The sequence below is a fragment of the Mustela nivalis genome, assembly GCF_964662115.1.
Source record: "Mustela nivalis genome assembly, chromosome: 6".
NCBI classification, from domain to species: Eukaryota; Metazoa; Chordata; class Mammalia; order Carnivora; family Mustelidae; genus Mustela; species Mustela nivalis.
In genome coordinates, this window is record NC_139025.1 from 61,088,455 (window position 1) to 61,230,306 (window position 141,852).

At 37.7% G+C, this 141,852-nt stretch overlaps 2 protein-coding genes and 1 long non-coding RNA gene across 10 annotated transcripts in view; 1 reads left to right on the top strand and 2 right to left on the bottom strand.

Moving 5' to 3' along the window:
- The window catches only part of MBIP (MAP3K12 binding inhibitory protein 1), a 20,193-nt gene extending 17,200 nt beyond the window's left edge, over positions 1–2,993 (top strand). For 4 of the 7 annotated variants that reach the window (XM_082737811.1, XM_082737807.1, XM_082737809.1 and 1 more), the window contains 2 exons: positions 1,026–1,064; positions 2,394–2,993. In XM_082737811.1, the coding sequence (XP_082593937.1) occupies positions 1,026–1,064; positions 2,394–2,501 (147 nt within the window). In that variant the 3' untranslated portion in view covers positions 2,502–2,993. The remainder of the gene's footprint in view (positions 1–1,025; positions 1,065–2,393) is intronic. The other 3 variants (XM_082737808.1, XM_082737810.1, XM_082737812.1) reach the window with 1 other exon arrangement.
- Positions 2,394–7,054, bottom strand: LOC309868238. Its single transcript, XR_014313595.1, has 2 exons — positions 3,817–7,054; positions 2,394–3,049 (listed from the first exon to the last, which is right to left on the bottom strand). It is a non-coding gene; the product is annotated as an uncharacterized lncRNA (long non-coding RNA).
- A 20,475-nt stretch (positions 7,055–27,529) lies between these two features.
- Positions 27,530–77,851, bottom strand: LOC309868234 (uncharacterized protein). 2 transcript variants are annotated; one of them, XR_014313591.1, is made up of 4 exons: positions 72,003–72,112; positions 53,513–53,608; positions 36,986–37,074; positions 27,530–28,564 (listed from the first exon to the last, which is right to left on the bottom strand). XR_014313591.1 is itself a non-coding variant. In XM_082737816.1 (4 exons), exons 1-4 carry the CDS (start codon positions 77,818–77,820, stop codon positions 28,501–28,503), a joined length of 321 nt encoding a protein of 106 aa, XP_082593942.1. In that variant the 5' UTR covers positions 77,821–77,851; the 3' UTR covers positions 27,530–28,500. The 2 variants fall into 2 exon arrangements, 1 of the variants encoding a protein (XP_082593942.1); XM_082737816.1 differs by lacking the exon at positions 72,003–72,112 and adding an exon at positions 77,749–77,851.
- Positions 77,852–141,852: the final 64,001 nt, after the last annotated feature.

The window sequence follows — 141,852 nt, forward strand, 5'->3', positions numbered from 1 at the left end:
GAGATTAGAATTTAGGAAATACCATTTTCCACACTGGGGAGAAATGAAGATGTGAATCAGGGTGGTGGGATGGGACTCACAGGGAGGAACTATTTAAGACACTACACCTAAAATAAGCCCCAGAGACCACGTTTTACTGTTTTCAAGGGACTGAATCATTGATGTCCTTATTCTCCTCATTCTGATACTTCTCAGTTTGGTTTTGTGATATGATAATAATCTGATTGCTCAGTGACATGGAAACTATCAATATCTTATAAACTCTCAGACAAACAAGGGGAAGTATATTTTAATCAGGTGTGTAAAAAGGCACCTCTTGGAAAGGTAGAAGACTGAGAAGCCTTCTGACCAAAATTAAACATTAAGCCCTTAACCTGCCTGTGGGCCCCATCACAGGTAGCCAGATCAGTTTGGCAAAGGAAGGAACCTGTTTATATAAGCACCTTTCCCCCCATATTTAATAATTCCAACACTTAATGATTTCCCACTTACTGTAACTACTGATAAGAGGCATATCTTGAAATTCTTTGAAACACTTTTTGACACAAAAGGAAATGTGAATTTTTACCTTCCCTTCTAAATCCCAGTGGTCAGAAATGTTCATGAGAACATTTTGCCGCCTACATTGGCAGTTTCTTTGTCAAATATACCAATATGCTAATTTGCTATTCTGAATTTTGTGGTTCTGTGAGACAAAGGACAAAATCTAAAAAAATTCACTTGGTCAGGGTTTAAAAGGTTCAGCAGCAGGTCAGCGAGAATGTTGTCCGCTTAAGTTACCAACATTTTTACTCAAAGTGACTTAAACAGTGCTTCAGTGTTAATACTATGTACTTTTAATATCACTGTTTGGAGGGTACCTTCCAAGATACAAGAAGGCAGATGTCAGTGGCAGCTAGCGCTTGCTGAGACTTACAGGCTTTGTTTCTGCCAGAGTTCTCTGTGTTTTGTTCAGTAGTCTGTAAATGAAAATTGTGTAGATTTTCTAAGCATTGATTGCTTACTTTTTTTCACTCTTAATCTAGAGCTTTTCTGGAAAAAGAAGAAAAGTTCAACCACCTCAGGTAAGTTACTGAATTCTCTTTGTGGCTTCTGAAGCAGTTTGATTAGTTTTATACCTCCCTTATTAATAAAAGTTCTTACTCTGGTTGCTTTTAGATCATACCTGGCATTTAGGACTGGGGGAAAGGGGGGCAGCATAAATTTATGAACTTGAATTAAAGAAATAATTTTATTTGAGGGGCATGGAATGATTCAGAGGGGCCAGATATGAAAGTGTCCAGATATAACCTTGGAGCAAAAGGTTATCAGTTACAAAATGCTGAAAAACAGTAAATGCTCACTAGCAATTAGCATCTAAATAAAAAAAGGGTGTTTGGGCGATGTTGACTTCAGCCCACCACTGTCCATAGAACTACTATATTAATTAGTTGAATCTCAAATAGTGAGGTTCTGGTAGCTATAAACGGCAGTAATGTGAAATTAAAGTTGGAGAACACTTTGAAATTTTTATTTATTTATTTATTTTTTCCTTGAAAGATTTTACTTATGTATTTGACAGAGAGTGAGAATACAAGCAGGGGGAGCAGCAGGCCTGGGGAGACGACAAGCGGGCTCCCCGCTGAGCAAGGAGCCCGATGCAGGACTCCATCCCTGAGGTCTTGATCAGAGCCGAAGGCAGATGTTTAACCCACTGAGCCACCCAGATGCCCCTTTGATTATTTTTTTTAAAGATTTTATTTATTTATTTATTTGACAGAGATCACAAGTAGGCAGAGAGGCACGCAGAGGGAGCGGGGAAGACGGCTCCCTGCTGAGCAGAGAGCCTGATGTGGGGCTCGATCTCAGGACCCTGAGATCATGACCCAAGCCGAAGGCAGAGACCTAACCCACTTAGCCACCTAGGTGCCCCGCCTTTGATTTATTTTTTAAGAGTAGCATACTACTTATTTTTTTAATTGTAGAATTTTGAGTATATTTTTGAGAGCATCCATTTTTTCCAGGAGAGTTAGTTGATTTGCAGTTGACCCATCAAAAGAGAATTTCTAGCAGTTAAGCTAATCCTAAAGTTTAATTTTTTTTATTGCTGATTATGAGAATAGTTGGTTAAAGAAAAAGTTTTTACAGTCCTTTCAGAGAGTAGAGAGGTCCAGATCTTTGTCATTAGAAAAGAGAAAGAAATATTAAGTTATTAAAATCAATAACTTAATAACCTTAGTTATTTTATTCCTTTAAGTTTATGATATAGTCAACATATAGTTCAGTTTAAAAATTAGTCTCATGAAGGAAAAAAAAGACATTTACCATATCTTAGATATAGTTCATTTAGCACTTTATCTGCATTAAGATACTTCAGAGTCATATTTAGCAATCTGTATTCTTGTTGTTTACAGCAGAACTATTCACTGGCTGAACTTGATGAAAAAATTAGTGCCCTCAAACAAGCCCTGCTCAGAAAATCAAGAGAAGCAGAATCCCTGGCTACTCACCACCTTCCCTGAAAAACTCTTCTCATTCTTGTCACTTGACTTTTTATATACGTGTAACTTACCCTGCAGTTAATTCAATGGCTATGTGGTCATCAGTGTAGCTTCCCTCGGGAGGCAGTGTTTCTTTTCATGTGAGTCCAGCGTGCAGCACGTCATCTTCAGATATTCCAGTGGATTTTGAAATGGTTAGGCATTAAAAACAGCATTGTCAGTATGTGTTCCCTTCTGTTTTAAAGGAGGTATTCTGGAAATTGAGAAACTTAAAGTGAAAGCACATCTGTGTGTGTGTGTGTGTGTGTACCACAGAAAGCAAGATTTATTTTGAATAATAATATTTAAAAGGACTTTATATTTGTAACATCAGCGTTAACCAGTTAATTAGTTTAAATCCAACTTTGTACATAAGAGGCATTCACAAAAATTTATCAACTGAATATTAAATGAATGCATACACTTTTTTTAAATGTCAGTTTTAATGTAAATAAACAGTAGATCCCACCTTTATTCCCTTCCTGTGTGTCCTTGAGCAAGTTAATCTCTTTCTGCCTTAATTTCCATATCTACAAAACAGGAGTAATAATAAAACCAAGAGTTGTCATGAACAGGTGAGATCATGCATGCACAGCTTTGAAACTGGCCCAAGGGAAGTGCTCAGTAAATGTTAGCTGTTACTACTGTTTAAAACCAAGTCTGTCTTTGAAAGTCTTTAGCTGTCATAAACGTCCCTCTCTCAAGAGCCTTACTTTTTTTAGTGTTTTTAGTTATGTCAGTGTATGTATTTCCATAGTTGCAAATTAAACATTTAATAAGATGCAGCTACAGTCAAGGAGCAGATATTTAGGTCAAGAATTGTTTGGCTGCAAGAGATCAGAAATCTACCTAAAATAGCCTGTAAATAGGAAGTTGTTAAAAAGAATCAGAAATCCAGAATTTAACTGCAAGAAGTATAGCCGGACATTGTGGTGTCTAGGAGGTCATCAATAGTTCATCTCTTTCTCTGTGTCTGCAGTGGCCTCTGGCTGTTTCTATGTCTAGTTCTGTCTCTGTTTCCTACCTTCCTTCTTTTCTGCTCGCCCTCTTCCTGTGTCTCTTTCCCCCTCTCTCTCTCCTTTGTTCTTTTTCTCTTACACCCAAGCATCTATGCATCTGGTTTATTCTATGTGGACTCATTCCTCTGAAGGCCTCTACATCACTGCTTCTCCACACAGGGCAACATGCTAGCCCTATCTCCATAGCCTTGGCATTCATGCCTTTGAGTTGCCATGGTGCAAACTCAGCTCTGTAGAAACAGCTCTGTAGAACCTCACAACTCCACTGACCCACTTACCTCTCGGTATCTCTTAGCTCAGCTCCTGAGACTGAAGCTCACTCAGCGTGATAGGGGTCTCAGGCAGTTGTGGCCAGGATGACGGGGCAGGACCTTCTCACAGAAATAGGCAGTATGCATGCAACCTCACGTAAGCATTTGCAGAAGCCTTGACAGTGGAGTCACCTGGTAGAAAATGGGGGTTTTGGAATCATTCCCAAGAAGTGGATGTGGACTAGGTATATTCCCTGAACATCTTTATTCTCTGCAGAACAACTCATCCTTCAAGACACAGTCTCGCCTGATGTGATCCAGTTTTAGAGGTGAGCTGTTACAAGCGGCTGCTCCTCAAGTCTCCATCTGGTTGTCATAATCACCATCCTGCCTGAATGGCCTCCTCTTGGGGGTATCAGCACATTTTACTACCACCACGCCAAAGATACAATAGGAAAGACGTCATAAAAACGATCAATTAGAGAAAAAGGTTGACAGAGGTGGGAAAAAAATCTAGAAAAAAGGATCAAATAGTGGTCACTAGTCTGCCCTTAAATAAATGTCCCGAGTCTGTTTCTTGACCCTCTTGGCAGTAGAATAAATTACTAAATCATGCCTGATGGTCCCAGGATCTGTCCATTAGAAGGATTTCCTTTTCCCATCATCCTTCAGGCCTTCTGAAAGGCATTAGAGACATGTCTCCACTTCAGTAAGTATTGTCTGGGACCAGCATCCTTTCTACTTGAGTCAGAACCTCCAGAAGAGACTAGGACCAACACCATACTGCTTTGAGTTGGTATAGGTGCCTTGTTCTTCTGATAACTGCCCCAGAATTTTAGTGAGCTTTCAGCCATTGTCTTTCTTGAGTAGTACATCCTTGACTAAAAGGCAATGCCAGGAATTTCTGTGGGGTTAAGCCTGCTTCCTTGATTACCAGGCTACCTTAATGACCATTCCCTCAGGATTTTTGTTATTTTGGCTCTTAGACCCATCGTTCTTAATGGCTTTGTCCTCAAGAGAATAAAGGAGGCAAAGTGGAAAAAGGCTGCAGAACAGGAAGCACTTCTTCCATAGTCTAGCCCTAAAAATCCCTTCCCTCCACAGATTACATTCCAATCTAAGGAAGTGATTTACTAGGGGTCAGGAGTTAGCATGGGTGATAGTAATCAACATGTTTATCCTGCAGAAAAGGGCTAGGTTTCACAGGCTTTTGTAGTTACTGCTAGATATCTTCAATTGCTAGGCTCCTGAGCCCTGAGCTGCTCCAAATTCATGAGGAGTATCTGAACCTCACCTTCAACAGTCTTAGTAGAAAAGACTTCCCTTTATGAAACAGATACATAAGCCCTGTCTTTCTCTATCTGCTTTTAGCCACACAACCTGGTATAGAAGACTTTTCACCACTGCATTTTAATCACACCCACAGGGAATTAACCCACTCCTACATTTCGACATTTGACAACTTTTAAATCTGAAGCTTTGTCTTTACTGACGTGGTTTGGGGTCCCAAGAGTTTTGGGACAATTGCTTAGCTACTGTGCTGTCTGTTACCTCCTTTCTACCAGTTTTCCATGAATAGGGAATCCTTTCTGCCACTCCTGTCTTTGCCCTATCCCTCTGCCTTGACTCCACAGCTAGTTCTTCCTTTTCACTCAGAATCTGTTACTTGCAATCCCATTGCTAGCACTAATTTCTGTTTTAGGAATTTGTTGTTTTCAAGAAACAGAAACCCAACTCTAACTTAAGTAAAGGGGTTTTATAAAGAATATGAGTAATTAAAGTTGTAGGAAGTTCAGCCAGATTTTGTCACCATCTCCCCCTCACTGGGTCATGTTGTCTGGATTCTGAATATCCTTTTCATTTTGCTTGACCTCTCTGAAAATGTCTTCTTTCCCTCTGTTTTGCAATCTAGTTTTGCGTAAGACTTTGAGGTCTGTGGTGCTGCTATCTCTGATCTAGCTCTTTGGCTCTGGTGCCCCATATTTGTTTATTATGATTCAAAATCTGAAAAAAGAGGAATTTATATTCAAAACTGTCTACCCCTGCACCAATTACCTGTGGCCTGAGTGTTAGGATATCTAAGAACAAAAAGAGGCACGTGCACCCAGTCCTTTGAGGAATGAGGGGAACTTTCAGCAAAGAAAGCATGGGCCAAAACTCTGCCCCTGTGATCCAGGCTGATGAAAAGTCCTGTGATCTAAGGCTTTATCAAGTTTTTAGTTCTCTAAGAAATACTCCCCTATCTCCATGACTTTATCTGAGATACTACATGGGTCCACTGAACAAAATTTTAGCTTTGGGTTTCTTTTTTTGAGCAGTTCTAACTTTATAAAGATTGGTATTTCATGACTTTTAGTCTTAATATTCTCCAATGAATAAAGAGAAAATGTGCTTTTAAAAACAGAATAAAATATCCTTTAATTCCCATATAGGTCCACTGGACCCTTTTATAACTCTAAGATACATTATGGGATCTCAGTGATTTAACTCTTCCTACATATTTTCAAATATTTTATTTCATCATCCCAGGAATTATTCAATCATTACTAATCAATTATTTCCAACTACACTTTAAAAAACTAAAGTAGTAAGGAAATGGAAAAATGATGGAATACCCTAGAAGAAGAATGTCATAGTATGTAATAGTAAAATAAATGATCATCCTTCAGTTTTCATATCATTGTCCAAAGTATTGCATTATATTTCAAGAAGATATAAAAATTTGGAGAGACACGATCTTTAGAATTTATTGTTTTGGGTTTTTTTTTTAAGGCTTCTGGTTGATTATAGTTGATACTTTAGAATTCTTTTTTTTGATACAGTGGCAAGTAGAAGGAAATTAACAGAATTTCTACAGTTATTAAAGGAATCAAAAAGTAAATGCAGAGAGACAGAGGGCAGTACTTGACACCCTAATATTGGTGATGAGATTGGCATGCAAGCAAAATCTCAGACTATGAAGTCTAGGTTGTATACTCTAATTTTTTAAAAATTATTTTTATCCTATTTTTAGTATATTCATAGACTGTATATTCTAAATCTGTTTTCTCAAACTTACGAATGGATGAGTGAACCATATATTTCTAAGGACAGTTAGAAAATCTGGTATTCTCATCCACTTACTCAACAGGATGGGCTTCATCATGCAAATTTTACAAGGACCTGGACCATCTAATTTTGCTAAATGGGCAGTGTGGCTATATTCTTTCACTTTTTATGATGTTTATGCAACAAAATTTACTTGATACAATTCTTAAGTTGAAAAATGCTGAAGACAGCTATGTATACAAAGGTGACTGAAAGGAAACAAGTGATGTGGAAATGAAAATATTACTGGACTGGTCAGTGTTATTGCTTATCAATCTAAAAATTAAAATGTTTTTTCAATAATTGCCATCCTTCTTCCAACAAAATCATGTCATCAGTTCTGCATTTTCATGATTCAGGTATAAGAAGAACCAGCAGTATAAATAAGCTTGAACCTAATAAAAATATATTTGAAATCTGGAGTTACTATTTATAAACCGGATATGTTCCAGGTTCACACATGGCAAGTGATGAGTGGTTGGTCACATTCAACTGACATTGCATATATATATATATATATATATATATATATATATATATATATTTCACATATACATACACTTCTAAAATATATGTGTGTGTGTGTGTGTGTGTGTGTGTGTGTGTGTGTATAATCTTCAAAGCCAAAATATATGAAATAAAAATTGTGTTTACAGCTTAAATTCTTATTCAAGTTTCTAACTGAACTACCCCCTTATACTTGGTAAATTATTCATTAAATGAATTAAATATATATATATATTTATTTTTATTTGAAGATTCACTGGACCCAGATGATAAATGCCAATGACTATTTTTCCTGGTATATTGAAAGTTAAGCTGCATTTTTAAAATCTGAAGATCTTTGTAAAATTCATATACGCCTAACAATTTCTTATAATGATACCAAAGTAAAAAAAAAATCATATACATAGGCAAGGGGCTAGCTAAAATTACTTTCAAAGATTTAATTTTAAAAAATGGTTCCAAGAAATTTAAGACCTATGAGATCACTTCCTCACACACTTCTAGGAAACTTTAGTTAAAAGGAATGAATAAAACTGTGAGAAAATCCTTAGACTGCAAGAGGATCGCATGCTTCTGCTTTTTAAAAAAGTAATTTAAGTAGCTAGCACACTGCTTTCCCTGTGTAAAAAGTTGGGATCATTCCAAAAACAACCCATCCTTATAGGACAAAATGCTTCAAATGTTCTTACTTACCTCTTATAACTTGCAGCTCTTGGTAAGCACAGAACTGTCAGAGGAATTTATTACTGTGAGTACTATTTTCGTGTCTTTAAATGGCCTTTCTAGGATGTCCTTTACACTGCTATAAATCACTAGAAAATAATTTTTTTCCAAGTCATTTTTTTTTTTAAGATTTTATTTATTTGACAGAGACCACAAGTAGGCAGAGAGGCAGGCAAGAGAGAGAAAGAGAGAGAGAGAGAGAAAGAGAAGCAGGCTCCCCCCTGAGCAGAGAGCCTGATGCGGGGCTCCATCCCAGGACCTTGGAATCATGACCTGAGCTGAAGGCAGAGGCTTTAATCCACTGAGCCACCCCCCCAAGTTATCTTAAAAGCATGAATATTGATATAAGTTTAGATTATCAAACAGAAGGGCTATTAATAGATTTTGCTACTCTAGAATTGTGGAATTAGCTCTTTTTTTAAAAAAGTATGAACTATTTCAAACATACAGAAGAGTATAGGCAATAATAAATATCAAACCACCACCCAGTTTTAACAGATGTAACACTTGCATTATATATATCAAGTTTATATATATTTATATATATATATATTTTTAAGATTATTTATTTATTTGTCAGAGAGAGAGACAGTGCGCCAGCACACACCAAGCAGAGGGAGAGGCAGGCAGAGGGAGAAGCAGGCTCCCTGTCTAGCAAGGAGCCCAATGTGGGACTCATTCCAGGATCCTGGGATCATGACCTGAGCCGAAGGCAGAGGCTTTAACCCACTGAGCCACCCAGGTGCCCCCTGTTTTTGAGTTTTAACCACATTGATTTTTGTAACTATAGCTTGCCTATTTTAACTACTATTTAACACTGCAAATATATATGTAAACTAGATTGTGTCCTTCATTTGGGAGACCTCATGAGGGACACCAAAATTGTTTCTTCTCTTTTTAGTTCTTGGACAGTACCCCGAACTTTGCAATGCAGCTTCTGGAGTGGTAGCATTTCATGCACATAGCTTCCTACCTTGGAAAACGAGCTACCCTAGAGATTTACTTGAATGTTATTTTTAAAAAGGGATGCAAATTATTTCTAAATAAAAATATTACAGATAGAACTGGACAAACCTAGCAGGTGACAGGAAAGTATAACGAAGCATAAAATGTATGTTCATGTTTAACTGTGACAATTCTGTTTCTTTCCTGTACTGTCTCAGCTGATTTTAACCTTTAGGGCTTAATAGCATGGGAAGTGTGCTTTGAAATTCACTGTTGCTAAAGAACTTTAGCCTTCATGTAGCAGCCTATTAAATAGCTGCTATTCACTGCCTTTTTTCTTCTTCTTGCTGTTGGAATCCTGCTCTCAATACAAAGACAAGCACAGATGAACTCTCATGCCAATGAACAAATCTGGAGAAAAAAAAATATGACTAATGCTTGAAAAGTCCTGGCCTCTGACCTTTATTTGCCTTTATAAGGTAAAGTTGGGAAAAGAGAATTGAAAGGGCATTCTGTTAACCTTAGCCTGTCATCTGAAGCTGTCAGTCCAGTGTACAAAGATGGAAAAATAACAAAAAATGAATTATGGAAAATGTATTCACTGAACATTTATTGAAAAAGAAGCACTACAATGGGGCTGCATATACACAGATACATAAAACTGATGGAATCTCTGCCCTCAAGCTTTAATCAATGTATGCCCTTATCTACTGACAACAGCCCCAGTTGCTCCTTTTCAAGAAAACTAGGGGTATCTGGAAATGTTCAAGAAGAATAACATAATCAAGAGAATCTTTTTATAAAAATTACAGAAAACGTCTACTCAAATGGCTTAAACAATGAGGGTTTATTCTTACACACAAAGAAAAAAATTAAGATTGCTTAATTCACTAGTTCAGTAACTGTTACTGAAGACCTAGATTCTTCCCATCTCCCTGCTGTCACCTCAAGTCTTCATAGTGGCAGCATGGCTGCCACACTTCCAGGTGTCACATCTGCAGCAGGACAGCAGAAGAAGCATTGTGGGACAATGGCAGCAATTCTTTTCAGGTGTCTCTTTTCTTATGAGATGCTCTCTTACATTTCATTGGCCAGAACTGTATCACCCATGCCTTCCTAAACCAATCACTGGCAAGGGGAATTAAAAATATCGAGCACAGGGGCGCCCGGGTGGCTCAGTCGTTAAGCGTCTGCCTTCAGCTCCGGTCATGATCCCAGGCTCCTGGGATTGTGCCCATGTTGGGCTCCCCGCTTGGCCAGAAGTCTGCTTCTCCCTCTCCCACTACCCCCACTTCTGTTACCTCTCTCTGCGTGTGTCTCTCTCTGTGAAATAAATAAATAAAATCGTTAAAAAAAAAAATACTGAGCACACACATGCCAAATGTTCTCTTATTTTTAACTGAAAAGACAAATACGAACAAACCAAAGGCCAAGTATTAGGTAAAGCTCAGGAATATGCATACAGTGATATAGATGCAAAATTTAAATCTCTGTGTTAATAAACTGATCGACTAATTTGTTTTTAGTGTTCCCAGCAGACTACACTAGCTATCTGCTACTGGGAAACAAGATCAACGTTGGGAAGTGTCTATTCCCCAATAAAGTCTTACTGATAATTTCTTGCTCTCAGCAAAATAACTACAAATCTAAAATTCCAAATGGGAAATGTAACAGAAATTAGCCATCACTCAATATTTAAACTCCTACTCATTTCATCAATGAAACACCATTACCAAAAGAACACTTTCTTCTTTCAAGAAATACAAGTACATCCCTGACTGTTTTATATTTTGCAAATAGCCAAATTTTACGTTTTATGTGGATGATTAGAAGGAATTCTTCTTGGATTAAATAATACAGCTGACAATAGGGAAATAATCCCTTGAATTTGTAGAGTACTTTATGCTTTCAAAGTGCTTTCTCATATGTTAATCTGAATTATATCTCATTCTTAGTCTAGGAAGGGGTAAACAGCTGCGAAATTAATTCCTCATTTTTTAAATGTGAGAACTGGGACATGTCAAAAGTTAAAAGATCTGCCCAAAGACTTTACAGCTAAGTAGTTACATAATCAGGATTAAAGTCAAATTACTTCAGTCCTAATTCAATGCTTTTGGAGCTATTTAACAAACTTTCATGTAACTCAAAATTATTTGATACTGTTAAAAACCTAGTTAAAAAACTGTAAAAAAAAAAAAAAAAGTTGGAATCCCTCTTGTGAATAAATAAAAATATAACATCTTTTAGATCTTATCTTTTTCAACTTAGAGGTAGTTGTTAGGTCCCTGAACTCTCAGGGCCTTAGATATATTAGGTTCAAAGTGTTCCTTTTTTTCAAATGGTCCTATCAAAAAAATAAATAAATAAAAAATAAAGTTTAAAAAATGGTCCTATTACCTCTCCTATTAGAAACTGCTTTATATTTCATATAAACTCAGAATCCAGCAGGCCTTGGCCTAGACACTTGTGACTTTAAATTCTATTTATGTCCCGATTCTGAAAGAGCCAAAGTCAAATCTAAAAAAAGAACAGGATTACAAAAAAGAAAGATAGAAAGAAAAAGAAATAAAAAGAAGAAAAGAGGGGAAAAAAAGGATTATATATAATAAGACCCTCAATGACAAATTTGAGAAAAATCTCACTAGACAGGACCTTGTGTAGGGAAAGCTACTCTTCCTACTTTCCTGGATTTCAGGAGGATTTAAAAAATGAAGAAATGGGGGCGCCTGGGTGGCTCAGTGGTTAAGCCGCTGCCTTCGGCTCAGGTCATGATCTCAGGGTCCTGGGATCGAGTCCCACATCGGGCTCTCTGCTCAGCAGGGAGCCTGCTTCCTCCTCTCTCTCTCTGCCTGCCTCTCTGCCTACTTGTGATTTCTCTCTGTCAAATAAATAAATAAAATCTTTAAAAAAAAAATAAATAAAAATAAAAATAAAAAAAAAATAAAAAATGAAGAAATGTTTTAAATCTATCACCCCTTACCTCAAATCTTTGAAAAGTGATGGATAGGTGATAGGAAATTATGTTTTCCTAACAACAGCTAGCCTCCTCAAGGTCCCGGAAACCTTGCTTCCAAAATTCCATAGAGACTTAGCTATCCTGAACGTCCTCCCAACTTGAAAAATATAATCAGTCACCTGTCCCCCCTACCTGTGCAGCTCTTCCTGCCCACAGGTCCTGTTCCTGTGCTTTAACGAAACCACCTTTTGCATAGAAGACACTTCAGGAATTCTTTCTTGACCATGTGCTCTGAACTCCAACATTCCCACATCACTATCACCTCAGTATGAGACACCCCACACCATTCTCTCCTAGATTACATCCAAGTCCTCCAGGGGTCCCCCTGCTTCTGGCCCTTGCCCCTCTGTTCTGTATTTACAGCAGCCAGAGTGATCCTTTAAAATAAAAATTCAGTTCACATCACATCTTTGCTGAAAACCCTACCATGGATTTTTATTTAGTTCATTCAAGAGAGACAGCAAAATCTCTCCAAAGGCCTGTAAGGTCCCCTGATCTGCCCACTCCATTCTTTCTCATCTCCTCAGTATTCCTCAGCACCTTGCTGCCCGGAATGCATCTGCCATACTCCTGCCAATTAGCATGAAACATTCTTCCACTAGACTGTGTCCCAGAGCCCCTTCATATCTGTGCTCAAATCTCACTCTTCATGTGGGGAGGGGGTCAGTTGGGCCAGCAAACCGACAAGGCGCGGGTAACATTTGAATTTCAGAATTTCGGATAAGCAATGAATAGCATCTCAGCTTAAGTGTGTCCCAAATACTGCATAAAAAAAACCCATATATTTAAAAAATTTTTCATTGTTTATCTGAAATTTACATTTAACTAGAAATCCTGTGTTTTGCTTTTTTCTGAATCTAGCAACCCTACAATGGGTTCCACCCCCATCCAAGTATATCATGTCTTCCCTCTCCCCCCAGACTCCAGATTCCTCTCACCTGCTCTATTTTTCTTTTCTCATAACACTCAGTTTCTTCTAACCAACTACATAATTTACTTAAATATCAGATTTACTGTCTGTGGAAAATCATGTTCCAAGACAAAGTAAGATTGAATTTGTGGTCAAAGAATTTTATTTTTTGGCATATTTCTTTTCCACTGTTTTGAAGAGTTGAAACAGTTGGAAGTTTTTCATGAAAACTCTTGGGGAAACTAGGCATGTCTATCTCTTCGCTCTGACTATTCTTCCGTATCTAATGTATATATGTTATATATGTATACATATGTTAATGTGACTGATTCCCATTTAAAGCTAACCCTTTGCTAGAAACTGTAGAAGTCTGTCCTCCAGAAAATGCACCAGACACATAACTGTCAAGATAGAAAATTCCCATGGAGGGAAAACTACCTTAAAAAAAATTCAAACACTGTGGTGTTTCCCAATTAGATCCTTTCTTTGAAAGCAGTCAAACATATATATGCATATATATCTATGTTTAATTTTATTTATTTATTTGACAGAGAGAGCGAGCGAGCACAAGCAGGCAGAGTGGCAGGCAGAGCGAAAGGGAGAAACCAGCTCCCCGCTGAGTAAGGAGCCTGACATGAGGCTCGATCCCAGGACCCCAGGATCATGATCTGAGCAGAAGGCAGTTGCTTAACCAGTTGAGCTACCCAGATGCCCCAAATATATATAATTTTTTTAACAAACTTTTTTCTGCAGCAGTGAAAAGGCCATCTGCTGGATTCTATAGTTCAGTAAGCGCTCTAGAAAAAGTAACCACCCACCTTGTTCTTTGTTGATTCATTCGTTTACTTATTCATTCAACACGCTGTCCTTGTGTAACCACCTTGTGCAGAGCACTGTCAGGCACTTGGGGAGGGTAGGGTAGGAGAGATATCCTTGAAAGGGAAGAAGAGCTCATGTCCAAAGGGCCTGGTAAATCAGTTTAAAGAGCCCGTGGGAGGAGTAGAGGGACGGCCCCATCAGACCTGCAGGTTAGAAAAAAATTACTCTAGCTTCTGGCTACAGTGTGGAGAAGAGATTACTATGCTTAGGTACATTACACTTGATTAAGAAGTTATTGTTATAAACAGGGTCATAACCTTCACCTCTGGGCCTCAAAGTAAAAATTTCAGAAAAGGACCCCTTTGAAGAAACCACAGTAGATCTGTTTAAAATATCTTATCATGGTCTATTTAAATGCACTTTTTAAAGTTACTATCTGTATAACAAACATCTGCATTTTTATTCAATCCTGTGAATTTCTACTAATGAAAGAAGAAAAAGGAAAAGCTGGCATGAACTAACAACTGTGAGTACTTCCTCAAACCTCACAAAGGATAAAGGCTTTCTCATGCCTTATTTCATTTAATTTTTATAATAAGATGAGAGGTTATTGTATTATTATCCCTCTTTGCAGATAAGGGATTTGAGACTCAGAAAAGTGAGTCCTGCCCTCCATATAAGGCAGGGTTGGTTAACCTGAGAGAGGGTTGCTCTCTCAGGCCCATGTTCTTGCCTCTACAAAAAGCTGCAAACATATTAACAGTAGGTCCAAGTTAGACAGCAGCTGGGTAGGGGAAAGGCTGAGGTAACCTTGAATAAAAATAGAATAAAGGGTGAAAATGGCCAGCTAGAGCAAAGGCAAAAAATAAACTGGAAAAGTAAAACTGAGTAATTGTCTTTTTGATAAGAACAAAAAAAGGCTATTTTGCTTCCCAAATGGAGAGATAGAAAGCTATGAAAATATCAACTTTGTAATTTTTGGAATACCACAAGTACAACCACAAACATACTTTCTACTGAACTACAGAATTCAAGAGGTAGCCTTCTTGCTGAGGTGCTCATGTTAAAGATGAAATGCTATAGAAAAGAAATCCACTTATTAACTTATTTAATACAACCCCTCTCATCTAGCCTGGTATTTGCTTTTGGCCAAGAAAGCTTGATCAGCACACAGACCCCTGAAAGCCAGCTACTTGTCATAGATTCGGTTGCCTGGCAAAGTAACACTCCTTGGTACAAGTCCTTTCAAAGACCCAGTGTAATCCGGGGCCAGTTAGGCAGCCAATGGTCACTCACATACTAAGATTTGAGGAACACAGGCAATGACTCCTTCCTGAAATCTCTACTTGGTATAGATCTTGGATTAACATGCATGGTTGCGTCGGTACCCACTTAACTCATTAACTGAGCAGAAGGAGCCAATCACCTACCAAAAACAATGGGAAATGGAAGGAACAGAGATTTGGTGCAATCTGACAGGGAGGGTGCAAGGGAAGAAGGCTGGTGCAGGGCAATATATCTCAAAGAGAAGGTTAGCTAGCCAGAAGGCAGGTGAATCTATTGAGGTAAAGAAGACGGTCTGTGTATTCAACATACCATGGAATACTCTGTCCACAGTCACTGCTCGGTGTTTCTTTTCTTTCCTTTTTTTTAAAGATTTTATTTATTTATTTGACACAGAAAGAGAGATCACAAGAAGGCAGAGAGGCCGACTAGGAGCATGGGGGGTGAGGGGAAGCAGGCTCCCTGCTGAGCAGAGAGCCCCATGTGGGGCTTGATCCCAGGACCTTGAGATCATGACCAGAGCCAAAGGCAGAGGCTTTAACCCACTGAGCCACCCAGGTGTCCCTCCGTGTTTCTTGAATAATTGTTGAAGTGTTATGAGAAGTAGGGATGAGGGGAGAGCCCTCACACTAATACCTTTTCTACTGCCTATATCTAAACAGGCAGAAAACTGCTTAGTCAAACAAAGTGAGGATGCAGTGTAAGTTATATATATATGTGTATATATAAATGCCCCTTTCCATGGGGCATGGTGTGAGCTATGTTGAGCACTTTTTTTTGTTGTTGTTGTTAAAAAGAAACAATGGGTCCAAAATAAAATGGAGTCACTTGTGCTGAGCTCCACATCAGCTCCACAAGACTTAGTAATACCTAACCTAATTACAACATCAGTCCCTCCCAAGAACATAACCTTAACGGGTCAGTCTGGAATTTCCTGGTCAGCACTAGGAGGTATCTGCTTGATAGGCCCTTTTCATCCCCTAAAACAAAATCATATTTCCTGAGACAATCCATTCTTTCCCCCTCTTCTACCTATAAAAGCTATCCATTTTGTACAGCTCCTCAGAGCACCTTTCTCCTTGCCAGATCAGATGCTGCCCGATTCATGAATCATTCAATAAACCCAATTAGATCTTCACATTTATTCATTTAAATTTTTTAATACTTTTCTAAATATGGGTAGATGTTTTTGTGTCCTTCTATTATAATGGACAAAGAAGCAAAGAAAATAAGATGGTAGAGGAGGAGGGGAAGAGAGGCAAGACAAAATTTAGTAATTCTCTAAGCCCCTGTCTGGCCTCTTTGGGCTTGGGGACAGAACCACTTAAGCAGGCAAGTCAAGGGCAAATCAGTACACCTTTGTCCCCGAGGTGGACTTTACTGAGGAATACTTTTTTTTTTTTTTCTGAGAAACTCAGAATCTAACTGGGATTAGCTACCTGGAAAGGGAAGTGGGAAGTCTTTGAAAATTCTGATTCAATAAACCAACAGTCAGTATCCTGGATGAGAACAGGAGGGAAGAGAAACGTTCCCACTGCCAGAGCATTTTGCAGATAATTAAAGCCAAGACTGACTCGCAGCAGGATGATTTGAACACACCTGACACGGGGCTTGACTAGAGCTCTCTCAATGTCTCTTCCAGTGCAGTTATGCTATTAGCTTTCAGAATATCCTATGTGGGGAAAAACACTTTCCCTTGAGCTATTCCATTTTTCAATTACTACAGAGCTTTGAGTTTAAAAGTTCACCAAAAAACCCATCATGTTCCTATTTTGGGCATACCCCTTATCTAATGGGTAGTACGAGATCACCCTTTCAGATGCTACTGTCCGCATTATTTAAACATCAGGCTGCCGTATTTCACATTTGGAACAGGCTATACAATAAATCTATTTGATCTTTTCTTTATTGTCTGTTTCGGGAATGCATGCAGGATTTTCTTCTTTGCTATAGGAACAGATTTCTCCTTGGCTGTGTAGGAAGTGATTCACCTCTAGGAGGCTAATTTCTTAGAGTTGAGTGCAGGATCTTAATAAATAAACCAAAAAGTGAAGTGCTATTTTGAACAGCCCTCACACCAGCAGGAAGAATCAGTGAATGAGGAACCTTGGAAGACTGTTCACTACATACCCATTTACTCCAAAATAGTATTTGGATCAGCACTGGATATTTTTTTAATAAATTATAAGTGATTCTTCTTTCTGTATTAATTAAGAACGTACACTACTCCTCAAGTGTTTTAACTCCCCCAGTGCCAAGTTTAAGTCCTCTGGATTATTCCTGATGCATGAAGAGCTCTGAAAACATAACAATGGTAAGCATAACCCAGGGTGATTAAGAAATCAAGATGTGTGCAGATGCCGATAAAATAAAAATGCAGAAAGATGGCAAATGGAAATGAGAAAGATTGCCCAGACATAATGTCAGAACACACTAAAAGTTTAAGTCTTCGAATATGCTAGATTTATATCACATCTCACTTTAGAAGAAAGTGTGGGAGGCAGGAGAGTATGAAGCATATGAAAGATGCAAAGTTTCTAGAATAAATACTCAAAACAAGTTAGCATGAAACAAATAAAAAATAGTGACAAAAGATGGAGATGGAAACAGAATAATTTTTCCATCGTCATTTTAAGTAGAAGTGCAGGGCAGAAAGGTATTTTTTTTGTTCAAGTCGGTAACATCTGATGAGTATCTCTGAGGTCCAATGATCTGACCTCTGCAAGCTAGAGGCTTAGAAAAGTCTGTGGTGTAGTTCTTCTCCCAACCCAAAAGACTGAGAACCCAAAGTACTGATGTCCAAAGGCAGGAGAAGATGGATTTACCAGCTCAACAGGAAACAAACTTGCCCTTCCTCTATCTTTTAACTCTTCAATAGAATGGATGATGCCACCGAATAATAGTAAAGATGATCTTTACTGTCTACCAATTTAAATGTTCATCTCTTTAAGAAAAAGCCTCACAGATATACCTAAAAACATTTTACCAGCTATCTGGGTATGCCTTGGCCCAGTCAAGTTGACACAGAACTAACCATCACAGTATTACTATCGACTTACACAGCCTATTTCCGTTTAATTAGTCAAGCAATAAAATCATTCTTCCTATGTCAACATAATACTCTCTTTCTGTAATATAGCCCTGTTTTGTTTTTTTTTTTTAATGCACAGGCTTTTCTCAGTTGGGAGAACTTATAGCCAATTGCTTCCTCCAAAGGCATTCTGAGAAGATGGCCTCTGGAATTTTCAGTCCAGATCCCGTAAACTGGAGACTTCCCTGACAGGGGAGGGGACAACCAACATGCAGTGATACTGAAATGTCTCATCTTAAAAGAGAGAACCAGGACTCAGAATCTGTCCCTCAGGGCTCTCTAGTAATGATTTCAACAGTCTCATGGCTAGAAAAGTAATCTCAGTAAATTTTACTTTTATGGAAGAAGATTGGCCTCAGAAAAACTAAATGTTTCAGATTTTGCCTAACTTCATACCATCTTGCAAGTTTTCTTCATTGATAGGTTTTTCATAGCAGTGATAAACACTTTAAGACTTTCTTGACAAAACCCAGTTGAAAGCTTAAACAGTGTTTCCTTTGACTTCTTTCAAGGTAAGCCCCTGCCTGCACGTTCAGTGATTTCTTTTTTCCCTTCCCTCTCTCCCTTCCTTCCTTTTCTCTCTCTTTCTTCTCTCCCACCCTCCCTCCTTCCTTCCTCTTTAATTATTTTTATAGAGAGAAAGGGGTGGAGGTACAGTAAAAGAGAGCAAGAGAATTTAAGCAGGCTCCACACCCAGCAAAACTGAGATCACGACCTGAGCCAAAATCAGGAAGTCAGACGCTTAACCAACTGAGCTACCCAGCCGCCCCAGTGCTGATTTCTTTACACTAAATATGAACTTCACTCTAGATAGCCAATGTCCATTTTCACCTAGGCAACTGAAGTTTTAAGCTTGGGTAGTAACAAGCTAGTTTTATGGAACAGTCTCTCTATGAAGGAACAAACCATATCAGAACAATTCCCTTTGCAGACCTCCTATTAAACTATGTTGTGTCATAGACAAAATACTCATCATAATCGGGAATAGAAGGGTATTGTTTCAAACCTATTATGTACAAATCACCTAATTTTTCAAGGTTAATGAGTGTAATTTACCCATCTTTGGTTACTAAAGGGGTTATATATGATGAACAAAACTTAAGAGTTCATCCATTTTATTTTTGTTGTTGATTCCCCTACAGTTGTTTGGCTTTTATGTCCATGTAATTGATTTGTATAATTCTGTCCAAAGCAGATGGGCAACTGCTTATGACCACTTGCAAACCATTTAGATTAATTTTGTACTGATGTTTATTCAAGGCCAAATGGAGAGAACATAAAAGGTGTGATGTTCAACTTAGCATAACAATATCATGAAAAATCTATTTGGTCTCAGCAGTAAAATAGATTCCCTCTACCAATCAGTTTCATAAGTGCAAGTGAATTACTTCTGTCTGTGCGCCTGGACTAGCTACCAAAATTAATTATGGCACAGCGTTCTAGTTCTACAATAGACTGCAAACTTTGCAAGAGCATAATAAAAGGTCATCTCCAATGCTACATGATATTAAATTTCACACTGAAGACTTACACTTCTCACACTTTCGAACCAGAGGATAAAAAATTATAATCATCTGTTTAAAATAAGTAAAGAGATATACACTTGATAATCCAGAAAGCCATAATCTACTAGAATACTTCACAGATAGCAGTGATTCTAATTTTTTTCAATGAACAGATTTTTACCTACTTTAGTAATGTTGAACCTCACACCTTTAAAGTCTTGCTTTGAGTTACAATTAGTACCACTGAAATACTGCAATGTCTATTTAGAACATTTCACTGTTTTTTTCCTAAACACACACACGCGCGCGTGTGTGTATTCCCCCCACCCTGTGTTTAGACTTGGTATTTGGATAAATCTAAATAAGTTTAAGAGTCAGTGTTTATTACATAAATAGCAGGACATTTTTTTCTTTATGCCACTCCATGCTAATTAAAGGGGTTTCCCTAAAATCCAGAGCAGTTAAAGATGCTTTGGAAAAACTGGGTTTTTAAATTTTTTCTCCTCTAGTGGTAATAATCAACTCAGTCTACGAGACAGATCAGAGATGTCAAGACACTTAAGATGTGTGCACAAAAAGGCCAAGTTTGGAAATGTGAAATGTGTATCCCTAAGTGATGAAGAGGAAAAGCAAATGATCCTGATCTTTTGCTAAAGATCCCCGTGGCTGAGATCTGTCAGAGATTTGCCAATATCATTTTATTTCTCTGGGCATGAGGGAAGACTACATTTTTCAGACTCCACGCAGTTAGACAGGGATCAAGCGAATGAGTTCTGGGTAAGGAAATGGGGGTGGATAGAAGTCATATAAGGCATGGACATGATGTGAGCCATTTTCTGTTCTGGCATAACCCTCTTCTTACCAGATTTTCTCTGAGGTCAATCCAAATAAGCATGGGGAAATACAAGTCTACTTTAAAAACCAGACAGAATCTTAGGCGGACATTCTCAAAACCAGAAAGCTTTGGAATCCTTAAAGAATTACCCAAGTTGTTTAGGTCAGTCTAATAAAAGCTATGGGCATCACAATAAACTCCCATTTTTTAAAGACCGTGTATCGTAAAAACTGAAAGTTCTACTTATCATGCATTATAGAGTGTCAAGGATTAAGATACAATAATGTAAAGAGGTTTTTAAAAACTCTACCAGAGGGTGCCTGGGTGGCTCAGTGGGTTAAGCTGCTGCCTTTGGCTCAGGTCATGATCTCAAGGTCCTGGGATGGAGTCCCGTATCGGGCTCTCTGCTCAGCAGGGAGCCTGCTTCCCTCTCTCTTTCTCTGCCTGCCTCTCCATCTACTTGTGATTTCTCTCTGTCAAATAAATAAAATCTTTAAAAAATAAAAATAAAAATAAATAAAAATAAAAACTCTACCAGATGTAATACAATCTTATTTTGATGACTGTGCAGACAAGTCAGAATTCTAAATGCTGTTCACCATTCTGCACATCAGTGTTCTTTAAATAGTACGTTCTTTAAATAGTACAACTGATGCAGAAGGTAAGGGTGACTTGGCTGAATCCAGAGCAGCCCATGACATTTATGTTGTATTTTTAAACAAAACCCTGAAAAGCAAGAAGATTTTTTTTTTTTATTGCTTCTTTCTTTCCGTGACAGTACCCAGACAAAAACACTTTGGTTATTTTAACTTTCCTACTAGTTACTGCAGATGAATGGAAATTTATTAAATATATATTAATTCAATTTATTCATATCCTAAGATCTATATTTATGTCCTTCTTGTGAACACCTGTAACTAGCCTCTTTCTCTAAGGAGGATTATTTAGCTTTATGGCAATATAAACAATGCCATGTTCTGTACATATTAATATTTAAAACCTCACTTTGAAAGGCTACAGGTTTTACAGGAAAGATAAGATGTTCAACAACTTCCTCTAAGGTGTACTTTAAGTCTAGCATTTAAGTATAAAAATTATTTTCTTTTATTCACTTGAGTATTTATAAATGCAAAATCCTTAGAATGTTTTTCTTCTCGTATTTAATACAGCTTCATCTTTTGCTTATGCTTAGAAAAATAGATCGCAGTATTCATCAATTTTATGTGAAGTTCCAATAACTTTACCTTATAAAATGCTAAAACCACAGCATAATGCTAACTCCACAATGAAATTATGTATTTGTAATCCTTTTCCCTTACATGAATAATGATTAGTTAAAGAATAGTTTCTTCCTAAGAAGGTTTTTGAATGGTATGGTCCATAAAGCCAGCCGATCACCTCAGAGGGTGAATGAGCTTGTCACTAAGGCATATAATCCTCCCGGCAAAGAAGAGGAAAATGTGTTAGGACATAATTAAATACTTACTTCTGGGGAAAATATAGGAAAAGAAACTTTATCTTTTGTCAAACACACTTTTGTTAACCCAGACTTTGCCAGATTTGCAGCATGTCAAAACTGGTCCTTTCCTTAGCCATTTAAGTACCAAGAATGCACACTCATTGTTCACGACTAGTTTCCGCTTGCTTGTGACAAAACAGCTAGTTGGAGAGTCAGCCTCGGTCAGTGTCTATTTAGGGCAAAATGTCAAAAAAGAATGTCCTGCATTTGGGGCTCAACAATAATGAACATGGCTAAATCTGAAAATTAACAAAAGAAAGTGAACAGCTTTTTAAATTCTGAAGAACATTAGATTCTGGTGTCCTTTTTGTTCTGATTGTTGTGGCTTAACATTCTGAAAAGACCACCTGTTGGGCAGCCATTTTGTGATTGTATTAAATGCAGCAATTGCATAAAAGAACACTTTCCAAAATAACCTGGCATTATTATTCACTTATTTTATAGTAAATCTGCATTCAAAACCCGCATTAAAATATGAGGCTTTTCTCCTAAGTGAAATTTAAGCTATAAGTTTGATATAAATGCATACTCAACTGCAAAAGCATGATTTTATGGTCAAATGCATTATACTTAAAAATGAGTTCAAGTAAACCTTTGATATGGCAATTAGAGAGTATGCTGAATGAAGTGAAACAGTCAAAAGTGGTGCACAGTAGACAGGGAATCCCGGAGGAAATGACACAAAACTGATAGCATATAATTATTAGACTGACACAGAGAGACATAATGTAGATGGAGAAAATTACTGTTGCCTATTAAGAGAATATGATATCTTCAGCAATCCTGAAAGCATATTTTCCTGGAACAATACGTCCGAATTCATGAATAAAAGAAAAGCCATGTCCCAAACTCAAGCTTTGCAATTCATTTATGCTAAAAATCCCTCCTGGAACATGGTGGAAATAAAAATATTATTGTTTAGGGCCAATTGATGAAAATGAAAGTTGACGCTGTAACTGACAACTAAGAAAATACAGGAAGAGAATACTAAAATGAAAAATGAAACTGTTTCTAAGACAAAGAGATAATTTGCCATAACTTTCTACTAACTTTTTAAAAATATATATGTTGACGTTAAATATGCCACTTGGATCAAAAAAATCATATGAGATGCAAAAAGATTCTGGATGCATGACTCTATTTTTGGCTTTATAAGTACTTTAAAATTGTGTAGTGGAGATCAGTTTTGAATTCTATGATTTTTAGGGGTACATGAGCCTGTAGAGTATATGCATTTCCTGAATTTGAAAAACATAACTTTCAAAATGTTTTTTAAAATACTACATAAAATCTCTACGATTTCGTAAATATTTCACATTTCAATTCAATTCTGATTATCATCTTTTCCTCAAGATCAATTACTTCATTTCTGTTAAATTTGCTCTACTTAATGACCTAAAGTAAGTTGGGTGGAATTAATGACTGTATTGTTACAAAAATAACATTCCTTTGTCACTGAGATACACCCAGAAAGTTTTTCCCTAAGTTTTTCAAAGTTTCCATTCACTGAAAGCTTTACCTCTATAAATGTTTAAAAAAAATAAAGATTCACTTCTATGTTGTACTAAAAGCAAGTCTTGCCTTGGAAGAGAAAAAAATAAAAGTGCTCACCTTAAGCCTTACTTCTAAGTGGAAAAGACCACCAAAAAGAAATATCCAAGCTAAGTGTGTAAAAAATTTCGTTGTTGATTGATACAAAATATATTGCTCCATTCATCAATGCTTCAACTTCAATAAACTCCTCAACTTGCAGAGATTCTTGTGTTATACAAACTCTGAATATTTAGTCTAAGTATAATTTTTTTTAAAAATCCTCTCTGGGTAGACTTAAAGGAAAACATTTTTTTGATAAACAATCACACTGGGATTTTACATCTTCTCTGACTTTATTTATTTTAAAATTTTTTCTGACTTTTATTATTTTAAAAATTATGACTTTTATATCCACAAGTAAACATACTCCCTAGTTTTTAAGAACACTATTTTTTTCCTTATGTTTCAGAGCGTTGTACAGAAAAACAAACATCAAAATATGAACTCATGGAAGAATACAATAAAAAAGCAAATATCCACAAATAGGGAAGGTACTGTAAATGAGATAACTCTCCTTTATAAATTTGAGATTTTAATGGTGAGAAATTATAAATGCACCCAAATAGCATGGCCATTTATGTGTCTGGAAGAAAATCTTAAGATATGAAAATTATCTGGCAGATTTAAAATTTTAGTTCATCTCTCGTAAGTTTAGCTTCCTAAAGATCTGTTATCCTGATATAAGTGACATTCAATGGTATAGTCATCACCTTCCCATAAGAAAAACCATATGAAAAAAATGACAGAGGACGTCATGTCAATTTCAAATCATACCATAATCCAGTATTATAAGAATTCAGTATTATTGGAAGTCAGTGTCTTAACAAGGTTATACAATATTTTGTGGAGCTGTTCTATGCCCAGGCTACAATATGCTCTATTCTTCTAAGGAAAACAGTATTTTACAAACACCCTCAAAACAAAATACAAAACTATGTAATATATAATAAATTAATAGAATTCCCTGTTTGCTAAAAAGACTTGAGTTCATGAATCTAGTTAATTAGAATCATGGATAGAAATTTGGGTGTATGGAGAAAAACAGGTTAGGCGTGGAGGCCGGGGGGAGGAGGGGAGAGAAGTATATATTTACTAGAGTCACACTATGCCTGGAACTCCAAGAGTTAATAAGAGGTAACGAGGAGGTGAAGAGAAAGGAGAGATGAGGGAAATAAGAAAAACTGAGCAGGTGAAAGAAAAGATTCAATGGAAGGTATTGTTGGTCACAGCTAGGTGTCAGAAACAAAACTAGAAAAATGGGAACTGCCTCAACACTGGAAAGGAGATAAAAAAATAAATGTATACCACATAGTAATAGAAAAAGAAAATAAGAAATAATAAAAAGGCTTTCAGGTGTTCCACAGAGCATGTCTGTGAAAAAAATAAAGCAAGCAAGCAAGAAAAGAAACAGTGAAATTGAAATTTTCTCCAAAGGTATCTCATCTAGAAGGCTTCATTGTGCCTTCCCTTTCACATCAAGAATTTAATTTTGCATTCCCTTTGTCTGTCTAAAGGCGCATTTCTGGTTTATTCCATGGATTTCATCTTCTTTAAAAAAAAAAAAAATCTCCTTATTGGCTAAAAGAAAGGAATAAAAATCAGATCCTTGATTAGTTTCTTTTGACCCAAGTTTTGGAAAGATGGGAATGTCTTAGTCATCAACTTCCAAATTTGCTCATTTTCTCTGCTGCACACAGAACCACCACCATTTTTATTATCTTTAAGACCCTCTCCTTCTGATGCTAATACTAAAAGACTCTTATGAATTTACCATTAATCAAGAAAACTCCTTCTGTATGTTTACGTAATCGAATACAGTAAGTTGAACTGCTCTTTTCAACCCAAGGATTGTGGTTCTAATCGGAGGATATATTTATTTCTGGCCATTGGGGGTCAATCAAGGCTGTGGCAGGAAGACCCAACCATCAGGAGGGGTGATTTATTCAGGCCCCCTAAACCTCTTCTTGAATAAAGTCAAATTCCAGATTTGACTCTGGAACAATCTAAATCTTTCCCTTTTTTGCTGGTTTTGGCCCAGCGTGAGGAAGCTTATGGAATTCTGTCCATATTTATAGCTGGGGGCTAATTCTACCCTGAGCTAACCTGCAATCAGGAAGGACATCTGGCCAGCCACTTCCCTAAGCTACCACATTTGGGAGCAGAACCAAGACCGAGGCAACTGAATCAGATCACCAAGTGATTGTCCCATTACCTGGGCAAGGAACCTCAGTTTCTCTCTTTATAACTTCAAGGGCACCAGTTTTTTCTCACTTCAGAAGCATATTACAAGCATATCGAGCCATTCTCTTCCATTGACCAACAGTACACAGGATTCGTTGAGGCCCCATGGAATGAACAAACCTCTGCTCAGCTGATGAAGCCAGACCCCAGATACTGTGCCTCCTGCTTGTACCCATCCCCCACAAGTAACCTCAGACAGCAGTCCTGATCCTGAGCTTCTCTCTGGTGCCCATGGCAACCCCATCTATTAATGCTGAAATGTTACTGCAGGTTTATTTTGTTTTTTGTTTTTTTTTTGTTTGTTTGTTTGTTTGTTTTCCTAGAACAGTTCTGAAATGAACTGTTGATGCTGCAGTTTTTGAACATCCTTCAACTTATGCAGAATTCACAGCCGGAACTTACCAGCCTGAATCCAATCAAGTTCTCTGAGACACACCATCTAAAAGCTGACTTATACTTTCTTACTGATTAAACCTGCCATTTAACAAAAGCGTTTTTGTATTTCAAAACTCACTTTCCTCCTTTCACTATTTTATTCTTAATTGCCATAGCAGAAAACTACTTTTGGGAGCAAACTCTCTTGCAAACTCTTACCTTCGATTTATGTGAACACACACACACACACACACACACACACACACACACTATGTAAGCACATGCATACATGCAATACTTAGAAGGAATAAGCGTTTTAAAGCTCATATTCTACATCCAGAAAATTCTATGTCGTTTCTTTACAATTTACCATTTCTTTGGGCTATCATATTAACCAATTGATATTGGTTGAGGACAGAACCTTAGAAACCCCCTCTGCACCAAAATATTCTATAAGTCACTTATTTGCAAATTCTTTATCAGCTTCTGAAAAAAATGACACAAACATCAATTTCTGTGAAGAAAATTGCTAGTGCCAAGTAACATTTGATATATTTGATAACATTTTCTGCTTTAACTTTCTTCCCTGTAGTATCCTTCTTCAGAGTACTCTTACTTTCACTGGAAATGGTAATTTACTCATTTTTCCATTCTTGCTTCTCTAATAATTATTTTTTAAGATTTTTTAAACCTTATTTTAGCGGCCCCTGGGTGGCTCAGTCAGTTAAGCATCTGTCTGCCTTCAGCTCAGGTCATGATCCCAGAATCCTGGGATCGAGCCCCGCATCAGGCTCCCTGCTCGGTGGAGAATCTGCTTCTCTCTCTGCCTCACTCCCAACCCGCTTGTGCTCATCCTCTCTCTCTCAAATAAATAAATGAAATCTAAAAAAATAATAATAATAAAACCCTTTTGTTTTTATTTATTTATTTGACACAGAGGGAGAGAGACAGCAAGAAACAGAACACAGGTGGGAGAGAGAAAAGCAGTCTTCCTGCTGAGCAGAGAGCCTGATGTGGGGCTTGATCACAGCACTCTGGGATCATCTGAGCTGAAGGCAGATGCTTAAGGACTGAGCCACCTAGGCATCCCTAAAAAAAGAACAAACAAAAAACAAAAACAAAAAACCCTTTGTTTTAAAACTAACTCATCTAATGTGTCTGTCTTTAAGAGTTTAAAAACCCTAAATCTCTTTTATTTGTATGTCAACTGTTAAGGGAATGTCTTTTATAAACTACAAGAGAATGCCTAGTTAGAAGAGCCAGAACTCTATCCTGGAATCACCCACCTCTGAAATTCAGCCACTCCTTGGATAAACAGCAGCAGCTGTGAGAAAGCGCAGTGCTGCTAACATTGTACACCTGGCCAGGCAAGAAATGGAAATTCTCTACCTGAATTTGCAAGGTAAGAAGGGGAAAAAGGGATGCTTAAAAGCTGGAATGCAATGACCCTACATATGAATCTGAACCAAAAATTCAGTGTTCAAGATTGAATACTTACCATTAAAGATGGATAAGGCCATCATTAGAGAGAGGGTCTGCCTAGCAGCAAGCTAGGGCATGTCCTTCACGGGGAGAAAAGGCTGCCTCCTACAGCATTATTGAGGGTACCGCTGCAAGGTAATTACATTCTCTCTGTGCAGACCCAAGTAGAACCTACAGGAACATTTGTGAGAGCTGGTGGGCTGCCGCAGTTGTAGGGGATTGGTTAGTCATTCCAAAAGAAGAGAAGCTTTCTGGCTACTTTTGGGAAGGACTGGCATAGGCGGGAAGAGGTGAAACCTGACAGATCTGCTAAGCAAGGGCCAGGTAGTTTCAGTAAGAGATGGTCTTTTCCTGTGAAGTGCTCTATTAATTATCCATGTGGGCAGGAACTGTTTCTCTTGAGCAGTTACTGATAGATATTCAAACAGTTAATGAAACTCCATCTGTATAGGAGCTTGCAAGTGAGAGTGCGGGCTGAATTCATTAATTTCAGATGTGAGGCTTTTTTCTTCTTCTTCTTAAAGCAAGGAAAAAACCCACTGTTTCGAACAAACAGTATTTGTAAAGTTCTGAAAAGACACTGCTACTAGAAATGGGGAGAAAAAAAATGCTTTCAAGCAAACCCTTCTGTGTTTAAAATGAAAAACAATGGTAAAGGTTTCCATATGTAATTAAAATCTCATTCTGAAGTTAGCACTGTCACTGGCTTCCAAAGGACTCAATTAACAGGGAACTGCCAAGAATATGATATCTTCTTTGAGACGCTTTAACAAATGCTCCTAAGTAGACAAGAGGTTGGATAGTAGCTTTTCCTTCCAAATGATAAGCAATTGCTGTTCATTCCTGGGTAGAAGAAAAGGATAAGAAAAGAAGGTTTATAATATGACAATTGTGTTTTTAAGTGGGCATATGTATCATTAGACCGATGCTAAAATTCAGACTGAAAATGATATCTAACTTAACGTAGCTATGAAAATTACTTATTTCTTTACAAATAAATACAACCACCACCACCACCCACCCTTCACCTGAGAAGGGAATGGTGCTCAGTCCACACACACTTGACCAATGTCTCCTTTCCAGACGGTCTTTCTTACAATTGAAGACTAAATGCACAGTCCTGGGGTTCATCTAACCCTTCCAAGCACTGGGTTTCCCAACTGCCTGGGACACTATCAGAGTTTCATCTCAAAAGTACTGAGATGAAAAGCACACCTCCATTGGTGTGCGGCAATAGAAGCAAGATGGGACAACTTCGGTCATTCTGCATGGAAATGATGTGGACAACCAAGCCATTCAGCCATGGGCGATTTGATTAAGCACTGTTTCAGGTGTCTTGCCTCTTCTAGTTGCTGAAAATTGGGTCTGAGGAATTCAGCATCTGAAGCAACCCACTGCATACCTGAGCACTGACAGATCTGGGCTCTCACGCCCTGAAGAGCATAGACCTTGTGGACACTTGGGAAAAAGGCAACAACAGTGCCCACTCATAAAGCGAATGTCCCAAAACAGGGGCACCTGGTAATTAAAGTACAAACACCAACAAGCTATCTGTGAGCTTTACCTGTGAGGACTAGGAAAGCTAAACACCTTAATTTCTAGACTTTCCCTTTGATCACAGAAGCAGACCCTGGGAATTTTTCGATTCCTTTTCTTACAGGCCTTTTTTTTTTTTTTTTTTTTTTTTTTGGTCCTTAATGGAGATCTTGAACTGCAGAGCCGCCGTGTCAGAACTCAGATGGTTAACATTCACTTCTTGCTGTTTTATTGCATATTACTGTGCGCGCCTGAGCAGCGGGAGCAGATTCGGGCAATTACAATCAAGTCAGGGCACACGCCGCGGCGGAGCAACACGGGCATGATGAGGATACTGATGAGGCACTTATCGAAAACCCCACATCATCCACACTCATCAGCCACAACATGTCACCCCAAATGAGGCATCAGCTGCCTTCAAAAGGCTCATTGCACAGTGTTTACCGCTTCCCTCGGACCCACTTTTGATTTTACGGTCAGAGCTGGGTTCAAACAGCAGCTGTCTGGCAAAGACAGGTCTGAGGCTTCTAGCAGCTTCCCCCAGAATTCTGAGGCTTTGTCTGGGGGAGGTTTGGGGAGCAGGTCCTGGCAAGGCGAGAGGACGCGGGAAGGCAGAGAAGTGTCCAGTTCCGTTTCTCTTAAAGAGGAATCTCTTTCCCAGAAGGGGCCCTTGATTAATTTCAAGCACTAGTACACAGTGGTGGCATAATGGGGGTGGGGGTAGGGAAGCAGAAGAAGGAGCCTTTCACAGATCTCCTTAAAATAGTAACAGGGTAGGTAGGACCTCTCAGGAAGACAAAAGTCCTAGAAAGGTCAATCCCTTTGGAAAAGAAGGATCCAACCAGGAGAGCCATTCAAGTGGTAATTTTTAATTCTTTCATCATCAACTCATTCTTGGGTGGTTGGGGGTGGCATTTATTAGCAATTTAAAGGAAGACTTTATTTCAAAAACCTTGTTTTCCTGCTACAGAGGAAAGTAGATATATTCCTAGGAACATTCTTTCAAACTACGTTGCTCTGGGTTAGCACAACTTGGCCCTAAACACCTGGGGGGAATCTATTTGTGTACTTTGAGGAAAAAAAAAAAAAAAAAAAAGAATATGAGAAACTAATGCCATCTATTTCTGTCATTCCTGGCAGGGAGAGGGAATTAGACTGATAATTCTTTGCACATTTTTTTCCTACGGTTGGATTGTCAATGTCATTTATTTTAAAGCTAAATGCTCTTAATTTTGTAAAAACATCCTACATTAAAACATTTTCCAGTTAGATCTGGACTACTTGATCCAATACCAATAAAAAGCCACACAGGTTTTAAATTTTTCCCTTTTTCAGCTGCAACACCCCCTCCAACCAAGCCCTAGTGAGTGCCATCTCAACACAAAGCTGCCACAATGAACGGCAGCGTGTGACATCAAGCCTCACATGAGGCAAGCATGGAATAAAGGCGGGCCTCCTCTCCCCACATTATTGGTCTTGGAGATAGTAACACATCCAGAGCATCGTTCAGCAAGGGGCTAGAGGAGATTGGATAGATTCAGAGAGACACTGTGGGCATGGGCCAGGCCACCAAGCAGAACCACAGACCTGTCAGTTTGAGGTGTTCCTTTCCATACCAGGTACTAGGGGTCATGAACTCTCTTCCTTTTCATTTTAAGCACAACCATTTCTAGTTTCTTTGCACAATTTTCTTAAACTCTGTGCCCAATGCAGGGCTGGAGCTCACAACCCTGAGATCAGGAATTGCACACTGACTCAAGAGTTGCATTGTCCAAGGCAGCCAGGCAGTTTGTGTGTGTATGTGTGTGTGTGTGTGTGTGTGTGTGTTTTAAGATTTTATTTATTTATTTGACAGAGAGCAAGATCACAAGTAGGCAGAGAGGCAGCCCCGAGGTGGGGCTCCATCCCAGAACCCTGAGATCATGACCTGAGCTGAAGGCAGAGGCTTAACCCACTGAGCCACGCAGGTGCCCCAGCCAGTCATTTCTACTTGTACAATTTTTATATGTGATTCTGAAGCAGGTGCCATTAGGCTTTTAATGGTATTTTAACATCTTTACAAAAAGTATGGAGCCGAACTCAATACTTTGATAGACTTCTGAGTTTGAGTAACTGTGATAATTATGATAAATTAATTTACTTTTTCTGGTAAGTCATTTTATTCACTCTTCAAAACTAACTTAAACCAGATGTTGCCAGAAATTTCAGGAAAGGGGCTCCTTCACCTCCATTCTGTCTCAGACGTTGTGGTGGTTTTTTTTTTCTTTCTAGGCCCCTTTATCTTCTAAACCTTCTTAAACTCCTTTCATGTCTCTTACTTGATGATATTCCAGATTGGCCCTTTCTGCCCAAATTTTACTATAGTTTCTAGGGACCTTTCCTTAAATTTAACTCACAGGTTTCTATCACATGCTTGGATTCAAGGGAAAACACCATGACACGGTCTAGGATGGTGGCCACAAAGCTCAGGGTGACACTAGGCTTTGTTAGCTCCAGAGGAGCCAAGGCAAGCATATGCCTACATTTCCCTTTGTCATCTTAGACATCTCAGTGCCTCCAGTAAGAAAGAGGAGACCTGATGCCCCAAGAACTTGTGTTTATCAGACAATTGTAAGTGAATACTAAAAGCAATACAAAATACAAATGCAGAAAAGAAAATGGGTGAGTACCAAGGGGATGGCAAAGAATTTTGCCATTGAGTTAAAATTAACTCAAGAATCTCAAATCCATCTTGGTCCTTCCAAGTTTTCCTTATGACTGATTTTCACTAAGTCCTGTCTTATCAACGTTTCACTTAGTATTTCTTTTTGGAGCTCTTCAAGTAGGTGGCATCTATCTATGATATATATATGGAGAAATGGGTATTTAGTTAGACTTCCATGGCACTTACAGAAAGGATTCATTAAGCAATCAGATTTGCATCGACATTAGCAACCTTCTAACCGTCAACAATGCCTGCCTTGGTAACCAGTTCTGGGGGTTGCCAATATTCCTTAGAATTCTTTAGGAAATTTTAGTATCATTGGTTTTGTGTCTATGTGTGTGCATGTTTAAAATTTCTACATATTGGATACCCTTCTATGTCTTGCTCCTGATAGAAGGGGTTGGGGAGAAGGCAGGAGAGGGACTGCAAATTAAAATGCAGCATGATAAATTCTAGGCAGTTATCCAAACCAAATGAAAAGGAATTATTCCTGTAGAGCATTCACAGAAACTCACTGGTCAGAAGGCTACTGAGTCTCCTAGTTTTCAACATCTGGTTTAGGAATCCACAAAAAATCCTGCAGGATCCTTGCTGGGAGCTTCAGAGAAGATCCAGGTAAGAAAGAGGCGGTTTGCAAGTGTGTATTCACATGAGGCATGCACATCTGAAGTGTGTGTGTGTGTGTGTGTCTGTGTCTGTGTGTGTGTGTGTTATCTCTTTGTGGGGTCATCATCTAACGCTCTTTGTGATGCACATTCTAAATTAGGCAAAAGGGATGAATCTTTCAAATGCAGATCATGTTTGCATTAGAAGAGCAATGAGAACACTTGTCAGTTTCAGAACATTTATGTGCTAGAAGTACTGTTAGCAGAAGAGCAGTTTAGATAAATTCAAGACTTTTTTTGCTGATCACAAACATTAAGCTTCACACCTGAAGCCCTCAGCCCCCCGCTGTGCTCTAATCCTGGCACCATTCACCCTTAGAGACTCAGAGTGCTGTGCCTCAGCTCTCAAACCTTTGATTGCCCTTACTTTGAATGCCACCACCTGCAAAAATGCCTTTTTATTCCCTTTGAGCCTCTTGAGAAGGAAGTAAAAATGATAATTCATGACAAACATTAATTAATTGTTTACAAGATGATCTTTTCTTTTTCCAACTTCTGTTCAGCAGACATGTTGAACTGCAAGATTCCACTCGCAACACCAGCGTCCGTCAAGAGGCCTGCATTGTTGTTTCTCACTGAGGCATAGGACCGACTGCAGGCCATTGTTTCTAAAGCTCAAGTGGGCCTGTCTGGTTCGGGTTGGAAGAATAGGGGTGACATGCGTGAGTTCCCCAGTATAAAAGAACTACCAGTTCTAGAAGGGTACAGGAGTTTAGCCACTAATGCAGAGTAAATAAACATTTTTCACCACCTCTTGCTCCATGTGATTTTTTTTTTTTAAAGGTCAAGAGCTGCCATTACAATATTTTAAAAGCTTCAAATTATGCTTAAAGAACATATCACTAAACTCAGAGAAACCTTATCAGAATTGAGGAACCTACTGTGATTGGTCCTTGAGTTTATCATCACTGGGACTGGGACTGCAAAAGGAATGCAGGTGCCCCATTGTTTCTGATCTCCTGCCATTTCTCAAAGTGGATGTTGCCCAACTTCTTCCAAATTTTCTTGGAACTACAGAGAGTGCTGAGACACTTCAATTTCAAAATTTCATATGGTCCACACATTCTGGAGCGGCAAGAGTAAAGGGCAGGGACATTTCACCACAGACATGTCCAAAATGCAGAGAATGGGTCATGTTCCTGTGACATTTCCAAATGTGTGTGAAAGAAACAAGAAAGGAGTAAAAGGCAGAGGGAGATTTCTTTTTTAAATTAAAGAATAAAAAGCTTACTTCAAGGAAGTGTAGAGTAACAGCAGAAAGACTTCCTCAGCAACTAAGGTTTTCAGATTTCAAATTAGGAGCCCTTAGATCACAGCTGCTAGGCTAAAAATCAATTCTATATTTTCTGAGTTAATACTACGGATTGCACTTAACAGACATGGAGACTAATAAGGTATGCAGAAGGAGTAAAAGCAGCGCACACACACAAATTCAGGCCTTAGTTTTGGCCATGATCCAGCACAATGATGTTTCAACCAGATTTGAAAAAAAAAAAAAAAATCAATAACATCTGTGGTATAATGGTTAATTAAAGCAGCTCTTCAGCAGAGCTCAGGAGGAGAGGCTCGGCCTGAAATTCAGACAGCTGAAGCTTGATTATCAGGAAAGAATGCTTTTTTAGCTACGAGTGGATAGGCCAAAAGCTGCAGTGTGCCGAAATGGGGAGAAAAATTGCTTTTATTTTAACTTTCTTTTGGTAATCAATACATGCTTTTCACCTGTATTAGGACACTGCTCCAATGCAAAGCCTGCAGCAACAATTCTAGCTACCATCTTTTGAAACTCAGGTTTGAAAAGGAACCCCTAGCCCCTGCAAAGCGAAGAAACAAAGATGCAGGTGTGGGTGCATGTCCTGAAGACCAGTCTCTAGATGGTCTGACGGCTTAATCAATACCTGTGAGCAAAGCTGATCTGACCTTGGGATACAAAGAGGTCAAAGCCAAAGCACTAAAGTGGCACAATAAAACTACTAAAAATTCTCAAGGAAACTATGAAGAGCAGGGTCATATTTTCCGCTTTTCCCAACTGTTCTGAGTACTGTGCGAGGGATGTTTTCCTCACCTTTTTAAGGACAAACGTCAAAGAATCAACACTGATGTGTGCTGGCCACAGACCGCAAAGTCAGTAGGTGACTTCTCTAAAGAGAGAACTGTTGGTAACAACCCATCTGACTATTGGCACCTTGCACTGATTTCTGTCTTGACTAGAAATGTCTATGAGGGCCACAAATTTCCAAACTCCCTCTAGTCAACTGCCTTCAGAAAAGGGTCAGAGTGAGGGTTTCAGGAGTTTCATGACAGAGAGAAACTGGAGTGAGATCCTCGAGGAGGGGGAAGAGTTTCCATACAGACAAGGTTGAGAAAAAGGCAGAGAAGGCATTCAGAATTGATGTACACTTGTGTAAATTATAGAAACTGTTTAGAAGAATATGTATATGATAAGTGATACAAATGTTTTATAAAATCTTCATAATCCATTTTCATATTTTATATTGGCTCTCCTTATTTTAAAAATTATCAGGATCAGAGATTCCTTTATAGCTACCACAATCAACTAGTTCTTCTTCCATTTGGCCACACTCTCTCACTGGAGGTTGGAAAATTTACGGGCGTTTTCTCTAAATTAAATGCATCCAGCATCTTTGGCTCTTAACCAAGTCCAGAATTTATTTATTTGCCAGCATTTAGTCACATACTTAGCAACATGGAACTGGGAGATGTAGAATTTATTCTAGAGTCACCTGTTCACCCAGAAGTCATGTTAAAATAACCATATTAGGTCCAAGCAGTAGCTGTTCATGCCAACCTCAGTGTCAGCAAACCAAAACTTCATTCAGTTTCTATGCTTGGGCTCTCCCAAAAGAGGAAGGCTTGGGTCAACCACTTAGTGCCTGCCTCTCAGCATAAGTCAATATTATGAAAATATTGTGTTTTTCTGAAGACTTTACAAATCATGAATTGACTGTAGAATTTTTTTCATTTGGCAAGGAAAAATGCTATAAATATATATGATTCAGGTATTTTTAATAGGAGAAATACATGCACAAATGAAGATCAAATGAACAGATTTGAAAAATGCTTTGAAGATGGCATTAAGTATTATGTAAACATACACATAAAGGGTTGCATTATGTTTGTTATATTAACACGTTTTCATTAGGATTTCCAAAGAAAGTAAAGGAGGTATCACTGGGATAAGTTTTAATGCAGACTGGCATGATAAAAAGATTTATACTGTGCAGAGAGATAGCTCATAGATGCTGAGGTAGCATTTTAGTTGAAAATGAAGTAATATATATGATGGAGTATAATTCATTCATTCAACAGTGGTTACCTGTAGGATATGACAGGGAAAAGTAAGGAGGAATATTAACCTAGGACGAACTGAGTAATACAGCAAATGTGACACTCTCATGATGTAAAATTTTGCTATTTGAATATTCAAAGCCTGTAGGTCAATTAAACTCTAAATCCAATTTCTAAGTGAAACTCACTTAATTTTTATTTTCTGTGAGAATTACACCTGGGAGAATACTAAAATGACTCATAACCACTTAGCCAGTAACATCACTAGCTACCTACTATAGGGAATTTCAACACTTCTTAGGGTTTTTTCCTTCGTTTTGTTTTGTTGGAATAGTCACTGCACACTAAATACACCATTAGAAGAACAAATATTAATGCCTAGAACTTTTCATTTTGAGCCCTTTATGCACATCACCAACTTAATTCAAATAACATTAGCAAGGCAGGCAGTATATAAAGTAATGCCTATTTTACAGATGGGAGAATATGGCAAAATTGCTTAACTCAAAGGTGGGGGTTGAAGTGGCTATGACCACAATGAAATGAAATTCTTAGATCCCCAAAATGTGTTGCAGACTGTGTGTCTTTTATTTTTAAAATACTCTTTTGGGGCGCCTGGGGGACTCAGTTGATTAAGTGTCTGCCTTCCGCTCAGTCATGATCCCAGGGCCCCAGGATGGAGCCCTGGATCGGGCTCCCTGCTCAGCCAGCAGTCTGCATCTCCTTCTGGCCCCCAGCCCCAGCTCATGTCCTCTCTCAGTCTCTCTTGCTCTCTCTCAAATAAGTAAATAAAATCTTAAAAAAAAAAAAAAATGTTCTTTTGCCATTAGACTGGTAATCAAAGTGGAATCAGACTCAATAGGTCTATCGTATCTGATTTGTAGTAAGTACTAAGGACCCAATGTGCTGTGTCTAGCTCATCGTTAATTATCCTGTAAAAAGTCCTGATTTATGACCATTTGTCTCATCATTTAGTTTCTATGGCCCTTAGTGTTACCATATGTAAATTTTGCAGAATAGTTTCATACTTAGTTATTAACCATACATACCTACCTCACATGCTTATATGAGATAAAGGTGGTGAATGTTTGAAAACTCAACTCAATTTCAGTTGTCTTCTGCACAGCATACTCCAAACTCCCCTAAACACAAAGAAAGAAAAACTTACGCTGCCTAAAAAACCAACAACTCAATGCCGGCATCTTAGAGAATTATATTTACTAAAACTTTACTTACTTTCCTTAGAGAAGTATAAGACTGAGAAAGCTATAATGAGATAAATAATAATCAGCCTATGATATGTCTCAACAACCGAACAGCCCTTTCTCATCTACGGCCGACATTTCTGCCTGGCTTATTCAACACTATTCCCAAGCCCCCTCTTCTCTGCCCCAGAAACACTAGCTCTGCAGACAAGCCAATGTGGTCTCGTTCTTCTTCCTTGTGCCTCCACTGGAAAACTTAGAGACTGGCTCTTAAAACCACATGAGGACACGAATGTAGATAAAAAACCAATACTCTCAGGATCACAGAATGGAAAGAAAGGAAGTTGGTAATAGCTGAACTGCCAGTCCAATCCTGAAACTGCCCACCCATAGGCATAATGGGTAAACAAACATTGTCACAGTCTTTAACTGTTAGGTTTTTGTTACTTGTAGCTGAAAATATTCCTAACTGAAATATCACACAGAAAATGGTGGGAAGGAACATAGCTTCACCATAGTTACATTTCCTCTCTGGCTCAGGACAGATATAACTGGGAAGCTCTCCACTACTGTGCAGATATTATATTTTATAATAAATCATTTTTATGTCTCTGATAACACAAAAGGAATCAGTGCGTAAGAAAATATATAAAGTCCAGAAATACACAAAGGAAAGAGAGAATCACCCATAATCTCACTACTTAGAGATAACAGCTATGAATATTTTCCTATATATACCTCTCTTAAGTTGTTAAAAATCAGAAGCATACATTTCTCATTTCCCTCTGTCAAACTACAGGTATATAAACCATGCATAAATATGTATACACATTATTTCATAAAATAAAATCATTCTAACCCATTCAACTGTATTTTCTCTTTTAATATATGTTGAAGATATTTCCATGCTAATCAACATCTATTTGCATGGATATACATTTGACTGTATAGAGTTTCACTGGATGGTGATACCTAAATTTATTTTAACATCTAAAAATTTTAGATATTAAAAAACAGCATTTGGCATTCAATTATATACATAAGATACATATATTTCTCTTGGTACAAAAACATAAATATATACTTCTATCTAAATATAAATACACATATATCCCTTTCAAATTTTAAAAAAATTTCACCTGTTTGCAGGTTTGATTATCTTTTTCTACTAATTAATATTTTATATATTTATCTATTGCATTTTTTAAGGATTAGGTTCTAAAACTAGTATTTTTAAAAATTTTTATTTTATTTAAATTCATTTAATTAACATATAGTGTAATATTAGTTTCATAGGTAGAGTTCAGTGATTCATTAGTTGCATATAACACATGTGCTCATTATATTATCTTAATGGCTTTATGATACTTTGCTATCTGGGAATATTAGCATTTAATCACTATTTCTGTTAGTCACTTAGACTATTCCCAACTTTCGTTGCAAAAAGTCATCAACCCAAAACAAAATTATTTACATATGTCCAAGATAATTTTCTTAAGGTATATTCCTAAAAGTAGAATTACTGGGGTCAAAAAGAATATTTACATTTAAAAAAAAATGATTTTAGTTATTTATTTGTCAGAGAGAGAGAGAGAGAGCGGGAGCAAGTACAAGCAGGTAGAACAGCAGGGAGAGGGAGAAGTAGGGAAGAAGAACAGGGAGAAGCTCCCTATTCCCCAGGAATCCTGCTGCAGAGCTCAATCCCAGGACCCTGAGATCATGACCCAAGCTGAAAGCAGACGCTTAACCAACTGAGCCACCCAGGCGTCCCTACATTTTTTTTTTTTTTAAGATTTTATTTATTTTATTTGATGGAGAGAAATCACAAGTAGGCAGAGAGAGGGGGGGGGGGAAGCAGGCTCCCTGCTGAGCAGAGAGCCCCATAGGGGGCTGGATCCCAGGACACTGAGATCATGACCTGAGTCAAAGGCAGAGGCTTAACCCACTGAGCCACCCAGGTGCCCCAGTCCCTACATTTTTTTTAATTAAGTTTTTAATTTTAATTCCAGTATTACTAACATACAGTGTTACATTAGTCTCAAGTGTACAATACAGTGATTCAACAAATCTATATATTACTCAGTGCTCATCATGATACGTGTACAATTTGAGCATTTACATTTTTAAAGCTTTTAATGTATTTTTAAATGGTTGTCCAAAACCATTGTAATACCTTGCACTTCTGCTAACAGTGTAAGAATATCCATTTCCCTGAAACTGGAATGCATCTGGAGGAAGACAAAATACTCTTCCCCACTGACCCCTTATTTCCTCAACTATGTACATTTACAAAATGCCTTTGCCAGAAACTTACAAAAAAAAAGAAACAAAGTTGGACACCTGGGTGGCTCAGTTGTTAAGCATCTGCCTTTGGCTCAGGTCATGATCCCAGATCAAGGCCCATATCCGGCTTCCTGCTTGGCAGGAAGCCTGCTTCTCCTTCTCCCCCTCCCCGTTTGTGTTCCCTCTCTCTCTGTGTCTCTCTCCAACAAATAAATGAATAAAAAAAAACTTAAAAAAAAAAAAAGAAACAAAGTTGAATGTGTTAGAAATTCGCATGGGCAGTGGTAGGCAGAGTCCTGGCAAGGGCACTCCCTACCAATAAGCAGTAGAGGCTGGGGCACAGCAGGGCAAGTGGGAAGGAACAGAAGCTGCAGCAGAGAGAGATGCCTGGGGGTTTCACTGTTTGCAGGTAGCAAACAGGGTGCTGGAAGGTGGAAGAAGAGCTCACCTAAGTGTATCATGGCTAAAAAAAAAAACAACACTACTTTGATTCATCCTTCATGGATGATATCCAAAACACTCCCTCTTCACACACCTTCAAACCATAAAAGGCAAAATTTTCTACAGAGAAGAAAAAAGTGTGGCCTCCTATTTCCATTCTTCAAAGTAAATACCCAAATTATACAGAGTGAAAAGGGACAGTAGGTCATGGTCCTAATAGATCATATTAAATGAAAACCAACTTGTCTTTCATATGTGAAGCCAACAGACTCTTAAAAGTATAATATGGTGCTGCTCTAGTAGATACAGATCCCAAATTATATGAACATGCAATACACATTATATGCCTAGAGTCAACTTTATCAATGGGAAAATCCAATATGAACCCCACTGATGATTTCTATTACTAAACAGATTTTTTTAATGATAAAATTATAAAATTCTAATTTAAAAAAGTCTAGGGGTGCCTGGGTGGCTCAGTCAGTTGGGCACCCGACTCTTGATTTCGGCTCAGGACTGTGAGTTGGAGCCTCTGCGAGATTCTTTCTCTCCTTCTCCCTCTTTCTCTTCCCCTTTCTCCCCCCCCCCAAATAAAATAAAATAAGTCTATTGAGGAGCCCAACTAGATAGGATACCTAAAAGTGAGAGACATTAGTTTTGTTCACAGGTGCTGGGGGTCACTGAAGGAGCTAGAGCTGTAGGGGCACAGCTTGTATTTCTCTTTATAAATAAGAACTTGATGGGAAAGGTTTAGGCTGGGCCCTCAGGTACTGGATCCATGCTTCTGGGCTCTCCCCTGGCTGGTGGGGGTCTCCCTCCACTAGAAGAGTTGACAGTTTCTAGCCAAGGCTGAGTGAGGTATCCAGTGAGCATGGTAGGCACAGTGCCTTGGGCCTACAACACTTTTTTAAGGATCCAAAAATTTGTTACTTTTTCATTTCTTTGAAAATCAGGACTAAGGCAGGGTCTGGCAGAAAGAGAACAGTCCTGGGTTCTAGGCCAATTCTTCCATGAATTGGCCCGATGGTCCTGAGTTCAGGACCACTTTAACGAGGCTTTGGGAATTCAGAGAAGAACACTGTATCCTTATGAATGAAGAATGTTCAGGAAACACAATATGCGCTTGCACAGGGCTTGAAGAAATGCTAGAATCTAATTTGGTAGCTGCTGAATGGCACGCATCTACAGAACAGTTGGCCTTCTAATCATCTGATTTACCGCTTGTACTTTTCTTCAGTGCCTTTTGTCAATACCTAGTCTCCCTATGTTAGATCATGACGTTATGTGTGTGTTCTAAGCAGGAAGCACTTTAAAAAGGAAGCCATGCCTTTTAGCACCAGTTATTCACTAGACTTTAAGAATTTCTCCTTTTCATTGAAAAGGAACATACAGTTCTCTAGATATTGTAGCCTAAAGGAAAATGGGCTGTCAGCAAAAGAGGTAATTTAGCCAGAATTCCTGTGCTCTGTACTTGAGCTACAAACAGGGTCTTCATAAGGGCCTTGTGCACTTTTAAACTTTAATAACTCGGGTTGTACGTGTTAGAGAAACAATCTGTAAACGGTACTCAAAGGTAAATGTATTAAAGTTTAGGACAACTACATTGCACAACTGCACACAATATGTACTCATTTCAGATCCTGTGACAAATGAAATATGGCCAGCAGAATTGAAGTTCATGACAGCTCTAAGAAGAAAATTGAATTTGCCTTTAAATTCCATTTACAGTATACTATCATGTCTACCTCGTATGCTTTTGAAGTTAAAAGTTTAATAATGGCACAGAGACTTTATAAAGATCCTGTACTTGAATTCAGTGATAAGTATAGTTTGAGAGAACATCACACCATCTCTTAGCAAAGATAATATACCTGCTTACTTTGTCTGCTTTTAAAACAGCTTCAGAAACAGAAAGTAGAGTAAGTCTCCACAGTTGGTACAACTCAGTAAACAACAATAAAACAGAATATCTGAAACCAGAGCCAAGTTCCAAGCTTTGCCAAGAGCTTGGCTGAGTGACTCAGAAAAATCAGTTCCCTCTCCTGTACCCCAGGTTTCTTGATTCCATGCTAAAAACAGAGTTACAGGGGCCACCAACTCTTTGTCACATGGTGTTTATGAACCTCTATGCGTGTGTACAAGGAAAAGAGTTACTGTCTTACCCTTTATATTTGCCTAGTCAAAAGTCTATTCCAGTGTATCTCAATATGAGGACAAAACACTAGGAAAAAGCACAAAACAAATGGAGTTACTATTCCCTGTTTCCCAAACTACAGGTTGCAAATCTACCCAAAAAATCTGGGTGTGTGCATTTGAGAGGGGGAACAAGAATGAGGTTCTCTTAAAGTCCTTGCTGAACACATAGAGCCGAGAGCTGGGACAGAGTTACACAATTTGCAGATTGCTTTGGCTGGCCTCTGTGTGCTTTGCAAAGTGATTCATTTCCTTTATTTGGTCAAGATAGAGAAATATTGGGCACATACAAATTTGATGTGGTTTTTGATTGAAATAGTTTATCAGGTAAGTAGGTAAGATTTCATGATAGAGGGGCACCTGGGTGGCTCAGTGGGTTAAAGCCTCTGCCTTTGGCTCGGGTCATGATCCCAGGGTCCTGGAATCGTGCCCCACATCAGGATCTCTGCTTAGCGGGGAGCCTGCTTCCCTCTCTCTCTCTCTGCCTGCCTCTCTGCCTACTTGTGATCTCTGTCTGTCAAATAAATAAATAAAATATTAAAAAAAAAAGATTTCATGATAAACATGGAGAGCATTTTAACATTTAAGACTAAGGGCAGCTGGAGAAAACGGTGTAATCCAAAGATGTCCATATTCCCAGCTTCCCCTCCTGGAAACTTCTGCTCCTCCTCATTGCTTTCCTGCTTTCCTGGAGGGACACAGGTATTGTTCTGCTCCATCACAACATTCTTCCTAAGGGAATATGATAAACATCTTCACACTTGGGGCTCCTGGGTGGCTCAGTGGGTTATGCCTCTGCCTTTGACTCCGGTCATGATCTCAGAGTCCTGGGATCGAGCCCTGCATTGGGCTCTCTGCCTCCCCACCCCCCCACCCCCCACCGCTTCTGCTTCTCTGCCTAGTTGTGAACTCTGTCAAAAAAATAAATAAAATCTTTAAAAAAACAAAAAGCAAAAAAAACTCATCTTCACATTAAGTTGCAAGCTGCTACTAACTCCACCAGCGGTACTGTATTTTAATAGAAGCCAAGTTCAAGGAGTAAACTGACTGAATGATCAGTTTGACTGAATGGCTGAATGATTTCAGGCAATCCTGAAGCTGGAGAAATATCAAGGGGAAGCAAAAGCAAAGAGGCAGGCCTTGCTTAGGGCCCCGAAATTCTGGAGTGAGCAGTCTTCTCCCCGGTCAACTCTGCCTCAGCAGTTAGCTAGGCTCTACCCAAAGTAGGCCATGGGTTGCATGCAGACTTTGGGAGATAGTCTGGAAATGTAGATTTTGGGGTGACCTGGTGGGCTTCAATATTTGGGAAAAATGGACATGACATTGCTCCTCTGGAGTTTTTTCTTCAAAGTCCTCAGATAAGACTGGAAAGAAAGACTTCAGCTTTCCAGCTGGAAACCTGGAAAGCTGAAGAAGCAGCTAATATCTCAATTGCCATTGACTCAAGAATAGGCAGTGGGCTAAGCCCCTTAGCTCTAGGGCTGCCGCAGGAGGGGCCCTTGGACCAGTAAAGGCAGGAATTACTCCATTTAATAGAATTTAACCAAACAAAGATGTACTCTATTCTGGACTGTCTATTTATAACTTTGAAGGCATAAATTAGAAAAAGTTCATCTATGCTGGTATTGGCTTGAAAAGATTTTGTTGAATCCAAACTTTGGAGTAGAATCTTTTTTCAGAGTAAAGGTTTGGGGCTACTGAAATATGTTGTTGCCTCCATCCCACTCGTTTTTCATTAGGAGCTTTCCAAAAATGTTATACTATTATTGTATTGTTATTTGATTTGTGGTAATGTATTTGAACACTCACTCCAAACTCTCTTCCTTGGCCTATCTTTGATAGAATTGCCCTCTCTTTATAAATAGGGCAGGTAGCCAGCATGCCTCAGACAAAAAAGTCCCAGTTTAAATGGAGCATCAATCAAAAGTACAAATGCCAAAGCTCTTTCCTGAAGTTCTCTGCTATCATTTGGGGAAAAAGAGAACACCTAATGCATCATCTTGATGCATATGGTCTTGCCCTCATAGGAAAAAGCTTTTAGAATGCTCAAGGCAGCATTTACAGCATTCAGACATTTTTAAAACTTTAATTCAAGTGTGAATTAGTACTCTTGGTTTGTTTCTTTTTTCCTTTTTTTTAAAGATTCTATTTATTTATTTGACAGACAGAGATCACAAGTAGGCAGAGAGACAGGCAGAGAGGAGAGAGAGGGAAGCAGGCTTCCCGCCTAGCAGGGAGCCCGACACGGGGCTGAATCCCAGGACCCCGAGACCATGACCCGAGCCAAAGGCAGAGGCTCTAACCCACTGAGCCACCCAGATGCCCCTTGGTTTGTTTCTTTTATGTCCTAGCTAACCTAAGGGTTTCACTGGGAAGTCTCTTGGTTAATGCTTGGCAAAATTGTTCTCATCTATGTTCCACCCATAGCGCTGGTGTCATACCTTCTAGTCCTGGTTCTTCTACCTAATCTCTCTGAACTTCAGTTTCCTTGTCTATAAAAAAAATAAAGACAGAAAAACAGAGACAATATCAATGTGTATTACTAAACAACAAGAAAGGTCCCTACACACCAAAACACGCACCTGCTAGAGGCTCTCACACAGAGGAGGAGTGAAAGCAGTACACCTCTGTTCTGCTTCTCCCTTATTATCCCTGCGTTCCTCATGGGGCAGACTGCTTTAGCTAACACTGACATTCCTTCCAGACAGACTGCTAAAAGGACTAAGGAAAAAAAACAAATTTTTATTATACTATTAAGCCAGAAAAGCATACTTGAATGAACTTTGTGCATCTCTTTAAGAAAATGTTTACAAATACCAGGATTTCTTCATTTCTGAATCAAATGCAGTACCAACGAGGACCAGTCCCATATGAGAGAAGGAAGTACAGTGAGGCCTCAGGTGTCCCTCAACAGTCTTGCTGTCTTCAGCGGTGGAAACCACACTGCCCCCTAACATGTCTCAGACTGTCACAGACTTAGATGAGATAAAGTTACAGTGAAGTGCTCTGCTCCCCCTTAAACAGTCTGCAATACGAAGCATTGTTATGACTCTACCATGACCTACAGCATAGTTAAGATGTTAAAAATAACTCTGGGCGCCTGGGTGGCTCAGTGGGTTAAGCCTCTGCCTTCAGCTCAGGTCATGATCTCAGGGTCCTGGGATTGAGCCCTATATCGAGCTCTCTGCTCAGCAAGAAGCCTGCTTCCCCCTCTTTCTCTGCCTGCCTCTCTGCCTACTTGTGATCTCTCTCTCTCTGTCAAATAAATAAATAAAATCTTAAAAAAAAAAAAAAAACTCTGCTATGTCTTTCCAGTTGTATATTGAATCAGGCTGTATGTTTGTTGGTACAGGAAGTCTTAAACTAGCATTATTTATTTGCATGAAGTAGTACTGAGTTTGGAATAGGGTTAGGAAAGCCCAAGAGGTCCTGTCATTTCCAATGCACTTTGTTTCACATACAGGTCTCAGAATTTGAGGCTACCTTAAAATCCCCCATACCTTGCTAAACCCTCTCTAAAGTATTTCTGCCTGGGCTCTTCCAGCTTGGACAGCAGTCCTTGGGGAATGGGAAACCTTCTTACCATTCATAGAGATCTGTTCCCTCTGTATATAGTTCTGATTATCAGAAAGTATACCTTTGGGCTCTAAATTATAATCTGCCTCCTTGAAACTGTTTTTAAGAGTGTTCGGTGAAAAAACTTTTTTTTTTTCCGGATAACAATGGTCATTTACACTTACTGTACAAAGCTCAGAAAATGCGACAAAAATATAAAAAATTAAAAATTACCCATTATCATGAAACCCCAAGATAACCACTTTGCTTTTCTTTATTTTAGTGCTCTCTCATACTCTCTCTAAACGATATCATATGACACATGCAACATTTTATTCTGCTTTTAAAAATTCTGGTAAGGTGTTTAAATTTCTCTGAAAACATAATTTTCCCCCCGACAGAATATTATAAAAATTTTCAACCTAAAGAAAAGTTGAAAGAATTTTACGGTGAATGGCCATAAATGAATCACTGAACTTCTGCCATTAACACTTCACTATGTTTATGGTTATCCCGCGTTTAGTCATCTATTCACCTCATGAACCCATCTTATCTTTTTGATGCACTGCAGACATTGCAGACATCATCACACTTCCTTCCAAAAAGTCAGCATTCATATTTTTAACTACAGTCCAATATTAATACTTTTCTGTGAAAAACTTACACATAGTGAAATACACAGATCTTAAGCATATATGCACTAAGTTTTGGCAGATGCACACCTGTGTAACCCAAGCCCGAATCAAGGTACTGAATATTATCCTAACCCCAGAAAGTGCCCTTATGTCCAATTAATCCTTGCCTGCATCACCAACCCCTAGTTTTGCCAAGTCATGAATTTCATGTCATTGCCTAGTATGAAATTCGTATGGCTGGGATCATACAGTATGCACTCTTCTGTGTGAAGCTTAAGTCTTTCAGTGTGTGGTTTTTTAACTTCTTTTTTAGATTTATCCATTTTGCTGTGTTATACACAAACAAGCAGTTGTTTGTTCCTTTTTACTGCTAGTTACTATCTCATTGTATGAATATACCAATTTATCCATTTTCCTACTGGACATCTGGCTAAGCCCAGTTTTTGACCATTACAAATAAATCTGCTATAAACATTCTTAGATGAGTTGTTTTGTGAATGTAAGTTTTTTCTTTTACATGAGTAAATATTTAAGAGTGGAATTTATGGATCTAGTGTGAGTATATGTTTATACTTAAGAAACTGTGAAACTTTATCTAAACTGGTTACACCATTTTATATTTCCAACAGCAATGTCTTAGAGTTCCAACTGATCTACAACCCTGTCAATATTTTATGTTGTAGTGTTTCTGACTACAGATATACTGGTGGGTATACAGTGGTATTTCATTATGCTTTTAATTTTAATTTGCATTGCCCTGATCACTAATGATGATGAACATTTTCCCATGTGCTTACCTGCTAATCAGATTGTTCTTTTTCTAACATGTCTTCTAAAATCTTTTGCCTGTTTTTAATTGGGTGTTTTGTCTTTTTATTGTTGAGTTTAGGAGTTCATTATATATCCTACTTTGTCTAACACGTGTTTTATGAATATTTTCTCCTGGTCTGTGGCTTCATTTTCTTAATGGATTTGAAAATATAATTGTTTAGTAACTACAAAAAAATTCAGTGTTATGAATTTGTATAGTTCATTTTACCACTTCTCTACTGTTGGGTACTGAGGGCTTTTCTGTTTCATTTACAAATAACATTGTGATGAACATTTCTGTACATCCTTTAATATTTTAAACACTCACCCTTTGCCACATGTGTTGAAACTCTTTTCCCATAGTTTGCCAACAGCACCTCAAATTTTTTAGACTGTTGAACTCTAAAAATACTTCTGAGCAGACACTTTGCATTTAGATAGGCCTAAACCTGATAAATTAGCTACAGACTTGAGCAAAATAACTTCCCTAAACCTCAATTTCCTCATCTTCATGGGACTGTTGTGTCAATGAGTTATGTAGTCCTTGACATAGTATCTAGTATACATTGTATGATGTGCTTAATAAATGTTAGAGAGCTTGACGATGATTTTTACTTTTGTTTTTATTTTTTTTAATGCTTTTTGTTTATTTTACCAATTTCAAGATCACTGAAATATTCACTTATGTTTTCTTCTTGTTTTTGGCTTCTTAAAAAATTTTCACTCAGCAATTCAACTCATATAATCTTCAAAAACCATCGTTTTTTTCTCCTCCATCCCCATAGTCAGAGCTCATTTTATGAATTACATAATTGAGTTGATATAGAATAGAACTGTCTAAACAAGGGTATATTAGTTCAACATTGCTGTGTAATAAATTATCCCCAAAACTTAGCAATTTAAAACAATAAACATTTATATGAATAAGTGTTAACAGTTTGCATTCTTTTGGTCCCCTTTTATAAAAATACCTCTAAAAAATTTTTTTTAAATCCTCTAGAATTTTTATCATGCCTCACTCTGACAGAGACATTCTTCATCATAATTTGGTGCAAACTCTTCAATTACCATAGTTCTAATAATTTCCTTATTTTGAATAGCTCTGTTAGATTCCTTTTGACACAATCATATTATTTTCTTCCTTTAACCTGCTCATGTAACAAATAGCACTGTTCCACTGCCCAATGTTAGACCATTCTTGTATTCTCAAAGTAAATAGGAGCTGCTGATATGTTGACATTATAGTCAGGATTTCTTTTTTCAGGATTTCTGTTTTGAGATTTATATGTGAACCCATCCTCTTATGGGTCCCTATTTTGTTTCCCATACGTGTCTTTTAAGCAACATGCAATTAGAATTTGATATCTGACACACAGCACAAAATATGCTTTAGCTATTAATATATTCTGTGGCTCTAGAGCTGGCTTTATGTTAAAAGTAATTTTTTACAATATTCTTCTTTCAAAAAATGGTTTGTTTTGTGAGCTGTACAGTAGTCCTTGTGGAATGGGAAACCTTCTTACCATCACAGAGATCCGTTCAACCTGTATACAGTTCTAGCAGAAAGTTTATTTTTAATTGACTTAATACCCCCCAGCGCCCTACGCCTCCACTGCCTCCCCACACATGCTCACCCTTCTCCTCAAAAAATGTTTTATATATTATATTCATTTCAAGGATCATTTTTTTTTTTTTATAAATAAAGTTTTTTTTTTTTTTTTAAAGATTTTATTTATCTATTTGACAGAGAGAAATCACAAGTACACTGAGAGGCAGGCAGAGAGAGAGAGAAGGAAGCAGGCTCCCTGCTGAGCAGAGAGCCCGATGCGGGACTCGATCCCATGACCTGACCCGAAGGCAGCGGCTTAACCCACTGAGCCACCCAGGCGCCCCTCAAGGATCATTTTTTATTGATCATTTAAACTTAACTCTTTAAGTGGGTCAGATTTTTACTGTTAGTCCTTTCATAGCACAATTTCTCCTATTTTTTTAATCTATTTTCAATTCACATTGTGTTAGTTAATTTTCATGTTAACTATTCAAAACAGATGGTACAGATAACTTTGCTCAGCAACACAATGGTTTCTGGTTCAGGGTGCTCCAGGATTGTAGTAACTTGGAGACTTAGAACCACAAGGCTCTATCTTACCGATGGGTAATGACTGTCCAGTGAGGTTTTGCAGAGAATGCAAAACAGACAGGTTCTAAATCATTCAAAATTTTGCTTGTTTGGGCCATTTCTAAAATAAATGGATATGTAAAAACTTGGGTGTGGTGCCAGTGGGCTTTTGAGCTAACAAATCTCAGCCTCCTGGGAAGAAAGAAACAACCTAGGGGTTAATACACAGAGGCCATCTTTGGCTCACTTAAAATAATATTTTTTAGTGATTTCCCCAACAAATTTTGTAAAGTCTGAATTCTTTATTATGTGTGGCCACTGAAGTCTCCTTTCAGTTGTTTAGTGGTCAGCTAATGACTGGATAAGCATTTCCTTAAGTGTCTGGGATCTCTAGCTTGTATTTTATTAATTAATTAATAAATCTCTAGCTTGTATTTTATTCACATTCTCCTGCTTTTGTTGTTGATTATTGTGGGTTTTTTTTTTTTCCTTCTACTTCACTGTCCATTCCTTTGTCTCTTTTGGCACTGATTTTTTTCATCCCTCCAACCTCTAAATCCCAAGGGTGGGAGGGCTCAATCCTTGCATTTCCTTTTTATCCACACTCACTTTGTTAGCAGTATGTACCTTTATGACTTCCAATACCATCTACCTGCTGACAGCTTCTCTATTTATATCTCCAGCCTAGCTCGCCCCTCAATTTGACACTTGTATATGCAGTTGCCTGTTTGATATGTCCATCTAGATATCTTGCAAGTAACTCACATTTAACATATACATTCAAAACCAAATTCTCACCCATAGCTATATTTGTTCTCAGTCTTCCCCACTGCAGTGAATGTCAACTCGATTCTTTCTGCTACTCAGACTGAAAATCTGAAGTTGTCCTTGACATCTTTATTTCTCTTGTGTATTTAACCTGTTAGCAATCATGTTGGCTCTATCGTCAAGATTTATTCAGAATCCTGTCATTCTGCACTACTTCCAGTTGCTATTTCCGTGGTCCAAGCCACTAGTATTTTTTTTTTCTTGGCTTTAAATAGCCTTCTAACTGATCTCCTAGCCTCTACCACTGCTTTCTCCATCCAAAGTCTATTCTTATTAAAACGGCCAGAGTGATCCTTTAAAAATCCTATCAAGTCAGTCCTCTGTTCCAAACTCTTCAATGGCTTTTTCAGCCTTCTCAGTAAAAGCTCAAATTCTTTGAATGGTCTACAAGGTCTAAGTGGTCTAGTACCTCATTACACCACTAACCTCCTTTCTCAAATACTCCCTTTTCACACTCTGCTCCAGCCACACCTGCCAGCATGACTGAACTTGCTGGTTCCTCTATCTAGAACTCTTGCCCCAGATATCAACTGTCTGGATATTTCTGGTCTTAGCTGAATACCACCTTATTGGTGATATTTCCCTGGCCATCATTTTAAAAAAGTGAGCTCCCTCTTCCCACTGCAGACACTCTTTATCCCCCTTTTTTTTCTTTGTTGTTCTTATCACCATCTAAAACACTATACTTCTGGAGTACCTGAGTGGCTCAGTTGGTTGAGCTTCTGCCTTCAGCTCAGGTCAAGATCCCACGGTCCTGAGATCAAGCCCCACATCGGGCAACCTGCTCAGCAAGGAGTCTGCTTCTCCCTCCCCCTCTGCCTCACTCCGTGCTCCTGTGCATACGTGCTTTCTCTCTCTAATAAATAAATTCTTTTAAAAAATACTACAGTTTTGTTTATATGCTTATTCTTAGTATCCCCCAGTCTAAAACATGAGAGAGCAAGGATATCTGCTTTGTTTACTGCTTTAACTTTACTATCTAGAATAGTGCTTGGCATATTGTAGGTACTTAATAAATACTTGTTTTGAAACTGGATTTGACACATGTCTGCAAGATAACTTGGATTTTAGAAAATAAAACATCCGATCCAACCTTAACCTGTGCCAGTCAGTCATCTTCTCTCTTCAGCTTGCCAGGCAACATAATTTGGTCGACACGGGCTAGTTAGTCCTTGATTTCAGCTAAGAGGAGGCCCACAGACTCTGTATTGCCTGGTGTCCGTGATAAGGATGCATTTAGATAGCTTTAAGATCATACTCTTTGTTCATTTACATCTATACACATCACCATTCCTTCAAATCCACTGAAACTAATTTCCTACCTTTTGAACAACTTAAGATAGTATTCTCTTAAGGTAAGCTCATAAACATTTATTTTAGAAAATTTTGATAATCAAAGAAAATATGAGGAAAAAAATCAGTCTCCCTATGCAAGTAAAATCAATGTTTGCATTTTATATTTCCTTATAGTCTTTTGTCTATTCCAAAAATGTATATCGTTCACATAATCATAACTATACTTATATTTTCCATGAGTATACCACAAGTGAATAAAGTTTTCAAGTACTCTAAGTAGCTACAATGATTTGGGGAGACTTAAATGCTGAATTGGTAAACATTCAGCTAACCATTTTCTTGAAGGAAATCTGGTTTGAGCAAATTGCTTTCCCAGAGGCAGTCTCTCTAGGACAGCTCCTTAAACCAAAGAGGCTAATAATTACATTGAAACCTGTACTGGATGGTCTTGTAAAAGGGTATCTGGTTTGCCATTAAAAATTATAATTGCATTAACCTCACATTTCTGGTGGTTGAAGCACTAAGGCTGACCTTCTTGCATTCCTTCCTCATATCTACCTGTAACTGTGACTTTGCAGGGAGGGGGCCTGAGGTGAGTTAAGAGGCGACTCTCCAGCTGTCATGAGTGGAATTACCACTTTAATTTAATTACAGGTTTTCTTCAATGGGCAGGATGTTATTAAAGTGATTTTGTCTGTCATTTCTCCCGAAAGTTTGTGATCAGTTTGGTTAGTCTTTAGAATATTAATAGTCTGTTTCTTGATTCTAATTAAGTTACTAGTACCTAAGCAAAATAGCCATTAAGAGCTATGGAAATGTAATTGCTCCACCAACTGGTCAGCTATAATATTTTATTACAGCAATAGAAATGAAAACAATACTGTTTGCCTATAGGAAAACTTGCAAAAAAGTAATTTCATTTAAAAATAGGAACACGTTTTTAAAAAGGTCATTCTTTGAAATAATTTGTGAAGTCAATTGCTTTTTTTCCTTCTTGTTGAATATACTTTTTAAAACTTATTTTTCTAAGTTATATTCCAAATTCCAATATGTTTATTAAATTCGTGTTCTTGTTTCTTGTGTGAGCCAGTGACTGAAATAGACTTAAGGTGGGACATTTCCCAAGAGTATTTACTATTAAAAGGGAACCCGTAGTTAACCCCAATGCATACCAAGTTAATTAACCTAAAAAACAAAACAAAACATCACCTGTTTAGGTATGTGTAGTCTTCACACATACTGCTCTGTTCGTGGCAGTTAAAAGAAAGAATATTTCTGACGATTCGTTTTTTACATCTTTCTATTTATTTTTCCCATCCCATTAAGTCACTAAGCCCTCTTGTGTGAAAAGAAAATAGTCTATTATGCTTTTGCTCCTCGGAGCTTTTCCCAAGACAGACTACTCTCAGTAGTGACAATCCTCCATGAGGAAAAAGTTGCTCAGACACGGCCAGAGAGGAGGCAGGAAACCTGGAAGTCTGGTTTCTCCTTGCCATCAGCCTTCCGTGTGGGTCTGGGAGCCCATGGAACTTTTTTGGGTCCGAGTCTCCTTATCCATAGCGTGAGACCCTCCTATAGATCACCCCACTTCCATGAGTTGCGGTTACACTTATGAATAAAAAGGCATAAAATTCTTCATGAAATGTGGATGCTTTAGAGCCGTGTGCTGAGTACTGATTATAAAAGAACTTCTGTCAAATACCATGTGAAGGATGGTTAGATTTATGTGTGTTTATATGGTGGGATACATGCACGCATACATTTATTTACACACACTATCCTTCTTATTCAACTCACCTCACACGATGCTGACAGTGGACTACAGTTTGTCACTTTTTTCACTCAAAGTTCTCTGACGGCATATCTTTAAATGTTCAAGGCATATCAATTAAAGGGGCTTCACAAAGTCAGCTGTCTCCACACTTCTAGAAGGTATGGTGGTTAAACCACCTCATAAAGATTTGTGTTATCAAGTGACCATTCACTTACTCGTTCATGATATATTTGTCGAGTACTTAATGTCTGTCAGCTTCTGCGCAAGGAACAATATCCTTAAAGAAAGAGGGAAAGAATGAGGAGGAGGAGAATTCCTTGGGAAATGGTGACAGAATTAGAGCCAGTTACTTGGGAGTTTATCCACTAAAACTGTCGTGTCTTCAAAAGACTGACTTTAAATGCTGAAACTGCAAAGAAAAAAAATTGAGCATGAGAATACCTTTTGCAAATTTTTGGTTACAAGAGGGGCTGTGGTGGTGAACAGGAAGGAGGTGGTGGTGGTGTTTCCAGGTATCGAGGACATCATAGTATTTGTCTAGAAAACAGAAGGTGATAAGATGTCACTTAAACATGAAGCACTAAGTAAACTGCGACGACTCGGGAATTAGATGGGAAACAGTTACTAAAGGAGAAGAATAAATCTGGATAAACCAAAAGTCAGAATGCCCAAGCATAGGGCAATTAGACTCTGAAAAATGTTATTTCATAACAAAGGAGCGAAGAAACAGCAGGGGAGAATTCCCGAAGGCTCAAGGCCCCTGATTTCCTCCTATTCTTTTGTAACTCGATTTACAACCCACTAACGAATTCCCCCTCTCTCACCCACACCATCCCTCACATCCTCTTTATTTTCAAGGTGCTGGCCCTGACTCATCCTACACCTCTTTGTACACCTCGCCATGCTCTCAAGCCTCCCTTTGCAATACACTCTCGCCGCTACTTCAGAGCTCAGTGGAGCACACAGGATTCAGACTGCCTCCATTTTCCACCTCTCTCTTTCACCCCGGAGGACCATCGTCTGCCTGCTCTTCCGTACCAGCTGGATTTGGGTGAAAACCAGGGCCCCAGGGTGAAGGACTGCTTTCTGTTTCTTGCTAAATTGGGGGGCATTTCTAAAGTTACCACAGGGCTCAGCCCACCTCCTCTCTGTGCTTTGCCACAAAGCAAAATGTTAAGCAGCCACATTTCCAGAACTGCTTTTGTAGAGTTAGGCTCTGAGCAAGGTGTGGAAGAGCCTGCAAACTGCCTCAGGGGCCCACGCCTGCTGGGGGGTGTAGTTGCCCCTGTTTCCCTCCAAGCCCGTGCTGCCCAGTGTGGAGCTGTGCTTCTGCTTCCCAGGCTTCTAGGTGGGACTGTAGCTTTTTTTTTCTTCTAAGCTTCCCTTTCAAAGTAATCACTGCAGGAAGTTATCCATGTATTCTGATGACGCTAAGAATATTTTTGAAATTCTTCTGTGGTAATTTGAAGAACAAATTTATATCAAGAAAATCAGGATCGATTTACAGTTGCACCCCTTTCCAAAACTCAATTCGGCTGGCCTCCACATGAATTTCTTACTTCAGAAATCAAATCTATTTTTTCTGAAGATATTCAAGAGAAAGTGGTGTAGGCTTTGAATACCATCCCAAGAAAGGGGTTCTAAAACTTTGTCGAGAATTATTAACACCTTGGTCTCCCAGGATACCATTTTGATTTATTTGGATGGATTAAGTCTGGAATATTTATTTAAAGGCAATCAAGCAAACCACAATATTTGGTTTCATGGTAGAGGATCTCATTTCTCCAAGGAGGGTCACACATCTTGAGAAAACTCCCAAGTTTCTCATTGTCTCAGAATTCCTTACAATGAAATTTGATCACTAAGTAAAAGGACAGTTTATTTTTAATTACATTGGTTCACTTCCAATATGTTTAGGAACTTGACCTTTAAACTTTTGCAACTTGGACTAAACATTCATCTTGTGTTTACTCTGCTAGGTATTATGGAAGATACATAAATGAAACTAGCTACTCTCCTTCCCTCCTTCTCATGTTTAGTGAACTTCTATTCATCCTCCAAGAACCCAATTTGACATCTTCTAAGACAATGAACTGACATCTGATGCCAAAATTTTACATATTACTCCACGTATAATCTCCACATGAACTATGCACTGAGACTATTGAATTGAGGTGTCACTGAAAGACTATGAAGTGTAATATGTTTTACATCTAAAATCCTTATTATTTGACATCTGATCTAGAAAGGATTCTCTTTCCTCTTCTAAACAAGATAAACAAAGTACAAACATGACAAGGTGAATCAAAAATACAGATTCCTATATTGTCACATCCTTGGAAATTTTTCATATCCTATAGAAGAAAATCACAGAAATATCTTAAGCAGATAAAATTATGTAGGATTAATGTAGCAGTGATTATAGAAAAATATAGGTCAGAATTGTGGACAATTAAATGTTGCTTCTTTCCCCCTCAAAACTAGTGTTCTCAATCAATGTGTATACAATGGAAGAAAGGCATCATTTCCATAAAGACTTTTTTTAATCCAGAGATGACACAGGGCCAGGTGGTATTTCTTAAATACAACATTTAAAATGTTGTTTAAACAAAACATTAACGAGCTAGATAATAATGTTAGCTTTATTAGCCAGAATAACTGGGGTATTCCAAAATGACAGCAGTTGGCTATTGGAGGTATTTAATTCTCTCAACAATGACTTTTTTCAACATTACTAAAATTTTCAAACATAAATCCAATTTCTAAAACTTTTACAATGAGCACCCATTTACCCACCACCTAGATTTTTACCATTAATGTATTTCTATACTTGCCTTATCACTTATTACCCATTTACTCATTCCTTGATACATCTTTTTGAAGCTTTTCTTTTTTTTTTTTTTTTTTAAGATTTTATTTATTTATTTGACATACAGAGATCACAAGTTGGCAGTGAGGCAGGCGGGTGGGGGTGGGGGGGAAGCAGGCTCCCTGCTGAGCAGAAAGCCCCATGTGGGGCTAGATCCCAGGACCCTGGGATCACGACCTGAGCCCAAGGCAGATGCTTTAACCCACTGAGCCACCCAGGCACCCCGAAGCTTTTCAAAGTAAACTGCAGTACACATCTTTCTAAATATTCAGCATGCATATCATTAACTGGAGTTCTATATTTATGGGTTTTTGCTTTTGAAGTAAAATTTATACATGAGGAATTGTACAAATCTTAAATGTACATGTACTGAGTTTTGACAAATGCATACTCCTGTGTAATACAAACCCCTATCAAATATAAAACATTACCCTTACCGCAGAAAGTTCCTTCATGTTCCTTCCTAGTTAATCCCTGCCCCAATCCCCACAAATTAGTTTTCAACATGAAGACTTTGAAAAATTTGATGAAATTTCAAAGATTTATTTATTTATTTGACAAGAGAGATAGAGAGAGAGCACAAGTGGGCAGAGTGGCAGGCAGAGGGAGAGGGAGAAGCAGGCTCTCCAGTGAGCAGGGAGCCTGATGAGGGGCTCAATTCCAGGATCCTGGGATCACGACTAGAGTCAAAGACAGCCACTTAACCTACTGAGCCACCCAGGTGCCCCAAACTTGATGAAATTTTAATAAACTCCTCTCCTCTTAATAATAATGTACCTAAAATATTTACATTAAATAGAGAACAAGGTTGGCTTAGTAGTTAATATCATTTTCTTTGCAAGATTACCAAGTAAAGTATCTTGTCCTTACCCTGCACCATGCCTATAAATCTTATATGTTAAAAACAGTTGGCCCTGGGTCTTTGTGGACTAGGTTGTTGGAGAAACCTCACATAGTTGCCTTCCTCATTGCTTGGGGTACACAAAGGGAAAGTGAGGCTGTCACATTCTTTAGCCTATTCCTCCCTGGAGTGGCCTATTGCCTCTGTCAGCATGAGGCTTTTTGCATCCTTCCATCAGTTTGGAAGGACAGGATAACTCAAAGAGAACTGCCCTTCAGTTGGGTTAAATAAAGGGCTCTAGGAAAGGGAAGCGTTAATGTTGAGAACGTTCCTCTAGCTGAAATGGAATGAGGGAAGGAGCCATGAGTGTGTGCTTTGGCATAGTTTTGGGTCAGAGAAATGAAGGTGAAGAGGGTAAAGTTAACAGCAAAGAAAAAGGAAAGTAAAGAAAAAGATGAACACTGAGAAAACATGGGGAGAGATTTCCTAGTTTTCTCTTTAAAAAGTTATCTTCCAGGAGCTAATGTTCAGCCCAGAGGGCTGTTGACCACTAGGCTCTAACTCCTAAGACAGCTCTCAGTAATTTCTGTGTTTGTCCCCTCCATGCAGGACAAACCCACCAAAACCTAGAAACTCTGGCCCCTTTCTTAGGGGGATGGGGTGACCTGATGGTTCTAACCACAGAAGAAGACAGGATACAAAGGAGCTGAAACTGCCTGGCAGTGACTGGCACTTTACTACTAGGATGATTTGCCTTTATGGTTGCCAAACAAAATTGCTTAGAATGAGCAAAAATACCGAGTTTTCTCATACCCCCATTTTCTTTATCTTAGCTTTAACACATACACTAGTTCAGTGTACACAAGTTTCTTTCTTCTAAATTTTATTTAAGATTTTATTTTTAAGTAATCTCGATGCCCAAAGTAGGGCTTGAATTTACAGCTCCAAGATCAAGAGTTGTATGTTCCACCAACTGAGCCAGCCAGGCACCCCACATAACCAATTCTTGAGCTGTGAATTGTTTGCCTTTGTAACTGTTCCAGATAGACATTACATATATAGACAGGTACAGACAGTATCAATGCCTGTATATATAATGTTGTAATCATTTAAGGAACTTAATTTTAATTTGTCAATTGCCTAGGTTTGTTAATGTGTCAATTCTTTTTTTTTTTCCCCCTAAGTAAGCTCTATACCCAAAGTGGGAACTGAACTCATGACCCTGAGACCAAGAGTCACATGCTCTACCAACTCAGCCAACCAGGCACCCCAATGTGCCAATTCCAACATCGACATATGCTCTACCAGCTGAGCGAACCACACATCCCAATGTGCCGATTCTAATATCTACTTTTCCAAAAGATGAGAGAGACTCAGGAACAAAGATACTACTCGAAGTCATCAAACTCCCAAGGTGGATGAATTCAGAAAACCACTCTCTTTGGATTTTCATTATTTAGCCTCTATCTCTTGAAAATAAAATGTATCTGTCCCTGCCTTAGTCAAAGCTGTTTTCCTTTCATTTAGTATTTGCCAAAAGGATGTGTATAAGGAAATGTTATGCGGATCTCAACTCAACTTCCTCAAAAGACTCCCCTTACCTCACCCTATCCAACCAAGTCCCCCACCACAAAAACACTCTGACTTTCCAGCAAGCCTCCTCCTCTCTCTTTTCCTGATCTATATTTTAGACTTTCTTAAAAAGTAAATGGAAGGTATTCACAACTACCCACACATCCAAATTCAAAGCTCTGGATCGGAGAGCTCCTGGGCAGTACAGGGTTTATGAAAGCAACCAGGCCTCTCCTGAAAGCAAGAGGATGAGCCCACTGTCTGGAATATATGAAGTACTTGATGAAAATATAAGGAATGATGAATGAATGAATGAGGTCCAATGGGCACTTAACAAAAGAAATAAAGACAATCCCTGCTCTCAAAGGTCCTATCATCTGTTTGGAAAGATAAAAAACACTAATTGAATGGCTGAAAAGAGAAAAAAATCTTTCAACATTCAAACTAATTTTGTACCAACTTGGCCCATTAAGACCAATGAACAATACTAGAGTTAGATGAAGTCAGTCATGAAAGAATGCCTAAAGGAAGGGGATTGTGAGTGGTGTTTGAGAATAATGAATTATAGTAACTGGTATGGGGGAAAGGAAGCAGGAATAAAATGTATAAAGGCTTAGGAAGAGGGGATTTGCTTATTGGTGCAAAAATTTCATTATGAAACAACGAAAAGCAAGTTTGGTAAGATGAAGGACAGAAAAAGGGATATGTCTTGATGAATCTTGAATATAATGGCTCTGTAAGCTTGCAGGTTGGGAAAAACATCCTGAAAAAAACATCGTTTAAAGAAAGATAAAGTTGTTACTCTGTTGGTTATCATTAGGGAGGAAAGCCTCAGGCTAAAAAACCAGCCTGAAGCCTTTGGGACAAAGTTAGCACCTGGGGCAAGGTCCAGAGGAAGGAGATGGGAGATGGGAATGGAAAGGAGGACCCACTTCTTATAAGTGAATACTGACAGCACAGTCCAGGTCATATTTCAGCAAGAGCTGAATATTACCTCTGATCTACAGTATCTACCACTTCAAAACTTCAGGCTTCCGGGTATAGATTTGCATAGAGGATGAACATAATGAGGGTATGCTTTTGTCTGTGCTTGCTAGACCTTTCTCATACTTTCTCATACCCATCAAGAAAAGAACTTGCTTAGGCTTGATTCTGATCCCAGCCAACTCTTTCATCTTCCATGAGGAGTGAATGAGAGATTTTCTTCCAGAGTCAACCTATTCAAATTATTTTTGGATTTCTCTGTTTTTTGATTAAGATTTTCAAACTGCCATTTTAATGAACTCTTAAATAATTTCAGATTTTAAACATACTGAAACTTAATGACATAACTGTTTAAGACTTATTAAGTAGTTACTTTAGCCAAACCAATGTGATCAAGAATATTTGAATTTGGGGCACCTGGGTGGCTAAGTTGGTTAAAACCTCTGCCTTCCGCTCAGGTCATGATCCCAGGGTCCTGGGATCAAGCCCCACATTGGGCTCTCTGCTCAGTGGGGAGCCTGCTTCCTCCTCTCTCTCTGCCTGTCTCTCTGCCTACTTGTCATCTGTCAAATAAATAAATAAAATCTTTAAATTCTAAAAAAAAGAAGTTTGAATTTATCTAAAGATTGATTTATCCCAACATTGCTGGGCTTTTGGTTATGAGTTTAGAAGAATGTTTGGTTCTGGCAGCATTGCCTGGTGATTTTAGGTCACTCAAGTTGGATCTGAATCCTGCTGCATAACTTAACTGACCATGTAACCTTATTTACTTCTCCAAGCCTCAGTTCCTTTATCAGGAAAATGGGGAGTGATACACTCAAGAACTACTGTTCTCTGAACTTAAGAACTTAAAGTGTGGTCCCCAGATCAGCCTCATCACACCTACATCGAAGAACCTGTTAAAAATGCAAATTCTCAGGCCCCACACCAAATTTACTGAATCAGAAACTGCAGGCAGGGTCCAGCAATCTGTGCTTTAACCATCATCCAGCAGATTCTGATACTAGTCACAATTTGAAAACGACTATTATATGGTAGGCATTACATATTTACAGGGATTATAAGAAGTAAACAAGATAACACACCTCAAGTATTTGGCATAGGGCTGGCACAGAATAACTGCTCCAAATTGCCAGAGATAATGATGGAGGTGGTAGTGCTAACACCTTCACGAAGCAGGTGAGGAAGATCCTATGATACTGGGCCACAAGTCAGAACACTAGTCTCAGAAAAGGGAGAGCTCATTCAGTTACCTCACAGGTAACCAAGCAAATGTCTCTTTTCTAAAATGGCTCAAACATGAATCTGGCCATAATTCTCCTATCAACCTATATCTGTCAATGGTTTAGCAAAGACCCCTGAACACAAGCTAATCTGAAATTCCAGAAAATAAGATAAAAATAAATTAGTTTCAATAACTTTTATTGGTGATTCCAGGTTACCACTCTTTCCCTGACTTCCTCTAACATTACTGTCAATTTGGGATGCTTCTTTGTGGTTACAACTCTGAAAAACCATGATTTGCCTGTTTTCATTATGGTAGATAAAAACTTAGTTTCCTTCCCTCCCTCCCCCTCTTCCCTTTTCTTTCTTTTCTTTAAAGTTTTATTTATTTATTTATGTATTCCACTCCCCTTTTCAAAAAACTTATACTGCTCCATTACAGACATCATTCTTTCAGCCAGAATGAAAAACAGCCTATTAAGCTAACAGCCTAGAAGTGAGATTTTCTCTGATTTCTACATGAGGAATCAAGACAACAAAGTCTAGACAGATTCCATGACTCTTCTGTCCACTTATTCAACAATTTTGAGCTTCTACAATGTCCCAGTCCTGGTACTACTATGAACAAAACAAAAGCTCATGAGACCAACAAATGTGGAAGACAGAAAGTAATCAGTCATTTAACTAAGTTAAAATTACAACTGTGATAAATGCTATGAAGAAGAGGTATATGGTACTATGAGAACTTGTAAGAATGGGATAAGACCCAATTCTGGGGTTGGAGGAGGTTTTCCTGAGGAAGAGAGTTGGAGCTGAGATCTGTGTTAGGGAGAATTCTCAGTTGGCCCCATGACCTTGGCTCCCTGGTTGTTGTGCCTTTATAATCTCTTCCTCTTTAGTGTGAACAGGACCTGACACTTGCTTCTAACCAACAAAATATGGCAAAAATGATGGGAAGTCACTCTTGTGACTAGGTTGTACCATGTATTAGAGAGGTGACAGTGGAAATGAAGAGAAACAGATGAGCTGAGAAAAATCCAGAAGGCAAAACTGAGAGGATTCTATGATGTTTTAGAGATAAAGATATGGAAGAGGGAAGAATCAAAGTTAACTCTTTGGTTTCTGTCTTGGTCATTCTCTGGCATGGGGAACATTGATAAATGGTCAGATCTGAGGGAGAAGCCAATGCTAGTGAGTGAGTTTTGTATGGGCATGCTGTATGTGCATGTATGTGGCAGTCCAGAGCTGTGAGAAAGTCTCTGGATAGAAGATCTATATCTGAGTGTCTTGGTAGCAATTGAAGCATTAGTGGGTATGGACATTCTTGCCTAGGAAGAGATAGAGAGAGAAGAAAAGAGACCTCTACTCAAATCTTGTAGGACTCCTCCAATTAATGTCTGGCAGGGGAGGTAGAGGTCTGGTAATAAACCAAGAAGGAGCTACCAGAGAGAAGGAGAAAATCAGCAGTGCAGTGAAGCTTGCTTGTCTCTCCAGCTGTCTCTCTTAGGTAGTTGAGGTGTCTTTGAAACCAGGATTATTTCATTCTTCCTAATAGATTAACCTGGAAGCACTTTTGGTCTTTGCCTTTCACATTTATTTTAACTCACCAGATCTAACAGTGTCCAGGGCACATAATAGGCACTGGCTAAATATTTCTTGAATTGAATCATTTCCTTGTTGTTCAAGAAAGGATGGAATGAATAGATGTAGAAGCCCAGTTCCTTCAAGCACATAAACAAATGAGCAGAGTACAGGATATTGTTTCATTGCGTAGATGGTAAATACACAGCTACGTGACTAAAATGGTTCAAAAGCCATTTCAGTAGTTTCTGTTGCTGAAATATGTTTAATCAAATGTTTAATCTCTTAGAGATTCAGAGAACTGATAACAAAACAGGACTTTTTGGCTCTACACTGCAATCAAAAGTTAATTATTGTTCACACCTTTGGTGTTCCTCAGGTTCTTCAAGAAGGCGAACTCCCAATGGAAAAGGTATTAGGGACTATTTGTTTACTTAAAAAATGCATAAAGAACTTATTGCATTCATAATCAGTCCTTTACCAAAAATTGCCACCTAGTGTCCTAGTTTTGGGGTCTTTTCCAGAGTGAGTTAAAATATGCTGATGCCTCATCAGGTGCCAAAAGAATATGATGTAACTCTAACAAACCAACTAAATCCAGACCTCTCAGAAAATGACGCTTAGGAATACACATTCCCAAGTCATTCTGCCACCCTAGGGGCACTTACAGTCCTGAACCTCAAAGAATGTGCTTGGATTAGTTTTCTAGGGCTACTAAAACAAATCATTACAAACTGCTTGTCTTAAAGAAACAGAGATTTATTTACTCAATGATGCTGGAGACCAGAAGTTTGAAATCAAGATATGAGCAGGACTGAGCTTCCTCTGAAGGAACTAGGAGAGAATCCTTCCTTACCTCTTCCTATTTCTAGTGGTTCTAGGCATTCCGTGGCTTGGTCGCAACAAAACTCCAACCTCTGTCTCTGTCTTCATATGACATTCTCCTCTATGTTTCCATGTCCTCTCCTTTTCTGTCTTTTATAAGGACATTTATCATTGGATTTAGGGCCAAACTAACAATCCAGGATGATCTCATTTTGAGATTCCCTACTTTAATTCTACTTTAATTACATTTGCAAAGACCTTTGTTTCAAGTAAGGTCACATTCTGAGGTTCTGTGTGGGCACAACTTTTGAGAGGTTACCATTCAACTCACTATACCACCACAACTTCCTAAGAGCCGATTAAGTTAAGCAAACTCAATTATTCCCATATTAAAAGAAAAAAAACAGACTTTCCAGAATGTATTTTTAAATTGTCTAGAGTAACAGAGGGCTTGACTCTGAACTTTTTGAAAGGCCTGAAAAGATGATTTCCTGGATTCAGGTAGGAAGTCCCTTCCAGGAGAGCACTTGGTGCCTCTCAAAGTGTCTTCTGGCAAAAGATATCTTCAGGAACTTGGAAGCCCACCATTAGCATCACCCTTTGAGGGTCTCTTAGAAACAGAGGCAAGTTAGCTAAGCAAAAGAATGTGCCTGGGAAAGATGACACACTGCTGGCTAAAGCTCTAGCAAAGATTAAATTTACTTCATTAACTTATTTCACCAAATTGCCTAAATTACTACCAAATAATAAACTCTATGTGTGGGAGAATCTAGTTCATGCTACCACTAATAAATTTTTTTTTGAGGGGTACCTTTAATTTAAATTCAATTAATTATCATATAGTGTATTATTAGTTTCAGAAGTAGAGTTCAGTGATTCATCAGTTCCATAGAACCCCCAGTGCTCATTCCATCAAGTGCCACCCTTAATGTCCATCACCCAGATACCCCATCCCCCCACCCAACTCCCTTCCAGCAACCCTCAGTTTGTTTCCTATGCTTGAGAGTCTCTAATGGTTTGTCTTCCTCTGATTTCATCTTGTTTTACTTTTCCCAGGTTTGTTTCTTTCACTAACCAGAATCACGCTGTATGTGTTGTTCTTGGATATGCTTGTTGGAGATATTCTCAGCCTAGCACACTCCTTTTATCCATTATATATTCCACAGAATTAGTATCACTGTGTTCCTTCATTCTGCTATTATAATTACGCCCACTTTCATGCACAAACTTGAACACAGGGACTGGAATTTGAGGGGAAGAATGCCAGTTTGAGCCCTTGGCAATCTGAGGTGAAGGTGTGTTCACTTGGCACTGAGCAGGTGACAGGCCATGCATGCTGACTCGGGCAAGAGGGTGGCTGGACTGTGAATTTGGCACCCACAGGTGACATCACGTGTGACAGGGACATGGATGGTTCCGCTTTTAACTTTTGTTTTTCTGGGAAACTCTCTCTCTCCTTCTATTCTAAATGAAAGCCTTGCTGGATAGAGTATTCTTGGCTGTAGATTTTTTTCCTTTTAGCAGTTATAATTTATCATGCCACTCCTTCTGGCTTGCAGAGTTTCTGCTGAAAAACCCACTGATAGTCCTTCGGGGTCGCCCTTATATATGAGTGCTTTCCTTCTTATGTTGTTTTTTAAATTCTCTTTTTATCACTACTTTTGGCTATCTTATTTTTTGTCCTGGTGAAGACCTCTTTGGGTTGGTTTTGTTGGGGGCTCTCTGTGTCTTCTGGATCTGGATTTCTCTTTCTTTCCCCAGCATCAAGTTTTTAGCTACTATTTCTTCAGAAAACCTTCTGCCCCCTTTTCTCGCTCTTCTCCTTCTGGGATCCCTAACATGCGACTGTTATGCTTGACAGTGTTGCTGAGCTCCCTGGGTCTATTCTCAAGCTGAACAGATGAGAGGGCATATATTTTTGCCCTCTCATCTGCTCAGCTTGATTATTTCCCACTACTCTGACCTCCAGGTTGCTAAGCTGTTCTTCTACTTCCTCTAGTTTGCTATGTATTCCAGGTGGTCTATTTACTAAATAGTGAGTCCAATAGCTCTACCTGGTTCTTTTTTATTTCTCCTCTCTCTTGATGATCTCATGGAGGTCCTGTACTCTTTTCTCAAGTCCAGTGAGTATCTTCTTGAGCATTACTTTAGATTCACTATCAGACATGTTTCTTATCTCCATTTCGCTTAGGTCTTTTGCTGTGATTTGTTTCTGTTCTTTCATTTGGGACATATTCCTCTGTATCCTCATTCTGTCTATTGCTGTGTCTGTTTCTCTGTGTTAGGAAAGTCACCTATGTCTCCCATACTTGAAAGTCATGGCTTTATGAAGAAGAGGTCCTGTAGTGCAATGTCTCCTTTTCACCAGAAAATGGTCCCTTAGGGGTGTCTCCTCTATGTGTTGCTATAGGGGTGTCCTTCCATTATGGTGGAGTTGTGTTTGCCTTCAGTCCAGTCTGTGATGGCTCTCTGCCTATTGTGGGCAGAGTCTGTTGCCTGTGGTGTTAGTGGGCCCGTCTGGGGCTGCCTTGGGCTTGAGTTGAGTCAGACCAGGTGTTTAGCACCTGAATGAAGAGGTGAAGTAGCACCAAACTGTAGGTACTTCCCCTGAGAAGCTTTTGTTGGTGGGCGGGGCCTACAATCAGACTGATGTATGGTTATCCTCCCCTTTCCCTGAAGCAGGATTCACTTTGGAGAGGTGCTAGCCCTTGTCTGGCCTGCACACACACTGCCAGGCTTGGGATACTGCTTTGATGGGATCTTGCCAAGAGCAATCAGAGGGGGTGAATCTGCTTCACTGTGGCCTCTTGTCTACGTCAGGCTGCAGAGAGTCTATTCTGACAGCTTTCAGGTATCTTTCTGGCTTATTTATGCCTAGGTGGGTGTTCTCTAGGTGGCCACATGGCAAGAGGTGAGCCCAAGGTCCTCTTACTCTGCCATCTTCCCAGCAGCCTCCCCACTAATAATTTTTTATTTTTTATTTTTTATTTTTTTATTTTTTATTTTTTTTTTCCCACTAATAATTTTTTAAAAGAGATATAAAATCTAGGGGCACCTGGGTGCTCAGTGGGTTAAGCATCTACATTCAGCTCAGGTCATGATCTCAGGATCCTGGGACTGAGTCCCACAACAGGCTCCCTGCTCTGTGTGGAGTCCGCTTCTTCCTCTCCCTCTGCCCCTCCCCACTGCTTATGCATTCTCTCTCCCTGCTGCCCAAATAAATAAATAAAATCTTTTTAAAAAATGATACAAAATCTAGTCAAGACTAACTCAGTAATCAAATTGCTCATGCCTATGACACCCACTCACTTCTTCCTAATCTGGTATGTGGAATTCCCAGCAATTACTTCTTACCAGAGAAAGAGTTTTATAAAGGGCTGATGGGGTGAGCCTGTGCCTGTGATCCCCAGAAGTCAAATAATCTACCAGCCTGCCACTGCACCTGTACAAAAGACACAGTTATCACCTGTGCGGACCCAGACAACAGCATGATGATTCATTATGCATTTTTCAAGATAATCTGTGAGGCCATAGCAGCAAATGCTTGACTTGAACTTGTTCCTCAGTGACTCATAACTTTTACAGCCATACCAGAGCCCAGTTTGGAAGCAGAAGAGTTCAGAGTCTACAAAAGACACCTTCATGTCCCACTAATTGTGAAGAAGAGGTAAGAGCATGTAGATCACTGCTGAAAACAACCAGTTATGAGAATTAGTTGCAGCAGAGGAAAGGAGAAAGAATGAAACTTTCTCAAGCCATTAAGAAATGACACTACTTGTAAACTAAATATAATTAGGCATCCTGGCTCCTGTCAATTGCTCCTATCAGTAAGCATTTGCACTGTGGGAAGGGGGTATAAGTCACTGCTCTGAGCTATGGTATAGAAGAAGATTAGGTTAGAGGAGAGCAAAGTGTAGGACCTTAAACTTGGGTCAAAAGCATAAACTTTCTGACTCCTATCCAATGGGATTGGTCACTCTGGTCCCTTACTGGAAGGCTGAAGGCAATAGTGGCTTCAAAGAGGCAAAAGCTCCATAAAAGAGTGACAAAGTTGAACTCCAAAACCATATAAACCATGGCCTGCTCAGTATTTGGTGAGAGCACAAGGACAATTCTGCATTCCACCACCACCCTGAATTTCTGGAAGCTCCAGCTCTCATGTCACTCTTTGGTCTAGAAATACCATGCTCTTCCATCTCTACAAGTCAAGTCCAAACATCTCACAAGTGTTACCTTTTCTCGATAACACCAGTTGCTGGTAATGTTATTAATCTACCAAATTCTAAAAGCACAAAGAAAAAATATCACTTCCAAATCCCAGCACATGGAGAAAACCAGCATTTCATATAACATTTTGGTATGTTTTTCTGGTACTTCTGAAATGCAGAAATGTACCCGACTTAAAGCAACAAATAAATTTTATTTTTAAAGTCAGTTTTCATTTACTCCACAATATTTAATAAGCGCTTACTATATCTAAGCACCATGACAGACACTAGGAAGACAAAGATGAATAAGACCATGTCATTTCCTTAATGTGTTCCCCAGTTGGAAGAGAAAGGCAAACATATGGGCAGAGGGCAGTAATTCACTCCTGTGTGAGTCTCAAGAATCAAAGATGCTAAAACTCAAGTCTTCATAGTTCTTCCCTTGGGGCCTCTCTTCTTGGTAATATATAAGGTCACACAGATATTCTCCATCTTTGTTCCTGTAGACCCCTAGTGCGAACCAGCAAAATCATGGCAAGTGTCACTTACACCTGAGCAAAAACTGTGACAGGCTATAAGGCAAAGCTGGCCAGGAAAGAAAGGGATGAGACTTTAATTCTGGGTGAAAGCAAACAGGCCCAGAGGTCCCATGGTGTAAGGGAAAGCCATAATGAAGATGAGGATGATCGTATTTTACATTTACTGAGCATTTTATGTGCTCAGCTTTTTTTTTTTTTTTTTTAAAGATTTTATTTGACAGACAGTGATCACAAGGAGGGAGAGAGAGAGAGAGAGAGAGAGAGAGGCAAGCAGGCTCCCTGCTGAGCAGAGAGCCTGATTTGGGGCTCCATCCCAGGACTCTGGGATCATGACCTGAGCCAAAGGCAGAGGTTTTAACCCACTGAGCCACCCAGGCATGCCAGTGCTAAGCTTTATATACACAATCTCATTTAAGTTATGGGGTAGGTGTTAGCATTCTTATTTTACAGATAAAAATCAGTCAGAGAGGTTAAATAATTTTATTTAAGATCAAAATAAATTTTAAGATCATCCAGTTATATGTGGCAAACTTTGCCTTGAGCCCCAAATCAGTGCTCTTAACCTCAGAATGTCACAGAAGACAGGAGCTAGTAAACAGAAGCGGTGGTGTGGGGAGAGGAACCAGCATGAGCTTCAGAATTCTACAAATGGTTTCATACTCTGATTTTATACTTTCCTTAGTAAGGTCCCTTAATTTTTTTGCTGGTTAGTTTTTCCATTTCTTTGCAGGGAGCCGTATCTTATTTATCACTGGGTCCTCAACATCTACAACTAGGTCTTCTGGCCTGTGGCATGGGTTCTCCAAAACTGTGTTGAGTGAATGGCAGGTTAATACAAGAATTCAGGCACAAGACTCTGGTTCTATAGGGCTGCAGTGAGAATTAGCAATGAGGTGAGTGAAATGACGCAGCTGGTATCTGCACAGCGTAGATGCCCCGTAAGTGTCAGCCTCACAATCCTGCAGTGAAAAACACAGCGTGCAGGAGGGTAAACTGAAACAGGGGGCTGCTTTTTCCCTCAGTCTGAAACCTCAACAGATGCCTCATCTTAAGACATACTCCAGGATGTAAAAGGCCACTGAAGGGAAATAAAAAGAGGGAGAATTAGACAGGAATGAACTCCATTTGGGACCCCCACACAAATTTGTACTGCAAAGCATTTCCGAGAACATCTAGTCTCTTGCCTCGATGCACATGCACAGCACCACCAGCTCCCTGAAGCACTTTCAGAGCGTAATGCAACCCCGGGATCCGTGTTTGCATGCCTGTATTGTTCTCCTGAGGCAGAGCAAAAGTCCCTTTTGATTCCTGCTTCATCCATAGGAAGAAAAAAAATACATACTAGAGAAGTCCTGAGTGGAAACGGCATTGTCACCAAGTATAATAGAAACATTTTAAAGATAAATTTCTTCCGATTGCTGTGGCCTTTTATCTGGCAACTCAGAGAAGGGTGTTAAAACTGATAAGCAGATTTTCTGTGCAGCACAGTAAAATATCAGGGACTGTGTAGAAAGAATGATTGTGCTTATGTTGTCTAAAATAAGATCTGGCTTTTGTAAAGTGTGGTCTACTCAAGATATCACTGTTTATCTCCTACAAAGCCCATTTAGTTGTTTTCTCACCTTTTCACAATAATCTCATAAAAAACCCTCATTTTTCATTCGAATGTGGCATGAGATCTGGCAGTAGCTCAACTGGCCTTTTTCTGGGAGGAGGCCCACTGCAGCTGATGAGCCCCTTCCAAATATCCGGTTACCAGCTGCCTCACCTTTGAAGTAAGAAGCTCTTTGATTAAAAAACAAAAACAAAAACACTTTGGTCAAATTCAAGTCCTCCTCTACTCTTTGGTTTCCAAACAAGCAGTTATAACTCGCTTTCAGGGGATTTGGACCCCTCTTTATGACGTTCTTTTTCCCTTTCCCTTCCTCCCCGGATCACAGAGAGGGAAAAAATGACTCTACTTTGCTCCTGGCTCAGGATGCACATCAGCCAAAGTCAGGACAACAAATCCTCCTCCAGGGGTGCTGCTGAAAGCCAACTTCTTGTGAAAATTCACTGGCTGCCTCTCACACACTGCTTCCCAGGACAAATTCCAGCTGGAGGAGTTCAGAGATGGTAAAAGGCTGTTTCTCTTAAAGAACTAACGTGATTTTTATGATAAGCCAAGGAGGGCTCTGTAACTCATAAGAGTTTCTCTTTTTGCCTGGCTGCTAGAAAGCTCAGAGCTGGAAGATGTACTCTTCTGGGGCTAGGATTCCTTGATACCAATTTCTCTTCAGCTATCACTTCATGTTTGTTTGCTGCCCTTTAGCTTCTACTAAAGAGTCTCTGTTTTGTTAGAATTCCATTTCTTGTATAACTTGCCTCAATCTCTTTTTGAGAAGTAGATGAACTATGAGTAAAGAAACATTTTAAAAGTGGCTATCTTTGGGGCGCCTGGGTGGCTCAGTGGATTAAGCCGCTGCCTTCGGCTCAGGTCATGATCATAGTGTCCTGGGATCGAGCCCCGCATCGGGCTCTTTGCTCAGCAGGAGCCTGCTTCTCTCTCTCTCTCTGCCTGACTCTCCGCCTACTTGTGATTTCTCTCTCTGTCAAATAAATAAATAAAATCTTAAAAAAAAAAAAAAAAAAAGTGGCTATCTTTATTCTGACTGTGCTATTCTTCTTACCTGCGCAACAAGAAAATTAACCCAGGCCAAATAATCTAAAATCATCTTCCCAATGAGCGATCTCTATGAGGAAATTATTGGTCTAACCAAGACCAAAATGAAGAGAATAACCCACTCATTCATATAGAAAAGTTCTCATCATTAATACACATTTCCTTTAGGCTCAAAGTAAACTCATAAAGCTGCCTCTTCTCCTTCCCTGCCAGCCATTTTTAAAAAAACAGCATAGACTAAAAAAGCAACCCATTTTAGATAGGTCTATTGAGTCACAGAAGTCAAGATAATCAGATTAGGGAAATGCATTACATTCTAGAACAGGTAACTGGAGATGCTGTAGTCTAGGAAGTCTAGCATGAGATCTGGCATGAGATGAAGTCTAGGAAGTCTGCAGAGACAGAACTAGTTCTAAGTTGCAGACTGGAGCCTTTATGACCCCACACAACACAAATAGTTTAAGTTAAGACTATGAAAACTTAGGTCTCATTCCTCTTACCTCCAGTTTCCCTGTGAAAATGACAGTATTTCATACCTTTTACACTTTTTTTTTTTTAAAGAAGGATATCAGTTCCTGTTTATGACTTAATGAAATATTCCTAATTACATTTTTTCTGCTTGGCGAGGGAAGAAAAATGTGTCATTGATAAATCAAAACCAGATAATGTGATTCATTAAAAACATCCATGGGAAGCCTGGGTGGCTCAGTCAGTTAAGCGTCTGCCTTCGGCTCAGGTCATGATCATAGGGGTCCTGGAATCGAGCCCTGAGCTGGGCTCTCTCTTGGCGGGGAACCTGCTTTCCCCTCTTCCTCTGCCTGCTGCTCTGACTACTTGTGCTCTCTACCTCTCTGTCAAATAAATAAATAAAATCTTTTTAAAAATCCACCAAATTGATTAAGCACAGCACCTAGAAAAGTACAAAAATTGTGGGAAAAATTTAATCAAAAAAATTGAGGCCGAGATCAGCGTTGGAAAATTTATTTACCATCCAACCACTCTTATCTACAACCAAGAAGTAAATGCCAATATAAATGCCATTTAAAAGAAAGAGACATATACAATATGTTCATCTCCTCTGGGATGGCGAGAATTGTGTTGGAAGTAAACCAAGGCAGCTATGGAGGCAGGAGATGAGTAGAACGTGTAGCTATACCCCTATATTCCTCTTTCTGACCCACAAAATTGTCATGCCCTTTAAGCATCCTTCTCCAGACATCAGAATGGACACTGCTGAAATCACAGTGCTTGATTTTGTCAAAAGGAATCGATACAGCCCAGAAACATGTTAAGAAGGGTGAATCATGTATGTTCCTGACATGAAGGTGGATTTAAGACCGTGTGAGCCACTAACCTAACACCATTCTCCCTTTACTTGTGCCTACATATTTGAAAAAAAAAGGGGGGTGTGTGTGTATGGGGGGAACATCCCCAAGTTTACTTTTTTAAAACTAAATAACGTTGCCTTGTGGCACTCATATTGTATCTATTACACATTTCACTTCAAAACCTCATCTCCCCTAAACCCTCTTCAATGCGCTTGAAGTAGCACAGCCAAAGGAAAGGAATTTTCTATTTAACTAGAGCACTGACATTCTGTTACACAATTCGATCTTGTCTATTTACCTGCTCTCAAAAACACAAGACACTAAACACAAAATGCTGAGTGCGTGGAGTCTGCAGTGCCATAGGTGTCTGAATGCATCCGCAGCTTCCCTCTCACTCATCAGGGTAATTGTTGCCATGTTATTCCATTTTTTGATTAGTCTAGTCCCTCAAGCTCAATGCTTTTTTCTGGCCCAACGTTCTTCTGCTGGTTGTCATGGTGATTGAATTGTTAGAGAGGAGAAAGGCTCTGTTGTCTGTCATTGTTCTGTTGTGGTTTAGGTAGCGCAGGAGGCAACACGAGAGTGAAGTGGATGGACCTTTTTTGCTCTGCATCATTTCATAGTATTGAAAAATCTCACATAAAAAAGGAGCAAATAGGCCCAACCAAAGAAATAACCAAGCTCTTTCTAAAGGAAAGTGCACATTATTATAAAGAGGCAAATGGCACTAATGACGAACTGAGTAATCTATGAAAAATGCTGCTGAATATTACATTTATTACTAGAACAATTGCCGCAACTTAAACATCACATACAATACCTACCATTTTGCAATTTGGAGTAAATATAGTTTTTAACTCTACAATTGTAGCGTCAACTCTTTGATTCTCAAGGCTCTGTGACTTTAACCTTATGTTCTGTTTAACCCAGAGATACCAAGTTGGAAGTTAGGACTGAAGCAGAATTAAGAGTTGGGCAAATTTTCTTTTGGTGGTTAAGAGCACTACAGTTAATTTCTACTTGGAGAATGTGGAAGTGATTTTTTAAAGATTAGAGCTCACTATAAAAAAACTTTTTATTCATAAGGTAACAGGTTTTTGAAGCCAACCAAAATAAATATAATCATTCTTCAATTTAATTTTCAATTTTCCACATTTTGTAACCAGAAAAGGAAGATACAGGTCATAGGTAAATGATAAATGAAGGGATATTACATAGATAGGGACCAAAATAATAATAGTTCCTATGAAAAACTGCTCCTAATCTTCTTTTATCATTGTCTTGGTAGACCTATACTTGCCTTAATCAGCAATTACTTTCATCAGTATTGGTATAATTTCTGTCACTACAAACTTTTTCATTTGTTTGTTTACTTGATTTTAGAATGGTTTAATTTTTATTTAACTATTTCATTTATTTTAATGTACAAATTTTTAAGTAGATAACATTTAGTAAAATGTGATTTAAAAATTAAATGAGATGAAATAGTTTACTCTGACAAGTTTCCCTCTCACCCCCTGAAATCTATCTAGTTCTCTCTTAATCCTCTACATACAAACATTGTTGTTAGATTCTTGTGTAGTCTTCCAAAACTTCTTTATGCAAATATTAGAAAACACTAATATGAATTCTTATTCTACCTCTTCCATAGTGGTATTATGCTATTCAGCGTTCTACACTTTTCACTTAACAGTATATTAGATGGTCTTTCCATATCAGAACACAAGGATCTTCCCCCTTCTCCTTTTCTTTTCTTTTTACAACAGCATAGTATTTCACTGTAAAGCTGTACTAAAATTTATTTAAGCAACCTCTATGAATGGATATTTAGGTTGTTCTCAATATTTTGTTTTTTATAACAAGTAACCTTGTATATTTGTTATTTTTATGTGTACAAACATAGGTATAAGTTAGAATTTTCCAGAAGTGAAATTCCTAGATTAAAGAATATATTTGCATTTATAAATGTGATGAAAATTGTCAAATGACACTCTGTAATAGTTCCAATCTACACTCCCTCAACAGTGTACAAAAATACTTGTATTCACATACCTTGCCAACAAAGGTTAATATTAAATTTCTGAAATTCTGCCAATCCAACAGATTAAAAAATAGTACCATTCTACAGTTTTAATTGAAATTTCTGCTATGAGTGAGGTCAAATATCTTTTCATATATTTTAGAGCCTGTTGTGTTTCTTTTCCTGTTAATTCTCTCTTTAGATACTTTGCCCATATTTCTTTTAGGGTGCTGATATTTTTCTTACTGATTTCTAGGAGCGCTTCACGTTTTTGGAAATTTGTTGTGTTATGAGTGGGCAAATATTTTCCCCAACTTGTCATGTGTCTTTTAACTTTGCATATGAGGGTATTCTCCATAAAGAAATTCTGATGATCATGAAGTCATACACACCTTTTGTGGTTCTGTCCATTTTCTCCATCTCCACTCTAAGGCTATGAAGAAACCTTCCCATGCATTTTTGTAGTACTTGTATGGTTTCTTTTTTCAATGTTTTCCTTTTTAAAATATTTAATATTAATATTTAAGCTTTATCTTTGTGGAGGGTATAAGATATAGATACAACTCTAGATTTTTCCAGATGGCTATCCACTTACCCTATCTCCAGTTCTGGAATAATCCATCTTTTCTCCTCACTGACTTGATATACTCCCTTTACCAGATGCTAAAGTCTATGTTTTTGGTCTATTTCTAGACTTCCTATTCAGGTACCTTGACCTGTGCGTCTGTCATACATGGAGTACTAGTCCATCTAACATAACAATACAAACACAATCAAGAGTATACTACAAGGACCGTATTTACTCTTAAATGCTCTTAATGATAAATGTATTTTCACACTGCAAGTATTTTGCTGTATTTAGTCACTGCTCACTCCAACTCACCATCCAAACATATATCCCTTCTTTACCTGTCCCAGGAAAAATATCCATTATTCCAATGAAGCAGACATTGATTGACACTCAAGTCCTGAGAAAATACAGCTGAGACATCACCAATTTCTCAGTTAAAACTACAATTGAAGGGACGCCTGGGTGGCTCAGTTGGTTGGACGACTGCCTTCGGCTCAGGTCATGATCCCGGAGTCCCAGGATCGAGTCCCGCATAGGGCTCCCAGCTGCACAGGGAGTCTGCTTCTCTCTTTGACCTTCTCCTCACTTATGTTCTCTCTTACTATCTCTCTCTCAAATAAATAAATAAAATCTTAAAAAAAAAATAAAACTACAATTGAAGAATATGTATGGCAGAGAGCTGTTTTCTCTTTCCGAATATGCCTTTAAGGGTACAGAGTGTGGGGTGTTCATACATCTCAGCCTGCTTTCATCCAGCATCTCATAGTGGTTTACAGCCACAGAAATCTGTGAAACACGCAGCTCTCCCTTTCTGAGGGTACTCCACGATGACTTTAAAGCCTAGCCATTAAAGGCATTTGAAAGGGCACTTACTATTTAGTACTCTGTAAACATATATTTTGATTTTCTTTCATACTGTTTAATGGCATAATATTCAGCAAGGATCTGTGGAAACCAGCTAGCAATCACAACAGACACACTCCAAGGAGGAGTACCAGCACTTCCTAGATTGTGTTTCTCTTCCTTCCCACAGCAGAAGGGCTGCAGCCGATTTCATCACTGTGCCAAATATTCATAAGCTTGTTGTCTGTTATTGGTTTAATGTAGTACATTCACACAGATTGAAGTTGATTTTCAGTAAAGGTCTAAAAATAACACTCTTCGGCTGTGATCTTGAGGCTTTTGAGATCAGTTTTCTTGCTTCCACCCCTCCTTCTTACCGAGCATTTCAACACTGGGGAGAAGATTAATGTCCTTGCAACAAAAGATGACTTTTGGAGCAGAACCTACCCAATAATAAGAAGTGGCAAGTAAAAGAGGGAAGGTGGTGACCTCTCTCAGTGACACGAGAAAGAAGAAACTGGAGGAGCCTTTCTTTTTGCTTAGAAAGTGCCCAAACCACTCATTGCAGGAAGCGTTTGGCTACCAATCACTTCTCTGAGACCCCTTACAAAAGGTGAGCAAATCTGAAAGCTCTCCCCCTCCCTCCCCAATTAGTTCAGATTGCAGTCGACCTTCAAAGATATCCATTGTAGGGGTGTTTTTCTGGTGATGATGCTTTGAAAATAATTTTCTTTTTGAAGGGCTTTCTTTCTATTCTCTCCCCATGGCAACTTTTGAAAATTTGTTAAAACGCACACGCACACAAACCTCTTAGGCTACCTACAAGCTCTCTAGGTGAGTGGGAACAATGGCAGCCTTACAAAGAAGTGCGCCCAGGACAACTGCACGGTTCTGATCATTTGGGGAGCTCTAGCACACAGACGCCCCCAGCAGCCCTCATGCAGCGTGAGGAATTTTTTTTTTTTTTTTTTTTAAGTACACAATGAGGTTAAGTTAGGTGGAGACCAAGTTGTCTGCTTGTCTAAGTACAAAGTAGTTTGGCTGAACTGCTCTTCCAATCTGTTGACAAGACAGATTTCTTACTGCACTAGTATCTACATATAGCAATGGAAGAAAGAAAGCTAGAGCACTTATATCTTTCGGGCATACTGACACTAGGAACTGACAACAGAGGGAATCTGTGGGAAAGATAATCCCAAGGGTTTGGGGAACCATGGATTATTCAGAACTGCTGGGATATACTGGGATTAGTCCTAGTACCCAAGCCATGGTAAGACTTACTACATCAACAGAACCCTCCCCACATAGATGCAACTCTAACAGACTTCACATGGTGAAAGAAATCACGCACACTTCACAGTTTTGGGTAAGTATTTGCTTCATTTCAAGCATCATTAACCTTCCACTGACGTCCCTTATTTAAAAATGCTCTTTAAATTAGGTATAGAGAAGAAAGCAAAAGCTACAGCACACTTCAGTGTGGTATAATTCCTACGAGCGGAGGAAAAAAATGGCTGTTTCTATTTTATCTTTTCTGCCTCAACACCGAGTGTCATGCCGGGAATTACACTGGGGCTAGGATTTAATGGCCATGCCAGGAATTGGAAGCAGCACGTGTGGACCAGAATTTAAATCCCATGGACGATTTTTCTTGATGATTTATAAAGCATGAATGAGGATGTAATTTAAAAATAAGCCCTGCATCCTATTTAAAAAGATAAGAAGGAGCTGGATGTGTGTAAATGTTTGGATTAAATATGACCAAAGACTGCACCGTATTTAAATGGCTTGGCACTTTAAACATGATGGAATCAGGCTTCATAATGGTGCAAGCATCTACCTAATGGAACTAAATTTGCAATACAGGTGCATAGTGGAAAAGAAGGACAGACAAGTGGCACTGAGAATCTAAGTGAGATGGCATCAAAGAATGAAACTATTGAGTTTAATGATTGACCTTATCGGAGGCTTTCTGCTCTGACAATGAAGATGTGAATTATCCTATTATTCTAAGCAGATGGATCATCTTATTAATGTACCCTAGCCTTTCACATTTTTATTTAACTTTAAATTAAATTGAACAATTTCAGTAGCATCCCTTCAAGGAAACAGAAGCTGATTCTAGAAATATTTTCTGTGGAGCTGTAAGATACATTTTTTCTTTCCAGAGACACACTTTCAGCTCTGCCACATGATAGTGCTCTGGCTTTCATTTGGATATAGCTGAGGCGTCCTGGAAGTTTCTTTGTAAATTCCTTCAAATCCACAGGAGCTAAAAGAGATTCAAGGAGCCTGTGCTTCTCTTAATGACTCCACATGGAACAGCATCTCTGGAATTCTGGTTTTGACAGGGTTAGCCACTTGATAGCCCCTGTTACAAGGAGCAGCACATGAGCCATAATCAAATGTTTTCTGAATTCATCCTCAGTACAACTCTCCCCTTAAACCAAAAATTAGGCAGTAAAGTAATATTTGTTTAGAAACACTTACTAGGTACCTGCTTAATACTATAAATGCTATCCTGGCAAAACCTTCACACACAAAAGAAATATTTTACTGGAAGGTCAATATCTGTAACGACTGAAAGGAAAGGAGCTGTTTCAAACTCACCGACAAAGGCTTCTGTCTTAGCCCTGATTCCACTTTTTTTTCCCCTTTTTGGTTTTGTTTTCCTTTCAGCATATTTTAGGACCTAATCAGCTTTATAAAAGGTACCACTGTTAATCTACTGTTTGTCTTGGTCTTCACTGCAGCTCCTTAAAAGATAAGAGTGCAAACAAAGCAAGAATTAAGGTCATTCCATTTAAATCCTTCAGAGAGGAAGACAAGGCCTAAATTATTGCTGAGGACCACAGAGAGGAGGGCTGGAGGAATCCAGGATAAAAAAAAAAAAAACAAAACCAAAAAACTCTCATTGTTTATTATTTGCCAGTCTCAGAGCAGCCCCCATCCCCATATTTGTGAAGGGATTACCCTCCCACCTTCAGAGATTAATGGGAAGCCCAGACAAGTCCCTGGCCTACAGTCCACCCTGCTGCAGAGCACATTCTCCAGGAAGGGAGACCTTAAAGTGCACTCACTGGGGAGACCCAGAGTAGGAGACAGACAGCTCACACCCTGCATGCAGCCTGATGGGATTCTCCCTCCCGCTGCCAGAGGTACACAAGCAAACATAACTGGCATGGGGATGCCATGCTTGTACAAAGGCAAAACCACATTTTAGCAGGTGGTAGCTATGAATGTGAAAATCTTAGCATGTATCAGACTTAAAAAGGGGGAGGGGAGCAAAAAGAAAAATAATAATCCATGTGAGAGCATTGCAGGGGCATGTAATACTCAGCCCATTTCTTCTATAATCCTGATTGCAACCCCACTACCAATATTTTATTTGAGACCGAAGTCCATTTAAATGTGCTTGGATTTTTCTTTTAAGATTTTATTTATTTCAGAGAGTAAGCGAGAGAGAAAGAGTGTGAGAGTGTGCACAAGTTGGGGATGGGGAGGTGGGAGAGGTAGAGGGAGAAGCAGACTCCTGAGCAGGGAGCCAGATGTGGGGTTCAACCCCAGGACTCCTGGATCATGACGTAACCCAAAGGCAGACAGTTAATCAACTAAGCCACCCAGAGACCCTTTGAATTTCTTTATTTGTTGTTGCTATAGTTGTTCATTAAGTATCACTAAAATATATTAGTATTAAATTTTTTTTTAATGTGGTAATGGGTTGATCTGTTTAAGTGAATGATTCCCTGCCAAGTTTTGTCTTTAAAGAATTAAGGTCAGAAAGCAGAAAGCACTGTCTATAACCAACAGAGATGCAGATTCTTAATCCCCAGTATTTAGTAAGGCTTGACACACAGTAAATGCACAATAACAATTTGTTACATGAAGAAAAGCTGGGGTATTTTTGACTGCTATAGTAATAACAGTAGTAATATTAATAATAACTTTTAATGTTTACTGAATATTGACAATGTAAATATGTGCTAAGCACTTCAGTTATTTACCTTCCTTAAACCAAACATAAACATCCTATGGTTATTATCCCCATTTTACAGACGAAAAAAACCACAGCTCAATGAAGTTAAGTCACTTGCCCAAGGCCATATAAGTAATTAGTAGCCAAGCCAGCCTACAGGGCCATACTGTCTTACTCAAAATGCTGTACTGCTGCCTCTTCAAAGCAGCATTTCTTAACTTGAGTTTAGAAAATACTCTGTGACTGTTGCTGATTCAATGGCATTCTATCAGATGAACAAATTACCTTTAGAGAGAATGAGGGCTCCATCTTTAGCCAAGATATGAGACGAGAAGAGACTTCCTTCTTAGTGACCAAATTTTGTCCTCATCTCCCAGAAGAATTTAACTACTCAGAAAATACAGTGACAATTTTGGTGTGGCTCTTAAGTCATAAGAACAAATTTCCTGAAAGGGGTAATGCTCCTTAAGAGATATCTTACCTCCACCAGTATACACACACACACACACACACACACACACATACACACACACACAGTATGTCAATTTTTTTCCCAGACAGAATATCTGTTTACAAAACCCTTGGCATATGGTGGGTTTTCCTGGCTTTCTACAGTGTTTGATTATGACTGGCCTCACTAATTCATTTCATTGTGTGTTCACCCCTCTTTGGAAACTGAACAGGATTAAATTGCATTTTTGAAGCTTTAGCAAATCACCGTGTGATTTAAATTAGAATAAAGACAAACACTGAGATAATTTTTCCTTACGAAAATTGTGATAGCATTTCTGGCCCAGCAGGAACGTTTGTCCAGAGACTCTTACAGTCCCACTTACTCACTGGAATGCCCAGTTCTAAGTATATTAACCATTCAGTAATAAACGCAGAATCCATAACCAAAGACTAAGCAGACTGAAAAGCCATACACAAAACTGATGTTTCCTCTTAAAGAATCCTAAAACCCCATTTTTAGCAAGAGTCCAATTTATTCTCCCTCTAAACTTTATTAGTTTATAGAGTAGGCCAAAGAGGACTGAGTTATATGATAACTTCTCCTCTTCAGAGGAAAGTGCTAGAAATATGGTATTTCTAAGTCACTAATAAGAAAGTGATAGTGCCTAGAACTAAAAGATAAAGGATACCCACTATTGTTTTTAAGTATATGTTACAGAGCTATTCAAGAATTAATTTCCAGCATGAATATTTACTCAGTCTCATCTGCAGCAGAGGCAATAATATGACCGGCCCTTCCAAATAAAATGAGTCAATAAAATAAACATCAAGAATTAAGAAGGTGTTCTCCTTTGTGGCATCTCTAGCAACTCTATAACAGAACAGCTTTAATTTATAGAGACCATTTAACCTTCCTAACTTCAAGACATGATGTTTTGCTTAGAACCTCTGGATGCTTATTTCGTATGGCACACTTTCTGTAGCATTTTAATAGGATGAGCAACAAGCTTTTGAGGATGAGAGACCAGAAACCCACCATTGAAACAAGTATGTTTTATTCATCCCTCTTCATTTTCAAACATAAGTCTATAGATTCTGCCATGACTTTGAGGTGATGGTGACTTGGTCCTATATTCCATAGGAAGCATGGAAGTGGTCTTCATTTTGCAGTGAAATTTATCAGGCTTGTCATCAGATAAGCTTCCAGGGTTTTCCCGCTGGACAGGCAGTCACCCCTAAAGGTGAGCTGAATACAAAATAAAGTATGTTGCTATGGTACTGTAACAGCTTCCTTTAAAGGACAATTTCATTTTAAAGAAACAGAAGAATCTTCCACCCTCATTCCCCATCCAAAATGAAGGAAAAGAATAAGAAATGCAGTAAACAAACTTCTGCTTATAATTCCTAGGCATCAGTGTTATTTAAATATCACATTTAGGAAATTTTGTACTGTCCAAAAAATGACTAATTAAAAAGAAAATCTGTTTTTAAAGAAATTGTTCCCAAGGTAAGCCAAGTACCCAGAGTACAAACAAACACCAATTTGGGGAGAAACACTTTGAGAGACACTGAATTAGTACTTTATGATATAAACATTCCTTTCTTCAATATAAGGCCTACAAATTAATTATTATGTATCAAAGTGACGGTATTTTTACTACTGAAAGATTTCCAGTGGACTGAATGGTTATCTGACCAACCCACGGTTATTAATCAACCCACAGCTGTACTTTGTTTGCTTTATGAAGGATAACCAATTGGCCACATGCAAATGATTTTGTAAGCATCCCCCTAGGGAAGTGTGGATCAAGATGGCGGACCAACCACATGCACGTGGTCGTAGGCACACTCCCTGGAAACACAGATATTTTAACAGAATAGATTCATGGATATAATAAGGAATAAAGGAAATCTCCATCTGCAGACAAAAATTCTAAAGAACCTAGAAGAAAGAAAAGGAAAGGGAACTGAGAACAAAACCAGAGAAAGAAACAGCAGCAAACCAGGAGCAGGAGGGAAGTGCCCATTCAGAGAAGTCTTACTCTTAAGAGCAGGCCCTAGAGGTTTCTTGCAGGTTCACTAAAGAACTGCTCTTAGAACAACAAAGTCTAGTAGATGTCCCTTTTCCCCTTGTTTATACAGAGTTGTTGACAGGAGCTGCTTTTAACCCCTGGCTAAATCCTCAAAACAGCGCTCTCAAAAAATATCTTGCCTATAGTCTCCCCATGTGGGTGCAAGGCCCTGAAACGGGAGATCAGGAGAATGTAAGTAACTCTTGACTAGAATAGACAGGGAAAGAGGTGTGCTAAGGAAGCATCTTTGCCCAGGAAGAAAATGTGCTACCTGCCTCAGCCTCAGATTTAAACACCACTTATTTTGGCAGTTGAAGGGTTGAAGGATCTATATATAACTGTGGCTCTATGCCCAGGAACCACAAAAGGCTGCCAGTCTCAGTCAGCCCTCCTAGTCATGGGACAGGCTTGTTTGTAGGATGAACCAATAAACACTGCTTCAGAGGAGACCTGTATTGGCTATCTACATTAATGAGCCTAGTCTTTCATCATTAATTATGTTAAATAAACAAGTGAAGTTTATGAGATATGGAAGGAAAACTAATTGTTTTAACAACAACAGGAATAATGATGAAAAGCTTTCTAGAAGATTAAAGATAATTAAAGGAATAAAATAAAACTGAAAAAATAAATTCTACTATCTTCAAAAAGACTTAAGAAGCTATTGCATCCATTAGACAAAAATAGAATTACTATCTAGTGCAATAAGACCAAAAAAGAAAAATACTAAAAAAGAGAGAGAAAAAGAAACAAAGTACATCTATCTTAAAGAAAGATACAGGCTGTTATTATTTGTAGACATACAATCTTCTACCTAGATAATACAAGGGAGTCAACTGAAACATGACTAAGATTAATAGTGTTCAGCAAGCCAGCTGATAGGAGATCCATATACACAAATCAACAGCTTTACTACAAGCCAAGTGGGAAGACGCTGTGGTGTGGCTAACCTAACTTTCATTCCTCTCCTCCTTTCCCCTTGCTGTCTCCCTTGCCACTTGAAGGCAGGGGCGTAACACAGTTCTGGCTTGCAGGGAGTGGGCCAACTCTCCTGAGGAGCTTTTTGCATTCCTTATATAGGAACCATAACTTCCCCATCTCCCTCTCCTTCTTGTACAAATGCTGACATTGGGCTCCATCTGCACTGAGCATCTTTTGAAGATGAGGCCACAAGAGACAAAAGAGGCACATCCCCTGCTTAACGAACTTGCTAAACGAACACTGGCAGCTGCTTACCTATGGACTTTTGCTATGTGAGTAAAATAAGCTCCTGTTTCTTAAGCCACATTTGGGTTTTCTGTTGTTTATGGCCGAACACACTCCTAAATGATACATATGTAATAACCGATGCAATGGAGAAAGTATTTCATGCACAAAGGAGTAAAAACTGTAAGATTAGAAATAACTACAAGAAATATGTAAGACCTGGAAGAAGAAAATGACAACAAAGAAAGGCTTCAAGAAAATGGATGGACCAGTTTCTGATTGGGAAGTCTTCCTCTGATAAAGCTTTTAATTTAAAAGCTAATATAGTATTAATAAAAATTCTAATAGGATCTTTAATGGAACATCACCAGCTGAAATGAGCAAAAATAAACCTACAAACATTTTGGGGAAAAAAGGTAAAATGATGACAATTTATTCTATCAGCTATCAAACATACTATGAAATTCCATTATTTAAAACAGTATAATCTTATTGCAGAAATACACAAATACATTAATGGAACAAACAAAATCTGAAAACAGATTCTTGAATATGAGGAATTTTGTATATATAATAAAGGTGGCATCTCAAACCATCAGGAAAGAATGGATATTTAATATGGTGTTGGGAAAGTTAAGTATCAATTTTATAAGAATAATGTTTGGTCACTATGTCATACACATAAATTCTAGATATAATGAAGACCCATATGTAATAAACTTTAAAGCACTGGAATAAAATAAATGATAATTTTTAAAAATTTTATAAAGATAAAGATTGACATATATGATTGACATAAAGGAACCAACAACAAAGTTAAAACACAAACCACAGCTTGAAAGAAATGCCTTCAAATGTTCTCAATATATACTGAGGAAAAAATATCAATATTAGTAATGATTATTTTTTATTAACATATAATGTATTATTTGCCCCAGGGGTACAGGTCTCTGACTCATCTCAATATCAGTAATTATGGTGTTCTTACGCATCAACAAAATGCCAAACTCAATAGGAAAATGGACAAAGATTTTAAACAAACAAGGTTGAAAAAATACAGAGAGTTAAAAGATACAAAAAGATATTTAATCTCATTAATAAACAGAAAATTGCAAATTAAACAGAGTTTTTGCCATCAGACTAGCTTAAGTTGGAAGGAATGTTAATATACAGTTGCCAGGGGTGCCTGGGTGGCTCACTAAACGGCTGACTTCAGCTCAGGTTATGATCCCAGGGTCCTGGGATCCATCACCGAGTCAGGCTCCCTGCTCAGTGGGGATACTGCTTCTTCCTCTGCTCCTGCTCTCTCTCTCTCTCTCTGTCTCTCACATGTGCATACTCCCTCTTGCTAATAAATAAAATCTTTTAAAAAAATACACAGTTGGCAATGGGTAGAAAATGGTATACTCTCATACACAATTGTAGAACTGAATGGATATAACCATTTTAGGGGAAGGCAATCAGATATTTCTACCCATCTTTAAAATGCACATGCATTCTGACCCAGTGATACCATGAATTCTTTTAGTTCTATCATTCATCTTACTATCACAATCAATATCCCTGGAGGAATAATCTGTAGCCACTTTCAATAGTATAGCTTATTACATTTACCCACCCCCAATTCCACTGGAACTCTTCTGGTGGGAGTCATAAATAGCTACCTAAATGTCATACACAATGACATCTTTTAAGTACTTGTTCTATTTTTCCTTGGAATATCTGATGCTGTGGACCATTCTTTCCTTGATATTATTTTCTCTTTTGGCTTCTAATCCTCTTCATTCTTGTTTTTGCCTTCTAACTCTCAATCTCTTTTGCTCACTCCTCTTTCTTTGATCCTTCAAAGTTAGTGTTCCCCAAGGATCACTGCCTGGCATTCTCTTTCTTACTCTACCTCCAGGCTTGGTTGAACTCAACCCATGGGTTTAAATTCTATTTACAGGTTTACAAATATCTTCAGTTCAAACCCCCTACTGAATTCTAGATTGTTATTTACACCTCCCTTCCAACATCTCCACCAGGCTCTTCCACACGTATGCCAACAATCTCAATAAGATGTTTCTCTTTATATATTCCTTGTTTTGGCTGAAGCTCTATTGTCCACCCAGTTACAGGAGCTAGAATCCTAGCAGTCATCTAAGACACTCTGCCCTCCCTCACTCTCATATTCAATCTGTCAAACGAGTCTCATGGCATCTTAGTTATACCTCTCATATCCAACTGTTTCTCTCTATTCTTATCACTACCACATTTGTTTATTCCCCCATCATCTGTTCAAGTTCTTAACCTGAAATGCATGGGCTCACATGAATCCATGGGTGGACTTCAAAAGATCCATGAGCCAATCAGTATTATATGTAATATACATAAGTCACTTAAGTATTATATGTAAGTCTGTATATACACAAGTGCTTCTAAAAAGGGATCTGAGGCTCCCAAAAGGTCAAGAACAATTAGCTTAATCATTGTTATAATTTCCTAGTTATTCCTCTGGCTTCTAGTCTCACCCTTCTGATGTACCCTGCAACCTACTGACATACCCTGCATCCTACTGTCATAATGTCTTTCCAAAACATAAATCCAATCACGGCCCTGCTATTCCAAACTGCTACAGTATCTTACCATGTTAAGATTAAAACCTAAACTCATTTGTAAGGCCATCTGTGATCTGGCTTCTGCTGACTTCTGTTGACTTCTGGAGCCTTTTGTGTTTCAAGGTTCTTTCCTCCTTACTCCAACCCATGATAAATTTGTAATACTTAATATGTCTCTAATATCCTGGTTGTTCCATACCTGTTTATTTTTGCTCCAGCTGCTTTCTGTGTCTGGATGCCCTTATTCACAAAGCCATTCCTGTGTTTCCTTTATCCATCAGACCATTCAGCCCAGGGAGAATTGACCACTTCTTTCTCTACACCCAGAGTACACATCATATTATACAGAGCTTTATTATGATCTCTATATTCCTTCATGTCACCTACTTGAGGTTACAGGTCAACTAGACTGTACACTTTCTGAAAGCAGGACAAAGTCTTGTTTTTGTTCTCTGTAGCAAATAATACAATGTGCCTTGTGAGGCTACTCTATAAATGCTAATTACTTTAAAGGGGATACCAGGTTGGTTGTTTTATTACCATCAATTCCCTTTCAAATGTTAAAAAGAAAAGAAGTGGAAAGAGAGATGAAGAGAAAAAAGCATCTTAGATAACAGAATGTGACTGAAAAACTTTGCTAGGTTCTGTATCTTATGAATATCCTAACTACATTGCAAAGATCAAGAATTCTAAAACAAATACGAAACAAGGAAGATGGTAGACAAATTTTCAACTTCTTTTTTTTCCAAGTAGGTCCCACCCTAAGCATGAATGGAACCCAGTGTAGGGCTTGAACTCACAACTCTGAGATCAAGACCTGAGCTTAGATCAAGACCCAGATGGTTAACCAAGGCATCATTAGAAATCTTCAACTTTTGCTGGGAGCTCAATATAGATTTCTACTGCCTTCACTCAAATATTAATTTTATTAGATTCATTTCTCATAACCCTTCAGTAAAATTAAAAGATGCACAGTCCAAGGTCTATAGTAGTAGAAAGTAGAATTAAGGCACAAGTGTTTTGAGGTTACAAATCAACTAAGTGAAGTTTAGAGAATAGAAAGTAGCACTGCAACAAGCAGCTTTTATATTTAAGGTATAAAAATAAAATAGTCCATTTTGATTCTAGGATTTGACATACTACATGCAAGATTATATCTTTATCAAAATTCCTTTGCATATAAAATAGAAAAATTATGTGCGCTCCTGAAGAATATGTATCATATTGCATTTGTGCATGGTCAAATGTTGAATGCAGAAAGGGAAAAGGAAAGAGATGAAAGAAAATGTGCTCTACATTCACCTGAGGGTGGAGGGGAAGAATTTCTAAAAAATACACCAAGTTCTTGAAAACGAAGTTTCCTACTTGCTTCAGTGAAATAACAATCTAACATAAAGAAGGCATTATCATTGCATCATGCAAATATTGACTGACTTGGCTAATCAGGGCTGTATATCCACAGCCTTTTTTCCCTGGAGTCTGCAGCGACAGCTTTGTGTACTCTGCAGTCTCTTGTGCCTGTGCCAACAACTGATAGAGTATTAGATCAAAGCCTTGATACACAGATGCCAGGCAATTTGGTATTAAACAAGCGATAAGAGTACAAAAGAAGTCTCAATGTACTTTCACCACAATTTGAACAGCAAATAGTTAATTAGGTTGATAATAGATGTCAACATTTCATATGATGTCATAGTTCTAGAAGGTATAAACTTCTCCTGTCTCAGATGAAAAACTAAATTATTCTTTTAAAAAAAGCAAAGATGAGTAATATTTCACTATTTGTGATTTTTCTAACCTGAAGCATTTAGTTAAACACGGTTTTAATTTTCATCAAGGTTTTCTTTTTTCCTATAAAGAGACAGAATAGAATTTTTACCTGCATAATTCAAGTAAGGTGTTTAAAAGGTGATATGATGAGCCAGTAAAGTTTGCATTCAATGCAAATAATCAAGGCTTGAATTCATTAAGAATTATGGAGATGTTGCTATTTCCAGGGTTGTTTTTTTTTTTTTGAGCTTTCTTTCGTGTGTGATTTATAAAATATCTTACCCACTCATTCCAAAAAAAACAAAAAAGGACGTCATGAAATAAGAAACATTTCTAACCTACTGATACTTTTTCTAAATGGTAATAATCAACTATCAAGTATTTTAAACAACTAAGTCAAACATCAGAACATTGAATGCCTTAAAAAAATTTTATGTGATCATATTAAGAGATCAAAAGTATGAAATGCTCTCAGGTGTATTTTTTAGCTAGAAAACATATAAAGGTTATGAGAGAGACAATATATCTTCCCAAGTCTTTAATATCAAGCATGAAGTTAAAAAAAACATATATATATATATGCCTTTTCAATAATGAATGAATTACTAGGGGCACCTGGGTGTCTCAGTTGGTTAAGTGTCTGCCTTCAGCTCAGGTCATGATCCTAGGGTCCTGGGATCAAGTCCCACATCGGGCTCTCTGCTCTGTGGAGAGCCTGCTTCTTCCTCTGCCTGCCTCTCGCCCTATTTGTGCGCACTTGTTCTCTCTCTCTCTCTCTCTCTCTCTCTCTGTCAAATAAAATCTTAAAAAAAAAAAAAACTTAATAAATAAATAAATAAATTACCAAACTCGGAGCAAAGTTTATAAGTTGTATTCATTGAATGTGCCAAAGAAAACCCAAAGCACAAAAATAATCCAAAATGTCCACAGCCAGATCATGTTAGGGGAGATGAAAATAAACATCACAGAGATCACAGAATTGATAGGACTTTATCAAGTAAGTGAAGTGTCACTAACTTTAACTGGAACAACCACATGGTAAATCTCTGGAATACTACTTCCCTTTTCCAGATTTTATAATAAAATCAATGTATATTAACAGTGCCATCTACTGCTTATCAGTAACACTACAGTGCCCCAAAGTGACCCACGTGAATCCAAGACATAATAAAAATAAAAACAAAAGTATTTTTATTTTTATTAGGGCATCATCATCATCGGAAGTTGTCCACAGTGCTATTCTGAGGGGACTATAAAATATGATAAATGTATACAGTCATCGACTAATTGCTTTATTTATTTTTTTTTTAAGCCATGTTTGCTTCCAAATAGTGATTCATGGGAAGAATAATGTAGTGGGAAAGTACCGTAGTTCAAATCAGGGGAGCTAGGTTCTTTCTCTTCTTCTTACTCCACCATTTTTTTATTTCATTTTCTGGTTAGCCTTCACAATACTTTCTGGCATTATGTTAATGAGGTAATCTTTAGAATGTATTCCTATCAAGAAAAAAATATATCATGTGGGCTCCAGAATGAAGGCATCTACATCTTCTTCAAAACCTTTTCCCAAAGGCTTTGCAGACTTAACTGAGATTTCTTTAGTTGAGAACTGGGATACTTACTTTAAGACTCTCTAACACGCAAATAAAATTATTTAGATAAAAACTAAAATATACAGGCAATTGGTTTATTTAAAATAGAGAATTCTATATTAAGAATATTAACAAATTAGGTAATTTAATAAACATTTTCATTTGTTTATAGTCTTGCAGATAGAGGTCAAATTCAATGAGAATGAAGAAACTTAACCCCATGGATTCACGTCTTAAAAATATTTTAACTTCGGGGTGCCTGGGTGGCTCAGTGGGTTAAGCCGCCGCCTTCGGCTCGGGTCATGATCTCAGGGTCCTGGGATCGAGTCCCGCATCGGCTCTCTGCTCAGCAGGGAGCCTGCTTCCTCCTCTCTCTCTCTCTGCCAGCCTCTCTGCCTACTTGTGACCTCTCTCTGTCAAATATATAAATAAAATCTTAAAAAAAAAATATTTTAACTTCATGGTATCCTGTACATCTTGATGTGATGCACTGAGAAGAACACAATATTACTTAATGTAATATTCCTGCCAAAAATACATAATCGGAATAGAATCATGAGGAAACATCAGAGAAACCCAAATTAAGAGACTTTCTACCAAAAAAAAAAAAAAAAAAGGCCTGTAATTATTTAAAAATGTCAAAGTCATAACTGTTCCAGATTCAAGAAGACTAAAGAGACACGACAACTACAAGCAATGTGTGATCCTGGATTGTGTCCTGGAGCACAAGGAAAAACTGACATAGAAAATATTATTGGGACAACTGTACTAGTATTGAATCAATGGTAATTTTCTTGAATTTGGTAAATAAATCATGGTTATATAAGAAAATATCATTAGACAAGAAATACATTCTGAAGTATATGGAGGAGATAAAGGGGCACTGTGTCTGTAACCACTCTCAAATGTTTCAAAAACAATAATTATGTATGTATGCATACATATAAATGATAAAGCAAATGGTAAAGCAATATATATAGATATAGATATAAAGATATGCAAAGCACATGAGGCAAAATGTTAGTAACTGGTGAATCTAAGTGAAGGGTAACCAAGGAGTGTTTTGTACTGTTCTTAAAACTTTTCTATAAGTTTTAAATTATTTCAAAATAAAAAAGTAAAAAAAAAAAATAATGGTAGATACATTGCCTTTCATTTTAAAACATAAATTTTAAAGCTGGAAGAGAATGGAAAAAAAAAAAAACCAACCCCACATAGCTCAAGCATTTTATTTCATCTGAGAGGAAGTTGAAGCCTAAAGGGCTAAAGGGCTCAGGAAAACTTCGTAAGGTTGCAGAAACAACGAAAAAACTCCCACCTTCAGATCCCCACTAAGTATCCTTTCCAGCAAACCACATTGATTCTACAAAAAGATGATACATCACAGAAGCAAACATATCATTTCACTGGCTAAGTCACTGCTGCCAAAACTTCTCAAGTTCCTCATCATACAAGCAATTCATCCCCAGTCTGCGCCAGCAGTTTGCTGGGCATGAGGATAGACAATGGAAGAGCTGGGAACTCAGAGACAGTGGGGGAGGGGCTGTCCCAGTGCATACATAACCCCAGCTGTGGCCTTTGATCTTATTTTAAACCTGAAATTACACGTAATGGGATCAACTCTTGGATTAACAGAGCAGTTATAGGCATTTTCTATAGATAGTACATTTTGTTGGATTTTATGTCTTTTGTTACATGATAAAAGATGGTAAGAGTCAAAAGTACAAATGCTGGGGTTCTTAGAATACAACATTAACATGCCTTTCCATATTACATGTTGTCTTACACGGTACAATCAAAGCTCGTTAGAAGGTAAGATGAATGAGCCTATTTTCTACATTAAAGTGCCAGCAGTTACAGAAAAAGCAAAGAAAGGGGAGGAAGAAAGGGGAAAAAAAAAAAAAAAAACACATCAAGAAATAAGGGAAAAACAAGAGTTCCTTTAGGTAATCCACACACTTGAATTATTTTAACTTACTGATCAAACAGTGAATTGTAAATAAATTAATAAGATACACTTTTTATGTACAAATCAGTCTTTTTGTCTGTACCATAATAGATGTATTTATGTTACCTATCATAGCCTCTAGTAAGTTATCAATAATAACTTTTATATTAGTTTATTCACTTAAAAGGCAATAATCGAGTGTTAAAGGAAAATACTGTTTTCATAATGCTCAAAGTTCTGATTTATTTTTTACAGATTTCATTTATTCATTCGAGAGAGAGAGAGAGAGAGAGCGAGCATGAGCAGAGAGGAAGGTCAGAGGAAGAGGGAGAAGTAAACTCTCCACTGAGTAGGAAGCAAGACTAGATAGGGCTCAATCCCAAAACCCTGCGGATCACAACCAGAGCTGAAGGTAGACACTTCACCAACTGAGCCACCCAGGTGCCCCTGTGTTTGACTAATTTAGTCCAAATTCTGTCAATCTACCAAAGTTTCATCTGTATTTCTTCAGCAGCACCAACACTAAAGCCACCAGATACCAAATAATACGAATGATAATTCCCCATCCTTAAGTAATTTTTTTCCTCCTGAATTGGCTAAATTTCAATCAATGTATAAATAAAAAAATATAAAGTTTTAGACTAGATAAGCCCACAATTCAGCCTGCTGGTAGTGAACCTATTACTAAATACGTAATGTGTACGTATTTAGACATACATGCCTGTTGGTGCCTCTCAGGGTTCCCACATCCCAACTTTGTTTCCCATTCACTGAAGACTTTCTGACTGTAACTATATTTAAACCTATGTAATTATAGAAATAACTGCTAGATAGAATTTTCAGAAGCATCAAGTTATCACTTCTAGAGTATCCACTGAAAGCTGAGTAGTAATGGGAGAGGCAAGATAACATGTAATCAAGACAGTGGACTATGGGTCAAGCCACCCAGTGTTGAGTCCCGACAGTGCTATCAACTAGCCTCTCTATACCTCAATTTCCTTATCTGGAAAATGGGGTAATAAACTAAGCTAGATTATAAATCTGCAGCACAAAATCTTGTAACTGACTGTGAGCTATTATACACAGTTTACTAACAATTTAAAATTTTCTTTTGCACATATTTTACAAGACCCTTTCATGAACATTAATGCTCTATTTTTTTTTAAGATTTTATTTTTAAGTAATCTCTACCCTCAACATAGGGCTCAAACTCATAATTCCAAGATCAAGAGTTGCATGTTCTAGCAACTGAACCAGTCTGCCCCCTACCCCCAAATATGCTTTGTAAAGTATCATGGAACTTCTGCATCTGGCACCTGAATTTGTTTTTTGTTTTTTGGTGGTTTTTTTTTTTTAAGATTTTATTTATTTATTTGAGAGAGAATGAGAGGAGAGAGGTCAGCAGGAGAAGCAGGCTCCCTGCTGTGCAGGGATCCTGATGTTGGACTCAATTCTGGGTCTCCAGGATCATGACCTGAGCCGAAAGCAGTTGCTTAACCAACTGAGCCACCCAGGAGCCCTGACACCTGAATTTGTTAAAGTGGAGACTCTGGTCCTTAACCCCAGATAGAATGGACTCTTACAGGGTTGGGGGAGGAAGGGATAGGGCCCTGGACACTACATTAAACATTTTACCTAAGAGTGTGAGAGTGTTATTCATTTATAGATATCCATTTACTTTGCTCATTTCCAATTTAAATTTATTGCCTGATAAACCACAATGCATTATGATAAGACAAAATGTAAATAAGTCATCCTTGCCAAGGAATACATGTAACACACCCTAACCTAAAAATGGTGCCCTGACCAGAAAATGTTTAGATGGTGGACTGATTAAAGGAACTTCCGTTAAATCTGTTTCCTAGGTTTCTGAGAAGCTCTGCAAATTGGACTATATAATAGCTGATGTTTATTGCCAAAAATGGCATTATTCCTCAAATAAGTTATGTTCTGGCCACAAAGTAGCAAAGCTAGTCTAAGAAATGCAGGGTTGCCAGTTCCCACCAGAAAGTAACAGAGTAACATATATTACAAAAACCAAAAAGTCTAATAGTCTCTGGCTCCCCTAGAGCACTTCTCACCTACCTTGAATTTTGGAGTTCACTCATTTAGGCATTCATTCACTCAAAAAATGTTTCCTAAGTACCCCCATATGTGAGGCACCAGACTTATGGATGGTAGATGCCCTAAATTTGTTGATCCTGCTCTTTTGCCACCACATCTATAAATTCAACTTCAGTTCTATATGAGAAGTTTGTGGGAACATGGGAGTGGAATGATTGGAAAAGTAGAATATTTAAAAAGAAAGCATTTGCAGAACTGAAATAAACTGACATTAAGATCTGTTGTATCTTCAACAAATAGTATTGGACTGCAACATAGAAAAGAATGAAACTGGACCGCTGTCTTAGAGCATAGACAAAAATAAGTTCAAACTGGATGAAAGACCTAAATATGAGACAGAAAACCATCAAAATCCTAGAGGAAAACATAGTCAGTAACCTCTTTGACCTTGGCCAGAGCAACTTCTTACTAGACATGTCCCCATAGGCAAGGGAAACAAAAGTAAAAATTAACCACTGGAACTTCAACAACTTTAAAAGCTTCTGTATGGTGAAGGAAACAATCAACAAAACTAAAAGGCAACCTACAAAATGGGAGAAGATATTTGCAAATGACAAAGTTCATCAAGGGTTAGTATCCAAAATCTATAAAGAACTTAACAAACTCAACACCCCCAAAACAAATAATCCAGTTAAGAAATGGGCAGGAGACATGAATAGATAATGTTTCCAAAGAAGACATCCAGATGGCTAACAGACACATGAAAAGATGCTCAACATCACTCATCATCAGGGAAATTAACAAATCAAAACTACAATGAGATATGTATACCTCACACTTTGGTCAGAATGGCCAAAATTAACAACACAGGAAACAAGAGATGTTGGCGAGGTTGTAGAGAAAGGGGAACCTTCTTACACTGTTGGTGAGAATGTGAACTTGTACAGCCACTCTGAAAAAGAGTATGAAGGTTCCCCAAGAACTTAAAAATAGAACTAGCCTATGATCCAGGAATTGCAGGACTAGGTATTTACCCAAAGGTTACAAAAATACAGATTCAAAGGAGTACATGCACCCCAATGTTTATAGCAGCATTATCAACAATGGCCAAACTATGGGAAGAGCCCATGTCCATCAGCAGATGAATGGATAAAGAAGATGTGGTATATACATATAATGGAATATTACTCAGCCATCTAAAAGAATGAAACCTTGCCATTTGCAAGGATGGATGGAGCTAGAGTGTATTACGCCAAGAGAAATAAGTCAGTCAGAGAAAGACAAATACCATATGACTTCACTCATATGTGGAATCTAGGAAACAAAACAGATGAACATATGGGAAGGGGGAAAAAGAGGGGAGCAGACAGTAAGAGACTCTTAATGATAGAGAAAAAACTGAGGACTACTGGAGGGAGGTGGGTGGAGAATGGGCTAAATGGATGACAGGTATTAAAAACAACACTTATGTTGAGCACTGGGTATTAGATGTAAGTGAGAAATCACCAAACTCTATTCTTGAAACCAATATTACATTGTATGTTAATTAGCTATAATTTAAATAAAAATTTAGACAAAAAAATATATTGTAATAATATGTACTCTGGTAGATTCTCATCCTTTCTCTCTAATCATAAAAGAAAGAAAACAGATACCCTGTGCTGTATGGAGGGGTACACACATAACTTCAGAAGCCATGGTGGAATTCTGGGAAGGCATCCTTGGGCAGGAATGAAGAGCAGAGAACTCCAATGAGAATATGCCATTATGTCTGCCCCTCCCAAAGTTTGAACATATTCTCCTGCTGGATTTCCCTCACTCGGAAAAACAAGAACTCATATGATCATTCTTATTAGTGAGAAACAATTGTCTAACCCAAAATTATGACGCTGACAGGGGCACCAAGAGCTATTTGGAGGAACACCTGATGTTGACCTCAATCGTGAGGAAAGACCCTTATTTAAATCTTGTTAAGGGAAGTTTAAGTTGCTTTTAGAGGGGCAGTTTGCTCAGCCTACGAGAAATAAACAGTATCAAGCTTTTAGTGTTCACTTGGATTTTCCCTAGGTAAATTCATTTATCTGAGCTTAGAGTGCATTATGTTTGTTCCTTCAAAAACATGAAATTGTGCTGGTTTTATTCAAAGGATGATTTAGATTCCATTTACCACAAACATTAAGTACTTTTCCTATTTACTTTTTTCAGCTGTATTTTTAGCTGTCACTGCAAATCCCCAGTGTTGCCAAATAGACTGACCAAGCCTTGCATTAAAAAACAGAAACCACAGTCCAAATAACCTAAGGTTCAATGAATTTCAGAAAACACACTGGAGAGTCCACTTTTCCCTTCTATCTCAAAATCTTCTGACAAATTTGTTTTAGAATAGCAAAATTCCAGAAGGGCATGTTGGAATTAAAATTACTCTTATTGGAAATAAAAATTACGTAAGAAAAGCCAGTCTCAGTATTTAGTTACTTAGTTACCCATAATTCTGTCAGGTGATATTTGTATATTTGAGACCACCCTTGTTCTCTGATAAGTTTTTTAGCCCTTCCAAATTCACAGTCAAACTTTATCTGACAGTCAAACTTTATCATGCCTTCTTTTATAAAACTCAAGCAGCTAGTTCTTAAACGCCACATGGTGTATCACAAAATCATTCTTCAACATACGAAAGCTTCAGCTCTGCTTCCCCTGGTTTATTTTTTTTATGGGATATATTTCACCTCCATACAATTTCAGTTTGCTCATTTCTTTATTAAGGACTCTTAGGTATTTAGCAGGATTTTTGTTCATACATAATCAACATACTACCTGGTTTTACAACAAGAGTAAATGAAAAAAGGTAGGATTGTATTATATAAAGCCAATATAATTATGAAATTGTGTAGCCACATTTTAAAAGTCTTTCTCTTCATATTAACAAACAAGGTTTTCTAAAAATTGTATTTGGAAAAATAAAAAATTGACAATTTAATTTACTTAATAAAGATGAATGAGACCCATTTCACCAACAAACCTAGTGGGGTCTTCACATACATAATTGAGAAGACATGAATTAGAGACTGGTTATTAGCTAATCATTACCATTGTGGAAAATACAATTCTTCTCTGGTATTCAGCAGTCAAATCACACCCATTTGCCTACAACTCAATTCAAATCCCTCTTTTCCCTCATGAAACCTTCCTTGATTATCCTAAGTATCCAACATTTGCATTCAGTTATATTGGCACCGATTTATGAAGGGTTCATATACTTAGGGTAGGCCTAAAGGAAACTAATACCGAAGAATTCGTGAGGAATCATGCCAAAAAGAAAGATGACTACATAGAGGTGCCCACTGTCAGCAAAACTGCTTTAAAAATGCCATCGCTTGGGACACCTGGGTGGCTCAGTTGGTTGGGCGGCTGCCTTTGGTTCGGGTTGTGATCCCAGCGTCCTGGGACCGAGTCTCACATCGGGATCCTTGCCTGCTTCTCCCTCTGCCTCTGCCTACCACTCTGACTGTGCGCTCTCTCTCTCTCTCTCTCTAACAAATAAATAAAAATTTTTAAAAATCTTTTAAAAAAATGCCATCACTTTTAGTCTTAGAATTAAATCTCCACTGTAGAAAACAGAAAACTTTGGTGATGGACATGTTTATAAGGCACAAATTTCTGAACTCAAGCTAATCATGGTCTGGCTGTAGATCTACATAGCTCACTTAATGTCTTTTCCTCTCCTCTATCCTGTCAAAGAGAGCTCTTTCTGGTCAATCTGGAAATCTTACTTTCTCTATTATAATGTCCCTCTCCCATTTCATCTCCAAGGAAGAAGACAAGGAACTAGTAGCACCTGCTCTTTTTCTCCTCATCCATAGTGAGTTCGGGATTATTTTGTCATGTCCTCATGGTACACTGACTGATGTGAACCTGGTCTTGTGTAACTTCATGTATCTCTCTCAGGAGATTAGATACAACAGAGATGTGCCTCAGGCACTGTGAAGGAAATGGGAGGAAAACATGAAAAGATTTAAAATGGAAACTGAGATTTCTTAATCTGGGATATGGAATATCAAAAGGTAATTTAATAACAGATTTTAAATACTAAGGTTAGGCCCAAAAGAAATAAGCTGAAACAGTGGAATAAGAAAGTAGATAAAAAAGTAATTTTCATAGATGGAAGAGAAATAAATTACCCAAGAGGGTAAACTACTCTCCACTGCTGCTGTTCAATGAGAGTGGGGTTCATCTACTAGAAATTTGCACAAGAGGATTGTGCAAGACAAATTTTTAAGATTAAAATCTATGATTCTCTGATGACTGCCTATCTAGTTTAACACATCATAATCACAACGTGAATTCTAAAGCGAAGATTAGGAATAAAAACATAATTGCTTCCTTCCCAAATGGAGATAGTCTGTATCCCAAGGCTACAGGTTTGCTATAACTGGGAATGTGAACTGATTCTGTCTTTAGCAAGTTGAACCCTATTTCTTTTTATTATCTATTACCTAGTACTTCTATTTTTATTCTTTTTTTTAAATTTTTAATAATTTTTAAAATTTCTTTTCAGCGTAACAGTATTCATTGTTTTTGTTCCACACCCAGTGCTCCATGCAATATGTGCCCTCCCTAATACCCACCACCTGGTTCCCCCAACCTCCCACCCAACTCCCCCACCCCTTCAAAACCCTCAGGTTGTTTTTCAGAGTCCATAGTCTCTCATGGTTCACCTCCCCTTCCAATTTCCCTCAACACCCTTCTCTTCTCCATCTCCCCATGTCCTCCATGTTATTTGTTATGCAGAAAGCAAAAAAGAATGATTTGAATATACTGATGTGAAATTCTTTTGGACATCAACCAAATACCCATTTTCAAATAACAATGAAATGTATTGTGGCATGGTCTTAGTAAGCACATTTTGTGAAAGGCAATGAGTAAATCAGTTAAAAAAAGAAATGATGTTTGCTATAAGCCTAGTGAACAAAAAGTTCTAATTAATGGCTTTTGAGTAAGATTAGCCAACAAGTTGATTCAACATTTTTAAAAATTTACTTCATTATGAGTTAGTTTGTCTAAAAAAATCCCTGGTATTAGTTATTTTTATTTCTTTCTGGCCACACAAGAAATAAGGCTTATTGTTCAACCTGGAGATTAAAATAAAGTATAAGAAATAAAATAAAAATCATTTATACTCCTACTACCCAAAGGTAACTATTAATATTTTGGACTCAATTTCCTCCCAATGTTTGTGCGATGTGCGATGGAAATTACGGGTGGATGGATAATGAAGCCCTGATTGACTCTTCAATACCGCTACTGGTTTCTAGTAGGAAAAACAGCTTCAAATATCTCTATGCCACCCAATGCCTCCTACCTCAAGGATGACCATTATTGTACAGTCTCTGCTTGCATACCAGACCTGGTTCTTTTCTGTCAAAGGTCATCCTGCATAGGCTCTCTGTGAAGTGCCTTTTTTAATGGCAAACAATATGACTCCCTATGTCACTGGGGAGTTCATTCATATATTTGAAATTGGTTGGGTTTTTTTTAGATTTTATTTATTTATTTGACAGACAGAGACCACAAGAGAGACAAGAGGTGGGGGGTGGGGTGGGGGAAGCAGGCTCCCTGCTGAGCAGAGAGCCCCAGGTGATGCACGCCTGAGCCTCATCACTGGCAAATCCCCTCAGATATCCATCTCTGGACGAATCAGTGGCCACTCCTTCCCAAAGAAAGGTCTACCACTGCTTCTGAGCTGAAGGCTTGGAGGCTGTTTTCATGGAACAGTTCTTCTCAACATGTAGCACTGGACAAGCAGCAGCAGAAGCATCTGGGAATTTTTTAGAAAAGCACATTTTTAGGCTCTACAGCAACCTGACTGGATGGAAACTAGTTGGGGCCCAGCCATTCGGGTGGTTCTCCTGCACATTACGTTAGGAACAGCTGAGCTGAAAGATACAGGTGTGGGTGGCACTCTGACACGTGCGCATGGTATGGCATCCTAGGAGAAACAATTTGGCTTGGATTATACGGTGAGGAGAGAGGACCCAGGGGAAAGTCATTTTATAAGGGAAGAAGAACATGAAGCAACTTCTGTGTCTCCATGTACTTCAGTCAACCCATTCTTCTCACCAAAAGAGAAAACAGGTGTCAAGGCTGTAGCAGTGCAAAAAGGGAAACAGTTCAGGATGAAATGTTAACGTGGAGTTCCAGTTTTAAAATTTACAAAAGAGGATGGTACTCGGATTTTTCAAAGCAAGAGAGCAGTGGTCTTTAATGCTTTAACTATTATCTCATGTGATTTCCAGACTGGAAATCACAGAAACTGGGTTCCAGTCTTAGCTCTTCTGCCCAGTTATTTTATCATCTTCAGCAAGTCAGCCCCAGCTTCTTCACTTGTAAAATGAGCATTAACTAAGGTCACATTCAGTTCTAGAACTACTTTATCTGCCTATAGGACTCTTTGAGATGTATCTAAAACTTACCCTGACAGTCGCCTTTACCCTTGAGATTTTGTGATTCTTAATAGAGGGTGGAGCCCTTCAAGTGGATATCAGGGCATGGATTGTCAAGAGTTCCCTTTGTGTGAAGTCATGACTTTAAGAAAGGATCCTAGAAGAAAGCAGGACATGGTAGTATCAAGAAAGGAAAGACTGGGGGTAATATGAGTTATTAGGAAAGCCCAGGAAGGGTCCAGTGAAAAGAGAAAAAAGAAAACTACAGATATAAGGAATTCCAGTTGAAGTTTCATAGAGAGTGCTTCAACTTACTAGTAAATTTTTAAGCTTGGCTGAAGATTCCCTTAGACGTCTGAAGGCACCAGCAGAACATGGAGTGAACAGGAGAGGAGCAGCATAATTAAAGGAAAAAAACACAGAAATAGTCAAGCATTGACTATTTCACTTTCAGCAAAGCAAACGGCTTTCTACTAAGGAACTCTGAACAATTCGCAAGTTCTCTAAGCCTGTTTCCTCCTCTCAAAAAACAAAGTCAAGGTCAAGTGAAGTTTGTAGCATTTTCTTGGCACAAAGTATCTCCTTTCTCTGCCTCCCATCCAGCCCCACAAAAAAAGTGACTTCTCCATGGCCACAGGGAGGAAACAGGACCCAATGCCAGCCTGCCAGCCTCACAACTCATAAAACTCCCTTCCAACAGCACCAGTCTACACCCATTTCACATTCCATCCTATACCCACTCAGCTCAAAACATCAACCTTATTTTATTTCTATTTTGGTTTAGAAACAAAATGCACACACACAAATTCAACCTTATGGGTACCACATAAAGCCATAATGTGTACACTGGTTTCTCCCAGCACCAACCTGATTTCCTAAGGGGGGTAAAATCATGCACCTATCTCATTTTCATCATTGTCCATTGTAGGAAAAAGTAAATTTTATTAGTATTTATTGTTTATGTCAAGGTTTGAGCTGACTTTTTCATAAGCTAAATTTTCTTACAGAAGTTTACCTGGATTAGCAATTCTAAAAAGTTGTTAAGCATTATTTTAATCTCTTGTCTGACAGAATAATTTCTGTACAGATAAAACCATAAGTGAAAGGCAGCTATTGTGTATGCACAGTAGCATATTTTTAAACCCTATCCTATTAAGACAGAATAACAACAAAATGTGCCCTAAGAATCAAGGTCCATACTTTACATTACTGAGAGTTATGCCATTAAGTCAATGCATGCTGGGTGGAAACTTTTCCCCTAATGTGTGTACAATTTTATAGGTTCTTCAACTACAGAGCAAAATGCATAGTTACTGTGAGGCTTCTTAAGTCTATAATTCTTTAATAGCTTCTGCTTTTAGTGTTTCCCTCCCCATCTATTCAGTAAATGGTTTGTTTTACATTGAAAGTCGAAGATAATTGAGCACAAAAGTGTTGACTTGGTATTCTTCCTTAAAGGGTCACTGACCAATAGGTGGCAAGCTGAAATTAAAGTAGGTGAGAGGAGAAGGAGATGCTGGGCTATACCCTAAAAACTGTTCCATTTGGGGGGAGATTAACTAACTATATCTGGTGATTGCTGAACCAAAAATCAATGCTGATATATGATGTTGGAAACCAGACCCTAACAAAGGTGGTATAATCTCTTTAGTCTCCATCTTACGGGGGTCATAGAGAACTGGGATAGATTCAATACTGAGCAACAGAGACAGTTACAGGATATTAAAAAAGGTAGGACCCCAAAAGGCTCTAAAAGAAGATTCAATGTTCCTATTCAATGTTCCTATTTCTACTTAAGGAGAGGAAATAGCATAGCCCAGAACTAACATGGTATTTCCTAAACTTGGCTAGAAAAACTGGCTAAATTAAAAAGACTAGGTGGCGGGGTGGAGGTGGGGATGGGGTTGGGGAGGCACGTAGGTGGCTCAGTGGGTTAAACATTTGCCTTCGGCTCAGGTCATGATCTCAGGGTCCTCGGATGGAGTCCTGCATCGGTCTCCCTGCTCAGCGGGGAGTCGGCTTCTCCCTCTTCCTCTGCTCCTTTGCTCATGCTCTTGTCTCTCGCTTTCTCTCTCCCAAATAGATAAAATCTTAAAAAAAAAAGAAAAAAGACTAAGTAGGTGTAAATTTGATACAAGAAAGAGCAGTCAAGTTAGCAAAAATTATAGAGGTGAGGAAAGAAAAAAGAGAGCTAGAGTATCCTAACGGATGAAGAGGAGATATCAAGGCTTCCCAATGGGAGAGAACACATTCATCTTTGACCTGTACATACTTCTCTGCCTGCCAAATGGAATTTGCAGAATCATGGCAAACATTTCTATAGATGTCGACAAATACCACAAATTTGGAAAGTGATATTCTGTCTAAACCAAACACCTAAAAGGGGTTCTCTTCTCAGAGATCTAGAGATAATTCCTCTCTATGGAATGTCTAGTTATAACCAGTCCAGAGCTGCAGATGTCTGAGGGCTGAAGAGGCTCCAAAGAGCAAGCTGAGTGCCTTAGCAAAGGCAGCTGTGATGACATTCAGCCCCAGCAGCCAGGTTACCCAGGCCAGACAAATCCTTAAAGAGACACACACATGTTCATTGCAAGAGTAAAGGGAAGAAATCACTCAATAAGCAGAAATGGAGAGTTTGAACTTTGTGTTTAATTAAGACATTCTCCTGTAAAGCTCTGAGAACTGAAATGAGATTGCTTTTGCTTTACTCTCCTTAAACAGTACTTTTTACTCTTCAGTCATACTTAAAGAGAAAAGAAATATGAACTAGATAATTTAAAAAAGGAATTCTTCCTATCGACATTCTCCAAATGCAGACAAGTGCTACTGTTCACCAATACCCAGATGAATCTAAGAATCCTATCTGTTTGTTCAACATGGTACATATTTTGCAACCAAAAATGTGTTCTGGGAATGAATGAATTTACTTAGCAGGAGTTGGAACTGGAACACAAAAAAGGAAGTTACAAATTCTGGGGCCACCTTGTCTTTAGTTCTTTCTTTTATATCTCTCTTTTTATTACAGGTTCTGGTTCCTAATTTCTCTGCTAGAAGGAAATATAGTGTAATTCCCTCCCCTTCGTAACTTACAGAGATGCTTTGAGATTTAATGAGCCATCGCTCCTGAAAAGCCTTTGAGTTCTTGATAAAAAAAAGCACTGGATAAATTCAACATTATTGTTCTTAGTATTTTCATTATGCACATCTTTCCTTTGGCCAAGGCCTACGTATAACATGTTATTATTGTCCCTTTAGGTTAATAATAGCTTTGTCCTGTTGTCCCCTCACTGTTAGCACCCAATGCAGTAATAATAAAATGCTGTGCATTCCCAAATTTTTTCCTACCAAATGCTATTAGGCTATTCAATGCCTATACCTCATTTAATATGTCACCTACAATAGTATCACTGTAACACAGAATTAGCAAATACCTTAATCCACTAATGAAAATAAAACCATACTATCCATTTTCCCATCTCTGATCCATTAAGTAACTTTTGAGATTAATATGCTGATGATAGGTACTTGAAAATATAGATTTATTTTTCTCTTTTTGAGTACAGTTTTTCAAAGCATCTTGTTGTTGTTGTTGTTTAAGAATTTACTTATTTGACAGATAGCGAGCCTCCCAAGCACCCCTAGTCTTTTTTTTACTTTAGCCATTCTGGAGGGTGTATAATGATATTTCATTGTGATTTCTCTCTCTTTTTTTTTTAAATGATTTTTATTTATTTATTCGACAGAGAGAGAGATCACAAGTAGGCAGAGAGGCAGGCAGAGACAAGAGAGGGGGAAGCAGGCTCCCTGCTGAGCAAAGAGCCCAATGTGAGTCTGGATCCCAGAACCCTGAGATCATGACCTGAGCTGAAGGCAGAGGCTTAATCCATTGAGCCACCCAGCTGCCCCTCTTTGTGATTTCTAATCCGCATTGCCTAGGCCAATGGTTTTCAAGCTTAGGTGTGCTTAAGATACATCTGGAGTGTTTATAAAACTATAGACTCCTTGGCCCACCTAGGGCATGTTTTATGTCTATTTGTATTTTTGTTTGTTAAGTTTGGCAAATGAAGCCCCAACATGGTTTTGAATTTAGTAGGTCTGGCGTGGGGCCCGGGTATCTGCCTCTTAAACTCTCTGGAGATTGTGGTGAGTGTGGTTCACAGATTAGCTCAGAGAAACTGATATTTGATATCTGATATCATTGTGTATTTTCTCCCTGGCAACTAGAATTGGTTTACCTCCTTCCAATGAAAGTGTTGGGGCTTAAGAAAACATTTATTCTGGTTGCTGAAGTTTCAATCTTAAAGAATTGAGAGCTCAGTAATGAACACACTACCTTACGTAGAATGAGAGAATCTAGATGATCTGAACCAAATTACAAAACAAAGATGCTTTGGGGGCACCTGGGTGGCTCAGTCATTAAGCATTTGCCTTCGGCTCAGGTCATGATACCAGGTTCCTGGGGTCGAGCCCCACATTAGGCTCCCTGTTCAGCGGGAAGCCTGCTTCTCCCTCTCCCACTCCCCCTGCTTCAGTTCCCTCTTTCGTCATCTCTCTGTGTCAAATAAATAAATAAAATCTTTTAAAAAAAAAGACTCACAGCATTAGAAGTTGCTTGAGGGAGTAGTTGCTTCGAGATCAACTAGAATCCTCACATGCTGGTTTTGAGAGTATAAAATGGGATAAGCACTCTGTAAAAAAGGTCTGACAGTTGTTCATAAAACCAAACATACCCCTATTCAATCACTTAGCAATTCCACTCTTAAGTATTCACTCAATAGAAATGAAAACATTATGTTTACATAAAGACTTGGACAAGAATGCTTACAGCAACTTTATTACAATAGTCAACACCGAAAATAGCAGGTATTTGTCAATAGCAGAATGGTATTTGTCAATAGCAGAATGGACCAACGAACGGTCACATATTTACTCAAGAGCAGTAAGACTTGGCAATAAAAGTGAACAAAGTATTGATATATACAACAATAAGTATGAATCTCAAAAACATGTTAAGAGAAAGAAACCTCATACAAGAGTATATACCATATGACTTCCTTTATTTGACATTCTAGAACTGGTAGAACTGGTAGAAAAAAATTTAAAAGATGGTTTCTTCTGGTAGAGAGGAGGTAGGAGTAAACTGGAAAGGAGTATGAGACAACTTTCTGGAGTGATGGTAATTCTGTATCTTGATAAGCATTTGAATTAAAATTATGTATGCAGTTGTCAAAACTAATTGAATAGTACACTTTAGAGTTTTGCATTTCATTCTTTATAAATGTTACCTCAAAAGCAAAAATATAAACCAGTATTTAATTCTAGTTTAGGATGTATATGCTGAAGTATTTAAGAAGTATACTGATGCCTGAAACTTACTTTGAAATGCAACAACAAGGGGTGTATGGGTGGCTCAGTGGGTTAAGCCTCTGCCTTCAGCTCAGGTTAAGATCTCAGGGTCCTGGGATTGAGCCCCACCTCGGGCTCTCAGCTCAGCAGAGAACCTGCTTCCACCTCTCTCTCCCTGCCTTTCTCCCTACTTGTGACCTCTCCCTCTCTCTCTGTTAAATATTTAACTAAAATCTTAAAAAAAAGAAAAAAAAAAGAAAAGAAATGCATCAACAAAATTTAAGATGAATAGAAGGTGGAGTATGTACACACACACACATACACTAAAACAATCAGAGTACAATGTTAATGAGAGGGCCTAGATGATGGGAATATGAGTGTTTACTATAAAATTATTTTACCTTCTCTGTTTGGAATTTTTAAAAATTAAATCTTGGAGAAAAAAAATCACTGACCTAGAAGAACCACAGTTTTCTGACAGAGGACACCAATTTTAAAGAGGCTTCCTCTAGTTCCATCTTTTTTTTTTTTTTTTAAAGATTTTATTTATTTATTTGACAGAGAGAAATCACAAGTAGATGGAGAGGCAGGCAGAGAGAGAGAGAGGGAAGCAGGCTCTCTGCTGAGCAGAGAGCCCGATGCGGGACTCGATCCCAGGACTCTGAGATCATGACCTGAGCTGAAGGCAGCGGCTTAACCCACTGAGCCACCCAGGCGCCCCATCTAGTTCCATCTTGAGGCACCTCTCCATTCAGCACCTCAGGGAAGCCCAGAATCACCCTCTTGGAAGAACTTGTCCTTGCTGTCACAGTCCTTTCTACTCCCTCTCTAAACACTCACTTTGATTCTCTTTTTCCTTATGGACTTGAACTTACTGTACTTGCTTTTGTTTTCTAGCGAGGAACCCTTTTTTTTTTTTTTTTTTTTTTTTTAATCTAAGTCATGACATAGAAAGTTGTTCTTCAAATACTTGAACCTTCACCTTTAGTATGGTAACCAACTTGCACTTAACACACATGAATGGTTGTTGCTTCGAGAGACAGCAAATAGCTCACAGTGTAGCTTTTGGCTCCATGGCTCTTAGCTCTGGGTTCTCAAGTAGCTTCAGAGTCTTGGAGGTAGTTCCATAGCTCTCTCAGATAATCACTCAAGGAATAGCTTTGGTGAACAATCCTTTGTATAATCCTTTGTACTGGCCATACTCTGATGAACACAGGAGATGAGCACTTGCTTTTTAAGTTGTTTGTGATTTGTCTTACCTGTTTTCTTTCTTTCAGATCAGGCATGATTACCTCACAACTGCCAGTAAAGTACTGGCAATTATCAGTCTGCTATCTGCTCATTCTGTAACAGCCACACTATGGTAATGCATTAAGCAAAGAGGGTTCCTGAATTCTTAAAAGAATCAGTTCTTCCTGAATCAAGACCCAGGTTGGTCTTGTTTACTTGATGTTCTGATCTATCATTGTGGGCTAAAAGATCATTTTAGTGGGTAGAAGCCAGAAAAACTGTAACTGTACAACAAGGACTGCTGAAAGTCAAGTTAATGCTTTTACATCTCTGGAGGATACATCTGTGGTTTAAAAGAGATTAGCACGAGAGAAGGGTAGTTTTATTTGAAAGCCTTCTCATTTTCTGATTACATTTGCAACATTTACACCTTAGCTTTCTACTTAATTATAAAAGTACTATATGCTTAAAGCAGAACATTTGGACAACACAGAAAAGCACCAAGCAAAAATAACAAAATTTATCCATCGTTTCACCACTCAAGGTAAGCACTATTGTCCTTTTGATGTATGTCATGTTCTATTTGTTTTCTTTCAATTACTACTCTCTAGTAATTGCTGACTTCTAGACATAAGAATTATTAACTATTTGTTTTTATTATCTCCTATTCCAGGAAGTGTTCAAGGCAATCTAAGTCACTAAACTATGCACACAATTTTTAAACTGAGTATTTTTTAATTGATTATAAAAAATAATAAGAAATCCTGAAAAATGCTCAAAGTTCTGAAAAATATTCAAGTTTTTTGAAAATATACTTAACAGGAAAAGTACATCTCCCACTGCCCCATTCTCTATAGCAATATCGTTAGCAAATGGACCTCTTTTCAACTATCTCTGCTGATGAAACTATACATATATTATTTTTATAAAAAATGAGAGGCTTGGGGTACCTGGGTGATTTAGTAGGCTAAGCATCTAACTCTTGATTTTTGGCTCAGGTCATGATCTCAGGGTTGTAAGATGAGAGCCCAAGTGTTAAGCTTAAGATTCTCTCTCTGTCTCTCCCTCTGCTCCTCCCTACCCTGTCTGCTCTCAAAAGAAATGAGATTATCCTCTCAACATCACTCTATAATTAACTTACTAGTGGACACTTAGATTATTTTTAATTCCTAGCTATTACAAATAATGCTGCAACAATTATCTTTCAACAGAATTAAACTGCATGTATCAGTCTGAGTAGGGTTTTATGCTGTGACAATCAACCTCAATGTCTTAACTTCTTAAGACAAAATAACCTATTGCTTGTGTACATCACAGCCTAACACAGACTGGTGAGCAATAGTGGTAATGGTCTCTGCACCACAGTCATTCAGGAACTCAGGTTCCTTCATCTTACAACTGCACCCTTCTTTTGGTCCCTCTCTCCTCTGCATGCTGCCCATGGTTGAGGAAATCAAGCAATAATTGAGAATGTGTTGCGCTTACTGTCACCTCAGCCTGGAGATGACCTATATCACTTCCATTCATATTTCACTGGAATAAGTATCCACATGGCTCTATCTATATGGAAGTCAGGTGCATGCTAGTAAGGAAGGAGCACGAATAGCCAAAAACACTAACAGCTCTCAGAGTTACTAAACTTTCCCCACAGGATACACTCATAAACATGAGGTTGTTGAGTCAAAGATTATGAACACTTTAATTTTGATAATGTCAGACTATGCTCAATGAAAACTGAACCAATTCATATTCTGCCAATAATGTGTTAAGGGTGTCTCTTACCCCACATTTTGTCAAAACAACACATTTTCATTGTTTTAAGTAACTCTCAAATTGAAAGATAAAATACTGTCTTTGGAGTTTCATGTTACATTTATTTAAATAAATAAGTGAGGGTATATGCTTTTTCATACATGTTAGTCATTTACATGAGACTGTTTCTGTCTTTTCGCATTTTTCTTTTGGGTTGTTCATATTATTTGTTGATTTATAGTAGATATTTTTGAACTGCATTAATTTCTGTCATATATTTTATAAATATTTCCTCAGCAGTTATTATTTTCTGTTAACCTTATAAGAACATTAATCATACTGAATTTTAACTTATTTTAAGATTTTATTTAATTATTGGAGAGAGAGAATGAGAGAGAGAAAGCATGAGAAGAGGGAGCGTCAGAGGGAGAAGAAGACTGCCTGTCAAGCAGGGAGTATTATGCCAGACTAGATCCTGGGACATGATCTGAAGGCAGTCGCTTAACCAACTGAGCCACTCAGGTGCCCTATCATACTGAATTTTAATAGTATAGCTGTGTTTAATATCTAAGTTTTTCCATTTATGATCTCCAACTTTAGTGTCATACTTAGGCCTTCCCAAACAACAAATTATAAAAATACTCACTAATGTTTCCTTATAGTACTTTTATAGCTTTATTTTCTACATTTGAAGCAATGTAATAAACTTGGAAAACAAGGAAGGACAATGGGAATAAGAAAAATCACTGCCAATCCACAACCTAAAGATAACTGCTATAAACATTTAGGGTATGTCTTCACCTGGTTTTACAATGATGCAAGACCACCCAGCTAAAAAATCAATATCCATACACCATTTTACATCGTGATATATTCCAGAAAAGCGTTAAGGCAACTAGGTTAAGCAAATGCTATAAAGAGACATTTTTAAATGTCTTAAGAGTTTTGTTTGGCTTTTATAAAACATTAAAAAAAATTATCACATTGAAGACAGAAAATTAATTGAGCTGACCATGTGTATGAAAGTGAAGTTGTAAATACAATACCAGTGATGTAAAAGGTAAGAAAAAGTAAATTCAAAACAAGAACCATGCATCTGACTTTACTGTTTTTGAACAGCTAGCCTCACTACAAAAAAAGTCTTCCTATTCTAATTCCAAAAACTTTTTACAATCCTTTTGTTAGGTACTCTTTTCTATCTATTCTTAAATGAGGCAATGAATGCAAAATACAAAGATAGTTACTAAGACAGTGTTGGAATGTGTGGGGAGATTATACCTAAGAGTAGTCGTACTTTCTTTTTCTTTTCATTGAAGTATAATTAACATACATCATTATGGTCATATACTTTTTATATATTTGTAATAATTATATGCCTTGTGTAAGCATCCTTGAAAATTTTTATAAATTTCTCCAGCCAATTTAATGAAATATTGCCATAAGATAAACTTCCCTTTCCCAACGTTCCCAGAAATCCCTGAAATACAGAAGTACTCCCAATAAAATTATTTTAATTAAAGTAAAGAGATTTTAACATCTTCTACAATAACAAGGAGGATGCAGATGACATGCAGGTAAGCCCCAGTTCACAAAACCTACTCTCCCGCACCCCCAGGGCCATGTGAGTAGAGTCTAAGGTGACACAAGGAATGAGTGAGACTGCCTCTGAGAGCAGCCTTTCAGCTCCCCAGGCCTCAGCTGCATTCTTGGAATAGGAGACGTCACCGGGAATTCCTGCTCACCCTCCCTAGCCTCAACTGAACTTCCATCTCCTCTTTGTGGACACTGCTTCCACAGTGACTTTAGATTGCTTTGTTTTTCAGGTTGTGAGAACCTGCACACAGCTTGGACAACTGTCGCTGCCTGTCTACTGTCTTCTTCCACATGTGGCTTATGTCACTGGAAGAAAGAGTACTCAGACTCTTCCCCTTCTACATACAACTTTTCCTGCCACAGTCAGAACCACCTTCCTTGACAAGGCCTTCCACTCTCACTTATCACTTTGCTAAATCTTCCATCAAATAAATTTATTAAAATATTTAAAACACATATAAAGTTATTTTTAGAGAAATGATGACAATAACTTAAAAAAAAAGTGTTTATGGTTGTTTTCTTTTTTTTTAAGCTGACAGCCATTTTTGTTTGGTGCTCTAGAAGAGCAGTAGAATTCTTCTTGAAGAGAAAATTGCTCTTTTATTTGAGAATGTATCCAATGTCCTTTTTAAGCAAGTGAAGATGGATCCCAGGAGAGCCTTGACAGGAGAGGGTGAGCCTAAGGGAGAGCCAAATTTCTCTGCATCATAAAGCTGCAGGAATTCTGGGATGGCTTCCTCCCCCCATTGCAGAGCTGAGGAGGATCAGACCATGAAAGAGGGATTGAAAACAAAAAGCTTTCTTAGATTCCAAAGAGCAGAGCACAGGCCCCAGAAATGCACAGATGCCAAGAAGGAGTCCTTGAGGTAGGGATTTTGGATAACTTTAGCAGTAGCGCTGCCCAATATTCAGTTTTAAGTGTTCCATGTTTTGCACTGTAATTCCTCTGTATTATGCAAATAACACCAAAAATGTACAAAACACTACTATCGCAGTAGCATCATCATAAAGGGGAGAGCAGGGAGTCTGTATTTGGAAGCAAAGCAGACTTGCATGGCCTGGGCAACCTGTAGGAGCTGTGCACAGATGGAGAGAAGAAATCAGAGTTTGAAGCAGGAAAAAGTGGGAAGTCTCAGCTGCAGAATCAGCAGAGGAACTTGAGAACACACTGGACTTCCAATAACATATAGGATAGTTATTAAACAAAAGATGATGCTGGAAGGATTGAAGAGTTTAGGACTTTGGATTTTATGAATAATCTTTATATGGAATATTGTATTTTCTCACTGCTTAAAAACCAATAGCCTCGAGCAGTTAGTGGCAGGGACCCACACCACAGGCACAAAAAATCAAGGAAGGGCTGTGTTTCTGCAGTCTGTTCCATTAAACTGAAGTAATGAAGGCATGAAGCCTCACATATGTTCACATATAATAATGATGAGAAAAATCTCAACAGAAAGTAACTATGCAATATTCAGAACTTAAAATGTCCAGACGCTTTTGAGTTGGTTCGCTTTAACATTGTCATTTGTTCCCTCATGTCTTTGCAGGATATCTGTGGGTATAGCTACCCCACCTCTATTTCTGCATCAGTGTAGAAGAGCCTTGCAAGTAGTACTAGGCTCAGTTCCAGAAATTCCTCTGCAATAGCTTTAAGCATGAAGGAATTTTTTCTTTTTCCAGCAGAAATATCAGAGGCCAGGGAGCTCATAAAAACTCCATCTTCAAGCATCTCAGTATATAAAACATCTTAAATTTTTGAGAACTGAAGTATAAAATACATAGTGGGGGGCAGGGTGAATTAGTAATGCTCCAGGGAAAAAATATGGGGATCGCATTTTTCCTCTAGAACAAAACAGGATTTGTGACTGAAAGATGAATGGAGAAAGAGAAAAACAATGATCTGAGACCTAATTTATTTCTTTTCATCCTACTTCTACTCCATGTGTGAGAGAAGATTGTTCTGGAAAAGGCAACTAGAGGCACCAGGCCAAAGGCTGAATGGAACAAGTGTCAAGCCTAAGACTTTGCAATGAAAGGGAATACTCAATCCTGTTGATAAGCACGTTTTCTATAATCTGCTGGTGTTTGTTTAGACAAAGACATTTCGGCTTGTGTTGTCGCCTCCTGGTTATTAGCTCATGGTTACTGCATCTTTGATATCTCACTCAAAGGTATGATTATACTGTATCAGTATACAATTGTGGCCCACTGAGAACTTAATACTATTCTCTAGAAAGATGACAGTCACTCATGACATTATGTACATGTACATGTATTTATGTCATTTTCTTTATTGAAAACATCCTTCCACCTCTTTGATACTACCAAACTGCTATTTGCTGAGATTTTCCTTCTGTTATTGCTTCTTTTTCTTTCTAGATGAATTCAATATAATTATGAGAGTAAAGCTCTTTTGGAAATTAGGAAAGCCCTCCAAAGCTATCATTCTACTTGCCAAAATGGAAACCTGTTTAATTTTGTAACAAAACTACAATGATGCTTAATCTCAGAAAGTATCTTTCAGAAGAGAGAGTCAAGGCATGTTACAAATATAAATTTGGAACTAGATTTCCTTAGTTTTCAATGAGCTTTCTCTACTGATCCCAAAGACATATTAAATATAGTTATAGGCCAAAGATTTTAGAGTAAGTTGGTAGATAAGTCATAACTCTATGGAGTGGGTTCTTCTTCCCACTCTCTTTCTGATATATACAGCAAATAATTAAATAATTCATAAAAGAACACATTTGTGGCCAGGCACTTTGCTGGGAATGACCTATGTGATTTTGAGTTTGAAATAATTAAATAGGAACTTTTACTTGAGTTTTTTTTTTTTTTTTTAAAGATTTTATTTATTTATTTGAAAGACGGAGATCACAAGTAGGCAGAGAGGCAGGCAGAGAGAGAGAGAGAGGGAAGCAGGCTTCCTGCGGAGCAGGGAGCCCGATGCGGGGCTCGATCCCAGGACCCTGAGATCATGACCCGAGCCAAAGGCAGCAGCCCAAACCACTGAGCCACCCAGGCGCCCCTACTTGAGTTTTTATAACAGGGATGGAGATTATTTATAACTGGGGTGGCATTATCATGGAAAATGCCATGGTGCCTGCCTGTGTTTCTGCCCAATGCAAAATGTGGTATCAGGTAGGACTGAAAATAAGAAATCAATCTCAAACTTTACCCCATCCATGATGGGGTAACTGACACTGGATGGAGCCAAAACAATTCCCAAACTGGTCAAAATATGTGAGTCAGCTGATTTCAGGCACTAACAAGCAATGTAATACTATGGTTCTTGAGAGAGGGGATATGCATGAGGTAAGCAGCACAACTGCCCCAGCTATCTGCCTGGAGATGATTTCCTGCCCACGGTATAGCTATCTGCAGTCTGAGTGGAATATGGTGGTCCTGTTGAGCTGAGGAAGCAGGTATCAGAGTTCACAGTAACCGAAGCAGTTAGAATTTGTGGAGGAGGGAGCAATGCAGAGAGGGGATCCCAGAAACCTATTAGGGATTTCCTGAAAATCCATGGCTGGGAGCTAGACTGTACCAGTGCAGGGTAAGGCAACCTGAGCCTTTAGTATCTATTCCTATGGAGTTGACAGTAAAACCAAGATACTAGAGGCTGAACAGTGCTTGGGGAAGAGCAGTGGGAGGGGCTATGAGATTCCTAGCCTTGCCAGAGTAAATAGATAGTGACACCTCATTAAAACTCCTGACATCCAGCTGATAACTCTATAAAGGCCACATTTTAGGAATGAGGAATATGCTCCAGACAGAGACCTACTCTAGACCCACTCTAATAAAGTCTAAAACCAAACCTCAAAAAGATTTGTGGGGAAGAAGGAGTTTGACGGGTAAGTTCTGCCAAGTTAGAGAAGTTTGGGAAATACCTGGGGCCTTCTACAGATCTACACTAACAATGTAAAACACCAAATCACAAAAGTTAAAGTGATAAGCCAGTAAATTAACCGCCTGCTTAAAAAAGAATAACTTTTGGGATGCCTGGGTGGTTCAATCAGTAAAGCGTCTGCCTTTGGCTAAGGTCATGATCCCAGGGTCCTGGGATCCAGTCCTGCATCGGGCTCCTGCTCAGCAATGAGCTTGGTTCTCCCCCTGCTTGTGTGCTCTCTCGCTGATAAATAAATAAAATCTTAAAAAAAAAAATCAACTTTCTTTAGAGGAAGATTACAGAATCTAGAATCACTAGAATGTATTAGCCACAAAGTCCAATATTTGATAAAAAAAAATCACTAGACATAATAAATAATTGAGGGAAAATTACTTTAAAAGATTCAAACAAAAATTCTATCTTAATTGGGAGATCAAACAGGAAATCTCAGCAGGAAATGGAAATTATAAGTACAATCAATCAAAGCAAAAATTCTAGAACTACAGTAACCAAAATAGAAAACTGATGGGCTTAACAGCAAGTCAGAGTTAGTAGAACAAAGAATGAACTGAGCTACCAGCCAAAAGAAATTAATTAAAAGAATAAAAAGAAAAAAACTGTAGAAAAATAAACATTAAACAATAATGAGATACCACTACACACGTATTACTAGAATGCTCAAAATTCAGAACACTCTCAACACCAAATCCTGATAAGGATGTGAAGCAATAAGAACTCTTACTCACTGATGGTAGGAATGCAAAATGGTACAGTAACTTTGGAAGAGAGTTTGGAGTTTCTTACAAAATGAAACATATTCTTGGGAATGCCTGGGTGACTCAGTCAGTGAAACTTCAGACTCTTGATTTTAGCTCAGTTCATGATCACAGGATCATGAGACTGAGCCCCACCTTGGACTCTGTACTGGGCATGGAACCTGCTTAAGATTCTCCCTCTCCCTTGCCCACATGTGGGTGCATGCGTGCACTGAGAAAGAAAGAAAAAAAGGAAGAAAGAGGAGAGAGGAAAGGGAAGGGGAAAGGGAAAAAGAAAGAGAATAGGAAGGAGAAAAGGAAAGAGAAAAGTTAAGGAAAGTCAAGGAAAGGAAAGGGAAGGAAGAGACTCTTATCATATGATCCAGCATTTGTGCTCCTTGGTATTTATCCAGAGGAGTTGAACAAGTTTTCAACAAAGCTGCACCCTGATGTCATATCAGTTTTATTCATAATTTCCATAACTTGGAAGGAACCAAGATGACTATGAATAGGTGAATGAATAAACTGTGATATATACAGACAATGGAATATCATTCAATGCTAAAAAGAAATGAACTATCAAGCTATGGAAAGACATGGAGAAAACTTAAATGAATATGACTAAATGAAAGAAGTGAATCTGAAAAGGTATGTCACTGTATGATTCCAACTATATGACATTCTGGCTAAGGCAGAACTACAAAGACAGTAAAAAGATCAGTGCTTACCAGGGATTAGGATAGAAGGAAGGATGAAAAGGCAGAACACAGAATCTGAGGGGCAGTGAAACTATTCTGCATGATATTATAACCATGGACACATATCCTCATAAATTTGTTCAAATCCATAGAAGATAAAACACAAGAGTGAATCATATATAAACTATGGACTTTGGGTGATAATGGTGTACAATACGGGTTCATCAATTGTAACAAATGTACCACTCTGGTGGAGAGATATTGATAATGTGAGAGCAGAGAATATATGGGAAGTCTCTGTACCTTCTGGTCAATTTTGCTGTGAACGTAAAACTACTCTAAAATACAAGGTCTATTTAAAAAAATTTAAATAAAAATAAATTTAAGCCTCAGGGACCTGTGAGAGTATCAGTCAGCCTAGCAAGAGAGCAACTGAGTAGCAGAAGAGAATAACAAAAGAGAAACAAATAATATGAAGAAACAATGACGCCAATCTCCCAGGGGTCAGAAAAACCTTGACTTACAGATATAAGAATTTCAGTGAACCCACACAGATAAACACAAAGAAAACCAGAGCAAGGTGCATCATAGTCAAACTGCTGAAAACCAAAGATAAAGATAAAATCTTGAGAGAAGCCAGAGAAAAAAGAAGGCAATTTCTATACAGGAGAATAAGAATAAGAATTTTCACTGACTGGGGCACCTGGGTGGCTCAGTGGGTTAAGCCTCTGCCTTTGGCTTGGGTCATGGTCTCAGGGTCCTGGGATCGAGCCCCCCCCCACCCCCCCCCCCCCCCCCCCCCCGCATCAGGCTCTCTGCTCGGCAGGGAGCCTGCTTCTCCCTCTCTCTCTCTGCCTGCCTCTCTGCCTACTTGTGATCTCTGTCAAATAAATAAATAAAATCTTAAAAAAAAAAAAAAGAATTATCACTGACTTCTCATCAGAAACAATGGAAGCCAGAGCAAAGAAATAACTTCTTTAAAGTGCTGAAAGAAAAAAGACACAGCAACCCAGAATTTCATCTCTAACAAAAATAGTTTTCCAAGCAAGAATTAAATGAAAACATTTGCTGAGGAATGGAAGCTGAGAAGATTTGCTTCCGCCTACCTGCTGTATCTGAAGGATATCTTTCAGGTCAAAGAGAAACTTGCCTCTAAAAGAGAAAGGAAGAACAGAAACAATAAACAAGAGTAGATGGGCAGCTGAAATATGAATTGGACAAATTTCCTCAGGATCATAGTAAAGACAGAGCTCAGGATGCAATTGAAGTTCCCAAGACTTAATATCAAGTTACCTCTACCTCAGATTGAACCATCTTAATACCCAGCTCTTATAACCAGGATGATGCTGAATGGTAGCTGGGAAGTTTTTAAGATTATGGTGTTCTTTCCCAATCTTGTCTGGGAATTTACCACTTAATTTAACTTAACATTGAAAATAAAGAGTTCAGAGTCTAGTTTCATAGTGTTCATCTACATCCTTTGGCTGACAGAACAGGATTGTAATTTCACAAATACTTAATAAAAGAGTGATTTGTCTAATGTTGGCAGAGTTTCACACTTTTCATTTCAGTACATTTCTGAAAATTCCTCTATAATCTTGAAATAGTCAGGAGTTATTTTAACTCGTAAAAAGAAACATAGGAATTGGTACAGAATCAGATTTTCCTCTAATATGTAGAGTTATCCCTTTTAAATACCTAATTTTGCTGTAAAGAGAAAGCACACAATTCATCAAAGTTTATCTGTAGAATCTAATAAAAGGGCCCATTGTAAGAGTTTAATATTTTTATTTAAAGCACCCACTCATCTTACCCATCCTTTACTCATCTTGGTAACTTAAGAATAATGTTTCTGTTCTGGCAAAAAGATAGGTAGAATACTAAGAACTACTTTAATAAGAATATAATCATACTTAAAGCAAATCTTAAGCTTTTTTTATATTAATGAGAGCCAATTATTTTATGATGAACATAGAAGTATTCTGCTGCAAAGAAAAACGAGAAGGCTCTTTGGGATAGGAGAACATAAGAATTGGCTGGAATCCTAAGTTATTGGGTTAAAGTGCTATTGGGGGTAGGAAGGAGACTGCATTAGACCAATCAGATACTGAGGTATATAAAACTAAGCACGAGAAATGAATGGAGTACAGATGTCATAAATAAAGAAATCAAAATACATACTTCATGAGACACTATAAATGCAGTACTTAAAATGTACTACTTAAAATGTAGTTGGAAGGCTATGGGGAGATCATTTGAAAACAAGGAACATTAAGCAAATGTTCAGAATTGGTGGGGGGAGTGAGAAACCTCTTCAGATATTACCATAATTTTCTATAAATTTCTAGTGGCTCTGGTAGTTACAGAGTTATTTACATATTTTTATGCCTGGAAATTAAATGATACCATTTTTTATTTTCCTGTTAATTTAAGAAAAGAACTAATCAAAGATCATTAGAAATTTTTGAGCTAGACTCTGATACAAATTTTTTAAATTCTAATTACTAAAGATCAAAATCAAAATCCTCTATATTTTTAGTTGTCAGAGTAGATGAGCACAATAAATAGCTTATACATTTTCATGGGTTAGTACATTAACTAAGAATACTAAAAAAATACCTAACCATCTATAGTTTTAAATATATTTACATGTCCAATCCAACCCCAGAAACCCACTAAAACACAAATTCAGATTGCAATCCAGTTACAATGCAAGCCAGGCACAAAAGCCTTCTAATGATCTTTGATTAGTTCTTTATTAAATTCATCAAGGGAGCAAAGAAAATTTAATAATCTTCACCAGTTGTCATCTTTCTGATTAGAGTTTTGATTAGAACTTTCAGCTTTTATTTTTCTCCTTGCTAGCCTCTGCCAGAGCTTTGCTCTTGCTTCTAGTTGGAGAGGAAGAACAACGCAATGTTAAATACCTCACACTTGCTAATATTCCCTAGGTATGCACGTCAGGAGTTTACTGATGGAGAAAGTTCTCTTGGAGCATTCTCTGTGCATCCCCACCCCATCACCAAGCCAGCTTTGTGCCCAGGCATTCATTTTGCTTGCTGTTGACAGTTATTTCCCACAGGAGTTGAAACTGATTTTTTTTTCATCCTGTTAAGTTTACAAATAAAAATCATATTGGGGGGTTGGTAAGTGATATTTCATGAGTGAAAGCAGTGGCATTACAGGAGCGACCATCCATAGGCATTTGAGAAATGCCCATTAGATTGTTCAGAATAAAGGACTCTGAAAGGTCACTCAGGCTGGCATAAAAGGAGTAAGATGAACAATAATGATGTTTACGTTTTTCTTCCTCATACAGCATGTGGGAGAATAATGACATTCAGATTTCTATATAGCACATTTCTTCCTAGTATTCACAAATATCGCCTCAATTATTTTTCTATCATTGCTGAAAAGTAGGAAATGTGTAGCTATTATCATCTCTGTTTCCTATTACAGTCTATCATGCTATTTTAGTGCCTACTACCTGAAAAGAAGGGCAGCTAGGCAGTGTGTTTATAATCACACTCTATCACCATTAGACCTCAGCACCGAAGAGATAGCAGGAAAGAAAGTAAAAAAAATAATGAAAATGCAAACATAGGAAATCCTTAACCTACAAAAAGGTTGTATTCCATAAGTTCATTTATTAAGCTATTTTGTGTGGAACTCAAAAATCTGTATTTCCATGGAAACAATATTATAACCAGTAGTTAGGTTCCTAGGCTAGCCCATCACAGCCTATTTATTTATGTAGTTGAAAATACAATTATTACAAAGATTACAGTAGCAGAAAACTGTTCAGCTGGAAATACACAGTATTTTAACTACACAGAAGATTAAATTAACTTTTAGAGAATAGCATATTAGCCAAATGTCTCTTCATAGCCCCAACTCAGTACTTTGGACACTGGCAACAGTCAGTGATGCTGTGATAACCACTAAAGGTCTAGGAAACTCAAACATAAATTCACAAACTCATAACCACAGGACCCCCAGAAAGAGCTGCCGGACAACCCATCAAATAGGTGATCTCACCCTTTCTTTATTTCTCACAGCCAAAAAGACAGAGGGCAAGCCAGGAAAGGGACATGGTGTCAAAATTTCAATCTAGGATCCCAAGGGAAACTCCCCTCCTTCTCACTTCAAATACGGTACAGGTTTTTTATTCCAATGGGCTCCTTTTCAGTTGATTAAACTTGAGGTTATTATCAAAATATACTAGTTGCGTACAACATGCCAAGCACCACAATGTGAACCAAATTCTAAAAATAGTAATTTTTAGACCTAATAACTTATAATTTAAATGCAAAAAAATGTTTAAAAATAGAGTACACAATATTTTAGGATTAGGGTATGTTTAAAGGGTGTTAAAATTAATGTCTAGTTTCATCAACTCCAATGAGCAAATGAAAATCTAACTAAAAGGAGCTGGTTGAATCAATTGTTAGACTAATTGGTATTTTTGTTCAAAATACTAAACTGAAGCTATTCTCTCCTTGCTGATACTGAGAAATTGGTTTGGACTCATACTATTAGTAATTCAATATGTATTAGACATCTTCTATTTACAAACAACAACACTTCCAAAATGAAATAAGCGTAAATACCCTCACCAGCATCAAAAAGCTCAAGCATTTTGAAGACACAAACATAAAGCTGAACATCTCAAAAGGTATTTCCTAATCCCCAGTACACACTGTATCATTTCCAGGCAAAGTTCAACATTCTAGATCTTAGGGTCCTAGACTTCTGGCATATCTCTATGACAGCAGCTAATATATTACACCATAAATCTCTGTTATAAATGTAATTCATCCACTTGTCTAGGAGCTCTTAAAAGGCAGGAACTATGTTTTACTTATGGTCAGAGCCTTGTGTAGTAACTGGGCCACAGCAGTGCGTCATTAACTGGAGAAGTGGGGACACTTTTCCCAACGCTTTATGTTCCCTTCCATGGGCATAGAGCTCTGACATAATGGTTCTGGACACTTTTTATCTCCCAGCTGGCTCTTCTATTTTATTTATTTTGTTTAGAACCTGCAAGGACAAAGAGGTGCTATTTACTGCTCTCCCAAACCCAACCAGATCTATAGGTGGGAAGATGATAGGACAAATAAATTAACCTGCCCCATATTCCTACTTCACTTTAAATTGTCATTGAATATATAATCACAAACTAGAAAAAGAGAGCAAATACTTCTAAACTTCAAAAAGCTATTCTGGTCAAAGCAGATGCCAGAAATAGACAAAAGAGTTTCAGAGATTCTGATTGTACCTGAATCCATTTGCTCCTCTTTCTCAAAAAGGAATTTGTGTACTTACACACACACACACACACACACACACACACACACACACACACACAAAATACTCATTAGAGATCTAAGACATCATTAATAATGATAATACATATTCATAAATGTTTTTAAAAGTGTATCATTTATGCAATCGACATAAATAGATCTTTGAGTGCTATTTTAATCTTATATTACAATTATATATTTAGGACACATTACCCATAGATTTAATAATTTTTTAAAATATTTTAAAATGTACTGTTTGCCTCACAGCTGAGTTTTTAAATGGTGCCTTCCAAATTCCACAGGTAAAACTGGAAGATCTCTGACTGAATCAAATGACACATTCAGTCCCGTCTACTACTGATCCAGTTATGTGATTTGTGACCAACTTCCAATTTCTTTGCGCCTCATGTTTCTTAACATATAAAATGAGGGCTCAACCAGTTAGTCTCATAAGGTCCCTGTTTTAGCTCTAAAGCTTTATCTTTCTAATATAATTATGGCACTTGTATTTTTTCCCTACAGTTCTAAGTTATTCTTAAAACCTATCTTTTTTTTTTTCTACATCTTTGAGTTTCTGCTAGCATTATTTTACTCCAGTGGACAGTGCTCTGGTTATGTTATCTATAAAGTTTTGGTAAGATTCTAATTCCAACATATAAATTGGGCAATAACAAAGAATTTCTCCAGCTATATAAAAACAAAAATTAATTTATTAAATACTGGAATCAATAGCTTAATTAAACTACCAGTATTAGGTTATAATGGAAGGAGTATAAAAACATGATGGTTTAGTAAAGAGGGGACATCCTTTTGCATAGGTAAGGATAATAGAAATGGAACCAACAGGCCGTTAATTCCACTTTCCAGAACATAGACAATGCACATGAAACTGGCCTGACCAAAAAAGTGGCCTATTCAGCCTTAGTCATACAGAGAAAATATCATGATAGAAAAGAAGCCATTCGGAGCATCTGGGTGGCTCAGTGGGTTAAAGCCTCTGCCTTGGGCTCAGGTCATGATCCCTGGATCCTGGGATGGAACCCTGAATGGGGCTCTCTGCTCAGCGGGAGCTTGCTTCCCTTCCTCTCTCTCTGCCTGCCTCTCTGCCTACTTGTGATCCCTGTCTGTCAAATAAATAAATAAAATCTTAAAAAAAAAAAAAAAAAGAAAGAAAGAAAGAAAAGAAAAGAAGCCATTCAGCAGTAACAGTTTTGAGCATCGTGTACAACAGTATTATTGGCAGAAGCTTTACCTTCAAGTTACCAGCCTTACTGGAACTTCAAAATTATACAATTCACATGCCTGGGAACATGCTGGCCATCAGCAGGGGGAGGGAGGTAGTGTCTTTTTGTAAGAAAGCTTGAAATTTTTTTAAAGTTACATTATGAAATGGCTTGGCAGAAGCTTGGCATGTAAATACTAAGGTTAGCATATTCTTTGTTGTAGCTCTACAGAAAGTTAAGCACTGTATTTTAAAAATCTTAACATTTTAGAGTGCTTAAAATGAGTACTCTTCCCATTTAATTGGAGCCTTTTTTCCCCTCTGATGGGCAGACTATGAGGTTTCCTAAGAGCTTTCCCTAAGTCTTAGAATCAAAGAAGTTTGATTGGTTCTTTACTTCACCAGCTTATTTTATTGTGTTGGATGATGACTTGGCTTTTCATGTAACCCTGAGAGAAAGGGATTTGTTTACACTCCCCTTGAGCTTTGGGAGGAGACTCAGGCCCCTGGGGAAGAAGGCCGGTCTGGCTAATATTGAGAAGCTAGGATTTGGTAGTGCAGTTGCAGAATGAGACCGAATTCTACCCAGGACTGAACACAGCTGGCAAAGTTAACCAACTCCAAGCACTGGATATAGAAGTCAAAGTTGGTTTAGTCTTCTTTGTGAATGAAATTGTATTCTTTCCCCCGTGGTTCTAGATGCCCAGCTAGAATAAACCATTCATAACGACATAATCGATAATGGCAACTATGGAAGCTATACATCACCATCTTTCTCCAGAGTGCAAAGAAGGCAAGAGAACTAGCACAACAGAAGGAAATATAGCCTCTAGCTTCTTCCATTCTTTGTAATTTATTAGAAAATGATTAAGTTTTCAATGTAAAATATATTGGTGAAATCGTAAGAGGATTATTCATACTGCAAAGTGGAAAAAACTGTCAAAATAACTTTGCATTCAGCATCGCCGGATTTCAAACGGTTTTACTGAGGCACTTGTTCTAACCTGTAAGAGCTTAACCTCTCAGCCACAAAGCTAATCAACCATGAAACTCATCCCACACACAGAGAGAATATGATATATCCCTTACCAATCACCTTAAAATTTATAGCTAGAAGATATGTATTGCCTGGCCTAAGCCAATTTGTCAGTCACTATAAAGTTCAGATGGCATTTTCCCTAATGACGGCTCAATCAGGAGAATTACAATTTTAACCTTCTTGCACAGGCAAAAATGTTTCACATTTTTGTCTATATTAACTCTACAGCTTTTAAGTAGGACAGAAATTTAGAATGAAAACCACTAGAAAATGGGCAGTCCCTCTACAGTTGCCTTACAACATTCACTACTAGTCAAGATGAATATTATAGTCTCTCTTTCTGCCTATTACATAAACAGGACTTTTAAACCAATGATAAAAGTACATTCCCTAGTAACCACAGAGAATGCAATGATGAAGGAATTATCTCCTGGATGTATTAAGTGCAAAAAGCTAGATGCAGAAAAATACATACAATGATAATCGGTTGACATAAAAACCATGAAAATGTATATATTTCCATCTACAAGGATACACACCAAACACTTGGGCTGGGAAACAGCACTTTTGCGTTGTCAGGAATATCTAAATTTTTTACGAATAAATGGATTAGTACATTACTTGCACTAAAACAAAAATGATTTATAATATTTAGCCCTAAACTTCAGACACAGCCAAGACTCAGTAATTCACACATATTCTGCACTGCTTTGGAAGGATTATGTTTAGTCATTATATTCTCTGTGGCATATTTTATTGAAAAGGCATCAATAACTTAGTCTAAAATCGAAGGAAATTTGTGAACATGTTGTTGATCTATAGTTCCCGGAATATTCTAGTACATCACCCAGCATTACATCATGCACACCACAGATACTAGATGGATAAATGGACAACAGAGGAAGGAACAGATGGATGGACAAAGCAATAATAGTAAGACTTTTTGAATTTACCACTCATCTTGGATGACTAATAGGAGAAACATAAACATTTTGGGATGGTAGTTCTTTTGAGCAATTTTGATTACGCAGTAAGTTCAGAATTGCTAGTTTTTACAGTACCTCTAACTGCGTTTGAAAGAGAATTTCTCATTCTGTTCACTGATAGCTTTTTAATGTTTGATATGCTCCAGGAGTCACAAAACCACTGAGCAAATTTTCAAGAGCTTTTAGAAGCAGTAAGCCCTGTAAAAATTGTATTTGTCTCACCAAATGTGAAACTTCCTCCTGTGGGTTCTTCTACCTGTCCCAAATCACTAGTTTCATTATCTTCCTGTAGCAGATGTTCAAAACTTCTATCAATTTCTACAAAAACCAAAAAGGAAAAATAAATAGATCAAGGCATACTTGTCTAGTTGTTTCATTATAGTTAAGGGAGAGGTAATCAGTAAAATACCTACAACATTTCAAGTTTTCTTTAAATAATTGTGGTAACTTTCTTTTTGACTCATTCTTAAATTTAAATGCTTTTTGAGATTAGAAGCAAGGGATTTATTTATTTATAATTTTATTGTCATAGGAACACTTAAGACCTTATGCTCTTAATCAGATTTTTTATTTTTTTTTAATTTTATTTATTTGACAGAGAGAGACACAACGACACAGGGGTGTGGGGCTTCTGCTGAGCAGGGAGCCAGATGCGGGGCTCAATCCCAGGACCCTGGGATCATGACCTGCACTGAAGGCAGACGTTTAATGACTGAGCCACCCAGGAGCCACCAAGGCACCCCCCTTTTAAACAGATTCTTAGGTGTATCATACAGTATTGTAAATTATAAGCACAGAACTGTAGAATTCATTCATCTTGCCTGACTAAAACAATACCTATTGATTAGCAGTTCCCCATTTTCCCCACAGCCCAGTTCCTGGAAACCACCATTCAACTTCCTACTTCTATGAATTTGACTAATTTAGATTCCCTACGTAAGTAGAATCATGTTTACATGATCCAATCAAATCAAAGAATATTTGTCTTCTGTGATTGGCTTATTTCACTTAAGCATAAAGTCCTCAAGGTTCTTCCAAGTTGTCATATATTGCAGGACCCCTCCCTCTTTTTTTTTTCTTTTCTTCTTTCTCTCTCTCTTTCTTTCCTTCCTTCCTTCCTTTCCTCCTTCCTTCCCTCCCTCCCTCTCTTTTTTCCTTTCATTCTTTCTTTTTCTTTCTTGTTAACTCTTAATCTGTTGTCATTATGGAGGTAAAATAAATGAGGGTAATGGTCAAAATGTAAATAATCACACACACACACACACACACACACACACACACACACACAAACAGACCCTGAGTCACTAGAGAAGTAGTAGACAGAAAGACCTCAGGACTTCAGACAAACATGTAGGCAGATTCCCTGGGGCAGAACGCTGTGCATGGCGTGGTGGGGGCATGTACACAAAAAAGACACCACCCTTTGAATACCTTCTCTAAACATCACATATTCTTGCTTTTTCACTGCTTCCTCTAATGTCCTTTCATCATAGTCTAAACATAGTCTTATGAACTGTTCCATCTACTTCTCACTCCCTCCACTTCCAGCTATGCTGCTTCTGCCTTGGGATCCCAGAGAATATTCCTTCACTAGCTGTGATATCTTGGAGTAGTTAATAAACCACTGTGACTCCTTACCTGTGAAGTAAGAGTATCAGCCTGAACAGACCAAGTTTACTTCTAGGAATAACATTTGATATTTTCATGTCTTTTACAGAATTAATTCAGATGTAAACATCAAGGCTTATTACCATTTAATGTCCCATCTCTTACTGCAGATCTCTCTTATTAGTAACTACCGGCAGAGCTGAGACTGTCCTCACAAACCCTGTCTCAACAATTCAGATGTTCTGGAATGTCTAATGATGACTGAATCCAATCAGGAAAATATTCCAATGACTCATGGTCACAAGATTAAAAGACAACACATACAAGCATGTTATAACACAGATTGATGTTACCGGTAAATGTTTATGCCAGTAATATCACCTCTGAAATGATAATAGTGGCAAAGTGTTGGTCAATATTATGTAGACTCAGGACTGGGTGAATTCATCTTTAAGAGAGCTTTAATTAATAAGCCATTAAGCATCTGAATCTATGACTACCAACACATTGTTCTAGTAATGGAATGAGATAACTGGGACTGGCTTCCACATTCTGGTCAAGGAAAGATGTGATGTTACCTAAAGAAAGAATGTGTCCTATGACATTAACTTTATCAACAGCAAATTACTAAAACTATGAAAATATTATCCTTCCAGTTACTTATATTATGAAAATACTGCCTGATGACTACTGGCAGCAATGCAGAACTACTGAGCAATTTAGTTAAAGGCATGGGGACATAAGGTACAGCAGAGAAATTTATAGACAGAGGTAACCAGTGTTTTTTAATTATCTGTCTAGATCTGAAAACTGAGAATCAATAAATCTACAAGTACCTAAGTATGGATAGTTGTTTTAAAAAATACTACTAATTTTAATCCATTTAAAGCCTTTTACTAACATTTTCTAATTTAGCATGGGGAAAAGAATGACTGGCTTTTAAAGTGCACTTAAATAGAAAATTCCCTTTGTAAGAAAATAGCACATGATGCAAGCCTAGTTCAAGACTGCAACTTACAAATTGTCTAAAATCTTTTCTACCAATGAACACTGAAATTCATTCATAACTATTTATATTCCTCTTTACAAACAAATGCTTTAACCTTAGTATTTTTATAGCTCTTTCCTTTACATCCTCACAAATGAAATCCCTTACTTTCAGACAGACATTTAATAAAAATATAATTCATCTGGCCTATCTCATTCTATCTATATGTCCTCTAAGTTTTATAAGTACAGGTGGAAATTGTCCACAGAAAATTGCTTCCGTCTATAGTTTTCCGAATATTTCAGTGTTCAATTAACCACAGTTTAAATTAATCAGAACATCCAGAAAATGAACACTGGTGAGACTGAATGAGGCAGAAAATTTGATTGTGTTATACATGAAATTCAGCTATTCAGTGAAATTCTCCAATTGTGGTAATTCCACTGTCCTGATTACAATTATTTCATCTATGTGGTGCATATATATTTTAATCTTCTCCTGACACTGTCTGTTGTTATAAATGAATTTGTCTTCCCAGCTATTCACAAATACATTTGCATTATTGAGGTCATGTCTGACTATAGGGCTTGGTTCTATGATTTCAACAATACTTAATCTTAGCTCCTGGGATTATTTTTGCATTAAATAATAATTGATTGGAATCCACTGACAAATAATAAAGATATCATTTTCTGTTAATGATTTTGACAAAGGAGGATTCACATCGTTGTATTTTTAAAAGAAACATTTCTTGACCTTGAATACATTAGTAAAACTCCCTTATAACATTAAACGGTCATAACAGAATGTTAAATTTCAGTTTTTAGTCAAAGGTCCTTCTACACATGGGCAGAGTTCCTTTAAAATCACAGCCCAAATATGTTTTCAGCCTATGTGATCTTAACCTTTGGAAGTTAGTCCATTCTTGTGTTTAGATTTTCCTTTCTTCCTTCATTCCTTTCTTCTTGCTGCCCTCCCTCCCTTTTTTCCTTCCTTCTTTCTGTCCTCTTTTTTTTTCTTTTTAAAGATTTTATTTATTTATTTCACACACACACACACACACACAGAGCACAAGCTGGGGGTGCAGCAGGCAGAAGGAGGGGGAGAAGCAGGTTCCCCGCTGACCAGGGAGCCTGATGCAACCCTCGATCCCAGGACCCTGAGATCATGACCTGAGCCAAAGGCAGAGGCTTAACTGACTTAGTCACCCAGCCACCCCACTTCCTTTCTTAACACCTTTTTTTCTTTGTCCTTCCTTCCTTTCTTTCTCCACTGGGTGTCAAAATTGCTTTTTCCACTTTCCAATGTTGAGGCTGGCTTTCATAGGTAAAGGTTTTTAAAAAGCAGAAAATTGCAACCTGATCAGAAAAGCAAAAAAATAAATAAATAAATAAAAATATATATATATGTATGTATGGGGGCAAGTGACACATCCTTTAGTGTCCCCTTTTAACTCCTCCTCACTTATGCTTTTATTTTATATTTCACTCAATTTATACAACAAAACCCAAGACAAGCATTCTTGCATTAGGTTTTAATCGTTTCATTTTTCAATTCTTAAGCAGCTATTTATGTAAAGATAGTCAAATTTCTCTTCAAAAAGGAAAAAACTGCCATCATTCATATTTTACTGAAAATCTGGTAAGTTTAAAAACATTTTTGTTGGAGAACTGGCATGGTCTTGAATCAATATCCAGATGTTCCCAGTATAAGTCCAAACTCCATTACTGATTGACAGCAGTAGTGGTTTTAGAATCATGTAACTTCCTTATTACATTTTTTGCCCAAAGCAGGAAAAGTGATAATATCCTAACAAAAAAAGTATAAAGTGATTTGTTATTAAATTGTCTACAAATACAAATTATTTTCCTTGACAATTTGGTCATACAACTTAATAACCAAGCCCTAAATGATACTGCCATCACCCCAGGCATCCAAGTATATGGATTACTTTGTGAAGTTGCATAGGGCACAGAGACAGAAAGAGATTTTCAATCAAACAAATCTAACAATAAGATACGGCAGACTCAACTGCAAGTTGGGTTGAAATTTGAACATCTTCCTTTTTTTTTTTTTTTTAAGATTTTATTCATTTATTTGACAGAGAGAGATCACAAGTAGGCAGAGAGGCAGGCAGAGAGAGGAGGAAGCAGGCTCCCTGTTGAGCAAAGAGCCCAAATAGGGGCTTGATCCCAGGACCCTGAGATCATGACCTGAGCTGAAGGTACAGGCCTAACCCACTGAGCCACCCAGGTGCCCCAACTTCTTCTATTACTAATATAGTCTTTATTCTTGTATCATCTAAGGACAATGGTCTATTCAGATTGTCTCTTATGCAGCAAATAATTATAATTTAAAGACTAATGATAAAGATGTTTAAGTGTATATAAAAAATAACGTGTAACAGCCATTCATGAACTCCTGGGGAGTTGAGGTAGCAACCAGCTACTTTATATCTAAAGTAGTTTGTATATCATCATCTGATCAGGTTTTCTTGATAAGGAAAGTTTTTACAGTGTAATCTCAAATTGTTATTAAGGCTTCCTTCTATCTCAATATATTTTCCTTTGATTCATGCTAGGTATGTAGATGAATAAGAAAGAAAAATATTTCTTAGTCATATAATTACTTTGGAACTCCAATAGTATAATTTTTAAACTCCAAAATCTTTAATAATATGTAATTACAGCCCTTGGCCATTTAATCTTCATCTCTATAGTTTTATAGTTCTTGTAAGAATTTGTGCCTTTTTTCTGAGGGGGAAATTTGTGCTATGAAAATTCACCTTAAGTGGGATAAAGCACTAGTGGAGAACATGATATTCATGAAGGCACTTGTTTCTTATTTATATAAATGAGATAAGAAACTCTTGTGTAAAGAAGGTGTTACAGGTGAAATGATTTCATTTGCTGACTCACTTTATTGAGTTAGATTGAGGAAACTACCAAATGACAACCATAAATATTGAAATTAGACATCTGAACTGTTTATGGACATCTCTACCAGGATATCCCAAAAGGCACTGAATCCCAACATGTTTCATCAACACCTTTTTGTTGCTGCTGTTATTGTTTTGGTTAGGGAGAGAGGATGAAAGAGAAACAGAGAGTGAGGCAGAGAGAATCTTAAGCAGGCTCCATGCCCAGCACAGAGTCTGATAAAGAGCTTGATGTCACAACCCTGAGATTATGACCTGAGCAGAAATCAAGAGTCTGAAGTGAATGAACCACCCAGGTGCCCTATCGACATGTTTCAGACTGAGCCCTGCCCCCAGCCCTCAGTCAAAACTGCTACTCCTCGTGCACTCCTGATTTCAGCTGACTGTGCCAACTTCTATAGCCACATTACCTGAGTTCAGGCCCTCTTCACTCCTCGCATGGCTATTGTTAATAACTCCTGATCCTTCATTCATACCTCTTCTCAACCCATCCTGCACACTGCCCCCATGGTAATCTTTATTGTGAGTAATATTTAATAATATTTCCCTTTCTTTTTCTTTCTTTCTTTAAATTTTTCCTTTTCTTTTTCTACTTCTTCTCCTTTTTTTTTTTTTTTTTTTTTTTTTTTTTGATGTCCTCCTCTTTTGGAAGTAACTGGTCAAGACTTCAGTCCATTTTAAAAATTGGGCTGTCTTTTTCTTTTTGACTTGTAGAAGTTCTCATATTCTGACTATAAGTTTTTGGTGTAGGAGTTCTTTATACTGGCTATTAATTCTCATTTGTACTATAAACATCTTTTCCTACTCTGAAGTTGTATTTTCACCATCTCAATGATGTCTACTGATTAACAGAAGTTTTAAATTTTAATGAAGTCCAATTTATCCATCTTTTCCTTTATAATTAGTGCTTTTTTGGACCTGTTTAAGAATGCCTGTGTGTTTCAAGTCATGAAGATATAATTATATGTAATTACTACAGACGGTCTATTATTTTACTCTTCATATTTAGGTCTAAATTCCAACACAAGTCTTTTGGTCTTCACTCCAACATGTAAAGAGCTTAGAAGTCATCACTCCTGTCCTCACAACAAGAAATCTGAACAAATTAAAAATCAGTAACTCTTCTTAGATCCACAAGAATCTGGTTTGGTCTCAGAGCAAACCACTTCCTCAAAAACTGGAGACAGGCAAATACAGAGACTCATCACTTATCAGGAGCAGAATCTACTATCTGGAACCAGCGCCCACAGGGATGCTTAAATTTTAATTGACAAATTGCTGGACACTCAGTGTGAACTGGCTTGAAAGTTAAAAACATCAGGGGGCTCAGCCTTAGGGAGATCTCAATACTTTCATGAGTTTTACCTTCAAGAGACCCATCAAGTTGTCATGGTGAACATCTGAGAAAAATCCCCTCTTGCTTCCAGCTCCAGAAGGAGGAAAAGTAATCATTTTGAAATATGCACAAGGGGAAATTATATATTTTGAAATATGCCTAAAGCTTTCTATTTTTCTTTCTGTTCTCTTTAACAAAGACCAGCTCCCAAGGGAAATTACTTTGCAAAAGCTTTGTTTGACCAGGGCAAGGACAATGAACCAATGCCAGCCTCTGCTAGTCTTTCAGTCTCACACAGGGTGGGGGGCGGGGCACAAAGCCCAAGAAACTCTTTTTAAGTCATAGTCCAAGGACTCTTGCCATAATACAAACACACACACACACACACACACACACACACACACACACACACGTGTCCATGTGTGTATTATATATTTATGTAAGTTATATATCTGTATCTCTCTCTCTCTCTACATATATATATATACACATAATTATAACAGAACAATTTCCCTTCCCAATATCTTACCACCGTATCAACAGAGCTCCAAGATAATAAAGGATTAAAACTGAGACAACTGCAAGACACAGACTATTTAAAATGTTCCTTGGAAAACCCAAATACACAGAGGGAGCAAAAACAAAGGTACAGAAGAACTGACACCTGAAGCCACAGCAAACAAAAACAGTCTAACTTCTAGCTAAACAAAATCTCATACCAAAGACCTATTTACCACAGTTCCTCTTACTCAATGCTTTGTCTGGCTTTCAACAAAAAATTAAAAGACATATTAATGAGTGGAAAAAACAAAAACACAAACACAGCTCAAACAGACAAGGCAAGCTTTGCAACAGACTCAGATTTGATATGATTTTAGAATTACCAGGCCAGGATTTAAAATAACTATAAGTAGTTATGTTAAAAGCTCTAATAGGAAAAATGAACAACATGCAAGAACTTACAGATAATGTAAGCAGAGATATAAACTCTAATAAAAAAAATCAAAAGGAAATTCTAGAAACCAAAAACATTATAAAATACTTCATCTAATGGCACAATAACATTCTTCTCAAGATCACAGTAATATTCATCAAGATGGACCACGTTCTGGGCTATAAATCACAGCTGTAAAAATGTAAAAGAACAGAAATTATACAAAGTATGGTCTCATACCACAGCTTCATTAAAATAAACTATTATTAAAAAGGTACCTGAAGAAAACCATATATTCGGAGATATGGCAACATACTTCTAAGTAACATATGAGTCAAAGAAAAAGTTTAAAGAACATTTTTTTTAAAGATTTTATTTATTTATTGGACAGACAGAGATCACAAGTAGGCAGAGAGGAGGAGGAAGCAAGCTCCCTGCTGACCAGAGAGCCTGATATGCAGGGCTCGATCCCAGGGCCCTGGGATCATGACCTGAGCTGAAGGCAGAGGCTTTAACCCACTGAGCCACCCAGGCTTCCCCCTCAAGAACATTTAAAAAATATTTTTAACTAGGGGTATCTGGGAGACTCAGTCAGTTAAGCATCTGTCTTCCACTCATGTCATGATCCCAGGGTCCTGGGATGGAACCCCACATTGGGCTCCCTGCTCAGTGGGAAGTCTGCTTCTCCCTTTGCCCCTCCCCTGTTCATGCCTGCATGTGTACTCTCTCTCTCTCTCTCAAATAAATAAAATCTTTCAAAATATATTTTAACTAAATGAAAATATATTTATATAAAATATGTCAAATGCAGTCAGAGCAGTACTTAAAAGGAAATTTATAGCATTGAATGCAATATTAGAGCAGAAATTCTAAAATTGGTTATCTAAGCTTCTATCTTAGAAAAGTAGAGAAAGAGAGCCATATAACCCTAAAACAGGCAGCAGAAAAGAACTACTAAATATCAGAGCAGAAATCAATGCAATGGAAAGTAGAGAAATAATAGAAAACATAAAAAAAAAAAACCCAAAGTAGTTTCTATGAAAAGATCAACAAAATTGATAAATCTTCATCCAGGCTAACTGAATGAAAAAGAGAAAAGACACCAGTTACTTATATCACAAATGAAAGAGGAGATAGCACTACTGCTCTCATGGCTATTGAAAGCATAATAAGTAACTTATGAACAACTCTATGACTAAAAATTTGATTACTTGGGTAAAATGGACTAATTCCTTGAAAGGTATAATCTATCAAAACTCATACAAGAAGTAATAGACCATCTGAATAGGCCTATATCTATTAGAGAAATTGAATCAATAATTTATTGCCTTCCAAAACAGAAAACATCTGGCCCAGATGGTTTCACTGGAATTCTTCCAAACATTTAAGGAAGAAATGATAGTAATTCTTTACTGTCTCTTCCAGAAAATGGAACCAGAGGGAATATCTTCCAACTCATTCTACTAGGCCAGCAGTACCCTAAATACCAAAACCAGATAAAGACATTACAAGAAAGGAAAATTACAGGAGCAAAAGCAACCCAACGGAGAAAGGAGAATCTTTTCAACAAATGGTTCTGGACCAAATGGATGTCCAGAAGCATAAATGAATGAATGAATGAATGAATGAATGAATACATCAAAAACTAATGATGTACTATATGGTGCCTAACATAATAAAAAATAAATAAAATCTAGATACTCCTTACCTTTCATACAGACCATATATACCTTTCACAAAAGTTAACTGAAAGTGAATCACAGACCTTACTGTAAAATGCAAAACTACAAAACTTCTAGAAGATAACATAGGAGAAAATCTAGGTGGCCTTGGGCTTGACAATGAGCTTTTAGATAAAATCCCAAAAGAATAATTTGTGAAAGAAAGAACTGGTAAGTTGGACTTAATTAAAATTAGAATTTTCTGCAGAGAGACACGGTTAAGAGAATGAAAAGACAAGCCACAAACTCAAAGAATATCTTTAAAAAACATATATCTGATAAAGGATTTGTACCCAAGATACACTAAGAACTCTTAGAAGTCAACAATAAGAAAACAAACAACCCAGTTAAAAAAATAAACTAACAGACACCTCACAAAAAAAGATATAAATATGGCAAGTAAGCATATGAGAAGATATTCAATGTCATGTCATTAAGGAATTACAAATTAAAACAACAGTAAGTATCATCATTCACCAATTACAACGGCCAAAATCCAAAACACTGGCAAGACCAAATGTTGGTAAGGATGTAAAAAGAGGAGTTCTGGGGGCACCTGGGTGGCTCAGTCCTTAATCAGCTGCCTTCAGCTCAGGTCATGATCCCAAGGTCCTGAAATTGAGCCCTGCATCAGACTCCCCTCCCTGCTCAGCAGGAAGCCTGCTTCTCCCTCTCCCACTTCCCTTGTTTGTGTTGTCTCTGGCTGTCCTTTTCTGTCAAATAAACAAATAGAATCTTTAAAAAAAAAAAAAAAAGAGCTCTCATCATTACTGGTAGGAATGCAAAACCGTTCAGCCACTTTGGAAGATAATTTGACAGGTTTTTATAAAGCTAAAGATAGATTTACCATTCAAATACTAATGGGCTCCTAGTATTTACTCTAATGAGTTAAGAACTTTAGTCCACAAAACCATTTACAGTAGTTTTATTCGTAATTGCCCCAAACTGGAAGCAACCAAGATGTCCCTCAACAGATACATGGATAATCAACTATGGTACATTCAGACAATGGAAGGTTATTCAACACTAAAAAGCAATGAGTTATCAAGTTATTAAAAAAAAGAAAGAAATTTAAGTACATATTGCTAAGTAAAAAAGCCAGTCCTTTTTTAAAAGGTTACATACTATATATCATTCCAACTACAGAGCATACTAGAAAAGGTAAAACTACAGAGGCCATAAAAGGATCAGTGGTAGTTTTACTTCTTCCTTTCCAATTTGGGTGCCTTCTATCTTTTTCTTATCTGACTGCTGCAGCTAGGACTTCCAGTACTGTGATAAATAAAGTGGTAACAGTGGACATGCTTGTCTTGTTTTTGATTGCAGAAGAAAAATTCCATTTTTCACTGAGTATGAAGTTAGTGATTTTCATATATGGCATTTATTATGTTGAGGTATATTCCCCTTAAACCTACATTGCTGAGGGTTTTTATCATGAATGGATGTCATAGGTTGTCAAATGCTTCTTCTGTGTCTACTGAAATAACCATATGGTTCTTATCTTTTCTCTTGCTGATGTGATGTATCACATTGATTAATTTTTTTAATATTGAACCACCACTGCATCCCAGGAATAAACCTTACTTGATCATGGTGAATTTTTTTTTAGTATATTGTTGGATTTGGTTTGCTAATTTGTTGAGAATTTCTACATCTATGTTCATCAGAGGTAGTGACTTGTAGTTTTCTTTTTTTATAGAGTCATCATGTTTGTTTGTTTTTTTAAATCAGGGTGATACTGGCCTCATAGAATGAATTTGGAAGATTTCCTTCCTCTTCTATTTTTTGGAATAGTTGAGAAGAATAGGTATTAATTCTTAATATTTTGTAGCATCTTCCTGTGAAGCCATCTGGTCCTGGACTTCTGTTTAAGTTTTTTGATTACTGATTCAATTTCATTGCTGATAATAGGTATATTCAAATTTTCTATTTCTTCCTGTTTCAGTTTTGGGAGGTATAGCTTCTAGGAATTTATCCGTTTCTTCTAGGTTGTCCAATTTGTTGGAATATACTTTTTCATAACATTATCTCATAATCCTTTGTATATCTGTGGTATTGGTTATTTCTCCTCTATTTCTGATTTTATTTGAGCCCCGCCCCCCTGCTTTTTTTCTGAGTCTGGCTAAAGGTTTATCAATTTTGTTGATCTATTCAAAGAAACTGCTCCTGATTTCATTCATCTGTTCTACTGCAAAAATTTACTTCATTTATTTCTGCTTTAATCCTTATTATCTCCTTCCTTCTACTGGCTTGGATTTCATTAGTTCTTCTTTTTCTAGATCTTTTAGGTATAATGGTTAGGTTGTTTATTTGAGATTCTTCTTGCTTTTTTTTTTTTTTTTAAGGTTTTATTCATTTATTTGACAGAGAGAGACAGCGACAGAAGGAACACAAGCAGGGGAAGTGTGAGAGGGAAAAGAGGCTCCCCGCTGAGCAGGGAGCCCAATGAGGGGCTCCATCCCAGGACCCTGGGATCATGACCTGAGCCAAAGGCAGGCACTTAATGACTGAGTTTCCCAAGCACCCTGAGATTCTTCTTGCTTCTTGAGGTAAGTCTGTATTGTCCTTGATCTTCCATCATAGAGTAGCTCCTGCTTCCTCCCAAAGATTTTGAACTCTTGTATTTTCATTTTCATTTGTCTCTATGTATGTTTTGATTTCCTCTTTGATTACTTGATCTATTCATTGTTCAGTAGCATGTAATTTAACCTCCATGTATTTGTGGTCTTTCCAGGTTTTTTCTTGTGATTGACTTCTTATAGTGCTGTGGTCAGAAAAGATGTGTGATATGATTTCAATCTTTTTTAATTGGCTGAGACTTGTAACCTAACATGTGATCTATTCTGGAGAATGTTACATGTGTATTCTGTTTTTTGACAGCATGTTCAGAATATATCCATTAGGTTCATCTGGTCCAAAGAGTTATTCAAAACCAGTTTCCTTATTGATATTCTGTCTGGATGATATCTACTGAGGTAAATGGGGTGTTAAAGTCCCCAACTATTATTTTATCACTATCAATTTCTTCCTTTTTGCTTGCCAATAGTTGCTTTATGTATTTGGGTGCTCTCATGTTGTGTGCATAAATTTTTACAATTGTTATATCTTCTTGTTGGACTGTTCTGTTTATGATTTTATAGTGTCCTTCTGTCTCCTGTTACAGTCTTTAAGTCTATTTTGTTTTATATAAGTATTGCTACCCCAGTCTTCTTTTTGCTTCCATTTAACATGATAGATGTAATCTGCAGGTGTCTTTAGGTCTAAAATGCGTCTCTTCTAAGCACCATATAGTTGGGTCTTGCTTTTTTATCCAATCACACTATGTCTTTTGATTACAGTGTTTAGTCCATTTACATTCAAAGTAATTATTGACGGGTATATACTTAATGACATTTTGGTCAATAATGTCAGTAAGTTATTGACATTAACTTGTCAATAACAAACTATTATTAACTTGTTATAGCAACTTATTGTTAACTTGTTTTACAGTTGATTTTGTAGTTCTTCTTTGTTCCTTTCTGCTTCTCTTCTCTTACAGTTTGATGGCTTTCTTTAGTGATGTGACTGGATTTCTTTCTCTTTACTTTTTTCATATCTATTATAGGTTTTTGAATTGTGGTTACCAATAGGTTTCTATATAATAGCCTAAGCATATAATAGCCTATGAAAACAACCCCATTTACAATTGCCCCAAAAAGAAAAAAAAAAATAAAAATAAACTTAACCAAGGAGGTCAAAGTCTGAACTCTAAAAACTATAAAACACTGATGAAAGAAATTGAAGATGACACAAACAAATGGAAAGACATTCCATGCTCATGGATTGGAAAAACCAATATAGTTATATCTATACTACACAAAGCAATCTATATATTTAATGCAATCCCTATTGAAACACCAACAGCACTTTTCACAGAACTAGAACAATCTTTTGTATAGAACCACAAAAGACCCCAGATAGCAAAGCAATCTTGAAAAAAAAAAAAAAAACTGACAGTATCACAATCCCAGATTTCAAGACATACTACAAAGCTGTAGTAATCAAAACAACATAGTACTAATTCTACCTCTGAAACTAATAATACAGGATATGTGGATTAAATTAAATTCAAAGAAAAAAATTTTTAAAAAGGCACAATATGGTACTGGCACAAAAAGAGACACATACATCAATGAGAGAGAGCCCAGAAATAAACCCAGAATGTATGGTCAGTTAATCTATGACAAAGGAGGAAATAGTACAATGGGAAAGAGAGTCTTTTCAACAAATGGTGTTGGAAAAACTGTCAGCTACATGCAAAAGAATGAAACTGGACCACCTTCATAAACTATACACAAAAATAAACCTAAAATGGATTAAGGACCTAAATGAGAGACCTTAAACCATAAAATCTGTAGAAGAAAACATTGACAGTAATCTTTTTGACATCAGTCATAGAAGCATTTTTCGAGGTATGTCTCCTTTTGCAAAACAACAGCAAGATTAAACTATTGAGACTACATTAAAATAAAAAGCTTTTGCACAATAAAGGAAACCATCAACAAAAGAAAAAGACAACCCCAGAATGGAGAAGATATCCACATACGATATATCTGATAGGGAGTTAATATCCAAAATATAGAAAGAACTCATACAATTCAGTACCAAAAATTGAAATAATCCACCTTAAAAATGGACAGAAGATATGGACAGACCTTTTTCCAAAGACATACAGATAATCAACAGACACATAAAAAAGATGTTCACCATCACTCAACATCTGGGAAATGCAAATCAAAACCACAATGAGATATCACCTCATACCTCTCAAAATGGCTGAAATAAAAACATGAGAAATAAAAAATGTCGGTGAGGATGTGGAGAAGAGGGAACCCTCATGTACTGCTGATGGGAATGCTAACTGGTACAGTCGCTGTGGAGAATAGTATGGAGGTTCCTCAAAAAATTACAACTAGAGGGCGCCTGGGTAGTTTAGTGGGTTGAGCCTCTGCCTTAAGCTCAGGTCATGATCTCAGGGTCCTGAGATCAAGGCTCTCATTGGGCTCTCTGCTCAACAGGGAGTCTGCTTCCCCCTCTCTCTCTCTGCCTGCTTGTGATATCTCTCTCTCTCTCTCTCTGTCAAATAAATAAATAAATAAATAAATTAAATTAAAAAAAATTACAACTAGAATTACCATATGATCCAGTAATTCCACTAGTGGGTATTTATTCAAAGAAAATGAAAACACTGATTCAAAAAGATATACGCACTTCTATGTTTATTGTAGCACTACTCACAATAAATATGGAAGCAACCCAAATGTCTATTGGTAGATGAATGGATAAAGAAGATGTGGTGTGTATATACACACACACACCATGGAATATTATTCAGTCACAAAAAGAGTGAAATCTTGCCATTTGCAACAACATGGATGGATCTAGAGGGTATAATGCTAAGTGAAATACTGTCAGAGAAAGACAAATATCATATGATTTTACTCATTATGTGGAAATTAAGAAAAAGAACAAATGAACAAAGAAAAAACAGACCAAAAAAACACCCACAAGATTCTTTTATATGGAGAACAATCTAGCAGTTGCCAGAGGAGAGGTGGAGAGAGGAATGCCTGAAATACATGAAGGGGACTAAGAGTACACTTATTGTGATGAACACTGAGTAATGTGCGGAATTGCTGAATCACTATATTGTATACCTGAAATGAACATAACACTGTTAATTATATTAAACTTTAAAAAATAAATAAAAATTTAAAAATCATTGGTTGCTATAGGTTCATGGAGTGGGATGGAAGAGATGAACAGGTAAAGCATGGGGTACTTTAGGGCAGTGAAACCAGTCTGTATGATATTGTAATGATAGATATACGACATTATGCACAAAACCCACAGAACTGTACAACATCAAAAGAACCCTAATGTAAATTGTGGACTTCAGTTTAAAATAATGTATCCATACTGGTTATCCAATTGTTAAAACTAAAAGAAGCTGTGAACAGAGAAGAGGAAGTATATGAGAATTCACTACACTATCTGTTCAATTTTTCTGTAAAATGTAAGAAACTAATCTAAAATATGAAAAACTACTCTAATGTTTTTCTAATGTTCTATTAATTTTTTTAAAAGATGTCATAGCCAGCACGACAAATCGACCAGGAACGTGAGGGTAAGAGGATGAAGAAAAGAACTCGAGAAGCAAAGAGATGGGGGCATGAGGAGCACTGAGGAGGATATCCTACAGTGCTAAGTTTATTCAAAGCACTAAGGCCATATATATACTGATAATAGGAGAAGCAATACACCTGTGTCTAGTTAAACAACCACGAGTTCCTCGTGACGCCAAATGGCTGATGCCAGTACAAATACAGCAAATCTGAAAGTAATTTATGGGCTGCACAGAAAACTTGAAAGTAAATTATGGCAGCAAGGACCAGCAACGAACTTTTGACCCCAACCGAATTGTTCTCATTTGTTTAGCAAGCGTGTGGGAAGTCACCTAGGCAAGCACACAACACATAGCACAGACCCTTTCTCAGTGCTACTCAACTTTTCCCATCCTAACCTTTTGTTAAGTTATTCCAACTTTAAAGGAGGCACAAGTCAGGGCCTGGTTTGGTCCTCGTCTCAAGCTTTATTGCGGCCTCCCACAAAAAGATCCACATAGAATTGATTTGTGTGTATATTCTGAACTAGGGACCATGATTCCATATATAATACAGGGAATATGATTCTATGTTGTTTCATGTATCACTAGTTTGATTTTTAAAATTGTTCCATAGTATTACATTACACTAATATTCCACATTTAATTTGTTCTGGGCTATTTCCAGGTTTTGGCTGTTATAATAAAGCTATAATCATTCATGTACACGTCTTTATATGAACATATACTCATTCCTTTTGGGCAAATACCTCTAAATTCATTTGCTGGGTTGTAAAGTAAAAGAATGTCTATATTAAACCATCAAACTATTTTTCACAGTGGTTATACAGTTTTACATTCCCAAGACCAACATATGAGAGTTTCATATTTGCGCCAAGACTTGCTCATGCCAGTCTTTTAAATTTTAGCCATTCCAGTAGGTGTGTGGTTATAGCTCATAATGATTTTAATTTGCATACTCTTAAGGACTAATGGTTCTGAACATCTTTTCATGTGTTTATTGGTGATCCACATGTCTAAAACTATCTAAAATTTCACCTAATTTTTATTGCATTATCTTCTAGTGAGTGATACAGTTTTTATACATTTTGAATAAAAGACCTCTGTTAGTTACATGCACAGCCAATAGCCTGACACTCTGTGGTTTGTCTTTTCTTTTCCTTAACAGTATTGGTAAAAAGTTTTGAAAATTTATTGAAGATTAAATTATCAATTTCTTCTTCTTATATATATTTTGTAATTTAAGAAATCTTTCGTTATCCCAAAACATGAAGACAATCTTCCATGTTTTGTTCTAGAAGGTCTATTGTTTCAGATCTAATGCTTAGCTCCATTTTTAGTTAGTTTTGTATATGGAGTGAGTTAAAGGTCAAGATCTATTTTTTCTCCACCTGTATATTCTGTTTCCAGCCCCATTCACTGGGAAAACTGACCTATACCAAATTGAATTACCTTGCCACCTCTGTCAAACAGCAACAGACCAATTTCTAACTCTCTACTCTGTCCTTAATCTATATTCTATCTTTATACAAATTCCTCTTTGTCTTGATTACCGGTAGTAGCTTCAAGAAAGTATTTTTCTTTCTCTTTAATTTAACTTTTAGTTAACATACAGTGCAATATTTGTTTCTGGAGTAGAATTCAGTGATTCATCAAGAAAGTCTTGAAATCAGATATTGTAAGTCCTTCAACTTTGATCTTAATTTTCAAAATCCTTTAGCTATTCTAGAAGCTTTACATTTCCATATAAATTGTAGAATCAGTCTACCAATTTGCACAGAAAAAAACTGCTGGAATTTTCGTTAAAATTGCATTGGAAATATAAATCTATCTGAGAAAGACTGACATCTTAAAAATGCTGATTTTTCCAAAAGAAGAAAATGGTATCTTTATTTACGTCTTAATCACTGTGTCTTTTCTGTGTACAGATCTTTCACATATTTTGTTAAATTTATTTCCAAGTCTTTCATATTGTTTGATGCTCTTGTAAATGATATATTTTTTAAAGATTTTATTTATTTATTTGACAGAGAGATATCACAAGTAGGCAGAGAGGCAGGCAGAGAGAGAGAGGGAGAACCAGGCTTCCTGCTGAGTAGAGAGCCTGATGCGGGTCTTGATTCCAGGACCCTGAGATCATGACCTGAGCTGAAGGCAGAGGCTTAACGCACTGAGCCACCCAGGTGTCCCTGTAAATGATATTTTTTAAAATTTTATTTTTAATAAAATTATTAATAAGTTTTAATTAAAAGTTTAATAAATTTTATTAAATAAATAAAATTAAATAAAATTTTTTACAAAATAAAACATTTTAATAAAATATAATATTTATAATATAATACTATATATAAAAATATAAAATATGAAATAAAAGATTATAAAATATTTTTATAAAATAAAAATTTTAAAATTTTAATTAAAAAACTGCAGGGTGTGCAGGGTGCATGCACACACATATGCACACATATATATGTATGTATTACATATGCCAATATATATATTTACAGACATATACAATTTTTATAAAATGACTTTGTATTCTGTACTTTGCTAAAGACAATCATTAGCTCTAGTAGCTTTTTTGTAATTCCTTAGAATTTGATCTGTACATCATCATGTCTATTGAGAATGCTTATCTCTAAGTTCATGAAAGTTATTGGTCTGTAGTTTTGTTTCCTTATAAGGTCTTTGTCTGGTTTTGGTATTAAGGTAATGCTAGCCTCATAAAATGAGTTAGGAAGTATTCCCTCCTCTTCTATTTTCTAGAAGATATTGTCTAGATCAACATAACTTAATGTTTAAATTAATTAATTAATGTTTAGTGTTTAGAATTCTCCAAAGAGCTATCTGAGTCAGTCAGAATTTGAACATGTACCAACCCCATGTGAGCAATGAAAACTGTTCAGTTTCAGTGGTCCATGCCACCTTCTTGAGGGTGCTAGCCAAACTTAACTCTTAAAAATTAAAGCCCCTGCCAGCTTGCAGTTTGGCACCTCACTAAAGGCTGGATGGGTCCAGACACAAGGATCAGAGCAATGTGGCATGCCTTGGCTTGCTGAGCCTTGTGTTTTCAGATCTTCTGTGCCATT

Coding starts and splice junctions, on each gene's coding strand:
- LOC309868234 (XM_082737816.1), bottom strand. CDS start 77,820: ATGCTGAAAGGAAAACAAAACCAAAAAGGGGAAAAAAAAGTGGAATCA. Junction 37,075..53,512: donor TAACCAAAAATTTGCAAAAG/GTATTCTCATGC, acceptor CTTTGTGTTTAG/GGGAGTTTGGAGTATGCTGT. Junction 28,565..36,985: donor ATCTCATATAAGCATGTGAG/GTAGGTATGTAT, acceptor TCTTCTACCCAG/GAATGAACAGCAATTGCTTA.